This window comes from Xenopus tropicalis, chromosome 1, assembly GCF_000004195.4.
Source record: "Xenopus tropicalis strain Nigerian chromosome 1, UCB_Xtro_10.0, whole genome shotgun sequence".
Lineage (NCBI taxonomy): Eukaryota > Metazoa > Chordata > Amphibia > Anura > Pipidae > Xenopus > Xenopus tropicalis.
The window spans coordinates 82,327,270-82,471,448 of record NC_030677.2 but is presented as its reverse complement, the minus strand read 5'-3'; the positions used below and the strand labels follow the sequence as shown (position 1 = coordinate 82,471,448).

At 37.9% G+C, this 144,179-nt stretch overlaps 3 protein-coding genes across 9 annotated transcripts in view; 2 read left to right on the top strand and 1 right to left on the bottom strand.

Moving 5' to 3' along the window:
* The first annotated feature begins 40,012 nt into the window (after positions 1 to 40,012).
* tmem150c (transmembrane protein 150C) lies at positions 40,013 to 96,214 on the top strand. 2 transcript variants are annotated; one of them, XM_012955415.3, is made up of 9 exons: positions 40,013 to 40,325; positions 81,854 to 81,972; positions 85,597 to 85,683; positions 86,531 to 86,581; positions 86,673 to 86,705; positions 86,787 to 86,854; positions 91,504 to 91,631; positions 93,080 to 93,257; positions 94,892 to 96,214. In XM_012955415.3, the coding sequence occupies exons 2-9, from the start codon at positions 81,944 to 81,946 to the stop codon at positions 95,110 to 95,112; spliced, it is 795 nt and encodes a 264-aa protein (XP_012810869.1). In that variant the 5' UTR covers positions 40,013 to 40,325; positions 81,854 to 81,943; the 3' UTR covers positions 95,113 to 96,214. The 2 variants fall into 2 exon arrangements, with proteins under 2 accessions (XP_012810869.1, XP_002936503.1); XM_002936457.5 differs by having other exon boundaries at positions 40,013 to 40,375.
* Positions 96,215 to 107,243: 11,029 nt separating this feature from the next.
* Positions 107,244 to 141,460, bottom strand: enoph1 (enolase-phosphatase 1). Of its 4 annotated transcripts, none has more exons than XM_031901202.1 (7): positions 141,047 to 141,121; positions 136,659 to 136,718; positions 133,558 to 133,659; positions 131,145 to 131,341; positions 126,857 to 126,989; positions 111,063 to 111,186; positions 107,244 to 107,433 (listed from the first exon to the last, which is right to left on the bottom strand). In XM_031901202.1, exons 2-7 carry the CDS (start codon positions 136,662 to 136,664, stop codon positions 107,294 to 107,296), a joined length of 702 nt encoding a protein of 233 aa, XP_031757062.1. In that variant the 5' UTR covers positions 136,665 to 136,718; positions 141,047 to 141,121; the 3' UTR covers positions 107,244 to 107,293.
* Positions 141,461 to 141,572: 112 nt separating this feature from the next.
* Positions 141,573 to 144,179, top strand: part of hnrnpdl (heterogeneous nuclear ribonucleoprotein D like) — a 4,393-nt gene continuing 1,786 nt past the window's right edge. For 2 of the 3 annotated variants that reach the window (XR_001170398.3, XM_031898842.1), the window contains exons 1-6: positions 141,573 to 141,784; positions 142,366 to 142,534; positions 142,612 to 142,773; positions 143,434 to 143,565; positions 143,649 to 143,763; positions 144,020 to 144,179. The exon at positions 144,020 to 144,179 is cut by the window's right edge and continues 11 nt beyond it. Coding sequence is in view for 2 of the 3 variants with exons in the window: in XM_031898842.1 (XP_031754702.1) it covers positions 141,708 to 141,784; positions 142,366 to 142,534; positions 142,612 to 142,773; positions 143,434 to 143,565; positions 143,649 to 143,763; positions 144,020 to 144,179 (815 nt within the window). In the remaining variant the exon portion in view is untranslated. 3 annotated transcript variants of the gene reach the window in all.

Genomic DNA, 144,179 nt, shown 5'->3' with positions numbered 1-144,179 from the left:
CTTTTGGACAGTCAATCTTTTCAACTTGATTTTACCACAAATAGTTTTTGCAAAATAAACTTGGTCATGTTTTAAAACAAATGACAATCATTATTGTCCATGAAGTTTGCCTGGCATCATGAACATAATAACAAAAAAATAAATAAAGTCTTTTTCTTTTTTCCAAAAGGTGGACGTTCCTCGGCTCTGCTCCACTCCCCACAATGTGATCCTGAAATTGAAGGGGAAACGTTTAGTGGGGAGGCAAGTGAGAGAGGGTGACACGTATGTGGCAGCGACGTGCCAACATTCCCCAGCAGCAGCAGCTCCCAACCCAGGCCAGAACAGCTAATGTGGCCCCCCAGGAACCTGAGAAAGATAGGTTCCACAAGAACCCTGTTTATTAGTGCTTGAACCTCTTTCATATACCATTCAAGGAGAGTGCAAAAATGTGGAACATATAATAAAGACAGAGTGGTAACAATTTTTTACTGATTAAATTCATTTTAATTGTAACAAAAATATTTGAAAGATCCTAGAGGAGTAAATTGTTATGCAAGGCACTGAAGTTTAGAAAAAGATATATTATTTTATCAGTATCACAAAATCTCTATTCAAACAAAAGTCAGATGTAGCTACTGTTTTGCCTTAATGAGGCTTGACTGTAACTATATATGTGAAATTCAATATGCTGAAAATAAATTACAGTAATTGACAGTGAGAATGTACAGTGCTTCTATAATACTTCTTCACAGCAGGATGGTTTTCCATAATAAGCTTTATTAATTATTAAAAAGACAGTTTCAAAGATAAGCAAATGGCCCCAAATACATACATATCATTTAACAGAAATGTATATGGAATAACAAACTCAAAGTGCTTTATTAGATGTGAAATGCATCCTCACATTTGTAGGCAGAGGAAGAATAAATTTATACCCTAGCAGACTTTTAGGACCAATATTTTAGGTCACTTCATTAGGCACTGCATGATATTTCCTTGTGTTGGAATAGGCAAGGGTTCTTGGAATAATGCCTCTTCAAGGTAATAGAAGGCCAGTAGTAAAAGAAACAGGGTCCCTGGGGGCAAAACTGATGTTTCCTAACTAGATTTGTGTTTACTACTGGAGACATCACCAACTTGAAAATACTACCACGTTTATCCTTAAAAACAGAGGGGTCACAAAAAGACTGCTGGATGGTTGTGGTATTTGAATGCTGTGTTTTGATAGAGGAAACAATGTGGTGGACATAACTTCATCCAACATGGTGTTGGATGTCCAATAATTCTAAGGTTGCAGTGCTAGCTAAATGGATTGTTTCCCTGCCTTAGGCATTGCCTGGCCATAGTGTCCCTCCAGCAAGTTGCCACTAAAAAATGGGTTACAGAAATGGACCAATGAGAGGCCCCACAAAACTTTTCTCTCATTTCATTAAACAGTATATTTAATAGTGTTTTTCATACTTTTTGGCAAAAAGTTCCTAAGTTCATCAATATTGCCTTCCTTACCTCTTAAAGTGTTAATGTTTTGTGTTAATTCACAGAGAAACACGTTTGCAAAGTCAGGTAAAACACATATACAGAGCCTGTGGAGACACAGGAGTGGCATGGGCAACTGAACTGGTACATCTGTAGAATAGTCAGAGGGATAATCAACTGAACTGTACTTTCTGAGTGAGTGGATCTCTTCTCATTTGTAGGCAAAACAGCATGAATTCTGGAAAGGAAACCAAGTTTTGCTTAAAAATAGGCATAAAAGAATGACCATAAAATCACAGAAGAGTACTTATGGGAAAATGTAATAAAAGCCAATTATCGAAGAAAAAAATTAGTATTATACTGCAAATTTTATTTGTACATAGTACATATTTAAAGATGTGTTTTTGCTTACTAAGGGGCCCATTTACTAACCATTGGATTTTTTTCTCAAATTGGATTTTTAGCACTAAAAGTTGCATTTTGTTAGAAATTTACTATGCGTCTAAACGGCTAAAAATCCAAATCCGACAACTCGCCATCTAAAACTTGCCGAGTTCATGTAGCAATGGCAGATGTCCCTTCACTTTCTTGGAAGATCCTTCTTTTGTCTCGAAACTTTAAGAGTTTTTTGATTTTTGATGCTGGTTTTTCTTCAACAATTCAAAAAAGTTGCAGTTTCAGAGCGACTATGATTTCCACTATGAATCTTAGGGGTATGTGAATCAAAATGTGAGATTAGAGCTCACCACAGAAAAATGCACCCCCTTTCTATTCCTTCCTATTGGATTTTTAGATTTGTTTTTAATCTAGTAATAAAAGTTGAGTTTTCCATTTTATAAATGCAATACTAAAAATAAATAGAAAGTGGGTGACTTTCTATGTAGTGAGCTCTAATCTCAACCTTTGATAAATCTGGCCCATAATGTCATGTGCCATAGGATTAGGGAGAAATGACTTGAAAATGAACTGTTTGCAGACTTACAGTAAGCCAATCATTCTAAAATGGATTACGAAGTACAAGAAGTGCGGAAAATGTGCCAAAGGAATCACTCATGTAAAGTGGCAGCCCATTATTTACATCTACTCATAAAGTACATATTTGCAAATACTACCAGTGAGAATAAAGAACTATTGTTTTTGTTTCTAATTTCACTTCTCATAACTGGCTTTTATTTTGTTTTGTGTTCTTTAAGAAAAAATGACCAACAGGCCACAGTGTAATATTTATAATGAATAACATTCTGAATAACATTCTGTCCCTACTCTTAACTAAGAGAGAAAAAAATACATATTCATTAGATTATATCATCACTTTACAGCTGGAAGTTATTGGGGAAAATTGGTTCACTTCATTGTATTTACATCCTTAACTTCGAACACCCCCCATTAGATTCAATTAAAAAAAATTATATAAATAAATAACAATATGACATTATAAATACCAGATGTCTTAATTTAATCCCTGGCTCATTTAGAAAATGGAGTGGTTTTTTTTACACTCATGCCTGTAACTGCCATGTCATCATATAAAAAGTGGAAAAGTTTCCTTTTTCTCTACACTAAACTTTTATTAGTTTGCTATACAATTGTGCTGTATATTGTTGCTGCCTGGTATTTTACTGGTCTAGCCATTAAAACTGATGCTTGCTGTCCGTGGTACATGAAAGAAAGTTACCAAAATTATGAAGGCTAGTATTTTCTGTAGAAATGATGGCAACCCTAGTCAGGAGGCTGAGATCTTCCCTGTTGGGTTCACATTGGAAGTTGTGCAGGATGCAATAGTAACTCTTAACAACTTATTTATTAGAGCTCCAACATGGCTAACTATGTACAGACATTTGCAAGCAGGAAGTATAACTGACAATAGAGACTTCTAAGCAGAAGTCAGGCTAGAAAAAAACATCCACTAACAGATAGCAAGGGTGTAATTATAAGTACTTAGCATGATACTCCATCTGAGCATTCGATGTGACATAACATTAAGGGGCACATTTACTAAAATTAGTTTTTTCCCGAATTTTTCAAGTTTATAGCATTGTTAAAAATTGAAAAATTTGAGTTTAAATGGACGTTTGTTTCCATGAATCCTCTTTGTTTTTCCCAAACAGGAATTGCTCCAGCAGCCATTTTAGGAGTATTGGCACTATTGAAACTGGGTGAAACCGTAAACAATGATGGGATTAACTTCCCCTGGAAATGTGTGAAATATAAAACAATGGAGGGATTTCGTTCCCCTTGAAGTTGGTTGAAACTGAAAACAATGAGGGGATTAATTTCCCCTTGAAAAGTGTGAAATAGAAAACAATGAAGGGATTAAGTTCCCCCTTGTAGCTGGTTAAAACTGAAAACAATGAGGGGATAAAGCTCCCCTTGAAGATGGGTGAAACTGAAACCAATGAGGGGATTAACTTGTCCTTGAAAATGTGTCAAGGACAGGCAGTCACTGACTATTTTATTCCTCTACTATTCTTTTTTTGTAGTGTATGATTTTAATGTTTCAAAAGGAAAGCAGACAGTACATGTTCAGTTTATACAGGCATTCTTATGAAAGTCAACATAGTAAAGGTGACAATATGGTTCAGTTCATGTAGTCATCTATCGATAATCTGCACATTCCAGATAGGGTTTATGCCTGACAAATTGTGCCACCAGATTTGTGTTATACTGTGTGTACCAGGTTTTAAAAGGTGACAGATAAAGGAGGAGGGAGGAAATAGGTGGAAAAAGTACTAGGAGGAAACTGGGGTTGACTGGTATTCACTGCGTCCAAGTGCCCTGTTTTGTTTTGTAGTTATGTTGGAGAGAAGTTCCAGAAGAGACCAGATTTTAAGATACTGAGGTACTTTGTTTTGTATACTAGCCAGTCTGTAGTCAAATTGCATGGTATTATTGATTTTTTGTTTTATTCCCAGGATAGAGGGGATGGCATGGGACTTCCATTTAGCTGCTATGGAGATACGGGTGGCTGAGAGTATCTGGTTAACCAGTTTTTGTGTAGGTTTTGAGAATTGTTTGGAGGGTTTCCTCAGGAGCAGGATGAGGATATCTTTATCAAGCGTCGAAGATGTAACCTGCCATATGAGTGTTAGGATCTCATCCCAGAAGGTCTGTATCTGGGGGCAGGACCAGAAGATCTGGGGCAAGTCTCCAAGATGTCCACAGCCCCTATTCCTCTGCTATTCTAAGCCTCCATAGGACTAAATGGTACTTGACAGATCAAACCTATCAATTTTTGTTTTTACAAAAAAAGTTAACTAAACATTAATAAATGACGAATTATGGGAGTTATTTTTAAAAAAAACTAAATTTTGGGGGGGAACAATAACAAAAACCCATTCTGAAATCTCAAAATTATCTAGAAGTAACAAAAAATCTGACTTTATCTCAAAATTGCTTAGTTAATGCGCCCCTAAGAGCAGGAATATCTTTTGAGGGCAAACCCAGTAATGGTCTGTGATCCGTGTGGATTTCAATCAAATGTATGTCCATTGAGGTAATTCTGAAACTTTTTAACACCAACTATGATACCTACTGCTTCTTTGTCAATTTGTGCATAGTTCCTCTCTGCTGATGTCATTGTCCTAGAATAGTCAGTAACTGGGGCCGCTTTACCATTTCGAGAATGTGACTAAGTACTAAGTATTAATGGTCAATTCTTATCATAATGAACAAGAAGAAAACTGTTTAACTTAGCAGAAGGCCTCTGAATGATTAGGACTCCATTGTCAAACAAGCGATGAGGAGGCTCTGCCACTGTTGCCTGATGAGCAAGGAAGCTGATCTGCAGAAGCTTCATCTACCAACAACTGCTGGTATGCCTGGGCAAGATCAAATTTTGCAAAAACCTTGCCACCAACTAGTGTGGATAACAATTGATTTGCAGCAGGCACAGGATATGGGTGTTGTTTAAGAGCTTTATTTAATGTGCATTTATAGTCTCCACAGATTCTCACATCACCATCAGCCCAATTGATATAGCCCATTGTATATGTGTCACTGGCTCAACGACTCTTTGTATGGTGAGAAGTTCAGCTTCATTTTTTGAATGTAAAGCATATTGCAAAGATCTGGCTTTCATGTATGTGTACAGGTGAAATTGCAGGGTCTAATCTAAGTGACATAGGTGGAGTCTAGTAAATGCCCAGTTCATTTGAAAAAATGTGTGGAAATTCCCCAAAGACCTTGTTTACCGATTCCCCCTTGGATGCTGATTTCTAATGAGTGAGGCAGTTCCTTCCTAAAAAGCTTTTTTGAGTACCCTTGGCAGTTATAACATTAATATTCCGCTGAATGTGTTGAACACCCACACCACATCTTCCAAGAAGTTCAATAGACTGCCCATTATAGTCACAAAGTATGCATCCTGGCCTTGATAATTTTGAAGGATTGTAAGGCAACAGTTTATCAAATAACAGTTTATTATGGTAAATGTGACTCCTGAATCAATCTCCATTTCACACTAATGGCCACGTATAAAAACATTTGCAGTAATTTCAGAGTTTTCAGGGTCCTTACTGTTGACATGTTGGATATGATATACAGTGGCTTGCAAAAGTATTCGGCCCCCCTTGAACTTTTCCACATTTTGTCACATTACAGCCACAAACATGAATCAATTTTATTGGAATTCCACGTGAAAGACCAATACAAAGTGGTGTATACGTGAGAAGTGGAACGAAAATCATACATGATTCCAAACATTTTTTACAAATAAATATCTGCAAAGTGGGGTGTGCGTAATTATTCAGCCCCCTTTGGTCTGAGTGCAGTCAGTTGCCCATAGACATTGCCTGATGAGTGCTAATGACTAAATAGAGTGCACCTGTGTGTAATCTAATGTCACTACAAATACAGCTGCTCTATGACGGCCTCAGAGGTTGTCTAAGAGAATATTGGGAGCAACAACACCATGAAGTCCAAAGAACACACCAGACAGGTCAGGGATAAAGTTACTGAGAAATTTAAAGCAGGCTTAGGCTACAAAAAGATTTCCAAAGCCTTGAACATCCCACGGAGCATTGTTCAAGCGATCATTCAGAAATGGAAGGAGTATGGCACAACTGTAAACCTACCAAGACAAGGCCATCCACCTAAACTCACAGGCCGAACAAGGAGAGCGCTGATCAGAAATGCAGCCAAGAGGCCCATGGTGACTCTGGACGAGCTGCAGAGATCTACAGCTCAGGTGGGGGAATCTGTCCATAGGACAACTATTAGTCATGCACTGCACAAAGTTGGCCTTTATGGAAGAGTGGCAAGAAGAAAGCCATTGTTAACAGAAAACCATAAGAAGTCCCATTTGCAGTTTGCCACAAGCCATGTAGGGGACACAGCAAACATGTGGAAGAAGGTGCTCTGGTCAGATGAGACCAAAATGGAACTTTTTGGCTAAAATGCAAAACGCTATGTGTGGCAGAAAACTAACACTGCACATCACTCTGAACACACCATCCCCACTGTCAAATATGGTGGTGGCAGCATCATGCTCTGGGGGTGCTTCTCTTCAGCAGGGACAGGGAAGCTGGTCAGAGTTGATGGGAAGATGGATTGAGCCAAATACAGAGCAATCTTGGAAGAAAACCTCTTGGAGTCTGCAAAAGACTTGAGACTGGGGCGGAGGTTCACCTTCCAGCAGGACAACGACCCTAAACATAAAGCCAGGGCAACAATGGAATGGTTTAAAACAAAACATATCCATGTGTTAGAATGGCCCAGTCAAAGTCCAGATCTAAATCCAATCGAGAATCTGTGGCAAGATCTGAAAACTGCTGTTCACAAACGCTGTCCATCTAATCTGACTGAGCTGGAGCTGTTTTGCAAAGAAGAATGGGCAAGGATTTCAGTCTCTAGATGTGCAAAGCTGGTAGAGACATACCCTAAAAGACTGGCAGCTGTAATTGCAGCAAAAGGTGGTTCTACACTCCACTGAGACTGCCTTATGTAGAGTGGCAAATGATCTCCAGACTGCCAAGGCCAGAGGATGCTACTCGGTTCTCATTCTCCTAGACCTTTCCTCTGCTTTTGATACTGTCGACCATTCTATTCTTATGCAAATTCTCCATTATCTGGAATCCGGGATCAGGCTGCATCCTGGTTCTCTTCCTATCTCTCTAACCGCTCCTTCTCTGTCGCTCTCACTAACAAATCCTCTACCCCGGTTCCGCTTAGTGTGGGGGTGCCTCAGGGCTCTGTGCTTGGTCCCCTGCTGTTCTCCCTGTACACTCTCTCTCTAGGAGACCTTATTTCTTCTTTTGGTCTTAAATACCACCTATATACAGATGACACCCAGCGGAACCCCCTGCACTAACTGCTGATGTCCAAACCCAGATTGGTAACTGCCTCCTGGCTATCTCCTCCTGGATGAACCGACGCCAGCTCAAACTTAACCTAGCTAAAACAGAGCTCATGGTCTTCCCGCCCAAACCTGGCCCTCCTCCTTTCACCATTACTATTGATGGCATGACCATCAACCCTGTAAATTCTGCACGCTGCCTTGGGGTTATCTTTGACCAGTCTGTCTCCTTCTCTAACCATATTAATAACACTGCCAAAACCTGCCGATTTTTCCTCCGCAATATTGCCAAGATACGCCCCTTTCTTTCACAAGCAACAGCTAAAACACTAATCCATGCCCTTATCCTTTCCCGCTTAGATTACTGCAATCTCCTACTAACCGGCCTCCCAGACTCCCACCTCTCTCCCCTGCAATCAATCTTAAACTCTGCTGCCAGGATCCTCCTGCTCTCTCCTAAGAGGGATCCTGCTCAGCCTCAATTAAGCTCACTAGCATGGCTGCCTGTTAAGCAAAGGATAGCTTACAAAATCCTTCTGCTGACATTCAAAGCCCTTCACTCCTCTGCTCCTCACTACATATCTTCACTGGTCTCCCTGCATGTTCCTGGTCGTCTCCTCCGCTCCTCTCAGAGCCTCCGTCTCTTTACACCATCCACGCCCATTGCGCTCTCTCGTCTTAAACCTTTCTATCTCGCTGCTCCTTACCTCTGGAACTCTATCCCTGAATCCCTCCGTAGGGAAAACTCACCCACTCTCTTTAAGAAAAAACTCAGCTGTTACCTTCTGGAGCACTAAAACATTATTTTGCCCAGTCCTGTGCTTAAGGGCAAATGCCCATACCTGATGCACTCTTACCTTCCAGTTTGTGCCTGTATGTTACCCAACCACTCAGATTGTAAGCTCTACGGGGCAGGGACCTCCTTCCTACTGTGTCTCATACCACATGGCACTTATATATATATATACATATATGTATTTATTTATTATATCACTTGTCCTGTGTAATTTTGTATTCTGTAAGACTGTACAGCGCTGCGTAGCCTTGTGGCACTTTATAAATAAAGTTATACATACGTACAAACATACAAAGTATTGACTCAGGGGGCTGAATAATTACGCACACCCCACTTTGCAGTTATTTATTTGTAAAAAATGTTTGGAATCATGTATGATTTTCGTTCCACTTCTCACGTGTACGCCACTTTGTATTGGTCTTTCACGTGGAATTCCAATAAAATTGATTCATATTTGTGGCTGTAATGTGACAAAATGTGGAAAAATTCAAGGGGGCCGAATACTTTTGCAAGCCACTGTAGGTGTTTGATGTCTGTTCCTGTGGCTTTATTTGTTGGTAAAGATATTTGTAAAAGTTGTACATTATCACTTTGCTTTTCCTGGTTAACTTGTGCTTTGCAAACATGTATTACATGGCCTCTTTTTGCAGTATTGACAGACAGCATTCTTAAAAGGGCATTCAGAGTGTCTTTGCTGACCACCACATAAAATACATGGTGTAAATTATGATGCAATTCTTGCAAAATAGTCTTTTGGTTTGCTGTTTAGAAAATGAATATCATCTCCCTGATTGAAGGTTATGGTGTGCACACTGGTTGCTGTTAGGTTAGGTTCTGCCAGAACTTACCCTGAATGCCACATACTTATTGGTCTCTTAACATATCATTTAGGAACTCTCCAAATTGACAGTGCTCTCCTTAGTACCATCATTTTTCAATATAGGTAGATATTGTTTCATCTTTTGTTTCTTTTTTGTGGAAGTGAAATCTCTGTATAATGACAGATTGTATGGCAGAGGTGTTGGAGAAAAATGTGCCTTTAACATTGCTAGTAACTCCTCATAAGTCTCTGTTTTTGGAGAGGCTGGGGCAGTGAGTGAGCAAATGACTGCAAATGTTTTAGGCCCACAGACAGTCAGCAGCCCTCTTTTGCTCGGGGTTATCTATAGTGTTTGCTTCCAGGAAGCAGGACGTAGGAAAGTCTCTCTGCATATGAGTCCCAAGAAGCAGGGTCACTTACATCAAATTCCTCCATGTATCCCAGAGTACCAATGTCTGCAGTGGATCTTAAGTATCTTGTGAGTTCTCTTTTCAGCACTTATATTCTGCTGCTCTGTCCTGAGAGCAGATTTCTTTTGCATATTCTGTCATTTAAGTGAACACCACATATACATAAATAATGTTTAATGTATGTTCTTTCGCATATAAATAAATTGCATTTCACTATTCCTGAACACATTAATCTTTCAGATAGTATAAATAATGCAAACAAAACATTAATTCATTGTACAGTGTCTTACTTGGCATTTATAGTCTTTCTCGCATAGCCATGGGTTGTAATTACTGTATCTTAGTCACAAAACATTTCTGTTTAATAATGGGGATTTTTTTTGCCTACATTTGATAGATTTGCCAATAGCCTTGACTTCAAAAATCCCTTTATATTGCACAATACATTGCTCAGCAAGTCAGATTCCTTTTTTAAAAAAATACTGGAAATTAGCAATTTATTTGTTTTCTCTTCTGATCCCCTAATTTAAGTTTGTTCCAGTCAATTCTGGGTAGATAAGCAAACAGCTGGAATTAATCATTAATGCATTTTATTTTTGCATTTTCCTTGAACTTCTTACTTTGAATTTGGACATACATAGAATATTTCCAATCATACTATTATGTGACATGTTTACTTGTTCACAGTGTTACTGGAAGCCTAAGCCATTCTGTTCATAGCTGAAGGCAATCCTCAAGTCAAAGGGTTACATATTCACAACAGCTGAAAGGAGTCAGGGGTAACACACACATTAGCAGAGAGAGAAAGGAAAAAGTTGAGAAAATATATGTACATATTCCTAAGTAAAGGGCCTCTGTTTTAAGTGCATACATTAATGAAATAACTTGTGCCATATTTCTCTGTACACTACAAATCATGTTAAATATTGAAGAACTATTGAAGTAAAAGCTGTATTTTTACATTATATCACTCATATGTCTGCATTCTGGGCTTGGTTAAAAGGCCATTTTTCAAGTTCAGAGAAGAGCTATTGCCATTTATGTAATAATAATGAGATCAGCTGGTTATCATTGATTGCTTTGAAACAAAGTTTTCCAAGAGGTATACTGGATTTCAATCTGAGATATTGGAGGTTTAATTGTATTTGCACAGCAAAACACATTTTATTTGCAGAATGGATAAAATAAAGGGTAAACTGAGAGAATGGCATGGAATCTTGTTCAATAAGGTTAAATAATATGTTTGTGCAATGCGTTCCAGTTTGGCTTATAAAATGCAGTCCTGGCATTTATGGTATATGCAGGTTTATGCATTCCTGGCATTGTGCTGATAAAACTTCATTTCTTCACCATCATTTTAATGAATGGAATGAATTTATATTTGTATTGCTGACAGAGATTTCTTGCTGACTTTCAGAGCATCATGTAAAATTATAACAACATTTTCAGGCATTTCAAGGCTGCATTTCAGCAAGCAAACAATGCAGCTGGCAAAGTGCCTGACATCACCTTGAGTGACATAAGCCTAAAAAATAGAACTATAGCTGAAAGCAAGAATTGTACAGAACAGTTTCTAATTTATCATCAGAAATGTTTTCTTTAAATTAGTTGCTTCCCACTTATAGAAAACAAATTCTTTTTAATGTAACGCTTTTGATTGCTAATTTGCTTTCTGCTGGTTAAAGAAAGCTTGCCTTGTTTAATAGATATTAGCTATCACTGTTCAAATGAAATATAAGCATATCCTGTAGACTGAGGCAGGTAATCGATTTTGTAGTAAGGATAGCAAATGATTTGCACTGGCAGATTCCTCTGTAAATCATTAATAATGTATACAAACAATACCGTGCAGGATTATTAGGGTGTGCACAATAAAATTGTCTTGTAAGATATGGATATAAAATACTGCATGTTCTGATTTTGAGATTCAGAAGAATTTAGTACTATATAAGCACCATTTTTCACCCATAATGCACTCCATGTTACTTGTACCCAGACACAAATCTTTGCAACTCTGGTAGAGTACAAAAGTTGCACCTGCCTGTGAATGCTCAACTGGTATTTTCAACCATTTTGTTATGCTTATATTAAGCAAAGGTGTATGCTACCTCTTTAAATGAGCCCTAGGCATTTAGAAATACAGTTATATATACTTTTTACTTACCAGTGATCCCTAGTGGCATTGAAAGAAACATTATTTAAATTAAAAATTAAATCTTGTACCCAACAATAATTAGAATTGAATTGTTCATTAAAAAAATCCTTCAATAATTAAGATAGCTAGTTACACAAGTGAGATCTGGGCATCAGTCAGATTTTATTTAATTAATAGCCCTGAACGGATCAATATTGTATTAGATTAGTAGTTTCATTTAACAGACTAGTTATCAGACTTTTTAGAGCCATTACCCTATATCAGTGCTGTCCAACTGGCAGCCTGCAACCCCCCTCTGTGTGGCCCTCCACCTGTCTGGCTGCTTTGATGGCTTACCTTTGTGTAAGCTTTAAATGGTATCAGTACTGTGATTAACTGGCCCCCTGCATGGTTGACACCTCAGATTCAGGCTGTAATTCCCCTGCATTGTTTAAAAATGTAATCCCTGTGTTGTTCACACCATTTAATCCCTACATTGTTCACACCTCAGGCTCAGACTGTAAGAACCCACAATGTTTACCTGTTCACACCTCAGACTGTAGGAGCAGTAGAAACCCACAAATAAACCTATAACACTATAGAAAGAACATACTGTATACTGAGGTGGTACTGCAATTAAAAAGTTTTTTAATAGATACTTATTGTGCAGACTGTAGCAGTGCCAGTATTGTGTCACTGTATGCACTGTATGCTGCCTGTGTGTGCCATAATCTACCTGCCCTATGCTGCCTGTGTGTGCCATACACACAGGCAGGGTAGGGTAGATGGAGTATGACACACACAGGCAGCATAGGGCAGGTAGAGAATGGCACACACAGGCAAGGCAGGGCAGGCAGAGTATGGCACACCCAGGCAGCATAGGGCAGGTAGAGTATGGCATACACAGGCCGGGTAGGGCAGACAGAGTATGGCACACAAAGACAGGGTAGGGCAGACAGAGTATGGCATGCACAGGCAGGGTAGGGCAGGCAGAGTTTGGCACACAGGCAGGGTAGGGAAGGCAGAGTATGGCACACAGGCAGCATAGGACAGACTGAGAATGGCACAGACAGGCAGCATAGGGCAGGCAGAGAATGGCACACACAGGCAGCATAGGGCAGGCAGAGAATGGCACACACAGGCAGGGTAGGCAAGGCAGCATTAATAGGGTATGATCATGTGATAACATGGGTGTGGTTTAAAAAAGTGGAGTAGTAAAAATTGACTTCCATTATCGGCCCTCCACCATGTAGGCCGGAAAAATTCCGGCCCCTCGGTACCACAGAAGTTGGACAGCACTGCCCTATATTATTCCTAATTGTATATCAAGCAGATTAAACAGCATTGTACTAGTGTGTAAGGATTAGGTTGCTTTTTTTGTGATATTTTATTACATAAGATATCACAAAGTAGAACAGGCTGCTTTTAATAAATTAGTTTACCTGCACTGAATCCATATTTCCAAAACAAAGTTTTTCTATTTAGCCTTTTAATTGCAATGCCTTACAAGATTAGTGGCAACCCTGCTGCAAGGCCACATACTTGTAAAAAACACAGAAATGATGTGTATCTGTAATGCTAGGTTTCATTATAATGATAACCTGAATGCAAGTATTGACTAAGAAAGTAGACACAGCTATATGTGCACTAGAAAATACAGTAACTGTGCCTGATGTCCAACTGCTAAAAATATTGCAGTGATAACACAAAAGATACAGGACTAACGTTGTTCAGTCATAATACTAATGTCTGTATAGCTTTTGGAGGTGACAGCATGTCTAAGGACACACAAGAAACAGAAAATTATATCCCTGAATTCCTCCAGAGAGAATCCTCCCTTCAGAAATAATCTAAATGACTACATCTTGGAGCACTTGAAATGCACCTGACCCAGTTCTGCCACTTATATTGAAGTGTCAACTGCCATATCCTTCAGCACTTAATATCCTCCTATTTGTGTCTGTAAGCTACCCACCCATTTAGATTGTAAGCTTTGCAGGGAAGGGATTTCCTTCCTCTTGTCACTTTGACACAGCTCTTAATCTGTAATGTAGTTGTACTTTGTTCTATTAATTAATTGTTCTGCTGTACAGTGCTGCATACATCAAGCTTATAGAAAGGTTACTATAGTGTCAGACTGGGATGCCAGGGGCCCACCAGGAAACCTTAGACCATGGGCCCACTCTCCAAACTATTTTTCATCCACTTCTTACTCAGTCTCTATATTTTCCTAGTTTTTTTTATCTTTACATTTTATAATATTTTCTTCTACACAGTATACACAACTTTCTTTGTTCCCATAGAAATATAAGTAATGACCATAATTTGGGCCAAATGGCTAGAAGCAAGAGGGCCCACTGACACCTGGGCTCACCGGGAACTTTCCTGGTATCCCTGTGGGCCAGTCTGCCACTGGGTTACTACTTATCCCTAGTTATAGAGCAACTTGAAAGCCTAGGTTGATCACCTTCTAAATCATGCAGATGATTACTCTTGCAATGTTTCCAGATTGTTCTCAATTAAACTACTAGATGACAAATTTCCATGGAATATTTTTAATCTATTGAAAAAGTTTTATGACAGAACAAAACAATGTTCTACTGTGGCTCTGTGACTGTTGCCCCTAAAAAATAGTTTTGGAGGGCACACCACAATTGCTAAAGCAAAAATAGCTGCCTTTGAAACAAAGACAGCAAAAAGGAGAAAAAGGGTGCAAATGAGAATCTGTTCCCCATGCCCACATAGGGGCAAACAGAATATTAATACAAATCAATAAATTACTCAATGCACACCTACTAAACACAAAAGGCAGCAAATGGTATGTATAACATATAATACTCTTTATATGGAAAATATTCACAAAACAGTAAATACAATTACAATGCATAATATACATACCACCAGTTGGACAAAATGTAATATACAGTTATATAGTTAATATATGTTAAACATAACATTTGCTGCCTTTTGTGGTTAGTAGGTGTGCATTGAGTAATTGATTGACTGTTGCCCCTAATATCCTGACAATAGCAAACAAAGAGCCAGGGATAGAAGACCACTGCTTTAATATGACTTAATTTTCTTAGTACTGAAAAATAGTATACAGACCTCAGTAGTGATGTTGCTGGCTGTGATGTTGAGAGCAACTTGTTGTACACTTAAAGGACATGTAAAGCCTACATTTGCCTATAATGTATATAAGTTGGGCACGTCTCCCCCACCCAAATGGTATCATTTGTACTGCATATATCCCCTCCGATTGCCAGCACCATCAAATTTTCCTAAAGCAAATAGCTGCTTTCACCCGGTGGCCATTTTTCCTCTGATACATAATCAATTACATTTAAATCTGCAAACAGCCTACACACACACAGACCCTTATTTAGCATACATTTCATCAAGAATACAGGTTCACACAGGCACAACTGTCTCTGATAGAAGTTCTGCTTTGTTTGAGCACTGTAATGGTAAAGCTGAGCTCAGGAGAAAAAAACTGAAGCAGACAGCTAGAGCTGAGTTTCTATGGGAACCAGCAATGCCATCTCTTCACTGGCTGCTAGACTGGGGGCGTGTTTAGTAATCTGAGCTTAGAACAACTGAGCATGCCCACAAGCCAACAGCCAAAGCAAATTCCTGACGGAGGGGGCCGAGTGGGTTACAGGAGGAGAAGGAAATCTAAGTGATTAAGGAGATGTTGCAGCCTTACTATTAACCTCTGGACAAGTATTGAAAGATTTAAAAGAGGCTGTTCACTGATTACATTTTTGTGTGTGGGGTTTACATGTCCTTTAAGCAAATTGCTTAGTCTTCTTGTGCATCAGGTTTTACAGGGAACACTCAGTGTCTTAGTAAGCAGTATACGGCACTGCATATGATAAGTGCTCATCTAATCTAACCATGCCTATTTCAGTTACCCTGTTTCCAGTTTATGTTATGTTAAAATGCAGAGGATATGACTGAAAGCACTTACTGTTTTAAAAAATAACCATTGTTATGCCATTCAGCAGGAAAATTAGGTTTGCAGGTAGAGTGCTCATTTTTATCAAGCGGCAATCTTTTTGACATGTCTGGAAAAAGTTTAAACTTGGTTGGCACAAACCTTTCTCTAGTGTAAACAAGACAAGTAACATTCACAATGTTCTGCCTTCACAAGTATATGACAAATCTGAAAGAAATGATAAAGTTACTGATGTAAAATGTGTTTTGAAAAGTTTTTTACCATTTATTTATTTAAGTGTGCACTGCGGAAGCTAAGTCTGAATTCGGAACTGCATAATTTCTTAAGCGAACAAGCATAAAGCGATTTATAATCTTGTTGATATATTGTCCTGTCACATTGGATGAAACTAAGCCAGAACTTCAAAATAATATAGATTCCTATTTTTTAAATCCTTCTGTGAATAGAAAGTCATTTTTAAGTATTCCAAATTGGAAGAACCAACCCCACACAAACTCATTAAAATAAGTTTATTGTCTATGAGTCTTTTTAGAGCCACATTTAGAAATATTGATTGACTACTGCACAGCTTTACAGGGAAAATGCTAAAAGAGTGAATCCATTAACTATCTTCTCCAAGAATATAGAATTCTTAGGTTTCACATGGCAAAGTACTACTCTGCAAACATTCATATTATTTCCACATTATTGCTCAATATTCCTGTTTTATTTTTGTATTTTTTCAGGGAATGCTATGTATGTGTATGGGCAAAGCAGTAACCACTGCTATTCATTCTTACATCTAGGCGCTCACTAACTAATGGGGGAGTAATATATTCTGACAAATTTCATTCTAATTTTTTCCTGGTACAGAACATCTGCCATCTGTCATATTGGGGTGTATCCTGCTAATAACTTTTTTAGGCAAAGTGTAAGTAGAAAAAATAGTAAAAAGGCATATTTATCAAAAGTTGAAACTAGATTTGCCAGGAGACTTTTTATAAAGGGATACTGACTGAAGTTTTTCCTGTAAAAACCTAGAACATATTGTTGTCACATGCTGAGATATGCTGAACAGATCTCTTTTACAATAAAGAAAACAAATATTTGCTAAATTAAAGAAGAATTTTATAAAAAAAAAAATAATACAAGGAAATATACACAACTGCATATTTTCTTCAGAAATCAAATGTGAAAACCAAGATTCCGGGTACCTGGAGTCTGTTTCTTTTCAAAATTGAACATGAACTCCAGCCAGATAAGCTGCATATCAAAGACCGAGTAAACTGTTGAAACAAAATGTGGGTAAGGTTTCCATAACAACTGTTCCCATAGTAGCCAGTGTGAAAAAATAAGAGATGCAGCCAGGACAAAAGAGGCTAACTGAATATACCATGGCGTATATTACCCAATATACTCTTGTAAAAGAGAGAGGAACTGTTATGTGTACAATTTTTATTACTGTGCATTTGTAATTTGGGTTTTTTTGGGGATGATTTATTAAAGTTCAATCTAGGAAATCTGCAGGATTCCCAGATGTTTGAACTTTGGAAGAATTTTTAATTTCAGAACAAGAGGCTAATTGATTTAAAGGAATACTGTCATTGGAAAACATGTTTTTTTTCAAAATGCATCAGTTAATAGAGATTTTCCGGCTGAATCCTACATTGAAATTCATTTTTTAAAAACGCAAAAAGGTTTTGTTATATTTAATCTTGAAATTTCACATGGGGCTAGCCATATTCTTCATTTCCCAGGGTGCAACAGCCATGTGACTTGTGCTCTGATAAACCTTAGTCTCTATTCACTGCTGCTCTGCAAGTTGGATGGAGAGATATCATCCCACTTCTACCCCCCCCCCCCTCTTTAGCCGATCAGCAGAACAATGGGAAGATAGTAAGATAGCAGCTCTCAGTAGATATCAGAATAGCACTCAAGAGTAAAGGTGGCCATACACGCACCGATATTATCGTACGAAACCTCGTTTCGTACGATAATCGCTGCGTGTATGGTATGTCAGCGAGCCGACCGATGTCGCAGGAAGCTGCTGAAATCGGTCGGCTCGTCGATCGGCCAGGTTAGAAAATTTTGATCGGGCGCCATAGAAGGCGCCTGACCAAAATTCTCCCTTCAGAGCTGAATCGGCAGAAGGAGGTAGAAATCCTATTGTTTCTACCTCCTTACCTGCCGATTCAGCCCTGAATGGTGTGTGGCGGATCTGACGATGTTTCGTGCGACCGATGGTCGTACGAAACATCGTCGGATCGCCACGTGTATGGCCAGCTTAAGAAATTCAAGTCCACCTTGGGACACTTTTAGTTACATGGAAGTAGGAGAAACAATAGGTTATCTGAAAGCAGTTCTAATGTGTAGCACTGGCTCCTTCTGAAAGCTCAGACTCAGGCACAATGCACTGAGATGGTTGCCTACACACCAATTTTACAACCAATATTACAAACCAATAATTACAACTAAAAAAAAAAAAAAAATTCTTGGTTCAATAGTATAATTTTAAAAGGTAGAGTGAATTTTTGCTATGTAAACAGTGTCATTTAGAAATAAAAAGTATACACAAATCATGACAGAATCCCTCTAATAAATATTGCTTAGCACTGATATTTAGCATTTATTGAGCCTTCCAAAGCCAGGCAAAAATAAGTGTGTATTTGTTCCTATTAAATCAGGTTGAGTTAGAGATTCTGAATAAATAGTTGTAAATGAAAAGAGTACTCCAAATGGCAGCTGCTTCCCTATAATTACTTTTTTTTGCTACCATGAGGCCAACCGAACTTACTATAACAATTTTTAATGATTTATTCCATGATGGCCCCTCCTTCGCATGTTGCATAATTCCCTCACTTGTGGTCCAGGTGATTACCATTGAAATGAATGTGGGCCAATAACAAGAATTTTGTCTTCAACCCACTAAGTTGAAAATGCTATATGGGAGACACAACTCCTTAAAATGCCAAATGCCATTTCCCTAATGTTTTTACAGAAATTTGAGGAAATAAATCGAAACATAAAAGTACTATCACCTCTTCTCTTAAAATTTGTATTAGGCAAATCAATAGCAAATCTAAAAAAAATAGGTATTGTGGCTATTTGAGAATTACAAATAAACAAATGCGAAAACAGAAAGCTTCAGAAAGACTGATTTATACAGGTTTGGGATCCATTATCTGAAAACATTTTATCCAGAAAGTTCTGAATTACAGGGAGGTCATCTCCCCGAGAGTCCCTTTCAAGCAAATATTTCTAATTTTTAAAAACCATTTCCTTTCAAACTGTAATAATAAACTATTACCTTGTACTTAATTCAAACTAAGCTGCATGGATTCATATAGGTGGCAAAACAATCCTATTGGTTTAATTTAATCTATAAATGATTTTTACAGAAAACCCAAGTCCTAAGCATTCCAGATAATAGATCCTATACCTCTGCCATCATTAATTTTCCTCGAGGCAACCTTACATTCTTAGTGCAATATTACAATAAGGACTTACCGCCATTGCAATAAAAGTACAATAGTCAAAGCTGGAGGCAGGATGGCTGGCATTGGTTGGACTGGCAAATCAAATCTTTAGCAGTTTCTGATTGCATACCCTAGGGCCCATAAGATATCAAAGTCTCAGTCTGCCAAATTGTATTCATGATAAGCCATAAATGGTACTGAAGTTACAAAAGGGCTGATTTTTCCTAGACTAAGGACCCCTATTGTCAAATTTGCTGGCAGATTTTTTGTTCATCTGGCAGGCCAGGTCATCATTGCAGGCATGATCATAAATGATGGCCATATCTTTCCAATAAGTAGTTGGTATCATTTGTAAGGCCTACACATTTGTTGCTAAATGTAAAATATAAGAATACCAGTGTATCAGTTTATATTTGCATGGAAGAGGAATTGGTTGCACATTAATAAATCTTAGATTATTTTGGTGGTAATTACTTCATAAGACATACAAAAATTGTTAATCTGTAGAATAGACAAGACATGGTTAAGAGCAGGGGAGAAGCCATACAGATTAGTATTTTATAATGTAAACATCTAATTACTGTGTGAGGAAACATAGGGAAACATTTTTAAGAGCACTGACCTTCTCTCTTGACACTAAATTATAGAACAGTTTGTTAAAGGGCATTATCATGCAGGCTAAGAACACAAGGGATCACTTTACAGTTTAAACCATTTTCTGGATATATTATCTTTTTCTAAAATAACTCACAGCATTAAGGCAGCTGCCCTGCAAATATGTGCAACTGATAATGGTCTGGACACCAAAAGTAAAAAATAGATAGTATAGCATTACTATATCATAGTAATGTTCCTTTTATATTATCAGTACAAGAAAATTACTGTAGATGCAGAGTATAAAAAAGAAATAGGACCATATATAAGAAAGTAAAAGTAATCAAAAAATCTTGTGCTTTTTAGATATGGAAAAGTAATTTTAAATGATTATATATATAATTATTTAAGCTAACCTTTTCCAAAAAAGTTAAATTAGACAAAAAAATAAGCTATGCATTAGAAAAGGTCATTAACACATTTGAAACTCTTGTTGCTTATTTAATTATGATTTAGTTCTATATTTCCATATTTCGGGTTTACATTCTGGTATCATGTAAGTTCATGGCACACGTAGTTTTCAAAAGGGTCTTTTAACAGGGCTACCCGTAGCTGGTAAATTCCCAGTATGGAAAAGGGGGTTGAGTAGACCTTTGCTGCAAGAAGTAGACATGTCACAAGCAAGGCAGATTTGTATTGAACAGGTTCTCACAGGTGACCATAGCACTGGTTGTCGACTCCTCTCGTAATAAACTTCCCCCTATGTCTCTACGGGGTCCAGCATACAGTTCATGAACTTTTCCTCAAGCTGTCTCATTACAACTTCATCAGGTTCCTACTAACCTGGTCCGGAAAGCTCCAGTTGGGATATTACCCAAATTAAATCTGGCACTAAGCCTTAAAATATGCAAACTGTGGATTTAGCCTCATTTCTTAGAAGCAGGGTCATTAAAATTAAAAGGACAGTACACAGCAGAATCTGGACATGAGCCTGCTGATTTGTAATGATTAATCATGTCTTTTGGTACAGAAAATCCCTTTGATCTCCTGCACTGAATGCTAAAAACTTAAGTTTCTCAAACTTAATTAAAGGAGTAGCTTTTGGCAGAGAGCCCACAAAAGTTAACAAGCTACACCTGCACTTGGGGAACTGAGACTTGCAGCTTAAAGGGCAATTTCACATTTTTTTAGCAAAACTGTAATAACCCATAATACAAGACCCCAAAAGCCCCAAAAATGTGTTCAAACTTTAAATATAAATTTTTTTTTAATAAAACTGCCAAAATTTATAAAATGGGAGTGGTATTTAGGGGGTGTGGCAGCAAAAAAGTGGACATGGTCAAAGATTTCCACTATGCGCATCATTTCTTTTTGTCCCGCTTTACATTTTTCAAATGTTGGGAGGTACTGTATCTCCTAACTGTAATTAAAATAGATGGTGCATTAAAGCAAATAAGTTACTTTTTATGGTCTATTCATCTACTACAGCGAGGTTTGTTTGTTTGTAGTTATAGCATTGTCCACCCTTCAACACTTGTACTACGATACAAATGCATACCTTTTGTGCATGTATCTTAACATCTAAATTAACAGATAAGGTTATGATCACAGCTCTAACAGGGAGTTTCCAAAGTGATGATATTGATATTAATGTGTAACTATTCTATTACTTGTTTTTTTTTTCAAATTCGTTCACTTCACTTTATACACAGAGCTGATTTTGGGGCCAATGCGTGTGAAATGCTGCGTCTACACCCAGGCTGACTTAGCATTTTTGGGTGCAGACACACCATTCTGCAGATGGGAGGAGAGGGGAGATTTCTGGGCCTACGATTTTACGCAGGCAGAGAAACTGTCCTGTGTGTCAGTAGCCCTAGATGCTTAGTTCTTTATGTATTAAAGACATTTTGCATGGTAAAACACTTTCTGTTATGTTAGATTGTAATGAACTGTTTCAAACCCTCTATTAATAATAGGGAGGGAATGTGAACTACCCTATCTTTTTTTACACAAGACGTAGATTTATAAAAAGTGGATATGGTGTTTTTTCTCAATTTAAGAAAAAAAATGCAGCGATATAAAAGCCAAATCGAATATACCCATGAGACTCCTAATTCAGTTTTGAATTCATAGACTTCACCTGAGTTTTCATGTGATAAGCCGTGAAGTTTTTCACATTGCATTGCAGCCCAATGTATGTTTAGTTAACATAAAAGTCAGTACACTAATGCTTTTATGGCATTAAAAATGTCAGTGTCTATATCTATGTCTTCAAAAAGACATTTTACAATTATCTATTTTTTTATTTTACTTCTTTTAACTTGTGTTTTTTTTCTTGTTTTTTATTTTAGGGTTTGTTTTTTTTTGCAGCTATCCTGTTTGGAATTTAAACTATCTGGTTGCTAGGGTGCTTTGGCAATGGTATTAATGAAGGACTGAAAGATCAGTGGTAGAAAGCCAAATAAAATCAAGCTGTGGGACTGATATACTTTCTCGTTAATGACCCCATGAACTAGACAGAAGTTTCAACTTTAGTCTGAGATTTAGAATGGAATAGCAAATAAAATCTCAAAAAATCACTGTCTACCTCATATTTAAAATGCTCAATGTTCTCAACTAAATAATAGAGTATATTTCAAATAAAACAGAAAGTACACTAAAGACATTTATTATCTTACTAGAATATCTAACTGTAACATTTGCACTTTATTGCAGTGAAAATTGCTAAATAAAAAACACGACTTCAAACAAAAAATATATATTTTTTCGATAAATTTTCCAATCCATTGAACTGAAGACTCAGACAGATGACAGCTTTTTGTGGTTCCTCCAATGAGTTTAAAATTGACAAGTGACCTGATATGATGCACCATTTGGTTCTCTTTGAGGATCTTAATTTGTATGACCAGCTTAAGCATATTCGCTACTTAGAGCCATCATTCACACCTTATACCATACCATATTCTTAAGATAAGACCCTTTATTTTAGCTCAGTAGTCCAGCAACCTATTATTAGTAGCAGGGTTTTATTAGCATTTGTAATAATCTTGATCATCTAAGAATGAGAATAAGGACACCAAACCAAGATGTCCCATTTTTTTTTACAGTTAATCTTTATTAAATATTGTGGTTATCTATAATGTAGTTAATACCGTTAAACCAGGTAGTAAGCAAAATATATCAGCCAGCCACTTCCCTAGTGACTGCATTCCTAAACATGAACTTAAAACTGACCCCTAGGGAGTCAGAGAATAAAAGAATAAATTGTTGCTCCCAATGCAGGGTCAGACAACAGCCCTAACATATTCTTACAAGTTTGCCCTCACCAATTAAAGGAGAAGGCAAGGTTAAAACTAAGTAAGCTTTATCAGAACTGTCTATGTAAATACAGCCATAAGCACTCACAGTAATGCTGCTCTGAGACCTCTTACAAAAAAAACACAGCATTACATTCCATCTAGTCTTTATACATGTTTTTTAGTATCAGATTTCCTTCTCTCAGATCAAATATAAAATTTTGGATGACATGATTTAGGAAGTCTGCCAGTCTGAAATAACTGAAGGTGGATTTAAACCCTTATGCAATTCCATATGTAATATTTATTCACATTTTAAGCTCAGCTATGGCATTATTATATGGCTGTATAATAGGTAAAATCTGTACAAAGAGGCACAATTAAGCTATGTTACTATGCCCCCTCCCCTTATTCTTGTAGGAAATTTGAGTGTATTTTGACTATAAAAACATACTTTAGTATACTAAGGGGCACATTCATCAAATCACGAGTTCGAATCCCGAATGGGAATAATTCCGATTGGATACAATAATTTCTGAAGATCACAAATATCACGAAAATGCGTACGAAAAAATCATATTAGTCACAATAATATTGTATTGGCGATCCAAAATTTTCGTATTGAACGATCGTAAAACGGCGGGAAAACCTTTCCGACTGTGCATGATTTTGGAAGCCTCCCTTAGGACTCAATGGCACTGTGCAGCTCCAACCTGGTCCAAGGAAAGTCACGATACTGAAGCTTGAATGAATCCGAAACTTTTGTACTTGGTGCGACAATATGATTTTGAAGCACAAATTTTGTCGCAAAGTACAAAAAAGACACGCAAGGTACGAAATAGTTGAGCAAGGTACGAAATTGTCGCAGAAAATACACTCGGAGCGTTCAGACGTTAATAAATGTCCCCCTAATTATTCCATTTAAATCACAGCCCTAGTCTGTTTTCACTGGCGTATTTGTTGTGCTTTTAAATATACCCTATTGGTAAATTAGTAAGACCTGCCATACCTATGTTTTTTTTATTAATGAGTTAACTCAGAGACATCTAGTTATAACAGCAGTCCTGGCAGAATCTGAAATTGCTGGTTTGTTTCTAAAGTTTTCAGACAATGTTGTGCAACTGGTACAGGTTAAGCTGTCTTACTAAAGCTTGCTCTTTAAGTCTAGTTTGTTAGGAGCAATAACTTTGGCACTAGCTTTATTGTTACTTTGAATTGCATTACTTTGCATTGTATAGACAAGTAATAATAGTGGAAATGATGCTAAAAAAAAAAAAGTGAAGCTCTATTTGCATTACTGAAAGACTATGTGGAAATCATGGGAAAGATGTGAGAACACAGATGTATTTATAAGACAGAATGATGACAGAAAAGGCCTGTCTAATCATGTCTTTAAATTTCTTGCAAGATAAATAGTAAGATAAAGCATAGTAGAATTATAATTCAACTGAAAAAAGTGACAGACAAAAGGTAAATATTATCAGCTTGAAAAAAAACTGTACAGAATACACTTTCCTTTGTATTCTCCATTCTTGATCAGAGGGCTGGAACTGTAGCTCAGCAACGATTTCGTACTTTTGTTGTAAAAACATAGCACAATGTCTGCTGTTCTCCAAGGCATATATACTATATTTTTTCCTTCTACAACTTGTTTTTATTCATCTATATTTTGCTCAGAGCAGATAGTTATATTGAAAAAAGATTACCTTCTACTGCCTGACATAGCTATATGGTTAAAACTTCTGCCTAGTATACATTCCATGAAAAAAAAGACTATGCTGGAACCTGTATTTTATATATAAGCATTTTCCCCAGCTTAATCTCTCCTCCATACATACATACATCTGTGGATTACCTGGTCCTCACAGCCAAGCACAGCCAAAATGGCACCCTCCTGTATGATCTAGTTGTGTTCTAGGACTATTTTCAATAGGTTTCACTTTTTATTTTTGTGGTTTTTCAGTTATTTAGCTTTTTGCTTAGCGGCTCTTCAGTTTGGTATTTCATCAACTATCTGGTTGCTAGGGTCTTATTTACCCTAGTGACCTAGTGGTTTAGAACAAAAGACAGGAATATGAATTGGAGAGGGCCTCATAGGAAGATAAGTAATAAAAAGTAACAATAACAATGAAATGATAGCCTCAAGAAACAAGTTTTTATTTGCCCCCCCCTCCCCCCATAAGAGTAAGGCAAATAATTCTAAAACTATATAAGTAAATAATGAAAACCAATTGCAAAGTTGCTAGGATTGCGGCATTCCATAACATACTAAAAGTTAACTTAAAGGTGACCCACCCCTTTAACTAATTGCCAAGGAGTGTATTCAGAATGCATAATAGTTTACATTTATTCTAAAGCATCCCATGACAGGGTTGAAGAGGCCCTAGCTGCCTAGCAGGTAGACACACCAATGTTTTTGTTTACAGCATAACGCAGGTCAGACATTTACAGGCATATTTATTAAATGGTGAAATCAGCATTCATCACAGTGAAATTTCACAGCTTACTCTTTGATAAATACACCCCTTCCTGCAAATGGCAAATACTTAGGGGCAGATTTATTAATTTACTTGTGATAACACAAAAAAATTCGAACATGATTAAATATGTTCTATTTTTATATAAGAATATTTTTTTAAAGCTTTACCTCGATTACAGAAAAAAAAATATTTTGTTCAAAAGCTAAAAGTTACATCACTTATATAGGTATGGGTTTTTTATCTGGAAATCCATTATCCAGAAAGCTTAGAATTATAGGAAGGCTCCGCAGACTCCATTTTAATGAAATGATTCAAAATTTTAAACATGATTTCCCTTTTCTCTGTAATAATAAAACAGCACCTTGCACTTGATGACTAAACTCATTTCCACAAAAACTACAAATGTCTAGTCATTTAATTTAAAGGTCTAAATTGAAAAAGCCTTAATGAAAAGACGTGAAAAATACAAAAAATTTGACATTTTCATATTGTTACACAAATGAGCGCGTCAAAAAACCTCAAAGAAAGATCTTACAGTTGTAAAAAAGGGTACCTGCCATTGACATCTGCATGATCTTGACAGTTTTTAGATAATAGGTATAATAGGTACCGTATATACTCGAGTATAAGCCGAAATTTTCAGCCCTAAAAAAGAGCTCAAAAAGTAGACCTCGGCTAATATTCGCGTATATACGGTAGATGCAGATGTAATGCTGCCCGGACGAGCGTGCACAACCACCCCGCCCGACCCGTGTTTATGTGCACGCTGCCATCATCCTCCCTGCAAAGGCAGCGCATAATACCTTGCTACAGTCATCGAGCGCGGCTAGACCATTCGGGGCGCACTCATGCACGTCACGCAGAGCTTGACATGACACATGTGTGTGTGCGCCGAATGCCGGTATGCGTCCGATGGCCGTGGCAAGGTATTTTGCGCTGTCTTTGCAGGGGGGGTCGCTTCCGTACGGGCTGCACGGGGGGAAGGTGCGAGCTGCCTTTGGAGGGGAGGGGTGCGAGCGAGATAACACAGACTCGCTTTGGTACAGGCTGCATGTGCTGCATTTATCTCTTTCGAGTATTAAAAGGGCATATAGAATTTAACAAAAAAAACAAAAAGGATAACTGATTTTAAACATTACAGCTCCCCATAGATCCTGTCTGGTTTTGTGTTACAACAGGCAAACAACATGCATTGCAGTTTGGTCATGTCTACCTGGCTGCTGATTGGCTGGCATACTATACTACAAAATTCAGAGCTCCACCTCTCCTGCATAGCCTGGGGAAACGCCAGCAGGAAATGGGTGGCTGGCCGGTGCTTGCTATGCTTGTAAGGAAATTTTTAATAAAGTAGAACAAAAGGCAACTTCAAAGGCACATTACTTCTATTTTAGTGATGTATGGTGAAAGCAAAAATACTTGGGATAACACAGGCTCGCTTTCGTACGGGCTGCACGGGGGGGGGCTGCGAGCGGGATAACACAACAGGTACCTTTGATCAGGGTGTGCTTGTGGTACAGACAGCTGGATGACATTGCAGGAGCCAGGATATCACTGTACTACATGCAAACCTTTCCTTTCTAATCACCCAAATTAAAATGATAACATGGTTGGACAAGTAATCCGGCACTGCCCTTACTACTTTGCCCTTACTACTTGGACACAAGCTAGTGTGCAGGCGTGTTAAAAGAAATGGATGCCTAGGCTTATACTCGAGTCAATAAGTTTTTCCAGTTTTCTTAGGTAAAATTAGGTACCTCGGCTTATATTCGGATCGGCTTATACTCGAGTATATACGGTAATTTTCCTTTCGGATTTGTTTCAGTTTTAACACATAATAAATTGCAAAAAATCACAGGTTTTTTTCCTACTACAAAATTGTAGTTTTGCACAAAAAATTACACAAATTGTGAAAAAAAATTGACCAATAGTAAATGTCCCTCAGTAGACTTAAGGTATAGAGAGACAAGTGGGAGGCAAATTACGAAAAGATTCTTTATCCAGAAAACCCTAGGTCCTAAGCATTCTGGATAACAGGTCCCATACCTGTACTTTGGAACAAAGGTAGATAAACTGACTGAAAAGTCGGTGTTTTCAAACAACCAGTTTGCATCATTTATTTTCAAAGCACCCACTGCTTTTCACACATTGAATAATTTGCCACATGGGGCAAATCAAAACCCAAAGGGCAGCTACCTGAATTTTGTATGCTCTTCAGTCTAGTCACAGTCACCTTTCACCTACACGGAATAATACATATGTATAGGCCCTAGAATTGTATATGGGGCCTGCTTTTTCACTTACTGAGAAAATAAAGGGACCTGTCCCTCTAAGATTTCTTTCTGAATCCTATTTATCCTGTTAGTTGAGCAAAATAAACTTAATTTACATTATATATAGTATTTAAATCTTGTTGTCTTTTGTAATCCACAATCGCAGCAAGCATTTTGTTAAAACTGTTATCAAGATATTTTCGAGATATTCAAATGAGATTTTACGTGAGTGTTTTTAACAATAACTCCCAAAATTCATGCTTTATTATTATTGTTTGGTTAACTTTTTTTTGTCAAAGCACTTACCTTTTACCCCGGCTGGTGCCCCTGTTAGGGCTCTGGCACACGGGGAGATTAGTCGCCCGTGACAAGTCTCCCTGTTCGTGGGCGACTAATCTCCCCGAAATGACATCCCACAGGCGAAAATTACACATTCTACCCCTGTCAGTTTCAGCTAACACCTAACTGAATAAATTCAATAATGGAACCAATATGATTGGATGTCTGTGACTGTACTACCCTCAAGGATTTAAATGCCGGGGAATTCCCTACCAGTCATTTGAATTGAAGAAGCCACTTGGATGAGTGGTGAAACGTTTTCAAGAAAACTCCGAAAAAGACCAGTTGCTTTAGACTTAAATCTACTATATACTAATTGTTTTCTGTTTCACCCAGTTTAAGTAAAACTTAAACACATTATTGTTTTCCAAGAATGAGTGTCAATGCTCCTAAAATAGCTGCTGAAGAAAAAAAAAATATTTGTGTTTTTTATTCAAATGAGTTTTAATTATTAATAAATAAGTGACCATTCAATATGCAAGTTTATTGGATTTAGGAAAACAAACTCAAATTCACATACTTGAAAACTGATACAGTAAATAAGCCCATAAGTGCACATAGGTAATTAAGGGGTAACTGAGAGAGAAGCTGCCTGTAAAGGTAAAATGGGTGTGCTTCCACACCTATGGGCTTTCCTTTCGATGTTTGGAGGAGACAGGGCTCTTCCATGGATGTCTAAAAGAGACAGGTCTGTCCTGTATGTTTGAAAGAGAGACACAGTCCTGGTTCCTGGTGTGTCAAGGAGCCTGAACCTGAGACACAGAGAGTGTCTGACAAAGAGAGACAAAGTGCCTGGGCCTGAGCTGGAGAGCAAGTGCCAAGGGGTCTGAGACTGTGCCTGGAGAGAGGCAGTCTTTTGCAGAAAGGGCAACAGGGAAGCTGACTTGGAGAACTGCTGTGTGAAGCCTGACTGATAGAGTGAAGTTATCTCTGAACTGTGAGTAACAGGGTGTTAACCTGTGTAGGTCTGGGAGAGGCCTGGGCTAGTCAGGAAGACTTTAATCTCATGTGTGTAAAAGACTGTTATATTTTGATGCCAGACGAAGACAAGAACCTTGTTAATGTTTTTGAATGAATAATTAAAGGCAATGCATTGTTTTTCCTGCATTTTTGTGTCACTGTCTCTGCACAAAAAAATGTTAGCCTACCATTATAAAAGCTAAACTTCCCACAGTACCAAAAAAAAAAAGAACCTGATTAACAAGCCAATGGACAGGTTAGGGGAGTGCAGTGATATCTAAGAAGTGCAGAAATGAAAGTGAAAGTAATTGCAGTGCTTAAGCTGTAGAGGCAGGAAAGGAAGTATATGATTGACAGATGATATTTTTAAATATGGTTATAACAGGTATGGATGTTTTAATTTAAAAAAGAAAAAGGGTTTCTTGTTTAATTTGAAAAATACTTTTGTTATCCAGCTTTTTATGCCTGGGTGCTAATTCCCTTTAAAATGAAAAAAATATGCAAAATAACAAAATTCACATTTGGCAATATAATAGTCTTTATTGGACAGTTATTACATTGCAATGTAAAATTGTGCATAGTATAAGCCCATCATTAGCTTTAAATAAGAGAAAAAAAAGAGAAACTAAACAGACAAATACAGTAGAAAATAAAAAAGAGACAGAGGAATATGCAAGCATCGTGAGAGAGTATCTCATATTGTATATATTTCACATATAAAGCATAGAGGCTGATTTATTATGATTCATGAACTGGTTTCAGGGGAAACTAAGAGAAAAAATGGAAGTGAGTTCTTATTCTTGCTCAGTTTTCAGGCACTGAAAAGAAGGATATTAATGAGCTGGAAAGCGTGTAGGATGTGCAATTAAACTGGTAAAAGGAACTGAACTTAAACTTCAAGCAGTTAAATTGTTCTTCATAGTGTGGGCAGTGATACTGAGGAATTCCCTGCTGGGTGATGCTTGGGTGACTTCTTGGACAAGCATAATATCCAAGGAAATAGTGATCTCAAGATCTGCAGTTAGTTTAGTATAGGTATCGGTATATATAGTTTTTTATATGAGTGCCTCTATATAGGCTTATGTACATACATGCATTTGGAGGTGTCTAAACTATGTAACTTTGATTAAATTACCCCATATTTGTGTAATTATGGGATTATGGGAAAGCCAAATAGAAGCACTGAAGTAGTTATGTTCATGTTTGAATGATGCAGACTAAAATGTTTCTATATAGTGAAATAAGTCTACTTTCCGGCTGTTTTCTTTTGTTATAATTTGAATTGTTATAACATGTAGCCAATGAATATCTTGGGTTTCTTAAGAACATATCATATATCCATTCAGCAAATCAATACATTAATTTTTTACTTCATGACCACAGCATGTATTTAGATATAAAGTTCTTTTAAAGCTACAAAATAGTTTAGATAATGCATGATATATTTCTACAGTGTAGTAACTTAGGCTAATGCCACACCATGTGTATGGCGTATATTTTCGGCAAGCCAAAAAACGCTTGCCGAAAATACGCACCATATGCCCCATTTGCTCCTACCTGTGCCTGCACCTGAATGAATGGAAAACGCTCGGGTGCAGGCACATGTAGCCGAAATCCGCATAAAAATGCTAGAGAATGCAAAGTCTTGTGTTTTATGCGGATTTCGGCTACATGTCCCTGCACCCAAATGTATTCTATTCATTTGCTAACTGTTTTCTATTCATTACAGAATGAGGAGGCAATTTTATTAGTGTTGCCTAGGTTCTTAGAACCCCATGTATATTGCTATAGAATTCTCAGACTACCCATAGTCATCTTCCACTGGCTTGAATTTTTATCATGCAACATTTTTTTTTAGAAAACAAATATTTTCACTTAAATGTATTTTGCAATGCTGTGCACAAAAGGCTTTACATGCAAAATATTCAATATCATCCTGGTGGAGTACCTGGCTGCCAGCCATTCAAGCCATTCACTTCAGTCTGAGCAAGACATTTTGATGGTTTTATGCACTTTACCTTGCAAGGCAGACAGTGGGAAGCTAAGTGACTGCACTTATAAAGCAATTATGTTTAAATAACTGCAAAACTACTGGCACAGGTATATCTGTGTGTCTAAGAATGTCCCCTAAATGCCATCTTATCTAATAAACCAATTCTGGTACTGCTATATTAAAAATATTAATGACTAAAAAGTACTTCACGTACTATTAAAATTTTAAAAGAGTGTACCTATTATTCATTTGACATCTTGCATGATTGGAATAATGTGCTTTCTTACCAGTATTTCTAATTTAATTTCAGCACAACAGGAAACACCTGAGACCATTTACTGATTAATGGTAAGGATGCTTTTTTGTGCAAAAGTTTTAATTGAGGAACAAAGGTCAAAATGCCAGAATGTCAGCCTGTATTATTCACACACTTTTATCAGCACAAGTAGCGGATGGATATAAGCTCACAAAGATTGAAAGTACTGTGGTTTAGAAGGGACTATGTAAAACTATGTTTGAGAGGAGCCAAATATAGGATCTTGTAAAGATAAGTGGTTCTATCTATACTTTGGTTTAAAATAGAAATACTTTTCTACTTTTTTATTTAAAGGACTAATGTTGATTTTCATTTATCTACTTTTCCCTTGAATCAGCACATAAAATGTTTTGTACAATGAATCCCTTTTCTGCCTCTGTCTGGATCTCATAGATTTATGAAGGGGAAATTTAAAGTAAACAAAGTTACTTTTTAGTCTGTGAAGCTTGAATAAAGCAAACATTTGGTTATATGTTCCCACTTTCTCTTTTCTTTATTTCAAGAAATAATTTTTTACCGAAACAGATACTTTTGTGATCCTGAAATAAAGATAAGATGAATTTACCACATGACAAATACCATCCATATAAGGATAATGGCACACAATGGTGTTTATAAATACATTTCTATTGTAAAATGCACTAATTTTGAACTAAACTGAAGCCTAGCTTATGTGATATAAATCTGGATAAAAGAAGATGGAGAAGCTACTAGGGGCACCCTTGAACTAGTAAAAAAGCACAAAACAAAACATTTCTAGCCTACTTCTATGTTTAAACTTTTTTTTATATACTATGCTTGTTCAAGAACTCATCCAGGCCCCTCTTAAAGGCATTAACAGAATCTGCCATTACCACATCACTAGGAAGGGCATTCCATAACCTCACTGCCCTCACCGTGAAAAACCACCTACGCTGCTTCAAATGGAAGTTCTGTTCCTCTAATCTAAAGGGGTGGCCTCTGGTGCGCTGATCGTTTTTATGGGAATGGTGATTGTTTTTATAACAAGACAGCGTTCACCTCAGTTGACTTAAACTCACCAGCACTTGAATTTAGTATCTAGTAGTGATGAGCGAGTCCCGTTTTGCTGTAAAATTTAAGAAACAGTGAAAAATTTGTGAAATACGGCTACCACATGACTTTTTTTGACATGGGCACAACTTGTTTGATGTGGCTGAGACATTTTCTCACTTGCTGAATTTTTGCTGCATTTTAGCATAAAATTTAGCCAATGGCGAAATGCAGAATTTTGCAAAAACTCCTAGTTCAGGGCAAGATTACCACAGTAGAGGCAACAGATTGGATTGTCTTTCATGATGACTACCAATTTGCATTACTTGCATATTGCAGGACTGGCAACACTAGAAGGGTCAATTATAAATAACGTTCATGTTTCTTTTTTTTTGCGATTCCTGTTTTTTTGCGCTAAAACTCGAATTTTTAGTGTAAAAAAAATACACCATTTTTTTATGATTTATTAAGCGTAAAAACCATGAAAACGAATACAAAATGTTGCCATCTAAAAGCTGTCAAGGTCAGGTAGAAGTCAATGGGAGCTGTCCTATGCAAACTGTAACAATATTTAATTCGTGGTTTTGGAGCTGTTATGAGTTATTTTTTGACAAAATCATGGTTTTCATGTTTTTTTTGTATACCTTCTGCATTTTTACTCATTCGTGCTTTTTCAATTCTGATCTTGTAATAAATAACTAGACATTTGTGGTTTAATTGAAAATGAGTTCAGATGTGGTTTCAAAAACCTCTAAAATAAAAAACCAATAAAATCACAATTTCAATAAATCTGCCTCTTGGGATTGCAGAACAGAACATTCATATTTTGTGTATGTGCACTAGTCAGGTCAGCTATAGTAACATTTTTTAGAGGGGTTCTGGCAATCTGGATATCAAGCACAGCTTAGGCTCTGTGCCTGTCAATGTGTTTGCACCCTGAATACTTAGACACAAACATCCCAATTGATTAGAACTTTGCTCCTTCTTCAAAGGCTGCCTGAATGTTTAGCAGGAAAATAATGGTTATTTGGATCTCCCGATAATTATTGTCTTTTATGTGGTGGCAATTTATAACAATTGACAACTTTGGGGGTATATCTTGGATACCTTTGTAAGTAACTGCTTTTGCTTCAAAAATCTAAAGGGATTCAGAAGTTCTGCGTCTTCTGCTGTTATACAGAGGTGTATGTTAATGTACATTCTCCATTTTATTGCATTTGGTATTTGTAATTGTCCAGAGAGCATAGGAAAAAAATAATAGATGACTGTTGCTATCATTTACCATTTGTTAGATCCTTTAAAAAGGATCCTGTGGACCATGTGGGGGTGTATTCCTCATACAACTAAGAAGCAAGCCAGAAGTGTTCTGAGAAGGCTTCCTGTAACTTTAGATATTGATACATTCTAATTGTGGTATAAAAAGGAGGGTGCTGCTGGACTAAAATCTGTAGATTAGTGCTCTGGGTTTCCTTAGTTTACATTTGCGCTGCAGAGACAGGCTCTGTGTTTCTGACTTCTTTAAATACAATAGACTTTTCTTATGTTATAAGGATAGCTAACTGTGATCAAATGTATTGCATTATCCAGCTCAGTTGCAGCCTTGCCTTTAAAAAAGCCAATCCTGTTCACTGCCCTTTTCCATATAGAGCTTAGTTTCTAAATCCCTGGATGATCTGTTCCTAGTCCATAGTTCCTATCTTTATTGTTGGCTCCTTAATACCTAAGCTCTTGTTTTTCTTGCTGCCACTCTTGATTCCTACTACTTGTCTGTACTTGTCTGTTCTATCCTGCCTGCCCTTTGCTTCTTTTGTTAAAATTGACCTCTGCCTGGCTTCTGACTATTCTTTGCCTCATCCTTGTCATCCATCTCATGTCCTTCTGTGCATTCTGGGAGCCTTCTGCAATAGGATTTAGTGGCACCTTTAAGTGAAAGGTGTCCTAACAGGCAGCAGATCACACTGTGACTAGGTTCCTTAAGGTCCCCATACACAAGGCGATTTCACTCGTTGTGCGATTTTATCGACAAACGATTGTATGACGGTCGGGTTTCCATACGATATGCCATCCACGGGCAACGATAATTTGAAAAAGATTTCATTGTATCATTATCGTAAAATACGTACGATCGCACATCTACGTACGATCCAATGTCGTGGCGGAAGCAGTATTTACAGGAAACAGGAAGTGATGTAACATTTTTCGTCAGCCTGTCTAGTTTAATTACCATATTAGAAATACCATCAGTAAAGTATTATAGTAAAGAGAATATGAGTGTGTAGTATTCAGTATTATATTCAGTATCAGTGAAGAGATTATGAAATTAATGGTCTCTGTATTGTTCACAGGTTTTGGCTGAAGCCCCTGCAAAATTCACACCTGAAGGCCCTGTGATCCCCCTACATTAGTATTCACCATCCACACCTAAGCACCTAGCCATACCATTGTCTGCTGTAGGCTCTATATGTGTCACACCATACTCTACCAGTTTTGCCAGCATTTTTGGGAATATAAAAAAAATGTTTTATTAAAGATCATAAAGTCTGGCACTCACACCAACTGGCAGATTTTATTGTTAAACGACCAAAATTTTTAAACCCGGACGATCGATTTTGGGGACGATAATATCAGGCCGATTAGTGGACCGACGATCGTTCACACACCATCAACTATAAGATAACTTAATGATAGTATCGGATCGTTCGGGAATCGGTCATTTGAAAGTAAAAAATCGGCTCGTGTATGGGGACCTTAAGGCTACTGATTAGTTTTGACACACTCCTCACATGACATTTGGTAGGTAACCATTTATCCCGTAGGTAGTTAAATGATACATGTAATCTCTCTTTAATGACATCCCAGTAATGACAACACTGTTATTGTTTGGGGGGAGTTGTTGCAGCTTACATAATATGTTTTACAGACAGCATTCTAACACAAGCTAAAGAGCACAATATAATAGTTATGTGATCAGACACGATGTGCAACTGATCAAAAGGAAAACAAGCTAGAAGGCAAATATAATTTCAGGACAAAAGAATTCCCTAATGTTACTGAATATTTCTCACAGGCACAGGAGCATTGTGGCCACTTCATGTCTCTGTATTTGTCTTGATGTTTCATCTGTTTTTACTTGTGAGTGCAAGAACACAGACCAGATGCTGTAAATAAAGGAATAAAAACTTAAAGTGATATTGACACTCCTCTTAAAATCAATAGGAACATGCCAGAATTGCTACAAAAGTAAGGCCACAAACTTCTTTTTGTAAAAAACTTCCCCCAAGCCTCTCCTAGTTCAGCAGTACCTATTGTCATGGTGAGGAGGGAGCTGCAGAAACCTTTCTGCTTCCAGTTACTCTGGACTGGTGGTGAGGTAATCCATCCATAGGTACAAATTAAAACAGCATTACAGCCTACTAAGGCATTGCACAGCCTTGCATAGCCAAGTGTCACCAAGACAACTGGTTCTTTGCTACTAGTTGTGTCTGCTACAGTACGTATTCCTGTAAAAAAAAGTCTATGTGATAAATTTCTTGAATGTCAGTGGGTTAAATGATTTTGCTATGTTAGTACAGGTGAAGCAGTTAGGCAAGAATAGTAACTTCTGGTAAATGTATTATAACATGGCAGGTAAGGCTGGTCTGTCTATTATATGAAAAAAATAGGTACTAACAGAATTTTTAGGACAGTTAAAGCTGTAAAGTTGTGGAACTGACTCCCTCAAATGATTGCAGATACATTAGATAGCTTCAAGAAAGTGTTGTGTGTCATCTCAACAAATAAGGATGTATAAGGTTATGGAAATTCAATCTTAGCACAAAGCTGATCCAGAGACTGGTCTGACTGCTCTTATAGAGTGTCTTGTAGTCTCATTCAAACTGAACAGACCTTGATGGAAGGACTCAAAATGTTCAGGATTTTGCAACCTTTAACACTATAAAAAAGGGCATTGACTCAAGGGATGAAAACTTAATTTTGCCCCTTTATAGGTCTCTGGTAAGGCCTCACCTTGAGTATGCAGTGCAGTTTTGGGCTCCAGTCCTTAAGAAGGATATTAATGAGCTGGAGAGAGTGCAGAGACGTGCAACTAAACTTATCAAGGGGATGGAAGATTTAAACTATGAGGTTAGACTGTCGAGGTTGTGGTTGTTTTCTCTGGAAAAGAGGCGCTTGTGAGGGGACATGATTACTCTGTACAAGTACATTAGAGGGGATTATAGGCAGATAAGGGGTGTTCTTTTTTCCCATAAAAACAATCAAGAATAAAAAATTAGAGGAACGGAGCTTCCATTTGAAGCAGCGTAGGTAGTTTTTCACAATGAGGGCAGTGAGTTTGTGGAATGCCCTTCCTAGTGATGTTGTAATGGCAGATTCTGTTAATGCCTTTAGGACAATGAAAGGTTAATATAAATTAAAAGTAAGTCTAAAGGCATTCTTACTTAAGTACTTACTGCATATCTAAATTCCCAGATCCCTGCTTGCTTCTCTGAGATATGGTGCTGGCAGCCTACAGCAGTGTGAAGACTACAGTGACATCGCTGATATCTCTCTCCCATTCCTGTAGGCTGAAGGGAGAATACCTTTTTAGAAAAAGACCGGTGGGATGGCAGGTGAAGGCAACTCGGGGAGATTAGATGGCAGGTGAAGGCAACTCGGGGAGATTAGTCGCCCGCGAACAGGGAGTTTTGTCGCGGGCGACTAATCTCCCCGTGTGCCAGAGCCCTAAGTGTGACTGAGTAAATATTTGATTAGGTGAGCCAAAAGTGTGGCATTTTTACTAAACAATAGGAGGACTACTGGGCAGTATGCTTTTTAAATTTTGACTTGCATTCTCCTTTAATAGGGGCCTGGATGATTTCTTGAACAAGCATAGTATCCAAGGCTATTGTGATACTAATTTCTTCAGTTAGTATTAATGTTTGTATATATAGTTTATGTATGTGTTAGTATAGATTGGTAAGTATAAGTTGTGTGTGCTGGGTTTACTTGGAAGGGATGAACTTGACGGACTCTGGTCTTTTTTCAACCCTATGTAACTATGTAACTATTCACTATGTAACTATTCACTATTAACTATGCACTGCCACCTATACACACTCCTAAGGACACATATACAGTGGATATCAAAAGTCTACACACCCCAGGTAAAATGTCAGGATCCTGTGCTGTATAAAAATGAGACAAAGATAAATCATTTTAGAACTTTTTCCACCTTTAATGTGACATATAAACTGTACCACTCAATTGAAAAACAAACTGAAATCTTATAGGTGGAGGGAAGAAAACCAAAAAAACTAAAATAATGAGGTTGCATAAGTGTGCACACCCTCTTCTAACTGGGATGTAGCTGTGTTCAGAATTAAGCAATCACATTCAAAATCATGTTATATAGGAGTCAGCATACACCTGCCATTATTTAAAGTGCCATTCATTCGGGTGCAGGCTACTTGTGCCTGCACCCGAATGAATGGAATACACTCGGGCGCAGGCACATATAGCCGATATACGCATGAAAATGCGAGAGAATGCAAATACATGTGGCATCAGCTTAACCCCAAATAAAGTTCAGCTGCTCTAGTTGGTCTTTCCTGAAATTTTTTTAGTCGCATCCCACAGCAAAAGCCATGGTCCACAGAGAGCTTCCAAAGCATCAGAGGGATCTCATTGTTAAAAGATATCAGTCAGGAGAAGGGTACAAAAGATTTTCCAAGGCATTAGATATACCATGGAACACAGTGAAGTCATCATCAAGTGGAGAAAATATGGCACAACAGTGACATTAACAAGAACTGGACGTCCCTCCAAAATTGATGAAAAGACAAGAAGAAAACTGGTCAGGGAGGCTACCAAGAGGCCTACAGCAACATTAAAGGAGCTGCAGGAATATCTGGCAAGTACTGGCTGTGTGGAACATGTGACAACAATCTCCTATACTCTTCATATGTCTGGGCTATGGGGTAGAGTGGCAAGATCAAAGCCTTTTCTTACGAAGAAAAACATCCAAGCCAGGCTACATTTTGCAAAAACACATCTGAAGCATGTGGGAAAAGGTGTTATGGTCTGATGAAACCAAGGTTGAACTTTTTGGCCATAATTCTAAAAAATCTGTTTGGCGCAAAAAAAATACTTTACATCACCAAAAGAACACCATACCCACAGTGAAGCGTGGTGGTGGCAGCATCATCCTTTGGGGCTGTTTTTCTTCAGCTGGAACTGGGGCCTTAGTTAAGATAGAGGGAATCATGAACAGTTCCAAATACCAGTCAATATGGGCACAAAACCTTCAGGCTTCTGCTAGAAAGCTGAACATGAGGAGGAACTTCATCTTTCAGCATGACAACGACCCAAAGCATACATCCAAATCAACAAAGGAATGGCTTCACCGGAAGAAGATTACAGTTTTGGAATGGCCCAGCCAGAGCCCAGACCTGAATCCGATTGAAAATCTGTGGGGTGATCTGAAGAGGGCTGTGCACAGGAGATGCCCTCACGATCTGACAGATTTGGAGTGTTTCTGCAAAGAAGAGTGGGCAAATCTTGCAAAGTCAAAATGTGCCATGCTGATAGACTGATACCCAAAAAGCCTGAGTGCTTTAATAACATCAAAAGGTGCTTCAACAAAGTATTAGTTTAAGGGTGTGCACACTTATGCAACCACATTATTTTAGTTTTTTTGGTTTTCTTCCCTCCGCCTAATAGATTTCAGTTTGTTTTTCAATTGAGTGGTACAGTTTATAGGTCACATTAAAGGTGGAAAAAGTTCTGAAATTATTTATCTTTGTCTCATTTTTGTACAGCACAGGAACCTGACATTTTACCTGGGGTGTGTAGACTTTTTATATCCACTGTAAGTCCAAAAGTTCAGTGAGCAAAGTATAATTTTGAATACAATCACCTTATTTTTTCCCTACAATGCAGTGTTTTGTCCCAGATTTTCATCATCATTGTTGCAGTCCTCACTGGGTGATGTGTTTTGCGCAATTGCGCTGCACCTATGGCAACTATGCCTAATTTGCCAAAATTACCACAAATGTGTGTGTATTTGGAGATAGCGGTAGCTCCAGGGATCCACTAAGTCTACAGGCACAGAAGCGCTTGATTTGGAACTCAGAGGAGCACAGATATATACAAGTCCAAGGAGTGCATTTTGATACAATAACAAAACTATTTTTTAAAAGACAGTATAGAAATTGTGGGGACAGTACCTGCACTTGTGGTGGTACATCCTCTAACCCTGATGCCAAATTAAATGAAATCATGGTTTTGTTTTCATTCAATTTGGAGTTCCAATACAGACATAAAATGGAAAAAAAAAAAAAACAGCACAGGAGAGTCACTTTCCCAAAGCAAAAACCGACCTTTGCTCTTCCTGCACATTGTGTTCTCTGTTAAATCAAAGGCAGGTAGAGCAGCCAAGAGAAGGTGGCAGATAGGGAACAGAATGCAGGGAAGATAAAGCAGGGTTATATTTGAGTAGAGGGATGAGGAAGATGGGAAATTAGGCGAATGCAGCTTATCAGATACAGGAATGCAATTTATCAGAGACAATGCTTTTTAACACAGCAGTAATGAGAACTAAAAGGGTTAAAAAAGGAAAGAAACTGGGCGGGGAGGAGTGAGGGGAAAGGCAGCACTGACCCGGGAGAGAGAAATATACAGAATAGAAGGAGGTGGTGCAGGAGGCGGAGGACAAATCCACCCTTTGCTAATACTCTCTATGAGGAGCCCGGACTCTGCTCGCCTCAGGTATATATCATAATATATATGTAGAGGAGCAGCGCGCAGAAAAGCTGCAGGTGAGTGCCATGCCCTGAGTGTGTCTGTGTTTGTATATGTGTATGCCATAGGACTAGCCAGTATACAGCTGCGCTGCTCTTTTTCCAGCCCATGCATTCATACACTGCTTTCTTGCAATCTGATTCCTTTCATGAATCCATCTTTCCCTGCCTGAGATTCAGCACAAGCAGAGCTTTCAGTGGTTTGTTTAGAAAAACTGCAGCACCGTGTACAGCTTTTACTAGATACCCATTTCAAATAATAAATGCTTTATACAAGCCTTGGTGTACCCATTTGTACAAAAGCAAAATAATCCCAGAAGCAGAATACTTTGGGATATTTTACATCAGTCCACTACCTAATATGCAGTATACTGGTATAATATTTCCTATGCTAATGTAAGAAATTAAACAGAAGATTTTAATATAAAGAGCCATAAAGGCAGTGCAGGTGTGCATGCTATTGTATGGATGGTGCTGGACCAATGGGTTTTTTTTTTATAGTTGTTGACTTTATCAACCCATTGCTGGACTGTTAAATCTATTTTACTGAGAATTCATATATTTTTATATACCATACTAAACAAGTTGGTGAACTAAATGATTCAGTTATAGGTTCTCACCCCATTTTAAAACCTGGTTAGCGATAGCTCTAATTATATAACTCCCTGTACAGTAGGTTACAGTGGGATGTTAACTGTGTCATGATGTGCAAACATGTACCAGTGAAAGGAATTTAGTTATGATCCTCCGACAGCTAGCCACTTTTAGTAGATAGTATAGTAGATTTAATATTCGGGCAAAAGATAAATGTAATTATAATTAAAGACGTAATTACTTCCTTCAGTAACCACGTCTTACTTTCTTTAATGTGTAAGTTACGTCAATTTGTTTCTACACATCTTGTTGTACACATGATAGTGGATGGCATTATCTGTTTAAACATTAGCGTTTGTATACATCAGCAAGTGCAATGAGCAAAGTTCAATGTCAAGCGAAATCGCTATGTTTTTTTTCCTACACTGCAGGGTTTTTTGTTCGAATTTTATTATCATTGCTGGTGCAAAGGGGCATTAAATCTGACGCCATTGCGCTGTGCTCAATTTGCAAAATTAATGCAATAGCATGTATGTTTTGCCACAAATCAGCGCAGTTGCGCTGTATACTTATGAAGTCTGTGTGTCATAATTTACAGTGTTTGGTGTGCAAGTGATGCAAGTGCCCTTTCCTTATGCCGCAACTGTACTGGTCAGGAGGTGGCAGTAGCTCCAGGGTTCCTCTGCATCAATAGGTGCAGCAGTGCCTCATTCAGAGTGGAAGGTAGGAAGGACCAAGCGCAACTATACAACAGTATGAAGAGTGTAATAAATGAAAATAACTTGCGTTACTCTAGTGCAATGTCCAAAACACATTTCATAAAAGTGCATCACAATGCCCTCAGTCTTGTGCTCATGACTTAATGCTTGTTATTGTTCATTTGTGTTCATTTGTCATTTGCGTTTGAGGCCCAGAAAAAGGGGTAGGCAGAAGTGGCACGTGCCTAGGCTAGGCACAAACCTCTTCTGTTGCCTACTCCTAGTCCAGACACTTATACCCCCCAACTACTCATTGGTAGTCAAACGGGGTTGGAGGGGTGAGGGGTGCAGTGGCCTTCCAGCTTGGCCCACCCTAATTTCAACTCATACTTTATAAATAAACCTGGAAATAATTTTTATTTGGGTTGCTTTGTACATCTTTTGTAACAGCCAGAAGAACCTCACCAGATGCTTCTAGGCCAGGGCTTGAAAACCAGTTAAAGAACAAAAATGAAAGGCGAGCCAACAATGTCTGATGCTAATAGTGCATTCACAGATCATTGATGTGTGAAGTTATATGTAATACAATAAATTAATTGATGCACATTTGGTGGGCAGAAAGACGATAAGGAAATAAGAAGGATATTTAAAGATATGCTGTAAGAGTTAGGAGCAACTTATATCCCATAGAGACAATGTGCACGATTTATACTTTCTCTTGTTCGCTGTCCATTGACTTCATATTACTCAGTTTGGGGAATCTGTCTTTTGATTTTTCAAGAGGGCATTGAGTTCTTTCTCAGTTCCAACATTATTTGCTTTATTGAATGCATTTATCATTTTTACTCTGCCTTTCTGCTGCTCTTCTTTTTAACCGCAAAGGATGTCCTATAGTCTTTTCAAAGTAATCATAAGTACTTATTAAATGTACTTTCCTTGCTAAGCAATTTGCAGAAAGAATGAACCAACAGTTGAAATACTCTATTACTTTCTACCAAATAAATGTGGCACAAATGGCATGTGTACTTGGTTACCCTGATTGGCAAGTGCATGCACGCGCATGCAGTTTGTCTGAATAGCAGCATCATGTGGGGTGCAACAAGTATGTTTGACCAGTGTTTGTGCACCAAGATGACTTTTATGTAATTAGGTTTCTGGCAGATTCTGCTTGTAAATTGCCTTGTTTAAACTCAAAACATGTTAAGGTGGCCATACATGTAGCAATAATGATCTTTCATGCGACCATTGGCCACACAAAAGATCGTCCCCACCCTCCACTGATATTCAGGGCTGAAATGTCACATATGGAGGTAGAAACAATAGAAATTCTACCTCCACCTGCCGATTCAGGCCTAAACATAGATTTTGGTCAGGCGCCTTCAATGGCTTTTAGCGGCGTTCAAAGTCTTTTAAGCTGGCCGATCAAACAGGGTTTCATATGATAATATCGGTGCATGTATGGCCGGCTTTAGTTTGGCTAAAGATTGGCCAAGTATATCTGCTTTTGTGTAACCAGCTTTGGTGAATTACCTGTAGAAGACTATAGGAGGGCTGTCAAACTAGATTATTTGTTTTTTAGCCAGCAATACATAATTTATTTGTTTTATATTAGTGAGGAATGACTTTTGTTTCATTATTCAGCTATTTGTTCTTTCTAAGTGAACAATATGCACAAAATCTCCTAGCTTTAGTGCTATGTACTAACTACTTGTTTGCTTTGTATTTATTGACTAAGTCTATAGGCTATATGCAGTCTCTTTTGGCACTGAAATATTGGTATATGTTGACTATGCACAAAACAGTGTTAAGGTGGCGATTTTTCTGTTCAATCAGCCACTAACGTTCAGGGCTAAAACGGCAGATAAGGAGGTAGAAACAATAGGATTTCTACCTCCTTCTGCCGATTCAGCCCTGAAGGCAGATTTTGATCAGGCGCCTTCTAAGATCAAAATCTTTTAACCCGGCCTTAGTAGCTTCCTGCGATATCGGTCGACTCGATGACTTGCCATACATGCACCGAATATCGTATGAAATGAGGTTTCGTACGATATTATCGGTGCGTGTATGGCCAGCTTTAGTGCTGTATTGTTGCCACTGAAATCTGTACAAAATCCACCTTTGCAATGTATTACAGCTTTGGGTCTTGGGATGCACCAAATCACAGTTTCTTTTTTACTTTGTAATATTTTGCAATGTTTTTTTCACTGTACCACTTACCTGAATGAATTCTGGTAAACTTTCCATTTTCTAGTAAGCCTTCAATTTAATCAAGGCATATTGCTTCCATAATTTTTGGATGTGGAAAATACAAATTCTCTAAAAAGATTTTGGCCTAATACTAAATGAATTGGATCCCTAATTTGCATTCAGTTTTTAAAAATGCATTGTAGAAAAAATTGTTTCTTTGTACCGTCGTATCTGCTCACCACTATTAACATATAAGATGCTTTTTTTCAAACACCTGGTCAGTAACTGTTACCTACTTATTGGTTGTTATAGGTTACTAGACAAATGGAAAACATAATTTGTTATATTACCCTATTAGGATTTAGACAAACCTTAAGGTGGCAATCAGGCCCAAACTGTCTGTGGAGTCAGATGCAAATGCCAGAGGGGCTGCTGTAAGATGCAATAGACAGTCACTATTTATTGGAATGGTGGGGGCTGTTTGGGCCTCTGTGAAATGGAATGCCAGGGTCTATTTTATTTCCCAGTTCTGACCTGCTGGCCATACACAGGCAGATTTAAGCTGCAGATTCAGCCCCTTCAGACCAGGTCAGCAGCTAACCCGCTTGTGCATGAGTCCTGCCTGATGACTTATTCAATAGATATCTGGCTGAAAGTATCAGAGGGCCGCATTGGCTCTTGATGCTGTCCTCTCTAAAAGGTCTGCATTGCTGCCTATTATTATATACTGTTTAGGCAGAGAGTGGGAATATTGGTTGCCAAACAAACAGATCTTAGCAAGTATACCTTAACCCAGCAAAAGTATTCAGTATTTAGCTGAATCACATACCAAATCCTCAATTAGGTGCCTAATTAAATTACATTTATCAGTTACAGTAAATTCTTATATTTTGAAACCAGTTGCACTTTTGAATACCATAGACTTTTAATTTTTAATTTCTGCAATAAATATGTGACAATAAAGTGTAGAAAACTTATTATGTAACATATTATTACATATGCACCACAAGAGATCTTACTTTACTGCAAGCACTGTAATGCATTAAAAATCCAAGATATAGTAGAATATGCTACTGCATCCTATTCATGTTTTATTCATGTGTGATTCTCATGCAAAATGTCTTCATTGATGAAACTGAGAGTATATATATATATATATATATATATCATGTGTTTTATTTATAGTAGATGGGAACTAATGGATCATCCACTCATTATTCACATGTGCTTGTAGCACTACAGATTCTGTCAGGGTCCTGATAGTGAGTTATTTTAGCCTGGAATGCTAAGGATGTCACTGTTTTCCCTGCTATTCAACAGGAAATCTATAAGAGAATAAATATTGAAGGTTGACATATTTTGGTAGAATTAATGTGTTCTAAGGTGAAAGGCTTCTTGGGGAAACCTGTATAAACAGTAGTTAAATTCATAATGTTTTTACAACTCATTATCTGTCTTCCTAGTCGTGTTCACGTTACCTTGAACTCATGTGTCCTCTAAGGACACTTCAAACATGTAATGTTTTTTTAACTACCGATGAGTCCACACAGGAATAAAGTTTGTTTTACCACAACTACATTGTTTTCCTTTTTCAGAGCAGCGTGATTTCCCTATGGCCTAGTTATGCATCTTAGAAATTTCCTGTGAGCTCTTTATCTTATATTTACTGCAGAAAAAAACATGTTCCCAGTTACAAAAATAAACAAGAAAAAAAAGAAAAGCACATATTTCATTGTAAGAAGTCTCTAACATCATATTGCTAATGTACAAATGAATTCTCATGGGCAGGTTAAATCTCGCATAACTTCCATTGTCTGTATGACAAAGTCTTTTTTATTTATGTTGATTGTCATTAGAATGTCAGCACTGTTCAGGCTTTGGAAATGTGTTTGTGCTCATTTAGCCATATTGCATTCATTAATTACTAGTCCTCCAATGTGTGTATCGTGGGTCACATTATGTGAGAGAGTGCCTACTGTGCAAAATTCTAAATCAAAGGCCTGGGCGGCTTTCTTATTTGGCTTCTAAATGCACTGGGCCCTTGGGAACTCTGAATGGGAAATGTTTTTTTCTCTGATATAACAGTTCAGTATGATTTGGGTTCAAGCCATTTTCTTGAGTATTATTGCATTCTTTTTATCATGATGATCATGATTTGACAAAATATATATAGTATATGGTGTTCTGCACATGTGCAGTAGAGTAGAATCTTAGGTATATTCTACTGCGCATGCACAAACAGGAATTCGCACAGGAGATGCCTGTGACACTGGTAGAAAGGTAAGTAAAATGGCGGCGCGGCACAGGCTAGTGTGGTTCTTTCATAACAGAGGCACCAGCCTCTGTTTCATAGAAATTTTTATGAAACATTATGAAGTTATAAAGTTTCATAGGAAACTTTATGAAAGTTTTTTCCAGTCTAATTCAGCTTTATGCATTTTGAACTTTTAAAACATATATATGCGGTTATTACTGATGTTAAATATATCTGAGAGATTTTTTTTTTTAATTCCCTTAATGTAATAGAATTATATTTTAACAATATTAACTTTTAAAGGAGAATGCAAGTCAAAATTTAAAAAGCATACTGCCCAATAGTCCTCCTATTGTTTAGTAAAAACGCCACACTTTTGGCTCACCTAATCAAATATTTACTCAGTCACACTTACTTCACATTTTCTAGAACAGGCAGCCATCTCTAAAAAGGTATTCTCCCTTCCTTTCCCTCCTTGCTTCATACTGCACATGTGTTTCGTTCCCTCCCCCCCCTACCCTCTGGCAGATCCACTTCTGATTGGCTGGTGGGCATGTGTAGCTCAGAACAGGAGACAGGATCAAGTTACACACATGTGCATTGCTACTGAAGGCTACAGGAAGGGGAGAGAGATTTCAGTGATATCACTGTAGTCTTCACACTGCTGTAGGCTGCCAGCACCATATCTCAGAGAAGCAAGCAGGGATCTGAGAATTTAGATATGCAGTAAGTACTTAAAAAGAATGCCTTTAGACTTACTTTTAATTTAATTTATATTAACCTTTCATTGTCCTTTAAGCATATGAATACAAATTATGCAGTGTATTAAATACAGTTTAAAAATTCCAGCCTGTTAATTAAATGTGATACCAACAAAAAGATCTCTTCCAGTAGAGCTGTTTTTGGCTCTGCATTGTTAATTGAATAAGCAACTAGCTGGCATAAGATTGTTTGTCAGCAGACATGATTATAATGTAATTTAAGCTGAAAATCATAGTTTGATTTACAAGATCCAGACCTCAGAATTAGATATAAACAGTTTGGTTGTTCCAAGTCATGTTCAAATTTAGTTAGGAAAACTATAACCAGAATGAATACTAACCAACTTTAATGTTTTTATCATACTAAGTGGCCTATTAAAGAATTTTACAAGACTGGAATATATATGTCAGTAAATATTTCCCTTTTACATCTTTTCATTTGAGTCATCATTTTTAATGGTCTGTGTACTCTCTCAGAGATAACCTGACCAGAAATTAGCTCTAATTCTAACAAAGTAGTGTGGGAGTAAAAGACAGAACTTTGTCCATTTGGCTGCTGTGACCTAACATGTATGTTCTGTATACCCTTGGTCTATTTCTGTGCACTGTGAATCATATGCGCCTAGGGGCATCCCATACTACTTAAGGGATATGCAAATCACCAAAATTATTGCAATCTGCCACTTCAGTTGTCTGCCACTTCAGGTTAATAAAAAGGCTGCTGCATCCACTTAATCACTTCTCCTCCTCTAACAAACTTAGCCCCCTCCCTCAGGAATTAACTTTGTCTGTTGGCTACTGGGCATGCTCACTTTTAAGCTAAGGCAGTGAATCTAGATTCACTAAACACACGCCCTCCAGTCTAGTCACCAATGAAGAGATGGCTTTGCTAATTCTTACAAAAACTCTGCTCAAGCTATATGCTCCATATTTCATCTCCTCTTCTGAGCTTAGCTTAACCAATACAGTACTTAGTCCATACAGGACTTTATATCTTTATAAGCCTGCATTCTTGATTGCATGAACTTTACACTGAATAAGGGTCTCTGCAAACATGTGCTGTTTGCTGATCTAAACATACTCATGATGTCAAAGGGAAATGGCCGCCAGGTGAAAGCTGCTGTTTTACGAAAATTTGACGCTGCTGGCAAACAGTAGAGATATATGCAGTACAAATGATGTTGTTTGGGTGGGGAAGATGTGCCCAGCTTATACATGGTAGGAAAATTTAGGGTCCATGGCAATTTTCTAGTTTTGATTAACCAATGGCACATGCTATAAAAAGGTATTTTTTATGAAAATGGTTTATTTAGATGAAGCAGGGTTTTACATTTGAGCTGTTTTATGCAATATATTTTTATAGAGACCTAGGTATAGTTTTCCTTTAAGGCTTTTTTAACTTGCTTATTTCCCTTCTTACAGAAAAAGTCATAGATACCAAACTAAGAAATTGTTAAGGAGAGATTAATTTTTACTGCAACCAATGAGAATGGCAGTGAGCATGGTACATAGGTCAGATTACATTTGGAAATCACTCCTGTCTGTCTGTGTTTTTTGTGTACTATCCCCATGGAGCCATTTGGTGAATCTGCATTTTCTCATGAGATTTTAAATTGTAATGGTTATTACTGTTGACACAAAGTTTGGGACTGGTTATATTTAATACATCTGCTCATCTGTAAAAGCTTAGGGCATTTTTCTCAAACTTTAATTTTATTATCTCAAGACAAAATTCATGTGTATCACATGGGCAATTTTACAGATCTGTCTTTGTTTTTGTGTTTAGAATTGCCATAAAGAGTCATCACCACATCTCGTGAATAGCTTGGAGAAGGAAAGAAAACAAGAGGTGGTTGTAGCTCTAGACTAAGAGTTACAGGAAGGTCAAAACATATTTGTCTCTGTAATAATAAAACAGTACTTTGTACATTATCCCAGATAAGATATAATTAATCCATATTGGAGGCAAAACAATCATATTGGGCTTATTTAATGTTTAAATATTTTTTTAATAGACTTAAGCAGGGCCGAAACTAGGGGTAGGCAGAAGAGGCAGCTGCCTAGGGCGCAACGATTGAGGGGCGCCAGGCAGAAGCCTCTCCTGCCTACCCCTAGTGCTACTTTGTCATGTACTTGTAATGACAAGCGGCGGAGGCAATGACCAATCTAATCGCACTGCCCCCCCCCCTGCGCCTCCTCCTGTGCTTTGGCGCGCATGCGCCGTTGGGGGGGGTGGGCGGAGTTGGCCGACTTGGTTGCCTAGGGCGCCCGATCGGCTTGGCCCGCCCCTGGACTTAAGATATTGTGATCCAAATCACGGAAAGATCCCTTATCCGGAAAACCCTTGGATAACTGGTCCACTACATGTATCAAGATTTATACATTTATGTATTTAAAGGAGATTGGCAAGAGATCTTTCGCAATGCCAACCCCTGTCTTATCAAAGCCTTAACTCATCTATTCAATCTCTCGCTCTCTACTGGAATCTTTCCCTTCCAACTGAAACATGCACTTGTAACCCCTATTCTGAAAAAACCCTCCCTTGATCCCTTCAATCCTACTAACCTCCGACCTATTTCTCTGCTCCCATTCATCTCCAAACTGCTTGAGCGCCTAGTATACAACCGACTGACGCTATTCCTCTCTGACAACAACCTCCTGGATCCCCTACAATCTGGTTCTAGACAACAACACTCCACCGAAACTGCTCTAACACGACTAACAAATGACCTCCTATCGGCTAAAGCCAAAAAACACTACTCGCTTCTAATACTTCTCGATCTCTCTGCTGCTTTTGACACTGTGGATCACACTCTTCTCCTTCAGTCTTTCCGCTCTCTTGGCCTTCGTGACACTGCCTTATCCTGGTTTTTATCTTATCTCTCAGATTGATCCTTCAGTGTCTCTTACAATGGGGAATCATCTTCTCCCTTGCCTCTTTCTGTCAGGGTTCCTCAAGGCTCTGTCCTGGGCCCCTTACTATTTTCTCTCTATACCTCCTCACTTGGCAAATTAATCAATTCTTTTGGCTTTCAGTACCACCTCTATGCTGATGATACTCAGATCTATCTTTCCTCTCCTAATCTCAACCCAGAGCTTCTAACTCGTGTCTCTTCCTGCCTGTCCGCTATCTCCACTTGGATGTCCCAACGTTACCTTAAATTAAACCTCTCTAAGACTGAATTGGTTTCTTTCCCCCATCCAACGCCCACATTGTTCCCGAGGTATCTATAAAGGTTAACAATTCGCTCCCACAAACTATCAGACTTTCTCCCAATCTCTCTGCCTTCAAGAGATCTCTAAAAACACATTTATTTAGAGAAGCTTACCCTAATCTTGTTTAAAATAACCTCAGTGTGCTGCTAAAAGCAATAACTTGTGCCACTCCTCTCACAACTCTGTCATGCCCATTCCCACACCTTGTGTCTCAACCCTTTCTCCTTGTAGATTGTAAGCTCTTTTGGGCAGGGCCCTCTTCACCTCTTGTATCGGTTATTGATTGCTTTATATGTTACTCTGTATGTCCAATGTATGAAACCCACTTATTGTACAGCGCTGTGGAATATGTTGGTGCTTTATAAATAAATGTTAATAATAATAATCTTGATTGCCACTACTATCCTTGATTGACACTACTGCTCCTATTGACATAAATGTCACTGCTGGTCACCCAGTAAAGGAGGTTAATTTTCATATGTATTTTAGGTGATAAATGCACAAACTCTTTTAAGTTGTCTCTGGTGCCATTGTCCAAAAGTGCATTTCTTTACTTGCAGCCGGTTGAACAAAGTTACTCAGTCTTAGTAAAAAAAAAAAAAAAAAGCCTCATAATCACACGTAAATCTAGGAAATACTACCACAAAATTCACTATAAATTATAAACCATCTTGTGACTTTTTTTGTGGATATTTAGAGTTTCTCAGGCTGCCACAAATACTGGCATATTTGGTCTTCAGTCAAAGATCTTTGTGTATAAATAATTTTATATAGCCTGTACTCTGTACTCAGGGGGGCAGGGCTTATGTCACTGGGTGGACCGCTGATGTCACGGGATGGGGCTATGATGCAGCAATTACCCAATGGCTGCATCAGTCTTGGAGAATCCTGTCAAGTTTTCTATACTGGGAAAACAGGGCAGGCAGTTTTGACCCAGACAGCCCTACCGAAAACTGGGCTGTTCGGGTCAAAACCGGACAGGTGGCAACCCTAATTGAGAAGGTAATGTAGAGCTGGGCAACTTGTGTCCTTCTGGCATGAGGATTTGTAGTTTTAAAACATCTGGAGGTACACAGATTGCATTTACCTTCAGTAAAGTTATACTTCATGCTTTTAGGCAATACATGTGATGCTATTATTACCAGTCTTTGAGGATCTGCAGAAAGCCATCAGGAGTTAAACTTAAAGCTGTATTTTGAGCTTATGTGGCATTGTTTTAGTTATTTTCTGAAATCTTATTATTAAAATGAAGTGTCATTCAGTAAAAGAGTTGCTTTGTACAGTAGCAGTGGCATATCTTCTTATTGTACCTTTTCTAAATTGGTTGTGTTGACATTGCAGTACAATTGTAACTGGCTGCTGAGGAAGCAGTCTTAGGGGTGGGGATCAAACATCAACTTTGGCAACCTGGTTCCTTTGGCTGCTGTGTATTATTTATCTGGCAAATGATCCAACATTCAAGGAAGTACACACAAGACATCAAACGTATCAAATGTTTAGTACTCATACCAACCTTGATAGCATTTATTTAACGCATGTTTTTACTATAACTTATACAGAGTTAATTTGGAAAACAATGAGAACTGTTAACACAGTTCCTTCTATTGTTTTCAAACAACATGGACATAATTACATGGGCATAAATCCAACTATCAAAATTAGATTTTGGAAAGACGTTTACATAATATTTTACAGTTTTAAAGTCAAGGATATTGCTTTAGGTTTAACTACTTGTCATGTTGATAAGTGACTGCATTTTTTGAGCATTCGGCTCAGTCTCAGAGGAGCAAGCTTAGAAAGTAAATTCATCTTGTGTGTAATCTGATTTATAACATGACTAGTTCAGCAGCAAATTTTAAACCCATGACCTTGAATGCAGCAAATATTGTCTTGTCTGCTTTTGGCATTGATTGCATAATTGCCAAGTGTTGATGCTTTATGAGATTCTTTTTTTGTGATATGTTTTGATTTACAGTCATAGTAAGTTACTTTTAAGCTACAATTTCAACCGTATACACCTGAAAGATAAATGTTGCATATAAAGCACTTTGTGTTTTTGTATCTAATGCTGAATTGCATAAATTGCACATATAAATCTAGTCAGTCCCCAAAACCTATATACAAAACTTAATAATAGGAGCTGATTTTTTTCAAAATGAAGGCTGTTCAATGAAAGTTGAATGAAAGAAAAGATTGTTGAGAGAGAAATGCTTGACACTGCAGTCACAGTTAATGAAGTTTTTCAGGTCGAGTTTTGATAGTGGGAAACCTATGGGTAATGGGATCTGTCCCATTTAATTTACTAGTTGATGATATTTGTAGTGGCTTTTTCAGAAAGTATTTCTACATTATAAACGATATATTTATGTATACAACTTGGGCAGCCCTTGCGTAATTACATGTTTAGTTAATTTTGTAAGTAAAAAGTAATAAACAAGTAGTGCAATCGGTGTGTTGAAAAAATAACATATTTGTAAATGTATATCATTTATTATGTAATTTAAAATATAAAAATATCTATAAATATATCAGAAATTAAATTAAAGATTTTTTCCTTTATATTTATCTTCACAAGTGCTTCTTGGCTGGGTGGATATCCCTATGCATTAAAATTTCCCTAGGATATAACAGTGATTTAGGGGCACATTTATCAAAGATTATCAAACATGCACAGAAGGATCAAAGTCAAAAAAGTTTTCCCGCCGTTTACGATCCTTCGGTTATGAAAATTTAGTGACTTTCGGATCGCCAATACGATATTATCGTGACTATTACAATTTTTTCGTAAGCATTTTCATGACATTTTCGATCATCAGAAATTATCGTATCTAATCCGAATTTTACCCATTTCGGGATTCGAACTCGTACTTTGCTGAATCTGCCCCTTAGTGTGTTTTGAAATTGTGTACAAATATACTATATCATTTAGGTATAATCTTAATGCATGATTTCACTAGAGTAACATTCTAGGATTTGTAAAAGATAAAAATAGATAAAAAAAATACATTTTTTCCAATTCACTTTGCACACAGGATGCTAAATTAGTCCCCAAAACAGTTTTCAGTTTCAGTTTTCAGTACAGTTTTAGGGTCAAAATTAATATTAGGGGAGGCCAAGTGTGCCCATATTAATATAAGAAACATGAGTGTCTACAGTATATTGCTTGCATTTTCTTAAATCCACTACCAGGTTTTTAAAACAATTAAAAGCTCTCCAGGTTTTAAGTTGCAAGCTTCTTATTTAATTTTATTTGAAAAAATCCAGTTGTTGGGAAAGAATTGCAATTGAGTGCAGGAGATCAAAGGAAAATTAGGGACTTTTCAATAAGAATCCGGGACTGTGGGCTGAGCTCTTAAAATTAGGACTATTGGGAGGTATGCTGACGTATATTGCAAAGTTGCTTAATATTAGGTTACTTTTCAAAAAGTTAGTTTAGTTGTGTTTAGGCCGAATTTCCTTTTTATTTTTGATATTGCTGGAACTTTAATTTTAAGGTAAACAACTCAAGTTGGCTCATTAACTTTTAAATATACAAGAGGTTTCTCAGTTTCTCAATTTGCCCTAAAGTTGTTGAACTTTCCACCCAAGCGCACTGGTATTTCAGCAACCAAATCATTTCCCTCCATTGTAGCAGCAAATTGATTTGAGTTAATTTTCTTTTGTTCAGCAATTAACTCTTGTTGATACTGAAGGTATCTCACAACTGCAGCTTTACTTTACAGACATTCAACGGCTTATAATTTATTTCCTGGATATGTTGTCCTATGTTGAATTTAATTTTGCTTAGTACAATTTTGGCTAGTTTTGCACTTTCTAGTCAGAAGAGCTAAACATTATTATTCCTTTTCTCCTGAAAAGTTGATCTTATAGTGGTTCTGCCTTCTTTGTTAACAGTGCAACATATTCTAAAAGTGATACAATATGTGGGAGCAACAGTGTAGCAATATCATCATCTAAAAGTCTCTCCTTCCAGTATCCATGATTATTTCAACCTATGTGAAGACAAACACAGGGCTGAGCAAAAATATATGTTTTATATGTTTTAGGATAATAATCCAACAATCTAAAGGTATATGCAGTATTAGGTTAGGTATATGGCAGCATGAGCAATTATTGGTTAACTGAATTGATCAAAGCATGTTTGTCTGGACATACAATGCCCTATTTAGCTACTATTAATAGTGGAGAGTAACACATTTTAATATTCTGGTTCAAAATGCATTCCCTCATCTGCACTTTCCCCAGATTTTGCAGTTAGTGGGTATTAACAATATACCTCTAGAAGTTACTTTATGATAGCCATGCATATTTACTCTTCAAAGGCAGCAAAATGCCATCAGAGAATTAGGCTAGATATTCATGCACCTTATAGGACAATGTCCCAAAACATTCCGTACAATGGGTAACCTCTTTATCAACTTAATATCTTCCTGCCCAGACTAATACAAGTAGAGCACTGGACTCACTTACCCAAAATGGGCCTTCACTAAGTGGAAGAGGGAGGTGAAAGTGTTGAGCAAATACACCACACTGCCATGCGCGGTGGATTAGAATTGCGTACCAGGCCTCCCCTATTCCAGTTCTTTTATCATCATTGACAGTCCTTCAAAAGTAAAGATCAAGGCAGACCTCCTTTCAGAGTCTCTGCTTCTCTCAATGGCTTGAAAGGGGCCCATCCAGCAGATCTACTGGCAATGGGGGCATTTAGCAGCAAATTTACACTGCACACTGGCGCCTTTCTGTAAAGCAGCAAAATATTTGTAGGTGCAGAACACCTTCCTCTTAGGGAAGATTCCAGTGAGAGATTCCAGTGTAACCCATGTTCTACTGGTACTAGTCTGGGAAGGCAGTTCTTGAGCTGATAAAGAGGTTACATATGTATAACTCGTGAAGAGTCTCCTACAGTTTCTGTAGCCTATTTTTAGAAGAATGAACCATTTACCACATTTATTCACTTTACCACATTACTACATTCATTAAAAATGAAATTCACACTTGTATAAGATTTTTTGGAGAAAGGTCTGTGCTGATTTGTCTGCTGCCTTATAAATCACACCAAAATGGAATGATAACATTTTCATTTTGTATATGTTAATTAAAAATTTTAAGCTGTAGATATATAATTATTTCCCTTTGACCTGTTTCTTCTAATGCTTTCTGTTAGCGTTTGTATCTGAATACAGTAAATACAGTAGTAAGGCTCTCCTTTTATATTTGTTTGGAAATGCTCCACCCTGAGCAGTAAAATCTTCCATCCAGCATTGTAACACATCAAGTACCCTTTGCTTTCCATTTCACTCCTGCTTTGTATTTGTTCAGTGGTTATTGCATTTTTGTTGATGTTATGCTCACCTACATAAAAATCAATAAAAAGAGTGCAAAAAAAAAGTTTGCTATATCTGCCCTCTGAATGCAACATATTGATTTAAGAAAGCTACTCAAGTCAATGAAATCTGGATGTGACCCTACTCAACAACAAACGGAAAAGTGAAAAAAAAACACTGTTAGTCTTTTTGTATTCCAGTGCAGGAGAGCACAGGGCTAAAATAATTCATACTTCTGAGGCAGGCTATATCTATCTATAGATCAATGAATAGTTTATTTGAATAATATTTTGCAGTCGGTTACCTCCATTTCTAAATAAAGAACCTGAAATTGTTATTAAATGGCTTACCAACTGACCCTTTATATGGAACTGTGTATAAGAATTATTGCTCTGCCTAGCCTAAGATAAGCAGACATTTACATCTTTTAAAATCTATATAATCGTAAATCGTAGTTTTTGTCACCGTAATGTGCTTGTTTACAGCAACTGTATTTTTGTAATGAAACTATAATGTACCATTTTTGTTATCTTTGTTTCCAGCCTTGGTCAGGTATATGTGTATTCTTTTAGACTGTAAGCTTTACCTCTTGTATTGATTATTGGTTGTTTTCTGTGTAAACCTGTTTTTACAATATATATACCTGTACCTATTTATTATACAGTGCTGCAGATGTTGGCACATTATAACTACATAATAATAATAATCTTTAGAGGACTTATAGTAACCATGTATGATTTATCATAAAGGATTATGCAAGAGATGCTGCACAGATACTGGAAAGATGTCTGCTTTGTATGTAAGAAGTGCTGCTATGGTCAGGAGTCATTTCCATGTTTTTTAGAATCACTCACTTACCATTCCTTAGCTGCCTTCTTCTGTATAGTATCACAGTATTCATTGCTTTTTAGCATCTTTTGATTAATAAATTAGATATAGTTGTATAAAGAGCCATTTATGTAATGCTTTCAGAGACTTAATCCATGTACACAGTTTTAATGTTAGAATTCATTAGCAGTTAAATATCAGTATGTTTCCTTTCTGTGTATTTATTGCTATAAATGATGCAGGCTGTGACTTGATGGGGGATTTTGGAAGAGCATATCTGAAACAGCTTCCTGAATTTATACCTTGTGATTCTAGATTAAGAAGACAAAACTGAGGGAGCTTGCCTGAACAAGCAGCAAATAAAGTGAATTCCAAGTTCTGTTTTCTTCATAATTTACAGGCAGAATGTGTAAAACGATACATGATAGCAGAAGAAGCTGTAACATATTTCACCACTTTTGTATTCGATAGAAATAATGTGATTGATTACTGTCCCTGGGGAATAGTTATTTAAAACCATTCATTCTGTTGTCAGAATTTTGTATTCAAAATACCAAAGGAATGACAAAAAACTTCTGTCAAGATAGAGAATATTTTTTTTCTAGCTCAGTATATAGGAACAAACACTATGGGGCTGATTTACTTACCCACGAACGGGTCGAAATGAGTCCGATTGCGTTTTTTTCGTAATGATCGGTATTTTGCGATTTTTTCGTATTTTTTGCGATTGTTTCGGCTTCTTTACGAATTTTTCGTTACCAATACGATTTTTGCGTAAAAACGCGAGTTTTTCGTAGCCATTACGAAAGTTGCGTAAAAAGTTGCGCATTTTTCGTAGCGTTAAAACTTACGCGAAAAGTTGCGCATTTTTTGTAGCGTTAAAACTTAAAAGGTGCAAAGTTTTGCATAAGTTTTAACGCTACGAAAAAAGCGCAACTTTTTGCGCAAGTTTTAACGCTACGAAAAATCGCCAGATTTTACGCAACTTTCGTAATGGCTACGAAAAACTCGCGTTTTTACGCAAAAATCGTATTGGTAACGAAAAATTCGTAAAGAAGCCGAAAAAATCTCAACAAATATGAAAAAGTCGCAAAATGTTCGTTTTCAAGTCGGAACTTTTCCAATTCGGGTCGGATTCGTGGGTTAGTAAATCAGCCCCTAAAAGTTTAAATATCAAATATCTTTGGCACTTTACATGTTAAGGAATATGGAATGTTGACCTCTAACATAATGTTTGCACTTAAACAGAGAACTGGCTGAAGGGTGTTAAACATGGAACATCTTGTAATCAGTGTTGTTAGTGGACCACCACAGGGGTCTGTCCTTGGCCCTTTGCTTTTTAATTTGTTCATGCTGTGTCGGAGAACTGTAAAGCAAACTGGGAAATGAACTTCAGTGAGTTCAATAAACTCTAAATGGTAGTATGCTGGTTTTTTTTATTGATAACAAACAGTGTATTTATAAAGTTTTACTCAGTGGCTCCTAAACCAAATATTGTGTTTTTACTTTAAAAAGGGCACTGACTTGGTGAAATTATAATTCTGAGTCTTTAGGGCAAAGACACACAGAGCTACTTAGTAGCAGCTATGTGTCATAGGTACTAAATGCCATAAACTACCCTGTGATAGACAATACTAAGAATTTGCCTGTGCTAAAACACATGTAGATACAATTATCAGTAAATAATCAGCATTGCCTATTTTTGTAGCTGTGACAAGTAGCTGCTACTAGTAGCTCCATGTGTCTTCACCCATATAGTTCCCTTAAGTATCCAGTGCAGTTTTGGGCCCCTGTCCTCATTAAGGATATTAATTAGCTGGAAATTGAGACTGGTACAAGAATTAGAACAAACTATAAAAAAAATACTAATTTCACTAAAGAAAAGGCACTTGCGACAATTGCTCTTTACATAAGTACATTATATACAGAAAGTTGTGAAACAGAGCTTTCACTTGAAGCAGCACAAATGCCATGTGTTAGTCTGAAGAATTTCTAACAGAATTTATTATAGCAAATTGAATAGGGACAGGGGGCTTTGTATTTGGTAAGCCTCAAATAAACAGTCTACAAAAGGCCAACAACTTGGAATTCCTTATCAGATTTAGAGAACAGCCTATACTCCCTTTTCTTCCCACAAACACTTCTGAAGCATTCCAGCACTGTTTTCAAGAGTATATCACTTATATCACTGTTCTGTTTTCTGTAGCTGCATCTAAAAGGCTACCCCCCCCCCCCCACACACACACACACATACATACACACATTTATGGAGCTTTTGGAGTTTTTAATCTTTGACCTGGACTACAACAGTTTAACTTTGTTTGCTCTGTGTTCATAAAAATTATTATAAAGTGCAGCGTAATGTAACATGGATAAAAGGAAATAGGTGACTTAGAAAGTAAAATAATTAGACTAGAGTGTAGAAGACAGAAACCAATGACTAGATGTGTTAGGTTGTTAAGAAGCTTTGTTAGGTAAATGAATGGCCAAGGCCAGAACTAGAGGTAGGCAGAAGAGGCACGTGCCTAGAGTACAACAGTGGGTGGGTGAGGGAATTGCTAGGCATGTTACTCTTCTTTCTACCTACCCATAGTCTGGGCCCTTATCCTCCAAGTGCTGCAAGTCACTTTACCTTCCTCCCCCGCCTCTCATCCTTTGAATGCAAGCAGGGGAGGGGGCAAGGTGACATGTCAGCCTAGCTCTGCTTATGGCTATGGTGCCATAAGTATATTATTTGCTAATTCCAAAGAAAGAAAAGTTTTTGTAATATGATTGCTTTGAAAAGCAATATATCTTGTTAAACTGTTTATATTCTCCGCACTCTGGCTCTGACTCTTGAAACTCTGTTGGAAGGTAACTGATAAAAGTGGATTCAAATATCTTGACTCTTGTTACATAGTTTTAAGACATAAAAGTGCTGCTTTCAATAGCAATTACATTTACAAATAACTTTAAACATAGAAAATATTTACTGAATTTTTTTTTTTGAAATGTTACTTTGAATTATTTATTATTTCAAAAAAAGGTTTTTGGGTGTAGGACCCCTTTAATTGTACAGGTATGGGACCTATTATACAGAATGCTCAGGACCTCAGGCTTTTTTGGATAAGGGATCTTTCCGTAATTTGGATATCCATACCTTAAAGGACATGTAAAGCCTACATTTGCCTACAATGTATACCAGTTTGGCATGCCTCCCCCACCCAAATGGCATCATTTGTACTGCTTATATCCCCTTAGTTTGCTAGCACCATCACATTTTCCTAAAGCAAATAGCTGCTTTCACCTGGTGGCCATTTTTACTCTGATACATAACTGGATACATTTAAATCTGCAAACAGCCTACACACACACAGACCCTTATTCAGCATACATTTCATCAAGAATACAGTCTCACACAGGCAGAACTGTCTCTGATAAAAGTTCTGCTTTGTTTGAGCTGAGCTCAGAAGAGTTGGTTGGGAGAAAAAAATTGAAGCAGACAGCTAGAGCTGAGTTTCTATGGGAACCAGCAATGCCATCTCTTTACTGGCTGCTAGACTGGAGGGCGTGTTTAGTAATCTGAGCTTAGAACAACTGAGCATGCCCACAAGCCAACAGCCAAAGCAAATTCCTGAGGGTGGGGGCTGAGTGGGTTACAGGAGGAGAAGGAAATCTAAGTGATTAAGGGGATGTTGCAGCCTTACCATTAACCTCTGGACAACCAGTGTGGCAGGTATTGAATTTCAAAGAGGCTGTTCTCTGATTACATTTTTGTGTGTGGGGTTTACATGTCCTTTAAATCTTCTAAAAAAAATCATTTTAATATTAACTAAAACCAGCAGGATTGTTTTGCCTACTGTTTTATTACAGAGAAAAAGAAAATAATTTTTCAAAATTGTAATTTGATTCTAATGGAGTCTATGGGTGGTGCCCTTTCCATAATTCAGAGTTTTTTAGATAACGGGTTTCTGGATAACAGATCCCACACCTATACTTCAAACTGTGAATATTTTATGATCTGGTTCTATAAAATACAGCAATGACTAAATCTGTTTGCATACATTGTGGTAATTGATATTTAAAGATTAGACTAGATTCATAAGGTCTTGCTTAGGTTACTTTTCATACCTTGATTATATATTTTACTATCTGATGCAGTTATGAAGCTATACATAAAATGTAGGAAATATTGTTATAAACAGGAGAAAGCATTGTAATTACATTGTATTTTGGTAATACAAACAATACAATAAATAAAAGGTTTGCATGTAAGATCATACTAACTAGTGAAGTGCTTGAAAGCTGGAATCAGTGATTTGGGTGATCTGTTCTTACATCACTTATAAATGCAATCCATATACCTACTTTACAAGATATGATGATATTCTGTGTATTTCCCCTTAAGGACTGTACAAGTGTAAGGCCAAAGTCACATTACATAAATACTCCATGATGCCACCCAGTGTGTAGTAGTGAGGCATTAAGTAGAATTACCTGTCACTGTGCACACACAGGGTGGATTTTAATCAGAATAAAATAAGCATTGGTGTTACAGGTCATCACACAGATGTTAAATTGGATTGAGGTCAATGCACTTGGTGTTGGACAGTTAAATTCAGAAAAGTATAGGGAGTTACAAATCTAATAGGAAAGTTTAAAATCAGTATCCAGAAGAGCAACACTGATAGAGCACTTCTATATCATAAACTTAAAATTAAACAGGAACAAAGAACCTATGTCTTATTACTCTATATAATCTTTTTTATTATATTAATTCCCAACTGGACATTTACAATTTCAAAAAGTCTATGGTTCACAATGCCAAATGTATACACCAATAATCAATATCATTCCAAAATTATTAGCAATAAATTGAGGTGTTAATTACAGAATCACCCTGTTCTCTCTAATTTTTTTTATTCTTTGTAATGTGTATGATCTTATCTATCATGTTATATATAATGTGTTACATTTTCCTATAATATGTCTAAAGATTTGTCCTGAATGCCTCAAAATCTCCAGACTTATGCAGTTCATCATAATAGAGTATCTTACAAACACCAGGCTGTACAACACTTCCTGTACACATTTCTCTATAATAAAAATACATCAGATGGCAGTGCAATACAGCCAATTAAAAGCAGATTTAGCAGAATTCGAGTTCTAAAAAAAAAAGGAAAATGCAAAAAAATAACCACGATGAACTTATGCAAGTTTTCTTCTCAAACACTAGCTTAAAGGAACAGTAACACCAAAAAATGAAAGTGTATAAAAGTAACTAAAATATAATGTGCTGCTGCCCTGCACTGGTAAAAGTTGTGTGTTTACTTCAGAAAGTCTACTATAATTTATATAAATAAGCTGCTATGTAGCCATGGAGGCAGCCATTCAAAGGAGAAAAGGCACAGGCACATAGTAGATAACATATAAAACACTATTGTATTCTACAGAACTTGTCTGTTATCTGCTATGTAACCTGTGCCTTTTCTCCTTTTTTCCAGCTTGAATGGCTGCCCCCGGGGCTACACACCAGCTTATTATATAAATTATAGTAGTATTACTGTAGCAAACACACCAGTTTTACCAGTGCAGGGCAACAGTGCGTTATATCTTTATTACTTTAAAGCTCTTTCATTTTTTAGTGTTACTGTTCTTTTAAGAAAAAGTGTGACAGAATATTCCCGCACCCTGTATATATTCATACTTAAAGTTTTTTTCTGCAAAGTTAGACATATATCTGCACGTTTATTTATAACAGGTAGTAGCCATAATTGCTCTGACATGGTAAACATTATCTATGTACTTTGATAAAACACTATCTCTAGTGGCCATATTATAATGAAAATATATATTTAGTGAAATTTTATTTCACTAAATACAGAACATAAAACCTCTGCAAATCATACATTGTTTTCCCAGTCCATAATTATTGCTTAAAATGTCCATAAAAGAAGAATGCCTCACTCTGCTGCCAGGCTGCTATGTACTCAGCCCCTCCTTGCACAATCATGTTAGAAGTAATGTGCCAAATGTATCAGCTCAAGTTAATGAACCCGAAAAAGGCCTGAAAGCTCTTTGAGCAAATTATCACAGTTTGCCAGACCTCATTAACATCACAAATAGATCAAATTAATCTGGCCCTCCTCAAGGCTGATATACAGAAAATAAGTTAGGTAAGGCTTGCTTTGCACTGATGATTAATAGCATGACAAAACTTGCAGCCTTCTACTTAATGTGGAAACCCATTTTATATTAGCTGTGATTGCATCTACAGTGGGGTGAAAAACTATTTGCCCCCTTCCTGATTTCTTATTCTTTTGCATGTTTGTCACACAAAATCTTTCTGATCATCAAACACATTTAACTATTAGTCAAAGATAACACAAGTAAACACAAAATGCAGTTTTTAAATGAGGGTTTTTATTATTTAGGGAGAAAAAAATCCAAACCTACATGGCCCTGTGTGAAAAAGTAATTGCCCCCTGAACCTAATAACTGGTTGGGCCACCCTTAGCAGCAATAACTGCAATCAAGCGTTTGCGATAACTTGCAACGAGTCTTTTACAGCGCTCTGGAGGAATTTTGGCCCACTCATCTTTGCAGAATTGTTGTAATTCAGCTTTATTTGAGGGTTTTCTAGCATGAACCGCTTTTTTAAGGTCATGCCACAACATCTCAATAGGATTCAGGTCAGGACTTTGACTAGGCCACTCCAAAGTCTTCATTTTGTTTTTCTTCAGCCATTCAGAGGTGGATTTGCTGGTGTGTTTTGGGTCATTGTCCTGCTGCAGCACCCAAGATCGCTTCAGCTTGAGTTGACGAACAGATGGCCGACATTCTCCTTCAGGATTTTTTGGTAGACAGTAGAATTCATGGTTCCATCTATCACAGCAAGCCTTCCAGGTCCTGAAGCAGCAAAACAACCCCAGACCATCACACTACCACCACCATATTTTACTGTTGGTATGATGTTCTTTTTCTGAAATGCTGTGTTACTTTTACACCAGATGTTACGGGACACGCACCTTCCAAAAAGTTCAACTTTTGTCTCGTCGGTCCACAAGGTATTTTCCCAAAAGTCTTGGCAATCATTGAGATGTTTTTTAGCAAAATTGAGACGAGTCTTAATGTTTTTTTTGCTTAAAAGTGGTTTGCGCCTTGGAAATCTGCCATGCAGGCCGTTTTTGCCCAGTCTCTTTCTTATGGTGGAGTCGTGAACACTGACCTTAATTGAGGCAAGTGAGGCCTGCAGTTCTTTAGATGTTGTCCTGGGGTCTTTTGTGGCCTCTCGGATGAGTTGTCTCTGCGCTCTTGGGGTAATTTTGGTCGGCCGGCCACTCCTGGGAAGGTTCACCATTGTTCCATGTTTTTGTCATTTGTGGATAATGGCTCTCGCTGTGGTTCGCTGGAGTCCCAAAGCTTTAGAAATGGCTTTATAACCTTTACCAGACTGATAGATCTCAATTACTTTTGTTCTCATTTGTTCCTGAATTTCTTTGGATCTTGGCATGATGTCTAGCTTTTGAGGTGCTTTTGGTCTACTTCTCTGTGTCAGGTAGCTCCTATTTAAGTGATTTCTTGATTAACACAGGTGTGGCAGTAATCAGGCCTGGGGGTGACTACAGAAATTGAACTCAGGTGTGATAAACCACAGTTAAGTTATTTTTTAACAAGGGGGGCAATCACTTTTTCACACAGGGCCATGTAGATTTGGAGTTTTTTTTCTCCCTTAATAACGTAAACCTTCATTTAAAAACTGCATTTTGTGTTCAATTATGTTATCTTTGACTAATAGTTAACGGTTTTTGATGAGCAGAAACATTTAAGTGTGACAAACATGCAAAAGAATAAGAAATCAGGAAGGGGGCAAATAGTTTTTCACACCACTGTATAGCAGTTGTAGATTTCAGAATGTTAATAAATCTGTCCCCATGTCACTTTTGGGAGTACTATTTTGGAAATAAAAGGCTTTATTAAATGTCAGGTTAGTGTTGCAGGTATAATAAGTGACGTACCTATAGTTGTGCTCTTCTGTGCCCCTATGATAGATGCTCCTGAAAGTTTTGCTCCATGCTTTAACACATCTATCTCTTGATATGCAGTAATCAGACCTTCTTCCAAACAATAACACACATCAGCATTACCAAAAACATTACTTATAATTATTATTTTAAAAGCAGACACTAGCAATATCTGCCCAATTCATTGGACTTTCTGGTTTACCACATTATTTTTCTGTGTACTTTGGTGGCAACATTAATTTCTTATGGCCACACATTGGAAATGCAGGGCCTTTACTATAGCCCTAAAAGTACCCTTCCATGTTTTATATATATATATATATATATATATATATAATTTTCTGAGCTCTGTAAATGTTTAGCAGGGATCAAAAGCCTATTCATGATGATTTCATCCTAAACTAAGAATACCGTCTGTGTGAAATATAAGGGACACATCAAAAATCCAGAGACATAGGCTGGCCTAATTTAATTAATTTAAATATAACCAACTGGTAATCAGTTCTGCTCAGAAATATTCATTTATTGAAGGTTCCCCCAGTTTTTCAATCTGCAACTTTAGTTCAAATCTCCATATGAGTCTGGTAAAGATAAAGGTCAGGGCTCTTGAGTTTCTGGTAGGAGAAACCAAACATGTAATTCAGTAAATTACATGAGGAATCAAGAAAATTGTAATGTTAAGAATTGCAACAAAAAAACTGCCATTATGAGAGAAGAACTGTTAGAGGTATAAAGAATATTAGCCAGGCTTCAAATGGAAATAAGACCTAAAATATATAGGACCTAAAAAAGGTTACCAAAAGCAAATTATACAGTGGTGTGAAAAACTATTTGCCCCCTTCCTGATTTCTTATTCTTTTGCATGTTTGTCACACTTAAATGTTTCTGCTCATCAAAAACCGTTAACTATTAGTCAAAGATAACATAATTGAACACAAAATGCAGTTTTTAAATGAAGGTTTACGTTATTGAGGGAGAAAAAAAACTCCAAATCTACATGGCCCTGTGTGAAAAAGTGATTGCCCCCCTTGTTAAAAAATAACTTAACTGTGGTTTATCACACCTGAGTTCAATTTCTGTAGTCACCCCCAGGCCTGATTACTGCCACACCTGTTTCAATCAAGAAATCACTTAAATAGGAGCTACCTGACACAGAGAAGTAGACCAAAAGCACCTCAAAAGCTAAACATCATGCCAAGATCCAAAGAAATTCAGGAACAAATGAGAACAAAAGTAATTGAGATCTATCAGTCTGGTAAAGGTTATAAAGCCATTTGTAAAGCTTTGGGACTCCAGCGAACCACAGTGAGAGCCATTATCCACAAATGGCAAAAACATGGAACAGTGGTGAACCTTCCCAGGAGTGGCCGACCGACCAAAATTACCCCAAGAGCACAGAGACAACTCATCCGAGAGGCCACAAAAGACCCCAGGACAACATCTAAAGAACTGCAGGCCTCACTTGCCTCAATTAAGGTCAGTGTTCACGACTCCACCATAAGAAAGAGACTGGGCAAAAACGGCCTGCATGGCAGATTTCCAAGGCGCAAATCACTTTTAAGCAAAAAGAACATTATGGCTCGTCTCAATTTTGCTAAAAAACATCTCAATGATTGCCAAGACTGTTGGGAAAATACCTTGTGGACCACGAGACAAAAGTTGAACTTTTTGGAAGGTGCGTGTCCCGTTGCATCTGGCGTAAAAGTAACACAGCATTTCAGAAAAAGAACATCATGCCAACAGTAAAATATGGTGGTGGTAGTGTGATGGTCTGGGGTTGTTTTGCTGCTTCAGGACCTGGAAGGCTTGCTGTGATAGATGGAACCATGAATTCTACTGTCTACCAAAAAATCCTGAAGGAGAATGTCCGGCCATCTGTTCGTCAACTCAAGCTGAAGCGATCTTGGGTGCTGCAGCAGGACAATGACCCAAAACACACCAGCAAATCCACCTCTGAATGGCTGAAGAAAAACAAAATGAAGACTTTGGAGTGGCCTAGTCCTGACCTGAATCCTATTGAGATGTTGTGGCATGACCTAAAAAAGGCGGTTCATGCTAGAAAACCCTTAAATAAAGCTGAATTACAACAATTCTGCAAAGATGAGTGGGCCAAAATTCCTCCAGAGTGCTGTAAAAGACTCGTTGCAAGTTATCGCAAATGCTTGATTGCAGTTATTGCTGCTAAGGGTGGCCCAATCAGTTATTAGGTTCAGGGGGCAATTACTTTTTCACGCAGGGCCATGTAGGTTTGGATTTTTTTTCTCTCTAAATAATAAAAACCCTCATTTAAAAACTGCATTTTGTGTTTACTTGTGTTATCTTTGACTAATAGTTAAATGTGTTTGATGATCAGAAACATTTTGGGTGACAAACATGCAAAAGAATAAGAAATCAGGAAGGGGGCAAATAGTTTTTCACACCACTGTATGTATGGTGTCTTGGTATAGACTTCAAACTGTAGGAGAAATAGGATAGAATAACTATCTGGGCATTGTCTGTGACTACAGTAATGTGTAGAGAAATAGTAAAGTAATGCCCTGATGGCACTTTGTTAGCAAGCAAGCATTTGTAGTGCACAAGATAAGGAAGTTATTCAGGTATAGATTAATTTGTCACTGTTGCTTGAATAGTATTGAGAAAAGAATAAAAGAAAAACATGGAGAGAAAAAAACATTGGAGAGATTGAGCAGTATCATTGTTATTTGGTACAGGAAATGTTGAAGAAATTATAGGTATGAGAGATTGGCAGCAACTAGAGAGTGACTGCTGACATGAGACAAGCTGACAAGTACAGAATAGAAACGAGGAAAGGAGAGGTGGAACTGTAGGGGCAACTGAAGGATTTGTAGATAGCAAAACAAATTGTATGAAATTGTCTCAACAGACAAACAGAAAAGGAGGTTCAGGATAAAGAGCAAATATGCAGTCCAACCATTTCACATTCACAACGAAAAACTGCAGCTAAAGTCATACTGGACTACCTATTTTAGTACAAGAAGCCAAAGGGTTATTTTTTGTATCTTAGTGTTTATAATAATTGCAAAGTATGGTTTGGGATTTATGAGCTCTGGTTGCTGCAAATGAAATAATGCACCTTCTATTTTTTCTCTTATTAAAGGATTGCAGCTCACTGCCAAAGCAATGTTTAATGTGATACTTAGCAGGCAAACTAAATAATTGTCATAATTAAGCATAAACTCATATATTTTCATTTTGCAGCAGATAAATAGGTAATATAATTTGTCTCTTATGAGTACTAACAGCAACTTGACTTTAGTAATAAAGATTTGTAATTCTCATGTTGCATGACATTTATAAACTATTTCCTAGTTTATAACATGATGGCTTTTACATTTTTTTCTGCTTCCGCTAGAGCTACTGCCAGGTCCAGGGTGGCGATAGCTCCAGGGTTCTCCAGCATTAATAGATACCCTTGCCCATCCTATTAGGATGGACGCAGTTAGCACCCATATGGATGTGCAGAAACTCAGTCAGACAAAAGTAACTTATTGAATTTTTAAAATCCATTTTGAAGAAACCCGAAGTTACAGGCGTGTTAATAAATATTTATTTTGAGGTGCTCGATGAACAGAAACAAACATTAAATATAGAAAAAAAAAATACTTTATGGTTTTACTGGTCCTTTTATATCTCAAATTCTATTAGTAACAAAATAATAAAACATAAGTTATTAAATAACAACTATAGTCTGGGTTCCTATTTATTGCTATGAAAGTTCGCTTACCAGACAAGACAGTTTATCACAAACAGATATAGAAAAGAATGTACTATATGTCGGCACTATTTAAATAAAGGTTGATAATAGTAATTGGCACAATAAAACCTGTGGGGGTAAAATGTGATACTTGACTCTTCTTGCATGTGTCTTGTTTCAGAAACTAAACAGAGAGGAAAGTACCTTAAAATTGGAGCTGCTATATTGCAGCAATAAAGCAAAAGCACTATGTCCTAGTATTTCTTTATAACTGCGAGAAACTGTAAGACTGCAACAAAATAGGAAATGTACATCATTGAAACAAAATTATTTCAAAACTGACCACAGAGTTGGAAAAGCCAAGGGAAGAATTTAGATGTGAAAGCATTATTGTGTTCTCTGGGTATTTTTATGGTCACCAAGCAAGTATGCAAAGTACATTTATATTTTATGAGCCAATCTAGACTCCTACTGTGATTTCGGAAGAAATACATCTGTGAAAACACTTTTATTTTTCCCACATATGCTGAACTTGTCTGCAGTGAATAAGCAGATGATGCACCTCTAGATTGTCATAACATTTACAAGATTTCTAACTAAGAACAGCTTTCTTTAAGCCAGATTTCCAGTACCTGTGATTGAGCAATATCTACATTATGCAGTGCAAGATTATAAATCTTTGAAAATGAGTACACATACTACACACTACTCTACTAAACTATTGCACAATAATATAGTGGCACTATATTCTTGCACTTTTTCTAACTGAGCTTACTGCAGGGGACTAACTACATTAGACTCTTGGCTACACCCCTGCATATAACTGTCGGGGTTATAACTAGGGAAAGGCCAAACCATTAAAAAAAGCAGCACTTTTCATAGTTACATGGTTAAAGTCACGTGATCTTAAGAGTATGGATTTGGTTCAGACGGGCACTTGGAATCCCTAAACAAGTTCAAGATTTGGTGCATCCCTAGTATATATTTTTTTTTAAATATATTTAAATGTTATGCTTCCCAGGCACACTCACATATCTTCCCCATCCACCTCAATTTTTGCATTTACACAGTAAATTGACATTACCACATCACTAGGAAGGGCATTCCACAACCTCACTGCCCTCACTGTGAAAATCACCTACGCTGCTTCAAATGGAAGCTCCTTTCCTCTAATCTAAAAGGGTGACCTCTGGTGCGTTGATTGTTTTTATGGGAAAAAAGAACATCCCCCATCTGCCTATAATCCCCTCTAATGTACTTGTACAGAGTAATCATGTCCCCCTGCAAGGGTTCAGAGTTCCATTCCAGCTTGGGCACTATCTGCAAGAAGTTTTTATGTTCTCCCTGGGTATTTTAGTATTTTCTCACACTCCAAATAAATACAGGCTGGAAATTTGGCAGATAAATGGGTAAATTGCGACATGCTGGTGGTTACACTTTTTACACAGTTTTATACCAGGTTTTTACAGACATTTTACAGTAAAAGCCTGTGTTACATCTAACAAACAGAAATGTAATTTGCAGCTTGTAACAATTTACCAATTTATTACTGGAAAATGTCTGAGCTGCTGGCTTCTTTTCAGTCGGTAGACACAATGTCTGATGTCAGAGGTCATTAAAAGAATACTATGATAGTACTATGAGCTTTTCCAGCAGAATTCTGCATTGAAATTCATTTAGCGCGAATAGATTCTTTTATATATTATTTTAATATTTTACATGAGGCTAGCTATGTTCTTAATTTGCCAGGGTGCTACAGCCATGTAACTTGTGCTCTGATAAACTTTACTATCTCTTTACTGGTGTACTGCAAGTTGGAGCAATATCACCCCTCCCCTTTTTCACCCAGCAGCTGGCAGTTAAAGGAAACGTAGCACTAAAAATTTTTAAGTAAAAAATCTATTCTACACTGCCCCAATAATTGCCCTATCCTGCAAACCAATTATTATTTTGAATGCTTTATTAGGAAATACCTGTTAAAACTTGGCTTCCGGTCATTTGAAAAAAGGCAATACGGTGATGCAGGGGAAGTATCAGGGGAAGCATCCACTATGCGACGATCGATTGATCGATCCTAGCCTGACTCCTTCCTATGCAGAAGCAAGGCTAGGCTCGATCGATCGTCGCATAGTGAATGCTTCCCCTGATACTTCCCCTGCATCACCGTATCGCCTTTTTTCAAATGACCGGAAGCCAAGTTTAACAGGTATTTTCTAATATAGCATTCAAAATAATAAATGGTGTGCAGGATAGGGCAATTATTGGGGCGGCGTAGAATAGATTTTTTACTTAAAAAATTTTAGTGTTACTTTTCCTTTAACAAGATAGCAGCTCCCTGACACCTCTGCTGTCTGAACTGATAGTGCTAACAGCACTGCTGGTACTCTGAATTTTAGCATGTGGGTAAACAGGCAAATTGCTTATACTGCTCAACAATAATTTTGAGTGGCTTCAGGCATTTCTCTGCCAACTAATATACACTGTGGAACTACCCTGTGTGCCATTAGCCTCAATTAGCTTGTACAGTAAAGGATACAGTGTGGCAACATAGTGGGAACTTCAGCCCCAAATACATTAAATACAATGAGAGGCAATGATTTCCGATACCCCAGACCCCCATACCCTTCTAAAAAGCAGAGTTTTGGAGGGCCGGAGAAGTTTTCAGCAATATAGAGAAGAAAAATCTCAAGACTCATTTGCTTTGCTAAACGTGCTTACATGCCCAACCTAGTGGCAGACATGAGAATAGCACCAAAGCAGGAGAAACCCTGTTTAGCAATTATTCGACTTGAGTCATATTAACAGTACATTGAGCAGGAGAAACAATAGGTTATCTGAAAAATTTCTATAGTATAGTGCTGGCTCCTTTTAAAAGCTTAGACTCAATGCCTACAACACCAATATTACAACTAAAAAAATTACATTTGTTGGTTTAAGATTAAAATTTAAAATGGTAGAGTTAAATATTTGCTATGTAAACAGTGTCATTTTAAAAATAAAATTACACCTTAAAAATCATGTCAGAATCCCTTTTTTGGGCCTTTAATAGTTTATGCTCTGGGGCCTAGCAACTTCTACTACATCATCAGCATCACTGATGCTGAGAAATTTTTCTTATACACAAGATAATGTGGGAGAGAAGTACAAATGTTGTGGTTATGGACGAATCAAGATCTAAGAATCAAAGGGTGATTTACTAATTTTAATTTTCCAAAAACCTATCATAAATACATTCAATGTTTTTTTTACAGTTGCGTGGTTCTCAGCTGCTAGCTTATTTGCGAATAAACTTACGAAGCTGATCTTGTTGATTTGCTGAGAACACCTGTACATTCCCTCAGTTTGGGGAGCACTGTCAGCCACACCACAGGTGAACTGTTTCATTCATAGATATACATTTGTGGGATAAATGCTTCTAATTTGTGTTCATTCAGAAGCAAAGTTAAATTGAGGAAATGAGTCAGGTTCCAACCATATCCCCTTGATGAGAGTGTCAGTGTGAATGCTTATACACAAAGTTTCACAAGAAGCTATTGTTTTAGGCAGATTCTTAGGAAATCTGATAAATATCCTTTCTGTTTTCAACAGATCTCTTTAAAGCTCTTTGAAGGCCAAAAAATTAGAGCAGCTTTCACTCTATGAGGGGAGAGCCAAAGTAACCAACTTTTTTAGTGTAATATTTGCCTTGTTTAATCTGCTAATGCATAATTCTGTGCATATAAATATGATGGGCAAATTAGCTAAACAATCTTAGCTAGATGAGAAGGTTTTAAACTATTCATTTGATGTTGACTTCCAGAACACAGTTGGAGTGAATATGTGCAGCGTTTGGTACTATTTGGGGATTGAACAGGCAGCTTTGAACTGGGCAGCCTTAAATTGGACTGTCCAGTTCAAACCTGGGCAAGTGACAACACAACACAGTGTTATAAACAAACTTGGTTGATCAACATGTGCTGCTGCTCAGAATACATAGGAAGTACGTGCCAGGCTGGTCACTATTCTTTTATATTAAATCTAATAGAGAAGTTTACATACAAAAGTCTTAGATGACAGGTGTGATCTTAAATGTATTGCAAAATCTTATCCCATAAAACCCCCTCCAAAAACTTTCCTATTAGTGTCAAATTACCAGATCTACAGTAACCTGGCTGAAAATGGGATTTTTTTTTGAATAATTTCTTTACTTCAAATTACCAATTTCTTGGCACAGTGCCACACATCAGAGAATTGTGGAAGATTATGGGGGCCATTTACTAATGGTCAGATTTTTATTTATTTTTTGCTTTCAGATTTTTTGATAAATGTCAGACATTTGTGGAAATGAGTTTATTCAAATTAAAAAAAAAAGAAAAATTTGAGTTTTAGTAAATCTGCCTCTATGTAAAGTGGTCTATCAACCACAGAACTAAGCTTGTTTAGTACCCTTTGGGTGAACACCATCAATTCTTGTACAATAATTTACTTCCACATGGGTGTCTTTTGAACTTCTCAGGAGTACTCATGTCACCTACAGTTAAGCTTTATTAAATTCAACCTATTAAAAAGGAAGCAGAGCTTTTGAAAACATAAAAAAAAAGAAAAATTTGAGTTTTAGTAAATCTGCCTCTATGTAAAGTGGTCTATCAACCGCAGAACTAAGCTTGTTTAGTACCCTTTGGGTGAACACCATCAATTCTTGTACAATAATTTACTTCCACATGGGTGTCTTTTGAACTTCTCAGGAGTACTCATGTCACCTACAGTTAAGATTTATTAAATTCAACCTATTAAAAAGGAAGCAGAGCTTTTGAAAAAAACATCAGTCAACACTGAAGACTGGACCATACTGAAGCATCTGTGCTCCAGTCTTCAGTGTCTGCTTGTGGTTTACAAAAAATTCTGATGCTGAACCCCTGAAGCTTATGGTCTTTGGATTTTTTTAAAAATATGACCCCCCCCCCCCCAGGGATTCTTTTAGCATATCCCCAATTAATGTTCTTTTTCTGACTTGGTTACTTCATTACTCTACTGACAAGCAGCTGCATCGTCATTGAGGTGGGTGCAGCCCATCCCTGGCAAAGATTCTGTAGCCGATTGAAAAATCAGCCCAGTTCTCCAGAAACCCACCAATCTCTCAGCCACGCATTAATCCCCTAAATTCCTGCTGCCTTCTCAACTTATCAACTATCATAACTTACGATAGTTTTTTAAATCTTTCTTAAGGACCTCCCCCCCCCCTCTAACTTTGTCATTGGTACCTATGTGTAAGCAACACACAGTTCGGCATGTAGGGTCCTCGCGGCAAATTACCCTATCCACCTTTCTAATAATTGAATCCCCTACAACTATAGCCTGCCTTCCCTTCCTAGCACTACTCCCCCCCCACCTGTATAAGAGGTGCTGGCTCTCAAGGTGCTCTGAGAGTCAGCCTGCTCTATACATGCTAACTCTGAGCTGTCTTCCCCAGCATCTTCACCTAAAATGGCAAATCTGTTGGTTTGTACAAGCTGTGGACCAGCCCCCCTACCCTTCCGACCCCTACTTCCCCTCTTAACTGTCACAAACTTGTCTCCCTCATTAACCTCCACTGTATCCTTCTCCACCCCCCACTACACTGGCCCCTGTCAGTGGTTGCTCCGTGAGCCTCCTGTTCTCCCCCAACATTCATGTTGTCCCAATTCTATCCCTCAAACTTCCCTGGGTGAATGACTTAAATTCTGTATTTACATAAAGGCAAACCCCTTCACAATTGTCATTTCCTGTGTCCCTACAAAAAAAGTTATAGTGAACTCACCTACACCCACCTTTCTGGTATAAATCAGTCCAGGCTTTATAAACCCAAAACTTACTTTACATAGTTACATAGTTACATAGTTACATAGGGTTGAAAAAAGACCTGTGTCCATCAAGTTCAACCCATCCAAGTAAACCCAGCACACCTAACCCACACCTACCAATCTATACACTCACATACATAAACTATAAATACAACCACTAGTACTAACTGTAGATATTAGTATCACAATAGCCTTGGATATTCTGATTGATCAAGAACTCATCCAGGCCCCTCTTAAAGGCATTAACAGAATCTGCCATTACCACATCACTAGGAAGGGCATTCCACAACCTCACTGCCCTCACTGTGAAAAACCACCTACGCTGCTTCAAATGGAAGTTCCGTTCCTCTAATCTAAAGGGGTGACCTCTGGTGCGTTGATTGTTTTTATGGGAAAAAAGAACTTCCCCCAACTGCCTATAATCCCCTCTAATGTACTTGTACAGAGTAATCATGTCCCCTCGCAAGCGCCTCTTTTCCAGAGAAAACAACCCCAACCTCGACAGTCTAACCTCATAGTTTAAATCTTCCATCCCCTTAACCAGTTTAGTTGCACGTCTCTGCACTCTCTCCAGCTCATTAATATCCTTCTTAAGGACTGGAGCCCAAAACTGCACTGCATACTCAAGGTGAGGCCTTACCAAGGACCTATAAAGGGGCAAAATTATGTTCTCATCCCTTGAGTCAATGCCCTTTTTTATACAAGACAGCACTTTATTTGCTTTAGTAGCCACAGAATGACACTGCCTGGAATTAGACAACTTGTTATCAACAAAAACCCCTAGATCCTTCTCCATTAAGGATACCCCCAACACACTACCATTCAGTAGATAGTTTGCGTTTATATTATTTCTACCAAAGTGCATAACTTTGCACTTATCAACATTGAACCTCATTTTCCAGTTTGCTGCCCAGTTATCTAATTTTGTCAAATCGCTCTGCAAAGCGGCAGCATCCTGCATGGAACTTATAGTTTTGCACAATTTAGTGTCATCAGCAAAAATAGAAACAATACTGTCTATGCCCACCTCCAGGTCATTAATAAACAAGTTAAACAGCAAAGGCCCAAGGACTGACCCCTGCGGTACTCCACTAACCACACTGGTCCAATTAGAAAATGTTCCATTTACAACCACTCTTTGTACTCTATCCTTCAGCCAGTTCTCTATCCAATTACAAATATTATGTTCTAGGCCAATATTCCTTAATTTGATCATTAACCTTCTGTGAGGTACTGTATCAAACGCTTTAGCAAAGTCCAAGTAGATGACATCAACTGCCATTCCAGCATCAAGGTTCCTACTCACCTCCTCATAAAAGGCAACTAAATTAGTCTGGCAAGATCTGTTACGCATAACCATGCTGGCACAAACTAATAGTATTGTGAACTGCAATGTATTCAAGTACCCTATCCCTTATTACCCCTTCCAAAAGTTTTCCTACTACTGATGTCAGACTAACAGGCCTATAGTTTTCAGGCTGAGAACGGGATCCCTTTTTAAATAACGGCACCACATTAGCAATCCGCCAGTCTCTTGGCACCATGCCAGACCTCAATGAATCCTGAAAAATTAAGTGAAGAGGCTTGGCAATCACAGCGCTCAGCTCATTTAATACCCTGGGATGAATCCCATCCGGCCCTGGACCTTTGTTTACCTTTACATGTTCAAGTCTCTTTTGAATTTCCTCCCGAGTGACCCATGCGTCAGTAGCTAAATTACTAGAACTGGGCATATTACAAGGGAAGCCTTCATTATCTGGCTCCTCAGATGTATAGACAGATGAAAAATAAGAGTTCAAAATTTCAGCTTTTTCCCCGTTTTCATCAACCAACGTACCCCCCCGTGATAATAAAGTTCCCACCCCTTCTTGCTTCATTTTTTTACTATTCACATAATTAAAAAATAATTTTGGATTCTTTTTACTCCTAGCTGCAATATCCCTTTCCATCTCTATTTTAGCTTGCCTGATAGCTTTTTTGCATGCTTTATTTGCTTCCTTGTACCTGATGAAAGTTTCCGCTGTCCCAGCTAACTTGAATGCCCTAAAAGCACGTTTTTTCTTACCAACCTCGACAATAACACTTTTATTCAGCCATAAAGGTTTTGCTTTGGGATGCCTCTCCTTGCTTACTAGGGGGATATACTGTTGTGTATACCTTCAAAGCAATGTTTTAAAGATGTTCCATTTTCCTTCTGTGTCTAACCCCATGAAAAGCCTTTCCCAGTTGACACATTGCAGAGATGCCCTTATACTGGCAAAGTCTGCACGTCTAAAATTGAGTGTTTTAGTTACTCCCTTATAGCGCTGTCTCTGCAGCATTATCTCAAAGGAGACCATGTTGTGATCACTGTTCCCCAAATGCTCACCCACACAAATGTTAGAGATAAGTTCATTATTATTAGAAATCACTTTCTTACATGCTAGCTCCCTCTGCCATTCTAATACTGTGCATTACATCCATAGTTAAATAAACACATGCTTTAAAGCCTCCCAATAACTTTATCATTAGTAATAATATGTACTTTATTGTTTTTATGTTCTAAAGGAGCCAAAATTTAGTACCTGCAGTCAAATGTTGCTGCCCCTGGTAAGATGCCACCATAAACAAGGTACTTATCTTGCCTCTTGGCAGACTTGCCCTTATTTCTGACCTTTTCAAATTTGTTTTGCTAAATTCTCATCTCAGTAAACCCCATTTTTAAATAAAGCTAATTATCCATTTTACATGTTTAAAAAATACATTTCTCTAAGGTTAGATGTGGCATCTACACAATGATAGAACACTTGGGGTTAACCTTGCCAGGAACCCATGGGAAGCTCTGCTGAACAAACCAATTGAAGCCCTTCCCATATCTGCTCTATGCCTTATTACTTACATTTTAAGTGCTACAAACAGACTATTGCAGCTGCTTGGAAAACTCAATTTCTAGCTTTTGGAAAAGTAAAGGAAAGAATGTAGACAGTATATTTATATGACAAATTATTAGCACAATCCCTAGAAGCCCATAAACCATTCAACAAAATCTAGTGTCCTTGGCAAATGTACACTTAAAATGGAAAGCATTTCCTGAGCCATTTCCTTTGTTTAGAGCAAACATGTTGGCCTTCACACCAATGGTCAGCTGATTTCTTTGTCTTTATACAATATTGAGGAGTAGGATTCCCCCTCTTCCTTTCCCTCCCTCTGGCTCCCCCAGTAATTATACCTTAGGGTGATGGCACACAGAGACATTTGTCACCCGCAGTTAAATATGGGCTACCGTTGTCAACAAATCTTCCCAGAATGCTTTCCAACCAGCAATGAAGTGAGTAGCCAGTCACAAAACATACACGACACTTCGTTTTCCAAAGTTGCCCGAAGTTTCCTTGCAATGCATGTGTATGCTTTGCCACCAATTACTTTCTTGCCATTGGAGAAGCATTTAGGGGAAATTTGTCACCTGCAGTAATCTAGATTTTACCACAGGCAACAAATCTCCCCATGTGCCATAAGCCTAAGGGTTTCCCACCAGCGATTTAACTTATTGTTAGTAGGAAAGCATTTTTGGAAGATTAGTCGCCCACGGTAAAGCAGATGAAAAATTGTTATAAAAATAATTTTTCGATTGTTTTTGTATGCCAGTCCCTAAACCAATTATAATGTTACTGAATACATTATTATGTATTGTGCTGTGTCAAAATTGTCCCTCATTAAATTTCCTTTAATTTTTTTCCTTAGTATATAGAGCCCCATACAAGGAAAAGAAAAACTTTGCATCCTCCTCAGGGTGTTCCAAAACATTGCACTTTTGCTTTTCTTTTACTGGAAGTTATGCTGACACTTATAAAAATCTGCCACAAATCTGGATTCTAAGATTTTAATTTTTTTATATCATGTCCAAGCATGTGTTTCAGGTTTAGTATTGGGAAGTTTCCAAAATGTTGCAACAGGCTGCTTCTATTGTCCTTGCTCAGTTTCCGAGTACATTACTGTAAGCTAGTTATTATTTTTGGAGCCTTAGCTGTATGTCCTTAGGGAGGTACTACAAATTCACGTTTGGCTTGTTTTAGGTTTTTAACCCCAGTCTTGCATTTTGCATTGCCATAAGGTGGCCATACACATACAGATTTAAGCTGCCGATTCGGGTCCTTTAGACCGATTCAGCAGCTTATCTGTGCATGTATGGGCTCCCCCAACATTTGGCCTAAAATTTGGCAGATCTCAATCTTGCAGGTTTGATTTTCCTGTTGGATCAGGAACCGCATCAGCTTGTTGATTTTCAAGTGACCTGTAACCCTAGCTCTGAGCACTTTTGGAGCTGACATTCATTTTCTGTATTAAGTGGTTTCTGAGATGCCAGCATGGGACAGTTTTTAGAATAGCAGCTCTTTTTCAAGGCCCACATTTTTTAATGTACTTCCTGTATTCAGTTAAGCCTGAACCTCTATAAACTTGACAAAGGTCTGAATATTGTGCAAAGCACTGCGCATAGAAATATGAATTGCAAGTGCTGTTTAATAACTTATAATGTTGAAAAACACACCACCATCGTGTGCAGTGTGTTTGCTCTTTTTGTAAAATGCAGCAGTCAGATGTAGGAATTGTGCCAAACAAGTTTAACAACCTATAGAACACTTAAAATAGTTTAGGTTGGGAACAGATGATAAGCCCTCACTGCTATACACTACAGATAAAACACACTTCATAGTACATATCCAAAATAACCTCTGAAAGCGTCAAGAAACCACTATTTAAAAAGGGTATTTATAACATGCGATAACAGCAAAAGAGATGTTAATTGCTTGACATTTACCAGATCCCATTAAAAAAGACAACAGTAATAATGTCAATTTGAATGACATAAGGTATTCTGGACTCTGTTTTTCATAGAGCTTAAAATGATATACAGTAAATGATGTTCATCATCTTTAAATTACTGTAATGTGCATAGTGCTGTGAATCTCTCCACCTTGGAATCTTAGAGTCTTGCTCACCATAGGCACTGATTGCAATGACGAGCTACAATAAGAATAGGACAGGTCTCAAAAAGAAATATACATAATAATAAAAATAACAATAAGTAAATTCAGTGTGCAATGTGTCTTAATAATGTGCTTACAAAGACATTTTTTTAGAAATATTCTGGCATAATAAATGACTGACAAGAAGTTATTAAATTGCTGTCACTGCTGTCAGTTGCATGCCGTTGGGTGCATTTGCTTTTTCTAAGAAAGCATGCAGTAAGAAATTTCACACGTGAAGGAAAGAAAGTGTGTTTTAAGGATTTTAACTTTTTGCCTACAAATTTTGAAAAGATTAGCCTGCCTTTTGATAATTTGCCCAATGCAAAGATAGTCCCCTGAAAACTTCAGTATTTGTGCCACAGAGCAGGAGGTTGTTGTAAACCCTTACCCTTACTCATTCCTGATCATGCCCTTTGTTTGATGCATGCACTAACTATAGCTTTGACTTATGACTACATTACCTGCTTGCCCACATGCATTCATTCCATCCCCAGGATGATCAATTACCCATACATAATCAATTTGAATATAGGGCAACTTTATTTCAGTTTTGGGCATTAATAACAGTTTGCCAGTTCTGCATTATTTTATATAAGACAAAAGACAAAAATTACAACACATTATATCCTGTTTGCTGTTTGTAATCTGAGACGTTACACACTGCTACACACTGTTTTTTTTTATCATATTGCAAAGTAGAAAAAGAAGTACTTTTGGCACAGGATTTCTCTTAAAGGGATGGTTTATCCAAAAGCCATTTAGGGGCTGCTGGCACTTGATCCCTTACTAGTTTGCCACATACCACAAACAATTGTGTGGGCAGCAATGAGACTGGTGAGTGGGGTACAAAAATGCAGCAGGCCCTGTGGTTGTGGTTGGGGCCGTCTTGTCTTTAAATTTTCAAGGTTGTTGAACACCAGTTAGAGTAATTTATTGTAAATTAAGAATCTACTTTAAAGGTAAACCAATTTCCACATTTATAAGAAATATTCCCTTAGATACATAGGGGCTGATTCATTAAAACACGAGTTTGAATGCCAAATGGGAAAATACAATTTTCTGAAGATCGCAAATATCACAAAAATGCTTATGAAAAAATCGTATTAGTCACGATAATATCGTATTGGCGATCTGAAAGTCACAAAACAGTGGCAGAACCTTTCCGAATTTTTCGCGCAAGCGTACGAAAAAATCTGTGAAAATGTGCTTGGGGCGTTTGAATGAACGCTCCGAGCGTTCGTGTCTTAATAAATCTCCCCCATAGGGTTGAAAAAAGACCAGAGTCCATCAAGTTCAGCCCTTCCAAGTAAACCCAGCTTTTTTTGCTTTACAATAGTTTCTCCCTATATGGCATGATAAGAAATTTATAACTTTTAAAAATGTAAGGAGAAGGCCCAATGTTTTTATATAAAGAGACTTATTTTCAGTAAATATTGTATACAAAGTTAATGGGCATATTTATTTAAGAGTAAAAATAGAGCTCATCACAGGTCGGCAGAAAGATGTCTGCCTTACTGCCTACTCTAATGGCAGATAGCATATGTTTTTGCCATTTTATCAACTGTCTTCCACTTCATAAATGACCCCTTAAATGTATTAGTGTATTAGTTTTTAAAAATGGCTGCCACTGACCTCTGTAGTGAGGACTACTTGAACAACAATGTGAAGGCAATAATAGGTACTTTGGCTAAACAATGGACACAATACTGGTAAGTATGCTACACTGGTGCATGGAGCTATGGCATTCACTTAAAGTACAATGGCAAATAGGGTGTTTTGACCAAGTCTATGATCTTTTGCCCGCAAATGCACCAGGCACATTGCAACCCCCAAGCAACATTTATGCTGAAATTGTCAGGAAATAATGCATCGTGGGTTAAAAAAGGTGACTTGTGTCTGATATTGCACTTTGCACATTTTTTTTCTCATAAACTGGCCAGTAAATAAGGGTGGGGGAATCCTCTCAGCGGTGGAGAGCTCTATGATGAATGCTTATAGGCTGTTCTACTTAAACTTAAACCAGTTAGGGTATAATTTGTGGTGAACATGGATTTTTTTTACCTGCATATTCTTTGTTATATCCTTGGATATGCTTATTGTAGAAGGACAACTGCTGTTATTATAATGTTTTCAGTAATGTATATAATAACATTCTAAAGTTAAGGGGGAACTGAACAGATATTGGATATCAAAAGGAAGCTCAAACCCAAGTCCACATTGGGGAACACCTCTGCTTGTGAATTAAATTAGTTTATATTTGGTACAGGTATAGGACCCATTATCCAGAATGCTCGGGACCAAGGGTATTCCGGATAAGGGGTCTTTCCATAATTTGGATCTCCATACCTTAAGTCTACTAAAAAATCAATAAAACATTAATTAAACCCAATAGGATTGTTTTGCATCCAATAAGGATTATTTATATCTTAGTTGGGATCAATTACAAGGTACTGTTTTATTTCTACATAAAAAAAGGAAATCAGTTTTAAATTTCTGAATTATTTGCTTATAATGGAGTCTATGGGAGATGGGCTTTCCGTAATTCGGAGCTTTCTGGATAACGGGTTTCCGGATAAGGGGTCCGATACCTGTACAACATTCTTCATATTGCCAGCCTGAAAAATACAGGATTCCTTACCTAGCCTATGAGAAATAAACAGCTGGAAGTGCCCTTGGTTAAACATTTGAACACTTTATATATATATATATATATATATATATATATATGACATATACTTACATACACAGAAACTAAGAATAGTTCATTTTTCTGCCTTTTCGTTTTGTCTTGTAGTCTATGGTTTAAATTTAATAAAGGTTATTAATAAATATTTTATTTATCCTATCCAAAAGCCATGCATATATTCATTCTGGCATCTCTGTTTCTCCAGAGCAGAAATAGTCTAATACCCTTTAAATGACCTTTTAAATCCTGTTTCCAGGGCCGATAAAATTACAGTAATGTAATACTTTAACTGAGTGTTTAATTCTATAATCTGTATTTATTTTGTCTTTAATATATTTTTTTTATTATAGTTTTAGGATTGAGATTTTTTTTCTCATTAGTCTTTTCTCACATTTCTTTCAATAGATCCTTTAAGGTACCAGGAAAGAGATCTAAGAAGGTTTCTAAGGCTTTATCTTTACACACACTACAAAGTTATTTTCCTATTAATACCTGATGTTGGATGGCATTATAACAAGTTTAAGGTAAGGTCTGGTTTCAGAGGCTAAGATGTTCATGTTTAGAACATGAGATGACCCATTTACTTGAATCCACTTGTAACAGAACCGGGCGTATATCATAGCCCAATCGTATTATTTGTGAACCTAAACTTTACATTTGGGAGTTAAGGGCGAAGACACATGGGGTCAATTGGTCGATGCTACTTTTTAAAAAGTAAACTATTTAGCACACTACAAATCATTGTGCGATTAGTCACAGTAACTTGTATACAGTATTTGCATATGGTGGTTAAGTCACTACGACTAGTTGCCGCAATCATAGTCGTGGTGACTAATTACCCCATGTATCTTCACCCTAAGCGGCCCTTTATGATCTGGGTAACTGCATATTTGTCAGATTTTTCTTTAAACCCTGGGAGAATCACAGTCTTTGTATTTTCTATGTTTTTCACATTGGATTTGGTATTGTAAAATACCAGAACACTGCAAATATTTCCCAATATTTCTTGCTTAAAAAATACTGTTTACAGTGGGAGAGTTTGTGCAAATGTATCTAAAGCAAAACTGTAGAGTCTCAACCAAGGAAAAATAGATTCATTTGAGTAAGTGCAGATACAGTATTCCGCTGTGCAAGCACCTGCCCCTATGGGAGCTCACAGTAGGAAAGGCTGCAAAGTATGAGCAACATGGTAGCTGTGACTGTTTTTTGCCCCTTTTACCCTATCTCTCTGTAAATTGCTGCTATATTGTTCTAGCATGTTTGGAGAATTAGCTTTGAAGTATGCATTATTTAAAAGCTGAGAGTTTAGTGATTAGTTTAGTTTAGTGATTGTTTATACAAGCACAAATCTCTGGAAGGATGTGCCTTATTGGTTACCTTAGCTGGGGCACACTATATATATCCCTGTATAGCTTCCTATGTACTATTTATGCAAGAAATACCAAAATGATCATTTCATGTATATTTTAAAAGTGCAAAAATATCAACAAAGCTTAGCATTAGCAATAAGCACTAACGCCCATTTGAATCCTTAATTTACAATGTAAATCACATTTAGGGGCAGATTTATCAAATCACGAGTTCGAATCCCAAATGGGAAAAATTGGGATTGGAAACGAAAATTCCCTTAGATACATAGGGGCTGATTCATTAAAACACGAGTTCGAATGCCAAATGGGAAAATACAATTTTCTGAAGATCGCAACTACCACGAAAATGCTTTCGAAAAAATCGTATTAGTCACAATAATATCGTATTGGCGATCCGAAAGTCGTACCGTACAATTGTAAACAGCGGTAAAAAACAAAAAAATGGCCAAAAATACGCTCCGAGCATTCATGCCTTTGTAAATGTGCCCCTTAGAGTATTATTGATTATGAATACAATTTTAAATGACCAGTATTTACCAAAAGTTAGCACTTGTTACTGCTTGGTAAAATTTTATTTATGTTGTTAAATCAAGCCCTTCAGATAGTAGTACATTCATACAACCGTGTAATGTTGCTTTCTATATTTTACTGTGACTTTTTACATTGTTTACATTTTAAAAATGAATTAGTTTAATGTTTCCCACTCTTAAGTTTCCACTTAGCATTACAGTAAGCCTTGTTATTAGCATTTGTCAGCGACAGGAACCTTATCATCTGTTGAGCATGCTTTCAGACTGAATTCTGGTAGCAGAGCAGTTGTTACAGCCTACTGTATGTACACTGTTTCCATTTCTCAGCTACTTCTAAAGTTGGTTAATGATTTATATATAATGCTATAACGGAGTTGGTAAACTTGCTTACTGCTGCTGGGAAATGTTAGGTTAGGTAGATTTTTTTTAAAAAAACTAAAAATAAATAGCACCTGAAAAGTAAATATTCATGTTTGAACACTATAAGTTTTATGGAGGTGAACTAGTCATTTATGCAGGGATCCCCAACCCATGTCTCAGGGGCAACTTGTTACTCTCAGTGCCCCCAGTTATTTTTGAACTCCTGACTTGGGGGCAAGTTTTGGTTGAATATAAACAAGATTTACTAACAAATAAAGCCTCCTGTAAGCAGATAGTGTGCATAGAGGCTACCTAATAGCCCTTATTTGGCACCTCCATTAAATTTTTGGGGCTGTGACAGACGGGCAGATTAGTCGTCGTGCCACAAATCTCCCGAAATGCCATCCCACTGGCGAGAATGTAAATCGCTGGTGGGCGCCGTGATTTTGCCGAAGTCGCAAAAGTTTCCTCTCGAGGCAACTTCCGCGACTTATATGGCGTATGGCATCCCACCGGCAATTTACATTCTCACCGGTGGGATGGCAATTCGTGGAGATTAGTCGTCCCCGACAAGGGAGATTTGTCACGCAGCGACTAATCTCCCTGTCTGGCACAGCCCTTATGATGCTTGTGTTGCTCTCCAAGTCTTTTTACATTTGACTGTGGCTCACGAGTAAGAAAGGTTGGGGATCCCTGCCTTTATGTATGCTCAGTAGAGGCTGAGGGAGGCAGCTAATATATCAGATTGTAACAATTTACAGTAGAAATCTTAGGCCTCATGTGCAAAGCGAAGGCAGCTTGCAAAGTGCAAAAAAGGCCTCAGTCACGCACTTGTTTTTTGCTATTCACATACTGCGTTAAGCCACCTGTAAATGAATGCAGACCTTTGTGTGCCGACCTGCGTCAACCTGTGCACAGACCTGCTTTAAGCCTTTGGACTGCATCAGGATCCTAGAGGTGCAGGCGGGGGAGAGGCATATAGGTGTTCCCTGAACCCACATAAAGCATGGAAGATACTCAAGCTGAAATAGCATATTTTGAAGTTTGGAATATACCTGTATTTGTATCTAATATCTGTCACAGTTTTGGTAGGCAGCTCCTCTTGAGATACTTTCGAACAACAAGGCCAGAAAACCAGTGACATTTTAGTGTGATCCAGACACAACATGTACCATTGCTTTTTTATACTTTGTCCCTTGCCCGGAGCTACTTTTGACACAGGTTGCCATTTTTTTTCCTTTTGCACCAGAAATACATTACCTTCATTTTAGCCTGATCTGCCTAAATAGTACATAATAAATATTTAGAGGAACCCCAGGGAACCAAGAGTAACATGATAAATTGTAATGTAAATTCATTAAAAAGTAGAATTCATTTTCGGTTCTTGGGAATGGAAAATCTATGTAAATTGGGAGGGGGGAAGAGGAGAGTAAAAATGACATGTACAGTAACTGTAATAGTCTGATTTATACCATAGGATACTAGATTGTTGCAATAAACAATCTATATTTATTCAAGGGATACATGCTGATTTTTGGCTGCTTTGGTACCTTAATAAGGGATCTTCTTAGTATTTCTTTTGCCTGACGAACAGTCCTTCAGCACATATTTGTACTAACTGAGCTTGTTCTCCAATTACAAATAAATGGTTTCAGGTTTGCCTCTATGCGGTATTTTGTTTTATATGTTTGCTTGTAAAATCTGATCTATGGATAATGTATTATCTGTCGAGTTGTGGATTGTGGGACACAAGTTCAAGCTCTTCATTCTAGCAATCCATGTTCAAGTGAGGAAGATTAGTTGTACTGTACTTATTTACCAACATTTATCAACATTGGGCAAGAGTATGTATGCAGAAATAAATATAACACTTTCATTTTGTTCACAGAACCAGGATGGACTTAAAGAAATGCAGTGTATGGATGTTCCTGCCTCTTGTAATGGCTGTGTTCACAGCTGTTGGCTTATGGATAGTGTAAGTATACACACAAATAAATGCACCTAAAGTTAAACTAAGCCTGTTGTCTTAATAAAAATAAGTTGGACTAGCCACACTATGTACTTTTGGAATTTAACTTCTAGACAATTTTTTGTCATTATGAATATGTTTACATTTTCACTTTGCCTGAAGGGGCAACTGACCCAAAACTGCAGTTTATTGTGAGCACTTGAAATATAAGGGATTATCCCTTAAAATCTTTCTTAATCTCTTAATACACTTTGGCTAGGAATTTTGCCTTAAAGGGATTCTGTCATGATTTTATGGAATAGCTTTTATTACTACATTACACTGTGTACACCTGATTGTGAGCTTTCAGAAACAGCCAGTTTAGCACTGTGCAACTGCTTTTCCCAAATCTTGCCATGACTTGTCTCCTATTCTCCTGCTTGGGTTATTCTCATATCTACCACTAGGCGGGAGTTCATTTTAATCTATATCAGGGCTGTCCAACTGGCGGCTGTGTGGCCCCCCACCCCTGTCTGGCTGCTGTGACTGCTTACCTTTGAGTAAGCTTGAAATGGTATCAGTACTGAGATTAACTGGCCCCCTGCATTGTTCACACCTTTTAGTCTCTACAGTGTTCACCCTCTGCATTGTTCACAACTCAGGCTCAGACTGTAAGCGCCCACATTGTTTACCAGTTCACACCTGTAAATCACCAAAACACACACATGTTAAATATTGGGCAATTCTCTGCCTCTGCATCACAGCAATGATTGAGAATGTTGCCAGCTGTCATATGTAGTTTCTTCACTTATTCATTTCTTATGTTATTGTAAAAATCTCAAGTATTTAATTTTACTTCACTTTTCTTACACAGATATTTTATTGCCATAGAAGACAATAGAATTTTTCCATTAAACCTAGACAGGTAATCACATTTTCCATTCTTTTTTTAAATACTGTAATTACAGCTGTTTTCAATTTTTAACCTTGATTTTACTATCCTTGTTTTACTATAGCAGACCACCCGCAAAAAGGCCTCCGTATATAAGGTAAATAAGTGTACTTAAACTGGATTGACTGCAGTATATTAATAATGTTGTAGCTATAAAGATATGCTTTATATTTTATAGTATTGCAGGTGACGAGCCCCCTGCAAGCTGTGTGTTTAGCCAAGTCATGAACATGGCAGCATTTCTAGGTAGGTAGGAAAAGCCTGAATTTGATTTTTTTTTTAATTTAACATAAAAATAGCAGTTGTGCAATCTGGCTATACATGACAGTAAGGAAATAGATGTGGTGGCATTCTTCCAACAAACAAATCCTTCTTGTCCTCTTTAGCCCGCTCACTGTTTCTTTCTGCTGTGATAGAAAACTACAAAGTAAAATAAATGTTTTACTAACGCTGCTTGAAGATACTGCCTTCCCATAACCCTCTTAATCTCCTTGCAGACTAAATTCTCAGTGTGGGAAAATCTTATGAAAGTAGATTGGCTGGCACATTGCCAAGCACAGACAGCATAGTCTGACATCTTTGGGGGCATTGGTAGACGAATGCAACTGACTCAAAGTAAGATAACATTAAATCTAGAGAACTAAGTCTAGAGCATGTTACACTTTGCAAGCACAGTTTGTTATCTCTTGAATTGTTTTGGCACTATGCCATAAAATATATGCTATAAAAATATATAGCCATGTGGAGGATCAGTGTTTGAGCAAGACAATACTGTTCTGTCTGCTTTAAACTAACTACATTTTCCCCTGTATATAAGATAAATGAGAGGTTGACAGGTCTTATTTTAAACCATTTCTGTCTGTTCTTAGGATCATTCTGTTTTTTTTTCAAATCTGTGTTTAAGGAAACCATGTCACTTTTTTGTAGACCAGAAGCACTGAAGTGGGAAATTCCATGGCCATTTCAGTGATTATTTTTCTTCATTTAAAATAAATCTCCTAAACTATGCTGCTGGAGTAATTAGACCATTACGTTTTCCACATTGTTGCTTCTGAAAAGTTCATTAAACCCTGCAGTGCAGTACATCTCCCTATGGCGGTGTATGAATGCATGGGCAGTTTGGCCAATTGTGTTTCATGGTTTACTAAATGATTAGTATAGAAGATAAACCCAGAGAATAACAATATTTTTTAGGGAAGTTCAATGTAGGATACATAGCTCAGAAACACAAAGGGTAAGTCTATGATTCACCTGCTTATCGATCCATACAGGAGCTATAAAAAATCTGAAACAAGAACAATTGTTATCGATTTTATGTAAGAGCTATATAAAGATACATCAGAATAGCACAGTTGCAGTGCTCAGTTAATGTTTTAATGCAGTTGCATTTTTATATTACTACTTTGGTTTGCAATGCATAAATGTGTGTATATGCTGCTAACTTATTGACTTCCCTGTCTTGTATCATCTGCAGTAATGCATTTGCTCAATTATCTACAATATTAATGCAATTATTATAGAGATATATTACCTACAAATTGCTGATTGTGGAAAGCCATTGTACCTAATGCATGCATGTTTTTAAAAAGGGGATGTCTAGAAAAGAGTTTCTTAGATCTGTACTGGCGACCCCACCTCAATAGTATCCATATTATAAAAAAATAAGGGTTCAGTCAAGACCATAGCTGTATTCTACAGAAACACATATTTTGCAATTGATTTACTACTTTGTCTGCTCTGTTAACCTTACGTGGGGTAAAGTGAATATTATTAAACAAGGTAGTTATAGTGTAAAGTGTTGCAGTACTTGTTGGTATAGATTTAGATTTTGTTGTAGAAACAATAACAGTAGTGAGATACTGGGCATTAAAAATGTCTATCCAAAAATTAGGATGATGACATAACACATGACCATAGCTACCCTTTAAAACTGCCAAACAAATGCATGTATGGGACCTGGGGTTTCTGGATACGATGCATTTGTGTGAATTGGATCTCCATACCTTAAGTCAGGGATCCCCAACATCTTACTTGTGAGCCACAGTCAAATGTAAAAAGATTTGAAGAGCGACACAAGCATTATAAAAGTTCATGGAGGTGCCAAATAAGGGCTAAGGTTGGCTATTAGGTAGCCTCTATGCACACTATCAGCTTACAGGAGGCTTTATTTGGTAGTAAATCTTGTTTTTATTCAACCAAAACTTGCCCCCAAGTCAAGAATTCAAAAATAACTAACTGGTTTGGGGGCACTGAGAGCAACATCCAAGGGGTTGGTGAGCAATATGTTGCTCATGAGCCACTGGTTGGGGATCACTGCCTTAAGTCTACTAAAAAATCATTAAAACATGAATTAAACCCAATTGGATTGTTTTGCCACTAGTAAGGATTAATTATATCTTATTTGTGATCAAGTACAAGACACTGTTTTATTGTTACAGAGAAACAGGAACTAATGTTTAAAAAAATTTAATTAATTGATTTAAATGAAATCTAAGGGAGATTGTATACCCATAATTTAGGGTTTTCTGGAAAACAGTTTTTTTGAATAATGGATCCCATTTCTGTATTTCCCAATTTGTACAAACAAGTGAACAATCAGATCATGTGGGGCCAAAGAATCACTAATAATATCTAAACTAGGGACAATAGACAGTTTAGTTTACTTGACCACATTTTCAAGCTGTGGCTGTACATGCATATGCACTTTAATTTGGTAAACTAGGTAAACCAATTTGATCTTTAATTGATAGGAGTTTAGTTTTAAAATCCTCAATATGCACTAACTTCTGCTTCATATTCATATCTTCTGTCTCTGCATGTCCTATTATCTCTTCCCAAGCTCTTCATATTATACATATTATAGGACCAAAATGTTCTGAAGAATTAGTAGTATGTCCAGTTAGACAATGAAATTATCAGGAATACTTCTGTAAAAAAAGAGGGCAGGGGTAGGTGGGAAGGGCAATTATTCAAGCATTAGAATTATCCAAGCAAAAGAATTAGAAATTACACTGTACAAAATAGTGTAGTGGTATCCACTACCACAAATTGAAAAGCAGTGCAGCAGTGAACCAAAGTACAGTTCTCCCTTGATCTACCACCTTCTTAAAGCTGAAGCCAGAGCAGGTTACAATACCTTACCTTTCAGTTTGTACTTAGGGGCTGGCATTAAAAAAAGTATATTGTACTGTACTTTGTATTGACATTATTTGTTTATTTGACAAAATAATAATGGGCACCCAAGCACCGCCTCTGATATAACACCATGTTCAGTAATGCAGATCACATAACCCTAAGGCCTTGCCTACGCCAAGATGCATATATTTTAAGGAGAACTAAACCCTCCCACAGGCAAAAGCCCCGTAGCCTACCCTCAATTGGCCCACCTTCCTGATCCCTCCCCACAGAGTCTATTAGAAAAGTGCCTTTCTTTGTAAAGCTGATCTATAAATGCAGTGGAGTTCATAAGCTCCATCTTCTGGATCTTCAGATCCTCTTCTTTCCCTTGCCCAGTAGCACATGGGAAGTACCCTGTGCTACTCTGCACATAGGTCAGTTTTCCAGACAGGGACCTGAAGGGGGGTCGATTGAGGGAAAGCTATGGGGGCTTTTGCCTCCATTTGTTCTCCTTTAAAGAAATAAAAAGTCACAATTTAGATTTCAGAACTATCCATTCTTTAGAAACTGCTGGCTTACATATGAGAACTGAGATCAGTTCTATAGGAAAACCAATCCTATCTTTGCTCATCTGAAATTATAGTATTTCAGTATGCCAAAGCTATCACCTAAAAAACTAAAGCAATATGGGTGAAAATAGGCATAAATGTTTGTAATAATATATGCTATATCCTTTTTCAACCTATTATCAAACAGGTCTTGAAAAATATATTAGAATAAACATCTCATTTTTTCAATAAGGTGGCATCTGTCAAGGTTGGGCTGGAAAAAAGGCGCTTTAGAGAGGACATGATTACTTTGTACAAGTACATTAGAGGGGATTATAGGCAGATGGGGGATGTTCTTTTTCCCATAAAAACGATCAGTGCACCAGAGGCCACCCCTTTAGATTAGAGGAACGGAACTTTCATTTGAAGCAGCGTAGGTGGTTTTTCACGGTGAGGGCAGTGAGGTTGTGGAATGCCCTTCCAAGTGATGGCAGATTCTGTTAATGCCTTTAAAGGACAATGAAAGGTTAATATAAATTAAAAGTAAGTCTAAAGGCATTCTTTTTAAGTACTTACTGCTAAATTCCCAGATCCCTGCTTGCTTCTCTGAGATATGGGGCTGGCAGCCTACAGCAGTGTGAAGACTCCAGTGACATCACTGAAATCTCTCTGTGCTTCCTGTAGGTGCCAGCGGCAGCCTTCCTATTCTCTGGGCATGTGTGTAACTTGATCCTGTCTCCTGTTCTGAGCTACACATGCCCACCAGCCAATCAGAAGCAGATCTGGCAGAGGGGAGGGGGGGAGGGAATGAAACACATGTGCAGTATGAAGTAAGGAGGGAAAGGAAGGGAGAATACCTTTTTAGAGATGGCTGCCTGTTCTAGAAAATGTGAAGTGTGACTGAGTAAATATTTGATTAGGTGAGCCAAAAGTGTGGCGTTTTTACTAAACAATAGGAGGACTATTGGGCAGTATGCTTTTTAAATTTTGACTTGCATTCTCCTTTAAGAGGGGCCTGGATGATTTCTTGGACATAATATCCAAGGCTGTGATACTAAAATGTACAGTTAGTATTGATGTTGGTATATAGGGTTTATGTATGTGAGTGTATAGATGGGTCAGTATAGGTTTCTGTGTACTGGGTTTACTTGGAAGGGTTGAATTTGATGGATTCTGGTCTTTTTTCAACCCAAAGTAACTATATAAATTCTACTTTTCTTATGATTTCAGCCCTAGTGATTGCTGTCCTGCGTTTCATACAGTTAAAGCCAAAAGCAATAAATCCATATCTCAGTGTGAGTGGCCTTGTCGCCTTGTGCTTGACATCATTTGGCATGACCTTACTGGGCAATTTTCAGGTAATTAGACTATTATTATTGTTGTTAGCTTATTGTATTATTATGATCAGGATTTTAAAAAGTGCTGCAAACTGTTGAAATGCTCAGCACATGGGGAAATAAGTAATGAAAGAACAATGCAAACTAATACAAATGGAAGGGATAGATACCCTGTGCCTAAGCACTGTGTGCAAAAATAAGTATAGGGAGTTAAAATATTTAATAGGTTACCAATAATTGCAAAATATGTCATGTCTAGACATGGCTAAGTTATTTTGAGTTGTGCTTCCTGTATTTGAGAAAGTGGGAATTTCTAGAGCTGCCCAGAATGTAATTTAGAAAGTAGGAATCAATATATGACAACTGTAAAGGTGCATTTCATTTAGATACATTGAAAAAACATTTGGTTTCATTTGTGTTAATGTGTTTTACATTTGACAGATATGAAGATTTATTGTGTATGCTTTATATCAGTAACATTATCTAAACTAATGTTGGGATGGGATTTCCAGCTCAGGAACGACACTGGTCTGTGGAGTTATTAGTAGTTGTCTTTATCTGCAGCCCGCCTTCTCTGTGATCTCCAGAGTACGAGGGAGCCAGATTTCCTTTTGTACAATGCCCGTGCTCAGCTCTGATAAACTGGAAACATTTCTCAGATTGTTTAGCTAGCAATCCCTCCTGCTTGTCAGAATTGCACCTGACCAACAGGTAGTACACATGAGGATCCCCATCCCTAATACCACAGACAACTCTGGCTGCAGGTGAGGGAGTATTAGGTACTTGGTGAAGCTAAAATACATTCCAAATAGCTGCACATCCCCTGAATATTGTGTTTGTCAGTAATCCAGCTTTGCGTTTAGTTAGTGTCAGAATCACATTAATAAATCTGTAAGTAAGAATTTTCCATTTTCAGGAATTCAAAAGGGAACTCCATGCCTAATCTTTTATGTTGCACGATGAGAGAAAATGTCATGTTAAGCAACTTTCCAATAGTAATTACACATTTTCATTGGTTTTACAGTTACTTCTATATGCTACAGAAAGCAGGATTTGTTCTATTTAAGTTATTCAAGGTGTTTGAATTGATTTTATTGGTTCTGACTCTTGGTTCTGAAGCAGAAGAGAGCAGTGATAGGAGAAGAGCTAACTTCTATTACATTGTTTTAAAAGCCCAGGAGCACAGAAAATACAAATACCATTTTCCTTTGCATTTACAAATAACGTTGAAATAATTGAAAATTTCCATTTATGTGTATTGGAAAGTTGCTTAGAATTATTTTGTTTCATTATGAAAAAAAAATCTGGGGGATGTTCTTCATTGAAGTTCCATTAGACAAAGATACTCATGGGCTAATATGCAGATTAACATAATAATTTGGGGTACAAACAGATACATTCATCAAGTTCTCTCCATATGTTATACACAGGGGAAGACAATTTTCTAAATCTATTTCTTTTTTTTTCAGCTGAAAAACAATGAGCAAATACATAATGTTGGAACATCCATGACCTTTGGCTTTGGAACTCTAGCCTGCTGGATTCAGGCTGCATTAACCTTTAAAATTAATATAAAAAAAGAAGGAAGGAAAGCTGGAATTCCAAGAGTTTTATTAGCAGCAGCCATAACAATCTGTGTTATTCTTTGTATCCTTTATTGTTAAAAGTAAGTACCACAAAGTCTAGTGGTGATAGTGTTATATAGGAACTAGTTATTGTTATTGTGTTGCGTTTTTACGCTGCGTATTTTATAATTCTCTCGGCGGCTGAAAAACGCACGATATCATCATCCATAGAAATAACTTGAAAAGACTCGAAGCAAACCACACAATGCGTAAATATGCTAGAAAACACCTTACCGTGGATTTTTCAAGCGTTTGCCGAAATACGCCAGTATTTGCACAGCAAGCTATTCCTATGTATACACAAAGGCAGCTGCCAGACCTAGTGGAAATACGCAGTGTTTTTTACTATTTCGCACTATTAGCACCATGGGAAACAGGATTTGCTACGTCACCAGTACTTGGCTGAAAAACGCCATAGTCAGGGGCTGTGCGGCGTTTTTAGGCTGAGAAAATACACAGCGTAAAAATGCCACGTGTGGCATCAGCCTTAGGGATAGGCAATCGCTGGCACTTGAGCTGCTGCAAAACAACAACTCCCTGAAAACTGGGCAGATGTAGTTTTGCAACATCTGGATTTCTAGTGGTTGCATATCATTAGCACGTGTTTCTTTTCTATTTTTCAACAGTGTTTAAAACTGTGTGAGTGTCTAACAAAAAATATTTAACATTGGGTTCCTTTAATTTTTCCTCTGATCAGAATAGTGAATGCATTGGGTTACTTTTAGTATTTTGCATAAAACTATAAAAACAATATTACCTCAGAGCTATATTTCCTAAGACATAAATGCAAGTCAGGCAACCTGCCAATAAATATATATTCCAGTTTGACAAACAAGTGTATGCAATGGCCTGGCATAATGTTCTGATAAAAAATACATTCAGGGAAACAGGACCTTATGACACTGGTATGTAAACTGGAAAAGATGAAGTACAAGAGAGATTTAGAACCCAGTAACATCATTTTATTAGGTAGTGAAATGAAATATCATTTTGATTGAGTGATGTAATGTTTTTTTCTACATAGTTTTAGTTATGAAGTAAAATTAGTAATTACAAGTGAATGAAATACTTACAGATGCACAGGGGAGGAATAATAGTTAGATTTTCTAAAGGGGAAAAGAGAGAACAGGTAAAATGACTTGTTGAGAAAGGGTTAAAATGAGCTTTTTCACACATAGGTAAATCTGTTAGTAGGATCTTTAATAGAAAATACCTGGTAAAACTTGGCTTCCTGTCAATTGAACTACGGCGATGGAAGGAGCAGCAACCACTATGCGACGATCGATTGATCAAGCCTAGCCTGACTCCTTCCTATACAGAATGAAGGCTAGGCTAGATCAATCGATCGTCGCATAGTGGATGCTGCTTCTTCCTTCGCCGTTTCGCCGTAGTTCAATTGACAGGAAGCCAAGTTTTACCAGGTATTTTCTATTAAAGCATTTAAAATACTAAGTGGTTTGCAGGATAGGGCAGTTATTGGTGCAGGGTAGAATAGCTTTTTTACTTAAAAAATGTTAGAGTTACTTTTCCTTTAAGCCATGCATCTATAACATAACCAACCATGTACATGCAGATCCATACAACTATCTAATCTTTTAGCATGCAATGATTTATTCAGCTTCCTTTTTTGTTTTCCTTAACTGTTAAATTGTTCAGACTTTATCTTCATGTCACAGAACCTTCACATTTATGCGCCACGTGTCCAGTGGGTTCTTGTCATGTGTTTCTTAACATACTTTGGCACCTTTGCAGTGGAGTTCCGGCACTGCCGATTTGAAATCATTTGCATTGAAAATCAGGAGCACCAGGAGATTTTCCATAGCTTCTCTGAGAACCTTTCTGATGTATGCTCTGAATACCAAACTGATCAGGTGTAAAGCTCAACTTGGCTGGCAAATTCTGCAAACATAACCACCAATCTGATATGTACTATAAACTTAGGAATCTGAACACTAGTTTTGTAACTTTAATGTGAAAAATGAGGATTATTAACAACTTACACAGTTCTTCATTTCTTTTGCAGTGTTTGTAAAATGATTTCTTTTTTAAACTGTCTCGTATTTGGGATGTTACATAAGTCATCAAGTTAGCATCTTGATACAGTATGTCCCTGTAGGTTTGTATAAGTCTAACAGCTAGCGATGTGGTATGGGGCAGATTTATTATGCTGTGTAGCAGACGGCAACCAAATTGGCCATGTCGCCAGGCTTCACCATGTAAAAATGACATAAAATTGACGTCATTTTTTTTTTTACACGCTTTTTCTTCCGCCAGAATTTACGTAAAATAACGGCGTAAAATCTGGTGTTTGGATGCCGAACTTGTCCATTTATCTTACACAGCTTATACACCGTTTTATCAGCACATTTCATTTTACACAACATAATGAATAGGCCCCTAAGAGTGCATGTGAGCATCAGCAGTACATCACTGCCAACATTTATTTGTGTCATACTTGTTATTCTACTTGTTCTGGTATATGAATGAACTGAATTTCCATAGGATGTTAGCAAGTAACAAATATGCATAGTTATTACAGATTTGTGTGTCTTTATGCAGGTGGGCACATACGCATTTTTAATTAGGGCATTTATGTTAGGCCTGCAAATGGAATGTCACTGCCATCCAAACCTAATTTACCCACAAGGCAATAACTAATGTAATGGCAAAACAGGAGTGTGAATAGCACAACTATAAAAAATGTAAAATTCAGTTTACTACTGTCCTGTTACAAAATTGAGGAGCTTTGTCCTGTATTTGCAGCATGTAAATTTGTAATGAAAAGGAAATTATAATTGCACCACTCCCTTGTTATACATAAAAATAAATAACAGTGGTGTCAAGTAAAAAAAAAAAAGTATAAACTGAGCTAAAACAAAAGAAGAATTAAAAAGGTTCAATTAAAGCAGAAAGAAAGGTAAAAACTAAGTAAGCTTTATCAGAAAGGTCTATGTAAATACAGCCATAAGCACTCACAGAAACGCTGCACTGAGTTCTCTGTCAAAAGATTTCTGTAATTCCTGTGCCAGACACGCAGCTCTCTCCTGCTCCCCCTCCCTTAAGAATGCTAAGAACTTACTCCCCCCCTTAGGAATGTGGATCTGAGCCAATCAGCAGGAAGCTGACTCATAGGGGCTGATTTACTAAGACACGAATTCGAATTGGAAAAATTCCGATTGGAAAAGGAACATTTTGCGACTTTTTTGTATTTTTTGCAATTTTTTCGTCGCCTTTACGACTTTTCGGAAATTGTCGCGACTTTTTCGTAACCACTATGATTCGCTCGTATCTTGTCGCGACTTTTTCGTATTGAGCGCTCGTAAGCGGCGGGCGAAACTTTCAGACTTAGCACGATTTTGGAAGCCTCCCATAGGACTCAATGGTACCCTGCAGCTCCAACCTGGCCCAAGAAAAGTCACCATACTGAAGCTTGAATGAATCCGAATCTTTCGTACTCGGCGCGAAAGCTGCGAAAAAGTCGCGACTTTTCGCGCAATTCGTAACGGCTACGAAAAAGTTGCGTAATTTTGCGAAACATTCATAATGGCAACGAAAAAGTCGCGTCAATTTTCCGAAATTTGCAAAATACAGATTACGAAAAAAAACGCATTCGGACGCCGTCGGAACGTTCGTGGGTAAGTAAATGTGCCCCATAGTCTAACTGAGCATGTACACTTGGTATCGGTGCAGGAGTGAGAGATTATGGGAACTTACTTTTCACAGCGCAGCATTTTTTCTTCCTGTTTGCCTTCTGATCATCTGAATGGGAGAAATATGGGGAGACTTAAGGGCACTATTGAGACAACTGAAGGTATGCCTGCAGCTTGAGATTAACTCTTTATTAGCTTTTCCTTCTGCTTTAAACTGCACATACCTACTGCTACAGCAAGAATTGGGCAAAACATAACTTTTTGGAAAACATGAGTCCTTTTGAGCAGGGTTAACAATAACATTTGTTGTTTATGTCATGAAATTAGTGAAGAAGACAGAATATAAATATTTAGAATTATAAGATATATAAACCAGTGTACTAAGCAAGCAAAACTGTCTCATGATAAACAATAGTAAACATTTTTTTAAATAAATTTTTAAAGCTGTAAGGCGGCTGGGTTCAGGTTGTGTGGGACACAAAAATGATGTAATGGTGGGGGCTGTGAACAAGGCAGAGAGCAAAAATGTTTGTTTTTTGGTTAGACAGCAGTTTAGGGTGCAGGGGACATACTGTTTCTGCTTCACATTGAAGCAGAGTAGTGGAATTATGGAATAATCATATCCCTTTAAGCAATCAGTTCAAAAGTATGTAATAAGGAACTTCCAGTATCTGTACAGAATCGCTCAAACGTATATTTGATGAAGTTTGCATGTGTGAGTGTGAACTTAATTTCTTCTTTCTCTCTGCTGAGAACTATGCGTTGGTGCACAAATCTCTTTTTCTTTTCATTTTGTCACATTAATGTTGATAACTAGTGAAATAGTTACAGAATATATAACCTAATCCATCTACATCTCTTCATAACATTACGCCAGATATTTTTCATGGCAGCTATACTAAAGTAGGAAGCAGTGCAGAGATCATTAATTCTTGTTGTAATTCCTAGCACACTGCTCAGCGCAGCTGGAATATTGCTAAATGGCCATCAGAAGCCAATGAACTGATTAATGAGTGATTATACTTCTTTTAAACTGGAAAATTCTCATTCATTTGCATAGACATAAAAAGTAATACAGGGAAATCTGAGCCAGTTTTTGCACTTATCCTGCTATACTTATACTCTGCTTGTTGTAGCATCGCCACTTGCACCATTTAAAAGTAAGCAGTGTGCCAACTTTGGTATGAGTGTCAGAATATAACACTTGCAGAGTAGAAATAATCTGACTTTTCAAGGCAAGTCGTTGGTTTATCTTTATACTGAAGCCTAATCTCTAAATCACCTCTTGGATGACCACAAAGATACATTTGGATGGCCAAAGATACAATTGGCAAGCTGGCCTGTGGAGCAGATCCATATGTGCATGGAATGCTTTATAATGTTACATTAGGATTTTATATTGCCACGTGGGTTCTTGGCATTATTAAAGAAAACAGATTTTGCCCTAGCCAATCAGATTAACAGGGCTGTCAGTTCTTATTGTACTGAATGTTTTCTTTTTTTTTTTTTTTTTTTACATAGAATAGGAAAATGTTTTATATTTGTTTCCTTACATTAAGGAAGTTAACATTTTAATGTGAATTGCAAAAGTATTCCAGTAATTGCTTTTCTCCGCAAGATCATTTGTTGAACATTTGTGATTTCAGACATTTCTAGTAATTGATGTTCTTGTCAGATGTTTTGCAGTTATTTAGTTATAGTTACTATTCATTTAGTCAGAAACTGTCCTGTGAAAATAAATAAATAAATGTGAATCAATAGATATAGACTGTTTTCATCAAACCGGTGTTGTATTTTATTGGTTAAACCTTCTAAAATAGCAATTAAAATACTGTTTAAAGCTTAATTAAAGGAGAAAAAAAGGTAAAAACTAAGTAAGCTTTATACATTAAGGTCTATGTAAATACAGCCATAAGCACTTACAGAAACGCTGCACTGAGTTCTCTGTCAAAAGATTTGTTGTGTCTAATTCCTGTGCCAGAGACACACAGCTTTCTGTTCTCTCCTCTCTCCTGCTCCCCCCCCTCCCTCAAGAACTCACTCCCCCCTTAGGAATATGGATCTAAGCCTATCAGCAGGAAGCTCACCCATAGTCTAATTAACTGAGCATGTACACTTGGTCTGGGTGTCTGTGCAGGAGTGAGGCATTATGGGAACTTTCTTTACACAGCTCAGCGTTTTTTCTTCCTGTTTGGCTTCTGATCATCTGAACAGGTGAAATATGGGGAGACTTAAGGGCACTATTGAGAGAACTGAGGGTATGCCTGCAGCTTGAGATTAACTCTTTATTAGCCTTTTCTTCTCCTTTAAAAGCTTTTTACTATAAAGTTGTTGTATTTAACACTTCTCAGAATTCTGGACTTACCCCTTCTCCTGCTGTTGTATAGTTTGTGGACAATAGGCCACAAAAGGTGCAGGTAACCGGTCATTGGGCAAAAGAGGAGGGAAAGAAAAGGGGTGAGTTTAAAATTCATGGCATAAGCTGCTGCCTGGGTACTGATCAGATTTTATCATTGACTTCTCTGTAGTGATTCTGTGTATGTGGCACAAAATGGTTGTCCTTCTTTGCGGCTTTAGTCTCTGACACTTTTAACAAGTGCCACACAGTCAAGTGCAACACAATGGCCATTGGGCAGTCTAGTTAAGGGGACATATTGCCTTGACATAACCTTTAAAGCAGCATAAGCTTACGCACTATTATACTTTAATAATATGTTGGGAGAAGCACAGTATACATTTATATAAGTAATATTTTAATCCACAATACCCATATTGAATTGTTCTTAGTACACAGCTATATTATTAAAGTCTAGGAACAAATATATTAGCTTGTTTGTTTTCTGTGTTTTTGCTAATCACGCCTACAAGGCATCAGGCCACTTTTACATAACCACATTGCAGGAATGCTTTTGAGAGTGATAAGGAGGATTATGGGAAGTTGATAATGACAGGCAGAATCTGTGAACTAGTAACACCCTTTACAGAAACTCCACATTTGCATATCATAAATACTGTACATCTGTAATATATTTTCAGAGGTTAAACAGTAAATGAAGTTTAGGAGTGTTTTTATGAAGCTCTTTATTAATTTAAGGTGAATGCTTAGTTAGCCCAATGCAAAAATTCAAGCAACGGAAAAGGCTATCGAAAAAATGATCATCGCTATCACTGCTTCTTATACTATTTTTAACACCACTACTTGCTCTGTAATTGGTTACACCATGTCAATATAATGTAAATTAATGCTATCAATTATTGCAGTGTAGAAGTACATATACACCTTTAGGGTGCTGCCATATGGGGCTGATTCTTGGCCTGCAGATAAACATAGGACAAAAATCAGCCCACATATTTGGATTAGCTTTCTCAAGTGCCTGCTCCTGGAGCTGCTGCTCTGTGTGCCTGCATTTATCTGCCAAATTAGCCCCTTATAAATACTGTGACTAGTTCTTTCCGGGATTAAAAAGGAGAAATACACAGTTTTTAAATACACCATTTATTTTACTGGTTTTCTAGTGTATATCATTTAATAAAGGCCCTTTAGTGTCTCTTTTTAGTAATAATTTCTTTAATAGCTTTCAGAAGGCAAATTTTTTATGGACTGTTTTTACATGTTTTAGAGTTCAGAAATCAAACACTACAGTTTACCTTCATAAAAATATACTTATTAAAAGACCTCCAGTTAAGTAAAAGTTTTACTCTCCCATGAACCTACATTATTGTTGCAACATCAACTCAAAGGTAAAAGCAGTACACTCCCATAAACTATTGGCAACATTTGTGTTGCATCATGTACACTCCTGTAAATGTAAAAGTGGTACACTCCTATGCGCCCTAGCTTAACAAGCATATTTTTATAAATGTAGCTTATTTGCTTTAAGTGTTTTTCTCCTGTGTGTAATCCCTGGAATCACAGTATTTATAAGGGTATGGGTACACAGGGCTAATTCTGTGGATAAATGCAGGCTGAGAAACACCCTGAGAAAGACCACTTAAAGGAGAATGCAAGTCAAATTTTAAAAAGCATACTGCCCAATAGTCCTCCTATTGTTTAGTAAAAACGCCACACTTTTGGCTCACCTAATCAAATATTTACTCAGTCACAATTCCTAGAACAGGCAGCCATCTCTAAAAAGGTATTCTCCCTCCCTTTCCCTCCTTGCTTCATACTGCACATGTGTTTCATTCCCTCCCCCCCCTCCCCTCTGCCAGATCCGCTTCTGATTGGCTGGTGGGCATGTGTAGCTCAGAACAGGAGACAGGATCAAGTTACACACATGCTCAGAGAATAGGAAGGCTGCCGCTGGCACCTACAGGAAGGGGAGAGAGATTTCAGTGATGTCACTGTAGTCTTCACACTGCTGTAGGCTGCCAGCACCATATCTCAGAGAAGCAAGCAGGGATCTGGGAATTTAGATATGCAGTAAGTACTTAAAAAGAATGCCTTTAGACTTACTTTTAATTTATATTAACCTTTTATTGTCCTTTAAAGGAACAGTAACATCAAAAAATGAAAGTGTATAAAAGTAACTAAAATATAATGTGCTGCTGCCCTGCACTGGTAAAAGTTGTGTGTTTACTTCAGAAAGTCTACTATAATTTATATAAATAAGCTGCTATGTAGCCATAGAGGCAGCCATTCAAAGGAGAAAAGGCACAGGCTATTGTACTCTACAGAACTTATCTGGTATCTGCTATGTAACCTGTGCCTTTTCTCCTTTTTTCCAGCTTGAATGGCTGCCCCCGTGGCTACACAGCAGCTTATTATATAAATTATAGTAGTGTTACTGTGGCAAACACACCAGTTTTACCAGTGCAGGGCAACAGTGCATTATATTTTTATTACTTTAAAGCGCTTTCATTTTTTGGAGTTACTGTTCCTTTAAGACATTCTACATATTTGTTAATAAATTTAGATGAGTTAGAGGAACAATCCATAGAATGCATTAACCAAAATAAATGCCTTCTTTACAAGACTCGTTATTAAAGGCTAATATATCATTTGTCTTCCCTTATCACTTATTTGCCCTTGACAAAGTATGACACACCTCACTCTTTTAATCAGGCTTTGTTTGTAATTCTAATTCAGTTTCTATTTCATATGTACAAAGTATGATGCTGTGCTTAACTCCTCGAGCATACCTTTAACTCCAGCTAAAGCATAACAGTGATATTTTGAAAAAAGCAATGGTATCACAAAGTGGCTCCATTATAGTCTTTGTTATAAGGGCACAGGCACACAGGATTTTTTTGTCATCCACACAAGGGCTGGTGTCAAAATGTACAAAACATCCAAAGTTCCCTTCCCACCATCATAAATGTAAAATGCAGTGGGAAAATATAGCATTGCCTATGTTTCCTGAAGTTGCCCAGCGAGGCATCTTTAGGCCACTGCGTGATACATATAGTTTCCCAATTTACATTGATGCCGGTGAGAAGGGACCTTTGAACATTTTACTTGCGCTTGAGAAGATTAATTTAATCTTTACTAAAAATATATATACATTAACTAAAAATTTTTTACATATATATATATATATATATATATATATACCTATCAATGGCTATTTACAGTAGTAAAAATTAGATCTGTGTATTGTAATTAAAAGTCTGCTTGCAAAATTAAATATATAAAGTTGCATAAAATGGTATAATGCCACATTTTTAGAGCCACACAGATATATATATAGTACAAAGTTTATTTTTTTAAGTTTGTATTTACCATTATTAAAAACTAAGCTGAGCTTGTTGAAACTTCTTTATTCTTCTTCTACCACACAATAAGCTTCAACTATTGTAACTTTATCACTATGCCTAACATCCTCACTACTCTTTTTCATTTGGGTGTCTGGCTAACTAGAGCCTCCAATAATTGACACGCAACCCTATTTGGGTTTTGTAATAAGAGGCACTAAGTTTGCCCAGGAGCAGTAACCAATAGCTGCCAATCAGCAGGTAACATTTACTGGTTTAAAAGCAAACATCTTATTGGTTGGTATGAGTTATAGCACCTGGGCAAATTTTTATTACATAACCCCACATATGCTTACAGACAACACCAAAAGCAGTTATCCTGTTGATTATGACAGCAGGTTAAACCTGTCTGAATGATGTTGAAGAGTCTCTCATATATCAAGAGTAAGAAACATACAGAAACAGGAAAATCTCTATATCAGGAGTATCAGTAGGCATGCATTCTTTTAAAAGTAATGTAAATAAAAATGTAAATCTTAAAAGGGGTTTATAATATAATTACCTTCTGATTAGTTACTAGTTGAATGCCCAACTTGACCGCAGCATATTAAAATGATACCGACATTTTTTTAGTCCAAGTGATGCAGTAATTAGCGATGAGCGGAATTTTTCGCCAGGCATGGATTTGCTGCAAATTTCCACGTTTCGTCATTGGCGGATTGTTTCACAAAACAGGCACAAAAATTTGTCATGCACCTTATTTTTTTTTGGCATGTGCCATTTTCCACGTTTCACTCATATGGCAGTAATGCCATAGAACTTGATACATTTTTGGAGCCACAGCTAGTCCAACGGAGAATAATGACTTAGGAAATTGTAGGAGCCGTAATTTCAGCCTACTCTACAATACAGCTCTGACAATGAAGTGATTCCAGCAAAAGAGTACCTTTCAGGTCGAGACTGAGATTCAATATAGGGCCCGGCGTTGTATCCCTTTAATGGTCACCAAGTGTACCTTTACTATTGTCGAAGGATTATTTGTTAGGCCATAGCCATGCAGGTGACTTTAACATGAATCTTAATTATAAAAATCTCTCAACATGAACTGAAGCATACTCTTATAGCTGCAGCTTTGAAAGGTTCTCTGTCCAGTGCTGTACATACAACATGCGACTGTATGACTATTCTACGGCACTTGCAAACAATGCAGCAGCATTACAAACTAATCACTCTCAGCCTCAATCTATAGCCAGGGTTTCATTTCCTTCCCCCACAGAAAAGGAATCAAAACCATAAATGTCTAACCAAATCATCAGATATAGCTATGCTGGTCAAAACTAATTGTCAATGTGACCCTAGCCATATATGGTTATCTTCTGGCAGGGGCATAACCTTTTATCAAAGACTAGGATAGAATATTAGATTGTAAGCTCTTGTGAGCAGGATCCCCTTATGGTATTTTTATTCTGTAACCCTTGTTTGTAAAATTATTTTAAGACCTTTGTCTGTATAAATTGATGTAAAGTGCTGCATAACTTGCTGTCACAATATAAATAAATTATATTGATGATGAGTTTGTTTGGGAGGGTGAAAATGCCAGTGCGCTACAGTAAATCTACAAGATTACATTAATTACACTAAAAATTAGCAAATACCTTTTGCGCTACTAGGACTGTGATAGTAAAACTGCATGTTAATTATTGTTAGAGGGTTAGCTTTTAATGTTGACCTTAGACTTTCACTTGAGTGTGCTGAACTTTCTATGAATTGTGTTTAAATCTTGAACAAAATGTGAATCATTTTCCTTAAATAAGTTACAGTAAGATGGGTTACTGCTGTATTTTACAGCATGGCGGTCACTACTACAACATAATGCAGACTATTTATGTTCAATGTGTATTTTGGTATGTTATTTCTTATCCGAGTACATGTATTTTAAATATGTAATGTTTCACAAGATTACAGTATAATAAAAATAAACCATTTTCTAAATAAATTAGAAATTCTGTCAGTTTATTGTACACAGTTCATTACCAGGGAATAAAAGACAATTGAAGATGACATTTGTCTTACAAAATAGACTGTGGTTTGTCCCAAAAAATCAGTTTTGCACCAGTGATCACTTGTTCTTGCAGACTGGGTAGTTTTAAAGAAGTTGTTTTAAAATGACTACTGGTGTTAAACTAAGCTTTTTCAATTAAGCTGTAACCCCCAGAAATACAAGTTTGACCTATTAAAGAGCATAACTCCCAGCAACTATGCAATACACAATAATAATACATTTTTTGTGGGATTTCATCATGAAAAATGTTTTTATAATATCAAAAATATAAAGTCTAGACGAACATTTTGACAATTTATAGGTTTCTAAAAATCTTGCACTGTTACAGATTTATGGCTAATTATTAAAGCAGCCTCCCATTCCCCACCCTCCAGAATCTCTGGCTCCCTGGTCTGCGTCAGTGCCGCAGAAATGTGTGAGTGACAGAGCAGAATGAAAGCCGATTTGCTTTGCCATAACATAAGGCCACACCCCTCAGCACCAAACATGTGCAAAGGGAAAGTAAAGGAATTGAGCTGGGCTGGGTGCTGATGAAGCTGCATTTGTTGATATAACAGTAAAGCAGCTTTATATCTACATATACACAGCACTTCAGGCTCTTTTGCATTTGGGTTTGTGCTGCCCACCAGCAGGCTTGGATCAGCTGCCAGTCACCCTCCTGCAATATAAACATGCAATAACAAATCCTAATCCAATAGCCAGATACATGGGTAAGAGAGTATAAGAGACTTCCTCCATCAATTTCAGCAATATTACAGACCTTTCTGCACAGGTAACTGTGTGTGTACAGGCACATAGATTTCTGTATGTTGGATTCACAGACACCTTTCTATGTCTCTCAGCTTTCCTGTAGACCAACTAGCCAGGCTTTCAGACTTCTTGATTAGCCAGCTGAGTCTAATCAATCCCACCTGGTCAGTCTGTAGCATTTACTCTGCTATAGCCAGTCCATGTATCCTTAAGGCTAATGCCACATATAGGGGCCAATTTAGAAAACCTCAACTAAGTATTTATGAGATAAAATCATGTTTTTTCTAACTTATCGAACATTTTGTAATGTCCACGATAATTTTGTGAAAATTCCACAACTTTTTTGTGGTTTTTGTTAAGTTCCATGAAAAAAGTCATACTTTTTGCAAAGACTATGAACATTTCGGAATTTATTCAAGATTTGGTATTGTGACTCTTTTCGCCAGGTTTGATCTGTCGAGTGCCATGTCGAGTCCTATGGAAGGCTTCCAAAATGATGCATCAAAGCTGGACAGCTCTGCACTAGTACATCATTAACCCCTAGTTATCTTCTAGTGCTTGTATGCATATTATGCATATTGCGCAGTTTATTGTTACAAACATACATAAGATCAGGGATTGATTAATGCACATTCCCCAGTTCATTGCTTTATAAGTAATTTAGTATCTAAAGTGCATGTATTTTCAAAAACAGGGGTTTCTAGTTAAAAAGTTTTGATCATAAAATTGTGAAAACGGAAAGTTGTGCTTACCACTACATTTAAATCTTTAGGCAGGGGTGCAATGAGGGTGCGACCACAAAGGTCCTCTAATAAAATGGCAACCATTTGGAAGATTTACCCTTGAAGGTCAGCAAGCTGCAGGTAAAACTTGTTATTATTAATCATTATTCTTAATAAATCAAATTAAAGTGAGTGTAGGACTGGCCAGACCAGGGATGGCTTGAATCTATTTCAATATATGGACAAACAATGCCTGGTAGCTTAAATGAGAAGGAAAGTCATTTTGGCATTTTACTGCCAATAGATTTGCCACATTAGTGCCACCAACAGTATATTTATTCTGCAGAAACCATTACTATACCTGAGTAAACAGCTTTAGAAGCTTTCTCCATTGCTTAAGATAGCAGCTGCTATTTTAATTATCTTCCTTCCTGCAGTCTAGCCTTATAGCATAGATAACACATTCCTAAGGGACGGGGGAGGGAGTTCTTAGCATTCTGGTGCAAGGGGGGGGGGGGGCAGGAGAGGGGAGAGAGCTGTGCAGACTCTGACCACAAATGTAAGGATGTTTCTGAGAGAGGAAGTCAGACACTGGAACATCATATTTACAAAAACAGACAAGAAATCTTGTGTTTCTTTTGATAGAGGACTCAGTGCCACATTACTTTAAGTGTTTATGACATTATGTCATTATTTTAATGTCCTTAGCATAATGATAATGGGTTAGTGCAGAGGACGTTTCATTTTTTTCGAATAAAATTTGCAAGCCACGTCAAGGTAAACCCCATATGGTGGTCTTCATTATTTACCTCCATTCATAATTTTATTCAACAGTTGTGGCAACCCCAAACCCATCCCTTTAATGTGGGTCTTATATCTTTAAAAATGGGAATGTGCATTGATTGATCCCCTCTCTTTTGTATGTTTGTAGCTAATTTGGCCAGATAAGTTGCACTTCCATGTATATTTTACTTTGCCTTGGAGTGCTCACGCAACCCTCCTTTTGTGTATTCTCCCTTGAAAAGGCTACTGTTCTACATTGTAAATGAACATTGTTAAAAAAATACCTTGTGAAGTAGGGTTTAACTGGTCAATCATTTCCAGCCCAATGAACATACTCAAACAAAAACTTAAATACTAATATTACATGTTTATTTAATATTTATCTCAAAGTCTTGAATTACTTCTGGGAGGGAAAATGAATCTGATGGAATGATGTGATACAACAGCAATTGGATTTGTCTTCATCAGTTAATGCAGCATTGCCAGGCCTCACTACTACAGCCACATGCAAACCTGCTTTCTCAGCAGCAAGAGCCTCTGTGGAGAAGAAAGGGAAATTATTGCAAGATTCATTATTATTATACGTTATTTATATAGCGCTGACATATTTCACAGCACTTTAGAGAGATTATACATCATAAGTATTTAACCCTTTTACTGCCAAGCACGTACTTATTCATTTTACCCCTCTGCCTTTTGTTTTTCCCATAAAAACTGTTTATTTTGGCATATCGGGGGGGGGGGGGGGTCCGTTTGCAAAAGCTGAGCAAAAGACCCCCTATATGTAGAAACATGGACTGCCTCATTGCCCTGTGTATCTAGGAATAGCCACAGTTTAATGTAAAAGTAGCAGACACCATATGAGAAATTTCATATGGACTATTTTAATTTTGGGGTCTGTACAAACCGCATACTTTGGTACATCTATTCATATTGGGCATCAAACTGTTCAACAGACTTCTGGTGTTCATATTTGGGGTGATATACCTTTGTCTGTAGGAAGTATGTCAGATAAACGCATCAGATTGCAACATTTTTAGGCGATTTTCAGAAATGTCATAAAAACCACTAAGTTTAAAGCTTTAGTGTGTTGTATTCATCAAAATGTGTACTTTCCAAAAATATATGGGATTCAGGGGTCACTGTACAGTTATGATGTTTTACGGCACATAACACGCAACAGGGGGTCTTTTTAGCAGATGCTAAATTAGCGCATTTGAATTTTCTTGGCTGCTAATTTTTATTTGGGGTCCCTACATATCACATACTTTTGTAAATATGTGCATATTGGGCTTTAAACTGTTCAGAAGACCACTGGCATTCATATTTAGGGTGATGTTTGTTGTATGTAAGAATTCTGTGAGATAAATGCGGCAAATTGCAACAATTCTAGGCAATTTTTGGAAAATTCATAAAAACAACTAATTTTAGGAAAGCTTGGCAGATTTGGTCAAAAAGTGTACTTTCAAAAAAATATGGTTATTAAATAAATATTTGGTTTTCTGGGTGTTTCTGTACAGTTAGGGGGTCTTATGACACATAATATGCAGTCATGGGGCTCTTTTTGCAGAAACTGAGTTGGCAGCTGAGAAAATTCATATGAACTATTTTCATTTACCCCCACATAAAACTGACATGTGTTTATCAATTAGGTAAATTTAAGACATGAAATTAGTATGCACACGGTAAATTTTGGGGTCTCTAAGTGCCATGTACTTTGATTAACCCATTGTCCAGTGGGCATCAAACTGTTCAGTAGACCACTGGGGTTCATATTTAGGGTGTTTTATATGGTTACCTTATGACCTGTAGAATATAAGATGCTGCAAAGTGAAAGTTTTTAGGTGATTTTTTAAAATGTCATAAAAATCGACAAACTTAGGGAAGCTATCCGGCTTGGTATTTCAAAATAGAAAGACATGGGTACCCATTTTGATTTCAGAGGAATGTGTACTTTCCAAAAATATATGACTTTCTGGGGTGAGCGTACTTTTTGTACCTTTATCCCACGAAAATTATGTAAATGTGTTGATTTTGCAAAAGCTGAAATGACAGAATGATCATATGGGGTATGTTCACATTGGGGCCCCTACATGCCACATACTTAGGTAAACCTACACATATCAAACTGTTCAGTGGACCCCTGGTGTTCATATTTAGTGTTTTATCTTGGTACCTAACGATATGTAGGAGATAAGATGCAGCTGTCTGAAGCAGTGGCTTTGGAAATTTGGTTTGGAATTTTGGGGGTTTGAGACATCTCCATAAAACTGTATATATTTGTATTGGCGCATTCAGGAGACATGAGGGTTGATTCATTAAAGTGCGATAACGCGCATCGCATGGTTTTTTTGCGTGCGTTAATTAGTGCGCAACCACATGCGTTAATTAAGTAGTTTTACAAACGTAATGGTGTATATGGCTAATATGGCGTGCGCATGAAAAGTAGCGCACATGCTTTAATTAGCGTGCGCGACAAGTAGCGCGCTGCGTTAATTAGCGTGCTTTGCATCAAAAACGGCACGAAAATAGTCTTCGCGACTAAAATAATGCAAACAGCATCATGTCTAAATTAACACAAATATCCTTTTAGTGAATCGTGCGTTAAGACGTGAAAAATAAGACGCGATAAAATTAACGCATGCTATAAATAGCGCTCGTTTTAACGAACCTTAGTGAATCAGCCCTATGGGACTTTCCAAATAAGCTATATTTTATTTATTTTCATTTTTTTAGACATAAGAGTGAAATGACACTATATTTTGAAAGCTTATGTTGTCCTGAAAATAAAAAAAAAAATAAAATAATTATATATATATATATATATATATATATATATATATATATATATATATATATATATATATATATTGTTTTCCTGAGTAAAATAATAGTCCACCCCGTGGAAAGGCCCCTAAAGTGAAGGAGCGCAAAATATTAAAAAACTTGTCTGGCAATAAAAGTTCCGCCATGACCACATAGGCTGGCAGTGAAAGGGTTAAAGGAATTAATCTATAATGTACTGTTGCCCTGCATTGGTAAAAATGACCTGTTTGTTTAAGAAACACTACTATAGTTTATAGAAACCAGCTGCTGTGTAAGCAATGGAAGCAATTCAAATTGGTCTAAATAGAACAGGCTAAATAGTGGATAATAGATAAGATCTGTAGAGCACCATTATATTCTGCATAGTTTATCTGTTATCTAACCTGAGCTTTTTCTCCTTTGAAGGCTGACCCCATGGCTGCACAGCAGCTTGTTTATATAAACTACAATAGTGTTTCTGGAGCAAACACACCAGGTTTACCAGTGCTGGGGAACAGTACATTTTAACTACACTTTTGATCTTCCTTATTTAGAAATGTTTCAAGTTTTGTGACTTGTATCGATTAATAACCGATTTGTGATTTTATTGCATTTTAAGTGATTTTAGCACTGTAGCCGATTGTTTTGGCTTTTTAAATGGTCATTACGCCACTTACTAACTTAACTGATCAAATATTTTGAAAACTAGTGATAAAATGTGATCATTTCTTTTTAGTCTTATTTTATTGATTTGAATAATTTTGTTGCATTTGTAGGTCTTTGAATTTAAAACTCAAATACAAATAATAAAATGTTATGACCGCCGTGGGTCTTTTGGAAATAAGTCCAATTTATTACTTAATTCAAACATAAGATATAATTATATGCAGATAATTATGTTACATGTATTCGGGTGGAGCTCATTAGTGGAAACTGGGAAGTAACTTGAGAAATTACTTATAAAGCATTTATATAAGATTAATGCAGAAAAGGTCACGTAATTTATGAAACCTTTAAGATAAAACATTTTTATGCTTTTTCTTATGAGAAAAGCAGCATTAGTGGCATTAATTAGAAATCACTGTATCTCTTCATTTTAGTACCTCCCAAAACTTTCCAGATGATGACTAATATATATACTATAACTGCACATCAGTCAGTTTACCTACACTCCTGGGTCATCCATCAACTGCTGATTGTTTTTGCCTCTATTGTTTCAATTATGGGCAGCACTGAAATACAAGATAATCTACTTTTTAACTGGGAGAAAGCTTGTATCTTAAGATCACATTTCATAACATGATGCTGACACCCAGTGGATGGTTAAATAATACCAGCAAAAAGACAAAACAGGGACTTACCCTTAACAACGTCAGTCAGAAAAAGAATGTTTTCTGGTAAACAACCTATGTTGTCTGCAATGTTTCTGTAGCTCTTGCTTTCTACCTTATGTCCAATATTAGTATCAAAGTGCCCATCCAACAGCTGAAAAACCATGCAAAAAAAGTAGTATAAAATGAATACAATACCTGAATACAGACCATACAATTTTTTGGCATAATATCTATAAAAAGTTAAAAGAAAATAAAAAGGTTTACAATACAATTATAACATCACCACCTAAACACCATGATATGCTTTGTAATATCATGGGTTTTTTTTTTGCTGCTGTAAAAAAAAGCCGCCTAAAAACCAGTTTATTGTTTATTGTTGTTACATTTATTTGTTGTGGATTATTTCCAAACAGTCATAGTACAATAATTTAATTTACTTAATGAATAAAATCTTCAACACAGTCAATTCACCCACTAGTTTGAACTTCTGTTCACATAACCCATGCAGCCATAGTTAGGAGGCCCAAACATGGGCACTTTTATCACAATGGACAATTTTATTTAAATTCATTAATACAGATTATGTGAGATAGCTGCTATGTTGATGTGAAAATATTTGGTTGAAAAGAGAAAACCAATTAAAGTTAAAAAAAAAAAAAAAAAATTAATGCGAAAAATCCAAAAGTACCCGGCTGCTTCTATAATCAATATTTTCTATATGTGCCACAGGTTTCTTATCAGGACAAGTTGGTTACATCTAAAGTGACACCACAGTGTCCTGCTCAAACTACTACATTTACAGAGCTATCAACCACAGAAGATGGTTTCCTGGGGGATTGTTGCTCTGTTGCCCAGATGTTGCCCAGCATGTGCAGGTGTTGCAAGAAGTGATGTCAAACCCAAATGTTCCCTGTGACAACACTAATGTTAACAGTGCGTGCACAGCTAGCGACCGGGGGAATTTAACTTTGGAAGACCAGGGGGGCAGGTGGGAAAATAGAGAGACTCCGGAAAATTCACTTGACAGCTTTACATTTATCTGTAAGTGCTCTTGAGAGTGTGCTGCACTTCTGCTACTCATGCAAAAACATGCCAGAAAACCTTTAAAAGACAAACTGCATCAGAATATACTGATATACATAGCTATCGATTTGTCTGTTGATATTAGACAAGAACTCAGCATGGGTTGAAATAAACCATCCTAAAAGACCCTGAGGATCTAGCTAAACTCTGAAGGTATCTATGGTTCTATATTTAAAAAACCCAAAGGCACGCCAACAGTATTCAGCCTCAGGAAAACTGGAAATATTCTGCATTGATTTTCTCTCATGAATGACATTTTTATTAAATATGTTTCTTAAACGGTCTATCTGCATAATTTTAAACTGTACACCTTTTGGTTTCTGCAGCCACTGCAAATAAGAATCTCCAGAGGTTCTTTGCTAGTTGAAGACTATGTGCAATACTTATCAGTAGAACAGAAACCGAAAATATTCTACTAAAATCTCAGGGGCAAGCTCCTCTGACATCAGCAGAAGCTTTGCCCAGAAAACATTACAGAGTAGCCTGTTCCATTAAGTGACAATTCATATACTATAGGACCCCAATGCCTAACACAACAGCAGTTTCTAAGCCTGTATGTCTACAACATTGGTGTTTGGTTCCGCCCCACTTTGAGGTCTAGGAATTTTGCAAGACCTCCTTAGCTCCTAACATGTTCACAGATACTGTATATCCATTTATGTATCTATAACTATAATCTCCTGCTAGGATACGCAGCACAATACAATTTTACAACACAGGGAAGACAAGATTATAATAAACAATAGTAAATTATATAGATATTATAGAGATTAAGTGCCACATGGTTAAAGACACAGTAGATAGGAAGTCCCTGTCCTGTAGAGCCTACAGTCTAAGGGGGTGGACAACATACAGGCAGAAACAAGAGGACAAAGTGCACAAAGGTTTGGGCATTGGCACTTAAGTTCCAGGATTGGGCAGGTTTGTTCTAGTGCTCCAACACGTAAGATCTGAGTTTGTTTTTGAAGGAGTACACAGATTGTTTCTTATGGAGAAATTAAGGGATACATTTCCAGCTGTAAGATATAAAGGTTTAAGACGAGAGATGGCAGTGGGTGTGGGTGATGTTAAATGATGGCGGCTTTGAGGTGAGCAAAGCAGACATCCAAGAACGTAAAGAGAGAAAGTGTGAAAATGGAGTGAAAAGCAGAGGAGTCAAGAGCAAGAATTTTAGCAGATGGAATTTGTATGCAAATCCTTACGCTTAACAGGCAGCCATTATAGAAATTTCAACAGGTGATGAACAGGTTCCCTCTTAGAAGACATAACTGTACTTCACATGCTGACCTGCCATTGACACAAACAATGCCATAACTGCTGACAGTTTTTCATACTGTTCACCAAATAACGGTCGGTGCAAATACTGTGTTTTCACACAATGTGCACTACCAAAAAGACAACAGATTCAACTAGAAAGGGAAGTTTGAGAACAAACTTTATGTTTGGTTGAAAAACTTGAAGTCACTGAATGAAATTTTTGTTGGAGGGGCAGTTGGACCATACCATTTTGTTGGGGGGGGGGGGTTTGGACCGTACCATTTTGTTTGAGGGTGGGTTGGACCGTACCACTTTAGGGGGACGGGGGGGTGATAATGATACAGTTTCATGGCTCCCTGTAACTAAAAATCGGACCATACCATTCACTTTACTTTCCCCTCCAGACTCACCCTGGCATCAAACCAATAAAATTCAGGTGAAATATGATTGGCTGTTGGTGGCTCTGCTCACTTTTCAAAACTTAAACTGCAGTCCCCTATTGACCAACTGTGAAAAGTTTGGGGCCCTGAGGTTAATACTATGAGAATGGCAGCAGGTTGAATTTCCCCATTGAAATAGGTAAAATCTGATTGGCTGTTGGTGGCTCCACTAGAGCTGGGCGGTATGACCAAAAATTTATATCACGGTATTTTTCAAAATTATATCGGTATCACGGTATTTGACGGTATATAAATAAAAAATAAATAATAAATATTGGTGGCCCCCCACCCCCCCCAACAACCCCAGCCCCCCACCCCAACACCAACCCCAGCCACAACCCCCCCAGCCCCAGCCACAACCCCCCCAACCCCCCCAGCCAGCCCAGCCAGCCCCCCCAACCACAACCCCCCCAGCCCCCCCAACCCCAGCCACAACCCCCAGCAGAACTTACCCAACTTGTGGTTCCTCCAGCTCCAGCGATGCGTCCTAGCGACGTCGCGTGCGCGCTGACGTCACATGCGCGCCGACGTCACATGCGCACAGGCGCAACCCGGATGTGATTGGAGAAAAACAGCAGGAGGCGCGCATACCGGTATAGCGGTATGTTTAAAACTCATACCGTTTTTTTTTAAAAAAACCGGTATACCGGTTAAACCGGAATGGCAGCAGGTTGAATTTCCGCCAAGTCAATAGGTAAAATCTGATTGGCTGTTCACAGCTCTGCCCACTTTTGGGCATCCAACAATCATCATATTTTCATTCAAGCGGACCCCATGACTATGTGATTCAAGTTTGGTGAGTGAAGCCTCAAAGCTGTAAGATTGGCAAGCAGCTTCAATTTCCCCATAAAAGTCAAGGGGTAAAATTTGATTGGCTGTTGTTGGCCCCTCCAACTTTGAGGTCATCCAACAAACGTTGCTGATTCATTCGGGGTGACCCCATGATTATGTTATTCAAGTTTGGGGGATGTAGCTTCAAAGCTGTACGTGTGGCAGCAGTTTAAAACTCTTCCCTGTCAAAGTCAATGGAACAATTGGGGTGTTCGGAGCAGCGCCACAAAAAGAAGGGGGGCGGAATAGCTTAGAAAAGCACAAGCAACCTGCTCCGCTATAGGGCAAAGAAGTGTGGAGAGTTTGGGTGTTGTACCCCTAAAACTGTATGAGGAGTATCGTTTAGAAAATGGTGGGCGCTAAGAATAAGAAGAAGCAGAAGAAGAAGAACTAGAAAGAACAAACTTCATGTTGGATTGAAAAATGTAAAGTCACTGAATGAAATCTGATCTGTCGTTGGCCCCGTCCACTTCTAACCATGGACCACAGTTATATAGTAAAACCACCACTGTGCAAAGTTTGGGGACCCTGGTTTTAATAGTGTCTGAATGGCAGCAATTTAAATTTCCCCACTGAAAGTCAACGAGTGACATCTGATTGGTGGCTCCGCCCACTTTTTTCTAACCTGGAACTGCAGTTACCCAGTGACTAACTCTGCAAAGTTTAGGGACCCTAGGATTAATAGTTACAGAACGGCAGCAGTTTAAATTTAAACCAATAAAATTCAATAGGTAAATTGTGATTGGTGGTTGGTGGGTGTGCCCACTTTTTCTAACCTTGAGTCGAAGTCACTGACTATGCAAACTTTGGGAACCCTGGCAACAAACCAATAAAAAATCAATAGGTGAAATCTTATTTTTCAAAAGTAAAACTGTAGTCAGTGACCAACTGTGAAAAGTTTGGGGACCCTGGTGTTAATACTGTGAGAATGGCAGCAGGTTGAATTTCCCCATTGAAAGTCAATAGGTAAACTAAAATCAAAACTAAAACTACAGTCCCCTAGTGACCAAGTGTAAAAAGTGGCAGCAGGTTGAATTTCCTCCAAGTCAATAGGTACAATCTGATTGGCTGTTCACAGCTCTGCCCACTTTTGGGCATCCAGCAATCATCATATTTTCATTCAGGCTGACCCCATGAGTATGTGGTTCCAGTTTGGGGAGTGTAGCCTGAAAGCTGTAAGACTGGCAGCAGTTTCAATTTCCCCATTAAAGTCAATGGGTGAAATTTGATTGGCTGTTGTTGGCCCTGCCCACTTTGGGATCATCCAACAAATGTCGCCGTTTCATTCGGGGTGACCCCATTATGATGTTACTCAAGTTTGGGGGGTGTAGCCTCAAAGCTGTAAGTGTGGCAGCAGAAAATCTTCCCTGTCAAAGTCAATGGAACAATTGGGGTCTTTGGAGCGCCGCCACAAAATGACGGGGTGTGGGATCGCTTAGAAAAGCACAAGCAACCTGCTCCGCTATAGGGTGAAGAAGTGTGGCGAGTTTGGGTGTTGTACCCCTAAAACTGTAGGAGGAGTAGCGTTTAGAAAATGGGGGGGGGGGGGGGGGCGCTAAGAAGAAGAAGAAGAAGCTGCAGTCGAAGAACAGTATGTTGGGTTTTTCAACCAAACTGATGATACGATTTCATGAAAGCCCCTGTAACTAAAGATCGGACGTACCACTTTGGTGGATGGTGGGGGGGTCAGGCTGTACCATTTTCTTGGAAGGGGGGTTGGACTCCACACATCATTAAAATTGAGAAATATTGGCCTAGAACATAATATTTATAATTGGCTAGAAGGATAGATTACAAAGAGTGGTGGTAAATGGAACATTTTCAGTGTTGTTGTAGTGGAGTACTGCAGGGGTCAGTCTTTGGTCCTTTGCTTTTTAATTTGTTTAATGATGACCTGGAGGTGGGCATAGAAAGTACTGTTTCTATTTCTGCTGAGAATACTAAATTGTGCAAAGTTCAATGCAAGATGCTGCCACTTTGCAGAGTGATTTCACAGAAATGAAAAACTGAGCAGCAAAATGGAAAATGAGGTTCAATGTTGAAAAGTGCAAAGTTATGCATGTTAGTAGAAATAATATAAATGTGAGTTATATACTAAATGGTAGTGTGTTGGGGGTAACCTTACTTAAAAAAAAGAATCTGGGGATTTTTGTAGATAACAAGTTGTCTAATTCCAGGCAGTGTCATTTTGTGGCTACTAAAGCAAATAAAGTGCGGTCTTGTATAAAAAAGGGCATTGACTCAAGGGATAAAAACATAATTTTTCCTCTTTATAGGTCTCTGGTAAGGCCTCATCTTGAGTATGCAGTGCAGTTTTGGGCTCCAGTCCTTAAGGATATTAATGAGCTGGAGAGAGTGCAGAGACGTGCAACTAAACTGGTAAAGGGGATGGAAGATTTAAACTATGAAGTTAGACTGTCAAGGTTGGGGTTGTTTTCTCTGGAAAAAAGGCACATGCATGGGGACGTGACTACTCTGTACAAATGAATTAGAGGGGATTATAGGCAGGTAGGGGATGTTTTTTTCCCATTAAAAAAGATCCCCACACCAGAGGCCACCCCCTTTAAATTAGGAGAATGGGACTTTCATTGGAAGCAGCCCTTCCTAGTGATGTTGTGATGGCAGATTCTGTTAATGTCTTTAACTCTTTTACTGCCAAGCACGTATGGCATACGTGCTGGCAGTAAACTTATACGTCGTTGGCGTTTAAGCGCTGCCCTCTGCAGCGGCGGCATGTGCCGCCGCTGCAGAGGGCTTCTAACAATGACAGCCCCCCTGGGCAATGTGCCAGGGGGGCTGTCATCAGGGTCCTGCGAGCCGATCGCTCGCAGGACCCTCCAGGAAGCAGCAGACGCGATCGCATCGCATCTGCTGCTTCCTGCTTCCTCCCTCTCCCCCAGCGCCGGCCCAAATGAGGAAGGAGGCGATCGGGTCTTCAGGAACAGGTAAGGAGTTTTTTTTTTTATTGCATTTACACACTTTTACACACATTTACATACATTTATACACACTTACATACATTTACACACACTTACAGCACACATTTTAGCATTTTTTTATTTTATTTATTTTTTTCATTTTTCACACTTTAATACACTTATTTACACTCATATACACACTTACACACTATCACACAACTTTTACACATGTACACACATGTATACACAAACACTTTGGTTTTTTTTTGTTTTGCTTTTTTTTTTTTTTCATTTTACCACTTTGTTTTTATTTTCTTTTACCTAAAAACTGTTTATTTTGACAGCGTAACTATTGGATCAGATATTCTGGCCACTAATTACACTGTCATGTAACTTATTTTGTTGTTTCACTGATTTGCACAATTTTTGTGGTTTTATCACATTTTATCCCTATATAAGTGTTCCTGATCTGTTTTTAGCCTAGCTTTGCCAGGTGTAACTTTGGTGTACAAAAATAACTTTACTTATTTTGAATTCATCAGAATGTGTACTTTCCAAAAATATATGGTTTTGTGGGGGTCTCTGTATAGTTAGGGGAAGTTTTGGCACATAATACACTGACAGGGGGCTCTGTGTGCAAAAGCTGAGCTGGCAGGCGAGAAATCCTTATGCGCTATTTTCATTTAGGGTTCAGTACATACCGCAGACTTTGGTATATCTATGCATATTGGGCATCAAACTGTTCAGTAGGCCTCTGGTGTTCCTATTGGGGGTGATTTGCCTTTGTACGCAAGAAATTGTGTGAGATAAATGTGACAAATTGCAACATTTTTAGGCAATTTTCTGAAATGTCATAAAAACCAATAACTTTAGGAAAGCTCTGCAGATTGGTACTTTGGTGTAGAAAGGACTCTTTACCCTTGTTGGATTTGTCAGAATGTGTACTTTCCAAAAATATATGGTTTTGTGGGGGATCTGTATAGTTAGGGGAAGTTTTGGCACATAATACACTGACAGGGGGCTCTGTGTGCAAAAGCTGAGCTGGCAGGCGAGAAATCCTTATGCGCTATTTTCATTTAGGGTTCAGTACATACCGCAGACTTTGGTATATCTATGCATATTGGGCATCAAACTGTTCAGTAGGCCTCTGGTGTTCCTATTTGGGGTGACTTGCCTTTGTACGCAAGAAATTGTGTGAGATAAATGCGACAAATTGCAACATTTTTAGGCGATTTTCTGAAATGTCATAAAAACCAATAACTTTAGGAAAGCTCTGCAGATTGGTACTTTGGTGTAGAAAGGACTCTTTACCCTTGTTGGATTTGTCAGAATGTGTACTTTCCAAAAATATATGGTTTTGTGGGGGTCACTGTATGGTTAGGGGAAGTTTTGGCACATAATACACTGACAGGGGGCTCTGTGTGCAAAAGCTGAGCTGGCAGGCGAGAAATCCTTATGCGCTATTGGGTTCAGTACATACCGCAGACTTTGGTATATCTATGCATATTGGGCATCAAACTGTTCAGTAGACCTCTGGTGTTCCTTTTTGGGGTGATTTGTCTTTATCTGATCTTTATCAAGAAATTGTGAGAGATAAATGCGGCAAATTGCAACATTTTTATGCGATTTTCGAAAATGTCATATAAATCTGCAAACTTAGGAAAGCTTTACAGCTTGGTACTTTGTAGCAATAAGAAATATTTACCCATTATAGATTCGGGGGGATGTGTATTTTCCAAAAATATATGGCTTTCTGGGGTGAATGTACTTTTTTTGTAGCATTATCCCACATAAAGGATGTAAATGTGTTGATTTTGCAGGAGCTGAAATGATAGATCATATGGGGGTATGTTCCCATTGGGGCCCCTACATGCCACATACTTAGGTAAACCTATACATATTGGGCATCAAACTGTTCAGTGGACCCCTGGCGTTCAAATTTAGGGTGTTTTATCTTGGTACCTAACACTATGTGGGAGATAAGATGCTGCAAAGTGGAAGCTTTGAGGGGATTTTTGGAAATGTCATCAAAATTGCTAACTTTAGAAAAGCTGTGCGGCTTGGTACTTTGGAGTAGAAAGACATGGGTACCCATTTTAGATTCGGGGGAATGTGTACTTTCCAAAAATATATGACTTTCTGGGGTGAGCGTACTTTTTTGTAGCTTTATCCCACATATAATGATGTAAATGTGTTGATTTTGCATGAGCTGAAATGACAGAAATGACAGTATATATGGGGGTATGTTCACATTGGGGCCCCTACATGCCACATACTTGGGTAAACCTATACATATTGGGCATCAAACTGTTCAGTGGACCCCTGGCGTTCAAATTCAGGGTGTTTTATCTTGGTACCTAATGCTATGTGGGAGATAAGATGCTTCAAAATGGAAGCTTTGAGGGGATTTTTGGAAATGTCATCAAAATTGCTAACTTTAGAAAAGCTGTGCGGCTTGGTACTTTGGAGTAGAAAGACATGGGTACCCATTTTAGATTCGGGGGAATGTGTACTTTCCAAAAATATATGGCTTTCTGGGGTGAGCGTACTTTTTTGTAGCTTTATCTCACATATAATGATGTAAATGTGTTGATTTTGCAGGAGCTGAAATGACAGAAATGACAGTATATATGGGGGTATGTTCACATTCGGGCCCCTACATGCCACATACTTGGGTAAACCTATACATATTGGGCATCAAACTGTTCAGTGGACCCCTGGTGTTCAAATTCAGGGTGTTTTATCTTGGTACCTAATGCTATGTGGGAGATAAGATGCTTCAAAGTGGAAGCTTTGAGGGGATTTTTGGAAATGTCATCAAAATTGCTAACTTTAGAAAAGCTGTGCGGCTTGGTACTTTGGAGTAGAAAGACATGGGTACCCATTTTAGATTCGGGGGAATGTGTACTTTCCAAAAATATATGACTTTCTGGGGTGAGCGTACTTTTTACTAGCTTCATCCCACATATAATGATGGAAATGTGTTGATTTTGCAGAAGCTGAAATGACAGAAATGACAGTTCATATGGGGTATGTTCACATTGGGGCCCCTACATGCCACATACTTAGGTAAACCTATACATATTGGGCATCAAACTGTTCAGTGGACCCCAGGCATTCATATTTAGGGTGTTTTATTTGGTTACTTTATGACCTGTAGGAGATAAGATACTATAGACTAGAAGCTTTGAAGCGATTTTTAAAAAAAATCACAAATTTTGATAAAAACCAATAACTTTAGGAAAGCATTGCGACTTGATAGTTTGGAGTAGACAGACAGTTGTGCCTATTCTGTATTCCCCAAAATCTGTTCTTTCCAAAAATGTACAATTTTCTGGGATAAACCTTCTGTTAGTGGAATTTTGGCCTTGAAATCCAAAGTATGCAGTTTTTTTGGAGCAGTGCTTTGGGAATTTGGTAGTGTACTGCTGGGAGTTTTTGACCTATACAAGTGAGAAATCTCCATAAAACTATATATATTTGGTATTGGCACGTTCAGGAGACATGGGACTTTCCAAATCAGTTGTAAATTCGTGCATAAAATAATTTTTGTTTCTAGTATGTGTGATTATATTATGGAAAATTTGATTTTTTTTGCATTTTTAGACATTTAGAAGCCTATATCTTGTTACAGAATTGGAATTACACAAAAATTCTACCATATTTTGAAAGCTTAGGTTGTTCTGAAAAAAACGATATATTGTTTTCCTTGGTAAACTAAAAGTCCCCCCGAGGAAAGGCCCCTAAAGTGAAACAGTGCAAAATGTTCAAAAACTGTCTGGCAATACAAGTTCCGCTTTGACCAAAATGGCTGGCAGTAAAAGGGTTAAGAGGGGCTTGGTTGAGTTCTTGAACAAGCATAGTATCCAAGGCTATTGTGATATTAAACTTTATAGTTACTATTGATGTTGTTATATATGATTTATTTATATGAGTGTATAGATAGGTATGTATAGGTTTGTGTGTGCTGTGTTTTTTAACCCTATGAAACTATGCTTTTTATAGAGTAATATCAGCTGTTTATACTAAACACACAAGGGGTGTGGCCACAACGTTGGTACTCTGCACTTGTATTCATGTGGAGCCCCATATACAGTCATATGAAAAAGTTTGAGAACCCCTCTCAGTCTGCATAATAATTTTCTCCACAACAAAAAAATAACAGTGGTATGTGTATGTCTTTCTTTTCCCGGGAAGGAGTACTGGGGTGTTTTCTGAACAAAGATTTTTAGTGAAGCAGTATTTAGTTGTATGAAATTGAATCGAAAGTGAAAAACTGGCTGTGCAAACGTTTGGGTACCCTTGTAATTTTGCTAATTTTAATGCATGTAACTGCTCAATACTTATTACTGGCAACACCAAATTGGTTGGATTAGCTCCTTAAGCCTTGAACTTCATAGGCAGATGTGTCCAATCATGAGAAAAGGTATTTAAGGTGGCCAATTGCAATTTGTGCTTCTGTTTGACTCTCCTCTGAAACGTGACATGACAGCATGGGATCCTCAAAGCAACTCTCAAAAGATTTGAAATCAAAGATTGTTCAGTATAATGGTTTAGGGCAGTGCTGTCCAACTTCTGTGGTACCGAGGGCCGGAATTTTTCTTGTCTACATGGTGGAGGGCCGATAATGGAAGCCAGTTTTGACCACTCCCCTTTTTTAAACCACACCCACTTCAAACTACACCCATGCTATCACAAGAGCTTTTAAGACCATCCCCACATTAATGGTGGCAACACAGCAAAAACCCAATGGTTGGTGCTCACTGAAGGGATATCACCCTTCATTTATATATGAAAGAATTATATTATGTCATACACTTAAATCGATATGCCTCCTCCTCTTCTGTGGATAGCACAGCAACCCCCCAGCATATAATTACACCCCTTGGGGACCATATAATGAATTTCCAAATGTCAAGGAACAAACCCCTGCCAGGTTCACCTTCCACAGGCAGCATAGGGCAGGGAGAGTATGGCACACACAGGCAGCATAGGAAAGGCAGAGTATGGCACACACAGGCAGCATAGGGCAGGGAGAGTATGGCACACACAGGCAGCATAGGAAAGGCAGAGTATGGCACACACAGGCAGCATAGGGAAGGCAGAGTATGGCACACACAGGCAGCATAGGGGAGGCATAGAGCAGGCAGAGTACTGCTTGCCCTACCCCTCCTGTGTGTGCCATACTATGCTTGCCCTCCCCTGCCTATGTGTGCCATACTATGCTTGCCCTCCCCTGCCTATATGTGCCATACTATGCCTGCCCCCCCTGCCTATGTGTGCCATACTATTCCTGCCCACCCCTGCCTATGTGTGCCATACTATTCCTGCCCACCCCTGCCTATGTGTGCCATACTATTCCTGCCCACCCCTGCCTATGTGTGCCATACTATTCCTGCCCACCCCTGCCTATGTGTGCCATACTATGCCTGCCCTATTGCACACACAGGCAGCATACAGTGACACAATGTCTGAGGGAATGTCTGAGGTGTGAACAGGGGAACAATGTGGGTGATTACAGCCAGAGCCTGAGGTGTGAACACTGCAGGGGGAAAACAATGAAGGCATTAAAAGGTGTGAACAGTACAGGGGATTACATGATTAAACAATACAGGGGGATTACAGCCTGAATCTGAGGTGTGAGCAATGCAGGGGGGCAGTTAATCTCAGTACTGATACCATTTAAAGGTAATACACAAAGGTAAGCCATCAAAGCAGCCAGACAGGTGGGGGGCCACACAGAGGGGGCCGCCAGTTGGACAGCCCTGGTTTAGGGGAAGGCTACAAAAAGCTGTCTCTGGGGTTTCAACAGGTATGTAATCAGGAAATGGAAGGCCACAGGCACAGTTGCTGTAAAATCCAGGTCTGGCAGGCCAAGAAAAATACAGGAGCGGCATTGTGAGAATGGTTACAGACAACCCAAATATCACATCCAAAGACCTGCAAGAACATCTTGCTGTAGATGGTGTATCTGTACATCGTTCTACAATTCAGCGCAATTTGCACAGAGAACATCTGCATGGCAAGGTGATGAGAAAAAAGCCCTTTCTGCACTCACGCCACAGTCACTTGTTGTATGCTAAAGCTCATTTAGACAAGCCAAAGTCATTTTGGAACAAAGTGCTATTGATGAGACAAAAATTGAGTTATTTTGTCATAACATAAGCGTTTCGCATGGCAGAAGAAGAACACCGCATTCCAAGAAAAACACCTTCTACCTACTGTCAAATTTGGTGGAGGTTCCATCATGCTGTGGGGGGCTGCGTGGCTAGTTCAGGGACAGAGGCCCTTGTTAAAGTTGAGGATAGGATGAATTCAACCCAATATCAACAAATTCTTAAGGATAATGTTCAAGCATCAGTCACAAAGTTGAAGTTACGCAGGGGTTGGATATTCCAACAAGACAATGAGCCTAAACACAGTTAGAAATCTACAAAGGCATTTATGCAGAGGGAGAAGTACAATATTCTGGGATGACCTTCACAGTCCCCCGACTTGAATATCATGGAAAATCTATGGGATGATTTGAAGCAGGCTGTCCATGCTCGGCATCAAATTTAACTGAACTGGAGAGATTTTGTATGGACAAATGTTCAAAAATACCGCCACATCCAGAATCCAGACACATCTAGTATCCAGACACTCATCAAAGGCTACAGGGGCGTCTAGAGGCTGTTACATTTGCAAAAGGTGGCTCAACTAATTATTGATGTAATATCTGTGTTGGGGTGCCCAAATTTATGCACCCATCTAATTTTGTTATGATGCATATTGCATATTTTCTCTTAATTCAATAAACTTAATGTCACTGCTAAAATACTACTGTGTGCACTTGAGTAAAGTCACTTTTTTCTACAACATTTCCGGAGTGCTGCTGTTTTTTCATTTTATCCTGGATATTGTTTTACCCTGGCTGAGGGTTCAGCTTGCACCTGGGGCTACAATTAGCTGGTTTGTCCATTGTGTAGCACACCTTAATCAATTTGCTAAAATACTACTGTTTCCATAAGGCATGTTATACATTAAAAGGAAATTGCTACTTTGAAAGCTCACCCAACGATAACCAAAACTCCAAAGAATTAAGAGGGTTTCCAAACTTTCATATGACTGTAAATAATTTGCTCAGGGCCCCAAAGTTTCTAATGGCGGCCCGGGGTTTTGTTCAAGATAACCCCAGACAGACAACCCAAATCAACAGAGTTACTGGTCATGTAATTTGCAGTAACAGTTCAATTTGGGGTGGTGTCGATTCATCCAGCTGGGAGCAGACATCACCAGGTTATGCTAATGAGAAAGAAACAGCTCTCTTTCCTCTGTTAGACATCTAGTAGAGGAAGTGAGGGAAAGCGGCTGTGCTAGAGATGATTTTCAGAGTTTATTTAGAACTGTATTACTTTAAATTAAGTAAAAATCAGGTTATATGTCCCCTTTAATGTGTACTATCTTCCCAGATGTTCACATCTCTAAGGCTAATGCCCCAAGGAGAGATTAGTTGCCCACAATAATGCTACTGCGGGAAATGCCTTTTCACCAGCAACAAAGTGAATTGGCGTACTGCTTTGTTTTTCCTAAGTTGTGAGAAGTTTCCTACTGCAGGCAACTTCGCACACGCATATGCCTTTCCACTAGCAATTTACTTTGTTGCTGACGGAAATGCATTTCGGAGAGCTTACTCGCCTGTGGTAGCAGACATTTACCTCAGGCGATTAATCTCTCTGTGGGGCATTAGGCACAAGAGGAAGGCAAATAAATTCAACAACTACCAAAAATAAAAATCAATTACATAGTTGCTAAGAACAGGCCATTCTATAAAATACTTGAAGGTGAACCACCCTTTTAACAGCTGGAATGCGAACAAGGGCTATGCAAAAGCATGTTTAACCATTTATATGTAGATAAAGACATGCAAGTAGTTCCTCTGTCTTGTCATCTGCAGATCTTAAGGAAATTAAATAGATGAAAGAAGTGGAACCCTGTGGTACTTTGTTTACAGATGCTAAGCAAAAATGTTCCTCTCACTGCATTTCTTGAATGCTTTTATCTGCTGTATTGTGTGTATGGGCTACAGTTACTAAATAAGTAATCTCACTTATTAAGTTATACTACAGGTATAGGACCCTTTATCCAGAATGCTCGGGACCAAGGGTATTCCGGATATGGGGTCTTTCCGTAATTTGGATCTCCATACCATACGTCTACCAAAAAAATCAATAAAACATTAATTAAACCCAATAGGATTGTTTTACATCCAATAAGTATTATTTATATCTTAGTTGGGATCAAGTAAAAGGTACTGTTTTATTACTACAGAGAAAAAGGAAATCAGTTTTAAAATTCTGAATTATTTGATTAAAATGGAGTCTGTGGGAGACAGGCTTTCCATAATTCGGATCTTTCTGGATAACAGGTTTCTGGATAAGGGATCCCATACAGGGAATTAAAGAAAAACATATATTTTTATAAATATAATTTGCTTCCTTGCAGGGCATAGTGTATTTTATATACAGAGCATTTATTTTCTGTATGTTCACTTATTTGCTGTGTTTAATCTCAAAGCTAAATGTACAGTTTATTGTTGGAACCAGATTTACTTTTCATTACAATATGTTGCCCTCCTCCCCCCCCCCCATTCAGTGCAGTGAATTATTCTTGAAAAAATTCTAGCTATATAAAAAAAAAAATCAATAACTTTTTAAATTAGCCCCAGCTGTGCTCCTACAGATTAGCCACCACAAACTGGCCTTTCTGACCTTCCCACAAATGCAACTTGTTTCTTGTGAAGACAGTGTCTTCATCAATACAACAAACTGGTATCTCTCTGCTTGATTTCCTTGATCCATATAAAACACATGGCCTAGTGAAGTGAAAAGAAAAGAATGCTTCCTACCTATCTTCTAAAAAAGTTCTGTAAATATAAATATATTAAAAATGAAAATACATATATTCTTGTAGCATCTGAAATTACAGATCCAATATCACTCCACATATATTACTCCACAAAGATAAAAATGAAAATGTGTTTATCAATAGGCAACTAATAATATTACTTAAGTCATATTACTGCTCTGGTAAAAAAAACTCTTATTAATATGGCATTGGACACTTAAAAATTACAGAGAAGTCTGCTCTATCTGAAGGCTTGTGATGGAAGATCAAGATTCACCTAAAGGCTGAATACATGAAGTACATTGGCATGGATGCACACATTTGTTTTTAAAACACTGTGCAGCCTTCAGTAACTGTGTAGCAATATAAGGTTGCAAAAGAGACACATTAGAAACTGGATATCTACCTTAAGGAGATCGCCTTCAATGGAGTATCCAAATAAGAGTTTTTGTGCATCTATACTCCCTGAAGAGTAAATATACAGCTTGATTCCTAATTCCCTCCATTGTCGAATAGATGGGACAACATCTTCATAGACTCTAGTGAAGAATGGAAATTAGGACTATATTACTGGCCTTATTTACCAGAAAGCAGGATGTGCTAAACGAACAGTAAAGATTAAGTGACTCTTTTGTTCAGCTTTGTACAGCTTTGAAGTAATTCAATAATACAGACAGACCTATTCTAAGTTGCTTTTCACTTATTGTTATTTTAAAATTAAGACTTTCTATTTTGCTTACAATGTTCTTATGTTTATTTTGCTTATATTTCCTATTCAGGCCCTTTCTAAATAGCCAGTGGAAATTCAATAATTGATTTGCAAATGATTCAAAAAACAAAACAAAACAAAAAATAACGGCAAATTGCCTTAATGCGATACTTTAACAAAATTATGTTCAGGTTAAAGGGGATGTAAAGTCAACAATCATAATCCTTGTGTGTTATTTAGACTAAATGAAATATATCTGCAATATAAATTACCGTATATACTCGAGTATAAGCCGATCCGAATATAAGCCGAGGTACCTAATTTTACCTAAGAAAACTGGAAAAACCTATTGACTCGAGTATAAGCCTAGGGTGTCACCAGTAGGGCTGGTGCGAGTGAGCCAGCACACAAAGGGGCTGATTTACTAACCCACGAACGGGTCGAAATGAGTCCGATTGCGTTTTTTTCGTAAAGATCGGTATTTTGCGATTTTTTCGTATGTTTTGAGATTTTTTCGGCGTCTTTACGAATTTTTCGTTACCAATACGATTTTTGCGTAAAAACGCGAGTTTTTCGTAGCCATTACGAAAGTTGCGTAAAATCTTGCGATTTTTCGTAGCGCTAAAACTTGCGCAAAAAGTTGCGCTTTTTTCGTAGCGTTAAAACTTACGCAAAACTTCGCACCTTTTAAGTTTTAACGCTACGAAAAAGGCGCAACTTTTCGCGTAAGTTTTAACGCTACGGAAAAATCGCAAGATTTTACGCAACTTTCGTAAAGGCTACGAAAAACTCGCGTTTTTACGCAAAAATCGTATTGGTAACGAAAAATTCGTAAAGACGCCGAAAAAATCGCAAAACATACGAAAAAGTCGCAAAATGTTCGTTTTCAAGTCGGAACTTTTCCAATTCGGGTCGGATTCGTGGGTTAGTAAATCAGCCCCAAAGTGTGCTCAAACTTTGGTTTAGTTGATTATCCCAAAAATTGCCCCCTGTCTAGCCTAAGAAATATATATAGGGTATAGAGTGTTTTAGACAGTGGTGGCCCAAGAAAGGTACTAGAAAGGGACTAGACAAGGTGGAGTGGGCAAAGATCAGGAGAGACTGGAAAAGAACAGGACCAACTGGCCTGACAAGTGCGGGACAGGTAGGAGCAAGTTGGAACAGGCATAAAACAGGACAGACAAAAGCAGGACGGAACATTTAGATAATCCCCTACTCAACATTATAGCATTTACATTGCCAATACCAGGAATATATTGAATTCTTATCACTACTTTATAAATATAACTTTATATAAATGCTCATGCCTCAGCTTGTAACATCCATAATGACTTGTATGGCAGGGCAAACATTGGGCCTGTACTCCAGTATGACTTGTTCATATCAGGTTTTGGCAGGTGCAGAAAAGGAGCAGTTGTCAGTAAAAAAGGTTGCATTGTGGGATAAAAATGGCAACTTACCAATTTTGCACATAACGGTTTTATATCTTTTTCCCCAATTGGTTGCCCTTCAGCTACTGCCAAGCGACTTAAAGTTCCCTCAGTCCCGCTCTCTGCCTATGCCAGCTTCCCAGAAATATGCACATAAGATATATAAATAGAGAAACTAATAAGATGCAATGATTGTGGGAACTAAGGGGGCAATGTACCAATCTGCAGATCAATACTGCTCATTTGCAACACAGACCAGGACCAGAAAGGAAAGGATAGGAGGGGAATGATACGGACTTGTGTCAGTGCACCTGCGCTCTCCCTATGCCAGCTTCCCAGAACCGCCATCCTGCTACCTGTGCGCTCAGACTTTCAAGATAAAATTAATTCAGTGGTTGCACACTAGGCTGTAGTGATGGATAAAAAATTCAGTGTCAGTTAGCTGGACAGGGTAGGGAGGGTCAAAATCAAGTATTCTACTCCCCTTTGATGAAATAATGGCATTGACCCCTCCCCTATGGTGGCTGATACGAGTCATCAAAGGGAAGTCAGGCTGGGGGTGTCAGTCATGAAGTGGAACTTTGAGCTGGGTTGGGTGCAGGTTGGATGCAATGGATTAGGGTGATGGTTAAATATTTCTGACCTGTTCATAATTAATATCTCCAGTGCGCTCTTCTACGGTGTGCTCATCTCCGGTGCGCTCTCCTGCTCTGCTTGGTGCCGCAGTCGCGCCAGTGACGTCACGCGCCCCCTTCAGTTACTCATGGCCTGATCTTAGACCTTGTAAGATCAGGCCATGAGTAACTGAACGGGCGCCTGACGTCACTGGCGCGACTGCGGCGCCAAGCAGAGCAGGAGAGCGCACCGGAGATGAGCACACCGTAGAAGAGCGTACTGGAGAAGAGCGCACAGGTAGCAGGATGGCGGTTCTGGGAACTGACATAGGGAGAGCGCGGGCGCACGGACACAAGTCCGTCTGGGGGATCGGCACAAATTATCATACTCGAGTATAAGCCGAGGGTCACTTTTTGAGCACATTTTTAGTGCTCAAAAACTCGGCTTATATTCGAGTATATACGGTAGTTAAAAATGTTCTACTGTTTTCTAGAAGCCTTTGTATTTTTCATCTTATCCTATTGCCCTGAAATCAGCTCTGCTTACGGCTGCTCTAAACCTACACAGCCAGCGGCCATCCTAATGTGAAAAAAGCAGACTTAAAGACAAAAAAAACCAGGAACCATCCTACCAGACTAGAGCATCATTGATCAGTTGCTCATACGAGGATGTTAGGCAAAGATAAGGGAGGGAAACAGGCCCATCCTCGTTGGGCTGCACAATGAGTTTAGATTTTCACTTTACATCCTCCCTTTAAAGGAGAAGGAAAGACAAAGTCACTTGGGGGTGCCAAAATGTTAGGCACCCCCAAGTGACTTTAATCGCCTACCTTGTACCCCGGGCTGGTGCCCCTGTTAGGAGAAAACAGCACCAGCCCGGGGTACCTGTAGCAAGCGCTTCCTCCTTCCTGCTTTTCCAGCAAATTCCAGTGCCCGGCGCATGCGCAGTAGAGTGAAATGCCGACTTTTCTTTTAAAGTTCGGCTTTTCACTCTACTGCGCATGCGCGCGAGCGAAACAGGAAGGAGGAAGCGCTGCAGCTACCCCGGGCTGATGCTGTTCTCTCCCAACAGGGGCACCAGCCTGGGGTACAAGGTAGGCGATTTAAGTCACTTGGGGGTGCCTAACATTTTGGCACCCCCAAGTGACTTTGCCTTTCCTTCTCTTAAGGTGAGCTACCCCTTTAATGTATACTATAGCCTTATTTTTCTATTTTATGCATCTAATGAATAAATATGTTATTTTTACACTTCATCAATACAACAAACTGGTATCTCTCTGCTTGATTTCCTTGATCCATATAAAACACATAAATAAGCCCGATAATCTACACAGTAGCCCTAAGTTTTAGCCCTTGCAAAAGTATGTATTTTCATACTGATATCTGCTCCTTGCAGCTCCTTCCTGGACTATGCCATGCTTGTCAATAGTAGCGATGAGCAAACTTTTTCCCCAGGCATGGATTTGCAGCGAAATTCCGCATTTCGACATGTGTATTTTTCATGAAACTGCGGCAAAAACTTACCGCAAAAGAAATTGTTGCAACAAAAAGCCAAAACAAAAAAAGTCGCCAAGACAAAAACGCCATTGACTTGATGACTTTGATGCATTTGAAGTAAAAAAAAAAAATTTTTGCACGTAAAATTTGTCACCTATTGACTTAAATTTAAGCACATTACAATGGGTCAGTTTTCCTGCACCTGGGTAAAATATGCATGATATGATCCAGTCCGTGTCTATTTTAGACCAGCTCATGCAACAGAATCTAGCTATATAGCACTACCGAGTACACAGCACTAGAGATTTTTTACCTTTAGCACCATAATTTTTCAAAAAATGGTTAGTGTTTTTAGACACCAAAATATCAATACTTATACAAAAGAAAAAAAATGGCTTTAAACACAGTGTTAAAAAACACTTAAATTACATAAATCATACTTACTCGCCCTTAAGCTGTCCACTAATATAGGCTGATCTCCAAATGTGACCCTGCAGCTGTTTAAGAGCAGTGGTCTTTCGATCAAAGGACATCTGCCAGTAAACATTATCCACCACTGCCTGGATCATGTGTTCTGTTGTATTGTCAGAAACTCCAGAAGGAATGGGCACAAATCCATCAAGGTGGGAGTCTTTCTCTGCCTAATAAGCAAAAAATATATTTATCAGACATATAAAAACTGAATGGAACACTAAAGGGCCTTTTCATTAAACCACAAATTTTGAGTGGCTAAAAGCATGATTGGAAAAATTTTTGAGTAACCACGATAATTTCTTATGTTCGAAAATGTCATGAAAATAATTTTCTCGGTTGTACGAAAATATTGTGGTTGCGATCTGAAAGTCACAAAATTTTCGAGTCCGAACAATCGTAAACGGTGCAAAAACCTTTCTGGCTTTGAAACCTTTAATGCGTGATTTTGGAAGCCTTCCATAGGACTCAATGACACGCTATGGGTCCAACCTGGCCAAAAGATAGTTATGATACCAAAGCTTGAATGAATTCCGAAATATTCATAGTCGTTGCGAAAAATACAACTTTTTCTTGGAAGTTAAAGAAAACCACAAAAAAGTTTGGAATTTTAACGAAAATATCATGGACATTATGAAAATTTGTGGTTTCATGAATGGACCCCCTAAGTATCTATTCCCACCCCCCCTGCCAAAAACAACATTTTATTTAATGTAATGAAAGACAATGCTAAGAACTCTCCAATATACATTGATTAAACCTTAAACCGTTAAAAGGTTCAAGAGATTTGTAAATGCAATTGCAACCAAAATCAGTAGCTGTTTATCCCATTACTTTCTTGGGTTCTCCTTCAGGTCTGTTGAGAAAATCAGCTGGCATCTGCTATATTGTTTCAGGAGTCAGAACTACTACTACTACAGAGACTATCAGGTAGATACTGTTTTAAATAGCAACTAAAAGAAGGCTAAAACACAAGGGAGTGCAGATCTGTGGGACACGCCATTGACCAAAATTGTTACCATTTTTTCCCCATTGGTTGTTGCACCTTGTCTTTATAAAATGTGCCAGCCCGGGGTACTTTACTCCAGTATCCATTGGATGACGACATGCACAATACAGAACATTCTTTGGAGTTAACTGTACTGCACAAGCTCCCAGCTTATATAAGCTCAATGGATATATGGGGGTAGATAAAAAAAAGAGCAAAGAGCGGCTTTAGATGCCAGTACCTTGCTAAATGGTGATGAGTCGTGCAATGTCTGCGGCAAAATGTGTGTCCAGAACTGCAGTAGTACCTCATAAATATTGTAGCCCTAACAAGCCTAAACAACTGTAATATAGGAACCAAAATCTAGAGATAATTGAACTGAACCAAAATTACCTAATTTAAAGTAGAAGTAAACTAATTAGACTATTTAGCAATAAGATTCAGACTCTCATTTTACATATTATTCACAATCATCTCCTTTTACTCAACTTTTCTTCTCAGTAATATTTCTATTATTTTATAGCATAGTGGGGGGTTTTTTCCCAGTTCAAATTTTATTTATTTTCAATTTTAAGAATAGGGGGAACAGACGAAAAAAAAAAATGGATAGGGGAAACATACTGCCATCGTAGAAGTAGATCTAATTCTATGCCTTTTATATACATAGTTAATATTATAAGTTACTACAGTATCGGACCCCTTATCCGGAAACCCATTATCCAGAAAGTTCCAAATTATGGAAAGACCATCTCCCATAGACTCAATTTTAATCAAATAATTCACATTTTTAAAAATGATTTCCTTTTTCTCTGTACTTGATCACAACTAGGATATAATTAATCCTTATTGGAGCCAAAACAACCCTATTGGGTTTAATTGCTGTTTAAATCATTTTTTTAAGCAAACTTAAGGTAGGAGATCCGAATTATGTAAAGACCCCTTATCCGGAAAACCCCAGGTCCCAAGCATTCTGCATAATGGGGCCTATACCTGTACAGGTATGGGATCCCTTATCCAGAAACCCGTTATACAGAAAGTTCAGAGTTACAGAAAGGCCATCTCCCATAGACTCCATTATAAGCAAATAATTCTAATTTTTAAAAATGATTTCCTTTTTCTCTGTAATAATAAAACAGTACCTTGTACTTGATCCCAAGATATAAATAATCCTTATTGGGTGCAAAAGATATAGTTAATGGAGGCAAAACAATATTTAAATGATTTTTAGAAGACTTAAGTTATGGAGATCTAAATTACGGAAAGATCCCTTATCTGGAAAACCCCAGGTCCCAAGCATTCTGGATAACAGGTTCCATACCTGTACTATAAAAATCCCTAAAAGCTTTGTTTTACATTGACAAAGCATTTGCATTTTTATTCAGTTATCCAATGACCAACCTGTTTTTGAAGCTGGGTGACATCCTCTTGGCATTCCTTCTCTTGCCAGTGCTCAAGAAGATATTTCTTAATGTTTTCTTTTACATATGGAAAGAGTACATCCTAAAAATAAGCAAAATAGGGATGCATGAAACCCTTAATTTTTTTTAATTCATCCAAAATATCCTCCAAAAGATATGTCTGAATTCCAAACCATTACCGAACTGTTCACCTAATTTGCATAGTAACAGTAAGGTAGGTTGAAAAAAGTCAATCAAATTCAATCATAATGCCTATATATAACCTGCTTAACTTCTAGTTGTTCCAGAGAAAGGTAAAAAACCCATCTGAAGCCTCTCTAATTTGCCGCAGAGGGGAAAAAATTCCTTCATGACTCCAAGATGGCAATCGGACCAGTCCCTGGATCAACTTGTACTAAGAGCTATCTCCCATAACCCTGTATTCCCTCACTTGCTAAAAAGCCATCCAGCCCCTTCTTGAAGCTATCTAATGTATCAGCCAGTACGACTGGTTCAGGGAGGGAATTCCACAACTTCACAGCTCTCACAGTAAAAAAATCCTTTCCGAATATTTAAACGGAACCTTCTCTCTCCTAAATGGAATGGGTGCCCTTGTGTCAGTTGGAAGGACCTACTGGTAAATAAAGCATTAGAGAGAATATTATATGATCCCCTTAAATATTTATACATAACTATCCTGTCACCTCTTAAGCACCTCTTCCCTAGTGTAAACAAACTTACCTTGGCCAGTCTTTCTTCATAACTAAGACTTTCCATACCCTTTACCAGCTTAATTGCCCTTCTCTGGACCCTCTCTAACTCAATAATGTCCCGTTTGAGCACTGGAGACCAAAACTGAACGGCATATTCTAGATGGGGCCTTACAAGCGCTCTGTAAAAAGGAAGAATAACACCCTCCTCCTCCCGTGAATCTATGCCCCTTTTAATACAGCTCAAAACCTTGTTTGCCCTTGCAGCTGCTGCCTGGCATTGCTTGCTACAGCCAAGTTTATTATCTACAAGGACTCCAAGGTCCTTCTCCATTATGGATTTGCCTAGTGCAGTCCCATTAAGGGTATAAGCGGCTTGCATATTTTTACATCCCAGGTGCACAACCTTACATTTATCCACAATAAATCTCATCTGACACTTAGCCGCCCCAAATGCCAGTTGGTCAAGATCCTGCTACAAGGATGCCACATCCGGGATAGAATTGACTAGGCTGCAGAGTTTTTTGTTTTTTATTGATAATACCCTCCCCTAAGTAATTTATGAACAAGTTAAACAATAGTGGCCCCAGTACAGAACCCTGAGGGACCCCACTGAGAACCTTACTCCAAGCAGAGAATGTACCATTAACAACCACCCTCTGTACCCGATCCTGTAGCCAGCTTTCTATCCATGTGCAAACAACTTCAACCAAAAGACCTTACTTTAGAAAGCAGTCTGCACCCCCATTGTCCAGCTTCATAAAAAGCAATTAAATTGGTCTGACATGACCTGTCCTTCATAAAGCCATGCTGATTACTGCTCATAATGCTATTATCCAGAACATAATTTTGTATGTGATCCTTAACAAGCCTTCAAATAACTTGCCCACCAAGGATGCCAAACTTACTGGCCTATAATTGCCAGGCTGAGATCTTACTCCCTTTTTAAATATAGGAATGACATTAGCCTTCTGCCTTAGCCTTTGTGGTTTGCCCTCCAAAACTATTTGTTTAAAGGGGACCTGTCACCCAGACATAAAAAGCTGAATAATAAAAGTCCTTTTCAAGTTAAACATGAAACCCAAATTCCTTTCTTTTAATAACACATCCATACCAATTATAAAGCCATTTAAAAATCCCAGCTGTCAATCATATATAGCCTTCCCCGCCTCTATGCCTTAGGCATAGAGGCGGGGCAGACAATACCTTTAGCTTTCCATTCTGCACTTCCTAGATGTCACTGCACTTCTCACTTTTCCCCTCCCTCCTCATCACCTAATGCTGTAGCCAGTGCATGGGTATGGGAATCTGGTCCTCCAACAAGATTTTGGGTGGATGCAAAGCTTCCCTTACTAACAGTGTCCACAAAATGGCAGCTCCTTGCTTGTTGTGTTTGAGTAATTCCAAGACTGAAAGAAACAAGATTTATACTATCTATATAGTGTAAGTTAAGTTTATTTTAGTTTGCTCAACATAATAGAATAGAATTTGGAGTTATTTCTTAGGATGACAGGTCCCCTTTAAATATCAGAAACAGAGGCCACTGTAAAACTGACCCTATCTCTCTCAGTACCCAAGGGTGTATTCCATCTGCCTCAAGTGCCTTCTTCACATTAATCTTGTGTAAACCTTTATGCACCATATCCTGCGTCAACCACTCACTAGTTGGAGCTGAGGCAGCTATCGGGTGGGTCTTGGCACTCTGGCTCCTCTACTGTATACACAGAAGAAAAGAACAGGTTTAACACATTTGCCTTTTCTATATCCGCTGTAACCATATTAGGTTTAGTTTTCCAGAGTCACATAAAAAGATAAATTGATATCACGTGTCAGTAGTCAAGGGATATATATATCGTATTACCGTATATACTCGAGTATAAGCCCAGTTTTCCAGCACGCAAAACGTGCTAAAAAAGGAATCCTCAGCTTATACTCGAGTATATGGAGTACCTGTCCTACGAGCCCATTCCGTCACACCCGTCAGGCCTTTGCGCATTGTGCGCGCCGTGCACTCATAATTGGGCTACACGGGGGGGGGGGGGGGGGGTGCGTGCGGCGTGCCGAGCGCACATGATGGGGCAACACACGGGGGGGGGGCTGTGCACGGCGCGCCAAGCGCACACGATCGGGCGACACGGGGGGGGGGCCTGAGAGCGCGCATGATCGGGCGACAAAAGCGCGCATTATCGGGCGACACGGGGGGCGGGGGGTGCGCATCATGATTGGCCCGTAGGACAAGTAATGGCAGTGCTCCTCCAAAGTAAGTTTGAAAAGAAAAGTTTTAAAAGAGATTAAGCATGCTGTATCACAAGACTGTAGTTTTACTGTTAGAAAATATAATCTAAATGCAAAGATTGTGGCTTTGATTTACAATAAAGTAAAGGATACATACAGCCATTCCAGTCTGTGCAGATCGTCAAACACTCCCGGCTTAAGAGTGGTTATTTGAATCCTAAAAAGTTTCGACAACCTTTGTATTAGGGGGACACAAGCATCAAAGATGTTTTTTTCCACATAAAACAATGTATATGGTAAATGGATGAGATAAGAGTCAGAAATATTTACTGTTTCCTAGTACACATGATCTTATCTTTCTTAAACTTGTGATTCTACATCACGCACCCCAAAAAGTATACAGAACTATATAAGAAATTTACGCATCACAATTTCAATAAGTATGTAAAATTAAATGAGATATTAACCTGCACAACCTTGCATGTGGATGCGCTTCATTTTCCAGCCCACACCTTGTGTTTATTAATATGGTAGTCACGTAAGCACTTGTGAGTGTCCTTTTATTAGCAGTAGCGGCTGCATTTCCCACCCTAGGCTTATACTCGAGTCAATACGTTTTTCCAGTTTTCTTAGGTAAAATTAGGTACCTCGGCTTATATTCGGATCGGCTTATACTCGAGTATATACGGTAGTCACAATAATATTGAATTGGCAAAATGAAAGTCACAAAATTTTCGTACCGAACAATTGTAAACAGCGGCAGAACCTTTTCGAATTTTCTGCGCAAGCGTACGAAAAAATTGGCGAATGAACGCTCCGAGCGTTTGTGTCTTAATAAATCTCCCCCAATGTTTCCCATTTCGCATAAGGGATGGGTTTACTAATGATCACACCTTGGGCTTTGGCAATACAAATTAAAAGAACATGAGTGATACCCTAATCTCGCTTGTTTTTTTCTTTAATCAATTGCTCCCCCCCAAGATTTTTTTAAGATTTTTTAAATAATAAATCTTCTCTATACTCTTTCAAGATATACTAACACAAAGGGGCAGATTTATCAAATCACGAGTTCGAATCCCTAAATCGGTAAAATTTGAATTAGACACAATAATTTCTGATGATTGCAAATATCACCAAAATGCTTACGAAAAAAATTGTATTACTCACGATAATATCGTATTGCCGATCCGAAAGTCACAAAATTTTTGTACCGAACGATTGTAAACAGCGGGAAAACCTTTCCAATTTTTTCGCGCAAGCGTATGAAAAAGTCACGCAGGAGTCAACATAGTCACGCAAGCCACAAATACGCGTGGATCGTTCGAATCAACACTCCGAGCATTCGTGCATTTGTAAGTGTGCCCCAAAGTGTAGCAAACTTAAAGTTTAAAGGGCTCCTGGGAATGGGCCTTTTTCCCCAAAACACAACTTTGGGCTACAGCAGCCAGATTATGTAGCCCCAGGTCTTTAAAACATTACTGATCAGAGGGTTTGCGCATCACTACTACACATTTTATATGATTTACTATATTATATAGAAAGGGGCATCTTCACTGCTTTTGTTTTGCCCCTGATTGCTGCAGCAGTCAAAAAGTTCTGAGTTTCATTAGCCTTGTTTGTTTAAATGTTTTTAGCAACCTTACATAGCGTTCCACATTACATTCGAGCCCCCATATAATTTAGCTTGTCCTACAGCTGTAATTTTACTCTGTTCATTTTTTTTTTTTTTTTTAAATTGATTCATTTCTAATGTCTTACCCTTCTTTTTATGTTCTGCCTACTACTGCAGCATGCTTCTACTAACCCCATCCCCCAATAGTTTTGCACTGTTATTGATCTGTAAAGTGCCTAACAGACCTCAATTTATGCACAGTTCATATGTTGATTTATTGCTCCAGGATGAATTTACTAGCAACATATACCCACGGGAAGTACAACAAAAGAGGCCTTGCATATGCACTAAAGAAAAGGTACAACAATGCCCCTTAATTAATACTATTGTTAAAATATTCAAATATTTTAGTGATGTAAATGTATTTTACTTGTCGAGCATTTATATATATTTTAAATGAATGCAAGTGGAAGCAGTGTATTATCAAGTTATCCTTTCTACTGACCTATTTTTGTTCTCCCCGAGGTTTCCATGGAAATGCCTTCTGGCTATTTTAAGCTTGTAAGGGTTCATGACAGGAGTGGATATTACATTTAGAGAAAAAAAAAAGTCTACTGAGAATAGATGTGAGGACTTCACACACACAGGAAGCATTTTCTACACTGTATAATTTAATAAATAAAGCTTGGTATTTTCAGACTCCCCAAAGGAAAACAAAATTATAGTAATTTTATTTTGTTTTTGTAAAACAAAATAAAATCAATTTGCTTTGTAACAATAAACATTTTAATTATAACGATAAGAAAAAAATGTAGTCAGATACATTTAATTAAGCACTCACTGAAAGGACTGTTTAGTTTGAGATATAAAATATTTAAAAAATCTGTAATCATTTTGATAAACTGCAAATCTGAAGGCAGATCAACACTGATAGAGGTATGTTTTTTAAATTAGTATAAAAATCTTTTTTTTTTCTAAGTTACCTTTACTCTATCACAAAGTCATTATACTCTACAGTTCATTGCAATTAGTTTGTATTAGTTGTCCTCATAATCAAACACTCACCTATACAATTAATTTTCCAGTTTATTGAAAACATGCCTGGCTGTTAGGATTTAGAATTCTAAATCTAAACTGGATATGCGTGGCAAGTAGGACCCCAAAAAAAACAATTTATTCAATTTCAAACGTAACATATTAACTGAAAAAACTGCAATATACACATATTGCCACAGAGCCAAAGCTGCATCCTATTCTGCAACAAACAGATGCACTGCAGGACAATGGGGTTGATATACTAAGATAAGTGCTAAACTGCACCAGCTCTATTTCTTATAGCAAACAGATGCTTATTTTCATTTTTAATCGGTAGTAGACTGATCAAAACAAATTACTAATTGGTAGCTTCAGGCAATGCACTTGTACAATTTAGCACCTGTTATATAATAAGCCCTCTCAGCAGTTGTATTAAACCATACTACTATGCAATACAACAGAGCATGAATTCAATTTCTATTAGCAAGTTTAGTTGCAGCTACAGTATAACACTGAGTAACCAACTAAAACATTGCAAGACAAAAAAAAAAAATTTAAAACAAAAAGTACTAAGAATGCACCTATCGCATGAAAAAGTTTTCTACTCTAAGGTGCAGAATAACTACATCATGTTATGATGTGTATGCCCCAAAGTGGCAGCCCAGACCAGAGGCTTTTTGCAAAACAAAAGAAAAAAAAAACCACTATTGATTTCCCTTCTTGAATGTGGGCTCTGTTAGCCCAGATGTCCAGTAGGGGAAACAGTTTTGATGCGACAGATGACCTTTGAAGTATGCTTCACTGAAAAAAGATCCATTACCCAGAAGCCTCTTATCCATTACCTCCGAAATATGGAAATACAATCTCTCATTAAGCCCATTGTATGCAAGAAGGTTTTATATTTTTAAGCTTGTCTTTTTTTGTAATAATAAATTGGTTGTTAAACAATTCTTTTGAGATTGTTTTAATGTTTAAATGATTTTTAAGTAGATTTAAAGCATGGTGATTCAAGTAAAGGAAAAACTATCTGGAAAAGGACAGGTGCCAAGTTTTTCTTATAATAGATCCCATACCTGTATATATTACCACTCAAGGTCTTAAACCAGTTGTTCCCAAACTGTGTGGCTGGCTTACCAGGGGAACTTGGAATGGTGGCAGTAGATCTCAGAATAAAGGCAGGGAGATTTGGGGAGTATATGTATTTACTATGCTTGATATTTTTTTTTAAACAAAGTCTGAATGACTGATGCACCTTTTCCTATATCTGAACTCATTTCATGATGATAGGGGCCCCTGGTCAAGCTGAAAATGTTTGACAACCACATATAAACCAGTCACCACTTGCCACTGCTTCTCAGTTTCCACAATGTTGATTTGTGTCAAAAGTGCCTAATGTATCATGCACTACTTAATAAGGACAGGATGTTAAACATTTAAAAATCTAATCACATTAATTGACAATCCACAATTACATGCAAGAAATACTTCCATACCTTCCAGAATTACCCTTTAAATCTGTACCAATTATGAAATCTCAGCAGTACAACATTGCATGTATTTCCAGCCTCTTTTTTTGTTATTGAAACAAGAAAATAGCAGATTCAAGGTTATAATAACAAATATACATTTGTATAACACTCCTTGATTAGAAGATCCTTTATATAAACCATACTTGTGGCTGGAGCAGTTTTTAGGAGCAAATATCATATTTTGTTTTATCTTTTACGTCACTGTTTATAAAATACAAAATCAAAACCATTATTGTCTGCATTAAAACAAAGTCATTATGTTGGGGATCGGTTTAGCGTAGCGAAGCCCTGCATGAGTGAGGCCATCACAGCGCATGTGATAGCGTGCACTGTTTGCGTGTTAATGTGTGAGACAAACGGGATCCTCACCTTGACAAACGTGATTGGGGTAGTGGTACCCTCAATATCTAACAGGATGACTGTAACTGGCGGCGGCACGGAGAATAAAGCCATTATGGCAAAGCACCAATTGCCCCGCGTTGCTGAATTGGTGCGACGTTCAAGTCAGCTCCTAACGCTCATGTGGCTGAATAAAAAAAACTGCTTCGCCGTAACAGGAAGGGAGGTTTACGGACATACGGATTAATGGGCAAGGTAAAAGTATATTTAGCTGTAGAGTTATTAGACGTTCGTTGCCGGAATAAATGTTTGCTCCTTGGCTAAAAACCACTCGAACAAGAAGGCATTAAAGCCTTCACTTTTCCCAAGCACAACCATTTTGCACACGACTACAAGGCGCCATATTCTAAAAACGCCATGTGACTCCATTGTGTCTATCCAGCGCTACATTACTGGGTAGAACTCCCGCATAATAGAAATCGGGCCAACGAACGCAGAGCAGCCACGCCCATCTCCGCTTCTCTCCAATAAAAACACAGCGCATTAACGTGACGACACTGAAACTTGCGAAGCCCATTGGCTAACTCTTTTGGTATATAAAGAGAGGGTGGGCGATTTCAGGCTCTTTTCCACATTTGCTTAGTGTGTGTGTTCGTAAGGGGCTTTTGTATTCGTCAATTAGACCGTAATCATGACCGGATTTGGTGCCACCCCGGACTTCAACGAAGGCTCAAAAATCAATGCCAGCAAAAACCAGCAGGATGAAGGGTAAGTATTCGCAGGTATTAGACGAAGTATTCCTTCAAATCTCGATTTGTCTGAATATATATTTTACAGGGCTGGAAATGAGCGTGCAGTTAATCTTCTTAAACGTAGGTTAGTGAGTAGTTTGGGCGGTATTTTTAAAGCCGCGAAATAGCTCTCTACTACGGTGCTGTTTGCGGTGGCCGAATTTTTTTGTTGCACTATCAAGAGGTTATATATCTAGTCTCGCGAGAAGAGCTAGCTGCGCTATATTTTCGGAAGGCCTAGCCTATTCTTTCCTGCGGATTAGGGAATAGGGAAGTCGTCATCACCAGCAAATAGGAGATCTCGGGCGGGGTAAGTGATGTATCGACCAATGGCATCGGCCGTGACGTCACATTGATAGTAATGCGCGCTCTTGGCGCAACGTGAACTGTAGGCGGCGCTGCGGCTCTCCGACTTATGCTTAGAAGAAAACTACACTGTTCTAGTCGAGCGACTCGATTTCTAGAGCTGTTGTATAACAAGCGCAGTGCTGTAATTTTAATATTTTGCGTCTTTTTCTTAGCCATATGTAACGACCACTGTTTTATTTTCGTGTGCAGCAAAATGTTCATCGGGGGTCTGAGTTGGGATACAAGTAAGAAAGACCTTACAGAGTATCTGTCTCGGTTTGGGGAGGTGGTAGATTGCACAATCAAAACTGATCCAGTGACTGGGCGTTCAAGAGGATTTGGCTTTGTTCTTTTCAAAGATGCTGTGAGCGTTGACAAAGTGAGTAATCTGCCTGGCTGGAGGTGTATTGTCTGTGCCTAAAATCAAGTTAACTTATCACTTAATATTTTATTAAGGTGCTTGAAACAAAAGAGCATAAACTAGATGGCAAGCTCATTGACCCAAAAAGAGCTAAGGCACTAAAAGGCAAAGAGCCTCCCAAGAAAGTGTTTGTTGGCGGACTCAGTCCTGAAACAACAGAGGAGCAGATCAAGCAGTATTTTGGTGGATTTGGAGAAGTAAGTATACTGTTTTTTTCTTAGATCACTTTGAAATGATCTATTGATTTAGTTGAGTTTACTGTTGGCTAGCACATAGCTTTTCTTTTTTGTGATATTAAAGGAGTTGTTCGCCTTAAGATTAACTTTTAGCATGATATAGACATTGATATTCAGAGACAATTTGCAACTGGTTTTTATTTTTGGCTATTTATTCAGCACCTCTCCAGTTTGCAATTTCAGCAGCTATCTGATTACTTGTTTACCTTAACAACCAGGCAGCGGGATGAATGAAAGACTTGAACATGAATAGATGAGGGACTAAATAGAAAGAAAAGGATTAAAAAGTAACAAACACTATTATAGTCTTAAAGAGCAATAGGCTTTTGGTTCCTGGGGTCAGTGACCCCCATTTGAAAGCTGGAAAGATGTAGACAAAGAAGACAAATAATTTGAAAACTACAAAGAATAAATGATAAAGATCAAATGCAAAGTTGCTAGAAATAGTAGGGCACCATTCCAGAGTAAAGCTGGCAAGTTTCACATACTGGGTGGCACCTAGGATATTGAGGGGGGGGGGGGTGCTGGGCATTGCTTACTGTTAGTGTTAAATAGCATTTAGCAATGGAATTTAGACTTTTCTGTGTAAAATGAAGCTGAATTGTTTTGTCCCCCTCACAGATTGAAAATATTGAGCTGCCAATGGACACAAAAACAAATGAAAGGAGAGGCTTTTGTTTTGTCACCTATACAGGCGAAGAACCAGTAAAGAAACTTTTGGAAAGCCGGTTCCATCAAATTGGTACAGGAAAGGTACGATTTGCCAGCTTTTTCCTGTTGTCTGTACTTTTAATTTTACGAAGTGAAATATTAAGTTTTGGTTTTTTTACCCATAGTGTGAAATAAAAGTTGCACAGCCCAAAGAAGTCTACAGGCAGCAACAACAGAAGCAGCAGAAGGGAGGAAGAGGAGCAGCCACTGGAAGGGGTGGTGCCAGAGGAAGGGGCAGAGGTGGGTATCATATGGGACAAGTGTTCTTTGGCATGTGCCATTGCTGTACCTTATGCAGTCCACTTTTTTCTTTTTTTGCAGGGCATTCATTTGTCCTATGCAGTGCAAAAATTAGTTTTTTGGGTGTTTTTTTTGTTGCTAAATGTCTTTGAAGCTGCAATTGACTGTTAATGCTTATGCTGGCCCCATGTTTAAAAGATTACTGCAAAACTCCAAGGTTTGAACGGAACTTAAATTTTTTTTCCCCCTCTTTTAGGTCAAGGTTGGAATCAAGGCTACAGCAACTACTATGATCAGAACTATGGAAGCTATGGAAACAATGGTTCTTATGCTGATCAAGGGTATAATAACAGTTATAGTGGTTATGATTACTCTGGATATAACTATGGAAGCTATGGATATAATCAAGGATACAC

What these genes read in the sequence shown, in the direction of transcription:
- tmem150c (XM_012955415.3), top strand. Translation starts at nt 81,944, where the DNA reads ATGTTGGATGGCATTATAACAAGTTTAAG. An exon ending in GAACATGGCAGCATTTCTAG is followed by an intron (nt 86,855 to 91,503) that starts GTAGGTAGGAAA and finishes TTATGATTTCAG; the next exon opens with CCCTAGTGATTGCTGTCCTG. An exon ending in CCTTACTGGGCAATTTTCAG is followed by an intron (nt 91,632 to 93,079) that starts GTAATTAGACTA and finishes TTTTTTTTTCAG; the next exon opens with CTGAAAAACAATGAGCAAAT.
- enoph1 (XM_031901202.1), bottom strand. An exon ending in AGTGGACAGCTTAAGGGCGA is followed by an intron (nt 126,990 to 131,144) that starts GTAAGTATGATT and finishes ATTCTTCACTAG; the next exon opens with AGTCTATGAAGATGTTGTCC. An exon ending in TTGAAGGCGATCTCCTTAAG is followed by an intron (nt 111,187 to 126,856) that starts GTAGATATCCAG and finishes ATGGTTTTTCAG; the next exon opens with CTGTTGGATGGGCACTTTGA.